At 39.3% G+C, this 144,179-nt stretch overlaps 6 protein-coding genes and 1 long non-coding RNA gene across 8 annotated transcripts; 5 read left to right on the plus strand and 2 right to left on the minus strand.

Moving 5' to 3' along the window:
• The first annotated feature begins 11,892 nt into the window (after window positions 1–11,892).
• LOC135473258 (leucine-rich repeat-containing protein 74A-like) lies at window positions 11,893–29,144 on the plus strand. The gene is made up of 10 exons (XM_064753105.1): window positions 11,893–11,922; window positions 19,348–19,605; window positions 20,912–21,019; window positions 21,633–21,726; window positions 24,445–24,530; window positions 25,567–25,761; window positions 26,488–26,583; window positions 26,805–27,065; window positions 27,904–27,989; window positions 28,862–29,144. The coding sequence occupies exons 1-10, from the start codon at window positions 11,893–11,895 to the stop codon at window positions 29,142–29,144; spliced, it is 1,497 nt and encodes a 498-aa protein (XP_064609175.1).
• A 4,356-nt stretch (window positions 29,145–33,500) lies between these two features.
• On the plus strand, window positions 33,501–38,589 carry LOC135473259 (rhodopsin, G0-coupled-like). The gene is made up of 5 exons (XM_064753106.1): window positions 33,501–33,594; window positions 34,593–34,895; window positions 35,396–35,631; window positions 36,617–36,721; window positions 38,329–38,589. Exons 1-5 carry the CDS (start codon window positions 33,501–33,503, stop codon window positions 38,587–38,589), a joined length of 999 nt encoding a protein of 332 aa, XP_064609176.1.
• Window positions 38,590–44,882: 6,293 nt separating this feature from the next.
• LOC135473919 (uncharacterized) lies at window positions 44,883–58,725 on the plus strand. 2 transcript variants are annotated; one of them, XM_064753860.1, is made up of 6 exons: window positions 44,883–44,954; window positions 46,242–46,685; window positions 52,567–52,737; window positions 53,931–54,191; window positions 54,960–55,216; window positions 57,947–58,725. In XM_064753860.1, the coding sequence occupies exons 2-6, from the start codon at window positions 46,369–46,371 to the stop codon at window positions 58,657–58,659; spliced, it is 1,719 nt and encodes a 572-aa protein (XP_064609930.1). In that variant the 5' UTR covers window positions 44,883–44,954; window positions 46,242–46,368; the 3' UTR covers window positions 58,660–58,725. The 2 variants fall into 2 exon arrangements, with proteins under 2 accessions (XP_064609930.1, XP_064609929.1); XM_064753859.1 differs by lacking the exon at window positions 44,883–44,954 and having other exon boundaries at window positions 46,198–46,685.
• Window positions 58,726–67,985: 9,260 nt separating this feature from the next.
• On the plus strand, window positions 67,986–68,563 carry LOC135473050 (uncharacterized). Its single transcript, XR_010444575.1, has 3 exons — window positions 67,986–68,030; window positions 68,241–68,317; window positions 68,533–68,563. It is a non-coding gene; the product is annotated as an uncharacterized LOC135473050 (long non-coding RNA).
• A 7,932-nt stretch (window positions 68,564–76,495) lies between these two features.
• LOC135472613 (ragulator complex protein LAMTOR1-like) lies at window positions 76,496–88,628 on the minus strand. The gene is made up of 6 exons (XM_064752197.1): window positions 88,488–88,628; window positions 85,097–85,167; window positions 84,329–84,418; window positions 83,610–83,687; window positions 79,689–79,818; window positions 76,496–78,624 (listed from the first exon to the last, which is right to left on the minus strand). Exons 1-6 carry the CDS (start codon window positions 88,527–88,529, stop codon window positions 78,532–78,534), a joined length of 504 nt encoding a protein of 167 aa, XP_064608267.1. The 5' UTR covers window positions 88,530–88,628; the 3' UTR covers window positions 76,496–78,531.
• Window positions 88,629–94,063: 5,435 nt separating this feature from the next.
• LOC135473260 (CD109 antigen-like) lies at window positions 94,064–127,510 on the minus strand. Its single transcript, XM_064753107.1, is given in 40 exon segments — window positions 94,064–94,218; window positions 94,979–95,061; window positions 95,842–95,944; window positions 96,283–96,427; window positions 97,395–97,504; window positions 98,092–98,154; window positions 99,191–99,340; window positions 99,763–99,974; window positions 100,783–100,822; window positions 100,824–100,961; window positions 101,548–101,607; window positions 101,609–101,623; window positions 102,879–103,035; window positions 103,843–103,924; window positions 105,049–105,225; window positions 105,557–105,695; window positions 106,237–106,365; window positions 106,605–106,706; window positions 107,483–107,596; window positions 108,408–108,525; window positions 109,680–109,830; window positions 110,883–110,977; window positions 112,721–112,868; window positions 116,294–116,351; window positions 117,066–117,218; window positions 117,628–117,777; window positions 118,197–118,388; window positions 118,804–118,866; window positions 119,386–119,487; window positions 120,017–120,250; window positions 120,774–121,004; window positions 121,652–121,766; window positions 122,093–122,177; window positions 122,657–122,696; window positions 123,249–123,374; window positions 123,935–124,005; window positions 124,473–124,626; window positions 125,371–125,557; window positions 125,902–125,960; window positions 127,439–127,510. Coding segments are annotated over 39 exon segments (4,557 nt in total). The 5' UTR covers window positions 125,955–125,960; window positions 127,439–127,510; the 3' UTR covers window positions 94,064–94,206.
• A 2,221-nt stretch (window positions 127,511–129,731) lies between these two features.
• Window positions 129,732–143,849, plus strand: LOC135472927 (asparaginyl-tRNA synthetase-like). Its single transcript, XM_064752660.1, has 13 exons — window positions 129,732–129,852; window positions 130,873–130,982; window positions 132,183–132,300; window positions 132,657–132,797; window positions 133,398–133,478; window positions 134,947–135,077; window positions 136,544–136,676; window positions 136,971–137,069; window positions 137,424–137,461; window positions 138,892–138,958; window positions 140,017–140,148; window positions 141,498–141,622; window positions 142,727–143,849. The coding sequence occupies exons 1-13, from the start codon at window positions 129,745–129,747 to the stop codon at window positions 142,869–142,871; spliced, it is 1,428 nt and encodes a 475-aa protein (XP_064608730.1). The 5' UTR covers window positions 129,732–129,744; the 3' UTR covers window positions 142,872–143,849.
• The last annotated feature ends 330 nt before the right edge of the window (window positions 143,850–144,179 follow it).

The raw sequence follows: 144,179 nt of genomic DNA on the forward strand, positions 1-144,179 counted from the left end.
TTTGCCACAAAACCACGTTTTACATAAAACCAAGGTTCACCGTAAAACCATGCCTTACCATAAAACGATATCTTACCATTAAAAAAAGTCTTACCAGTGTCTCTGTATGAAACGATAATTATATTCTGAATTGCAAATCTAGAGCTTTAAGTTGACGCCTGAAACACAGGAGCCTAATATAGCCTTTCACCATATTCAGGCATTATATATTACTCAAAATGATATTTCTGTGTGTAACAGCAGACGACATTTGGACTCAGTCATGTGACTTGACAACAACAAGATTTTCCTGCGTCAAACGTTCTCAGATATAGCGGACCTATGGAACTTGCCTTTTTAACATAAGAAAAACCGTATATCTGTACAGTTATAGCAAATCCTCATGTCTGAATCAAATGAAGGTTTTCAGTTCGTTTCTTGCTCGGGGGTTTAACGTAGCTTTTCGGCGTTATTTCAGCCATTTTGGTATCACATTGTAACTCGTCCGTTCCTATGACGCCATAGTATGGGGCCAGGATGTGCTTACACCATACCTTTATGCCACGGGCCCAGCCAGGGAAATACCAAGACTGTTGTCTTGTGCATGACTCGTGGGGTTCCAATTGCCATGTAATCAGACAAGCAAACATATAATTAACATAAATACTAGCATTTAGAAAATTGGTGTATGCCAAAATTATTTGCCAAGTCTGTGTGCTATTTTAAAAAAATCGAATGACCTAGAGTACGACATTTTCATGAAGCATAATAATAAGTATTCTTAAGTATTCTTATACACTAGAATAAAGTATTCACATAAGATCTACAATAGCAGGTGTGCAAAACTGTACTACAAATGTACGGATAATCTGTTCTTAGTGAAATTTAAGCAATATGACACAAAGTGTGCAAATGAGCTTAATTACAGGAACTCATGAAAGGTTTGTTTCGAGCATGAATGATAAAAGAATGGCAGATGAGACTACACCTCATAAAAAATCTAGTTTGGCCCAGTCATTGCCATTAAGTCAATAATTTCTGTTTAACAGATGACCTTAATGAAGAGACTAAGGAACCAAGGCCATCACCCAGTCAGCTGTGTTATTCAGCAGCCTGTAAAATGATGAAAGTCACACCGATAAAATATTTCTTTGACGGTCTACGCAAAAATTCCATCATCATGAAAAACCATCTCCTTGGTTACTCGGGAGCTAGGACATGCGCAATAGCTTTAACGGTAAGATTGATGACACTGTGGAGTTTGTGGCACTTTCCAGTTCTTGATGACATATGGCTGTAAAATCAAAACCTCCAGGGGGCTCTCATTATGTGACTATTGAAGTAATACCTCACTGTAATTATGCTATCAAAACAGATTTTACCTCTATTTATAGTTAACATCTGTAGATCAAGTTAAACGGTTGTAACTAGCTCTGACCTAGGTTTTAATGGAAAAATATACAATAAAATTAAAAGAATAATTAGTTTTTATTTTACTTTCTGTTGTATGAAATCAAGCTATTATATTACTTGGTTTATTTTTGTCTGTGTGTCTTTGTTTTCATTGTAGAAAAACTGTAATGTGAGTACTCTGACTCTGGAAGGGAACAAGATCGGAGGTCGTGGTGCGGCATGTATAGGCCAGACTATAGGGGAAAACTTTTGTATAACAGAACTGGTAAGACAGCTGTGTAAGGAATGAACTTCAGCTACATCCTGATTAAAATCAGATCTAACAACCGCTATCTGTACTGACTTGTAGCTCATTAGATCTGAAGCAAGGTCTGCTTGCAACACGTATCATGATCCCGCTGGAGATCTAAGGGTGTAAGGTCTTCAGATCTATTTAGCCATAAGTGAGTATATACACAGCGGACTGTGGTGCGGCTTAGGACATCCGTATTAAAGAAGAATAATTTTCCTCAGTATCGTATACGTGATTTTGTGATTCCTTCGATGAAATCTGTGCTTTATTACATCAGAAATTGTCTGCTTGCCCTCAAGGTACAGATCTGTCTTTTACTGGTGCTGATTTAGTTGGTGTTCAAGAGCATCAAGACAGAACTCATAATGAGAAGGATTTGTAGAACCTGATCAATTATCTCTCAAACGTCCTAACATAAGGCTACGGTCGAATCAGCCACGTCTGGAAAACAAAATCGCGACTAAGTGTTTCGATAACTTGTGCATGGTAAGCCCTATCTTTGTTAATGATATTTATTGGATTTATGTCATTGTGCTTTTTATCCGGTCTAGTTCTTCTCAATGGATTAATGTTATTTACTTGATTTTATTTATTTTTTGATGGCTGTTTAACGTACTCTTACTCGAGGATATTTCACTTATACGACGGCGCCCAGTGTTACAGTGGAGGAAACCGGACAGAGCGCAGGGGAATTCCACGACCATCCATTGCTGGCAGACATTCCCACGTATTTTTCATTGAGGCAAGACGTTACAAATCAGTGTAGGCTTAATTCGATAAGGCTTATCAGAACCAAAATATTTACAATTATGCTGTTTTCCATGTATAGAGTTGATTCCTTCCTAACTTCGTAAACACGACTGTTTCAGTCGCTGGCAGATAATGGCTTATGTTCACTTGGGGCTAAATCTATCTGTGAGGCTCTACGTACAAATCGAAGCGTCCGGAAACTGAACTTGGCAGGTCAGTGCTGGAAAAATAAAAATATGCTATTTATACAATATGTAACGTAAGCAGAGTTAATCGCTAAATTTGTGTGTTTCGTTTCTTAAGAAGGTTTTATATTCGTTTCTGCTGGAACATAGTACAACCGATCATCGAAAGGAATTGATAACGAAGCAAGAACTGTACATTAAAGGAATGAAATCGAACGAAAAGTTTTAGTGCAGTAACATCAGCTTTTTAATACTAATTACAAGTCATTATTGAATATTTGAATTCACTTTGTCATTTCAGGGAATGGTTTTAAAGAGAGAGATGCCGTTCACTTCCGGGAACTGCTTGAAGTAAGTGAACGATATAAAAATGTGCACGAAATAAAATTCAATTAATCCAAGTTTTGGTATTAAGGCCGATTGAAAGATTAGTGTCTCCCGCCACAAGGTTTAATGAACAGTTTCAACCAGTCATACCTACTCAGTGGCTAGAGGACAGCAAATGGAGGGTTCAGATTGATTTTCGTCACTCGTGAGCCATACTGTGTAATCCTGTCGGCCTTTTCACATCAACACTAACTTTAGAAACCGGGAAAAACATATTGTCTCATAACAACACAGAGGCAGAGGACATGTAAGCTACTGAATTTGTATCATTTTCAAAAGAGAGATTTAGAAGTGGGTGGATCCGTGAAAAGCGCCAGTTAGCACACTTGCGCTGAGGCTTCTCTTGTTGATTACCATGGAAACCGAATGAGGACATCTCGCGCGCGAATGGTACCGTCATCGTCCCTTCGCCCCCGCGCTCCGTGGGTCGCAATTTGCGCCGTCCTCGTGCCGTGGGGCCGCCGAGACCGGAAGGGTGAGGGGACGAGGACGCTCACCATTCGCGTGCGATGCGTCCTTTCTCGTCACCTCGTGTCGCGGCCCGCGGGGCGAGATGTCCTCATCCAGCTTCCATATACTACAGTATATTAAACATCACAGTATCGTTTGTGCACAGAATCTGCTAGTTTATTGTTGGAACTGAATTCCTCCAAGATGAATGAGACTACATTTGCGTTTTTTTTTTTTAGCTTTAAATGGAATGAAAATTTGATAACCTTTATTTAATCGTCCATAATCGTAAGTTATTGTCGTTTTCAATCTAACCATAAACCCGTGACGTCATATATATCTAGGCACAGGTCTATCATAATGGCAGAAAACAAACCGATTACAAGAATCCCCTTGTAGACACAAACAATATACAGAGGCCTAAGCATTCTTTTATTTTAATTTTTTTTTAGATAATGTTCTTTTCCTATCCTACAAATCATGTGTCATTAACAGGATTACCTTGAGTTAGTTTTAAACGCCATTTTGATCGTACCAGAAATTCATCACGATTAACCGTGACTTTTTGAAACAGAAAGAAGTAGTTTCTGAAAAATGAAAGGTTGATATGTATTATAAAATAAAGATTGGTATTTCTCTACTAAATGTCTCCTTTCATTTCACCACAGGAGAATAACGTTCTAATAGAGCTGAACATCAGTCATAACGAGTTCCGAGAAGTAGGCGGAGAAACACTGGCGGAAGGACTGTGTAAGTTAAAATGTGAAAATATGACAGAAACGCTGCGGAAGGAGAAGTTAAAGCATGAAATTAGAATACAAATACTACCGGAAAAATTATGTAAGTTACGGTGGAAAAGTGGAAGAGAGCCGCTGGTGGAAGGATTATGGAAGTCAAAGTAATAAAAGTGGGAGGGAGACACTGATTATGTAAGTTAAAGTTCTAAAGATTGAAGAGAATCGCTGACGAAGGGATTATGTGATTTAAAGTGTAAACGTAAGGTGTAAAAGTAGAAGAGAGACGCTTAAGGAAGGAGTATGTAATTTAAAGTGTACGAGTCGGAGAGAGACGTAAAAGTGGGAGGATTATGTAAGTTAAAGTGTAAAAGTAGGGGAGAGAGCCGCTGCTGAGGGATTATGTAAGTTAAAGTTTAAAAGTGGAGGAGAGACACTGTTGTAGGATTATGTAAGCTAATGTGTAAAAGTAAGAAAGAGGCTCTTTGCGGAAGAACACCATCGGAAGGAGAAACGTAGTTCAGGTATGAAATAGGAGAGGGACTCTGGTGGTAGCTAAAAGTTACCCTTAGAGCAACAAACACGGAACATTTCTTTTTGGTTAGTATTTCACGCCGTGCTTAAGAGTTTTGCACTTATACTTTAGAGGTGAGGTGCTTGGGTGGATGAAACTTTCCTTCCCTGACCAGACACCAAAAACCTTGTCACAATGTTTAGTTTTCGGTAATGGAAGTTGAAATTTTGACACATTTGTCTTAAGGTAGCATTGATGAGGTGATCAAAATGTTAATTTACAGGATTCAAAAATAATCTCTAAAATCATATTTCAAATTTTTAACTTAAGTCACAAACCGGCTTTTTGGAATCGGCCCCTGATGCATGTAAACCTCTTAGCGTCATACTGTGACGAAGCAATCGTAACTCGTGCCTAGCGCAAAGTCCATAACAACACATAAAAGTATTAGTTTTTCCTGAATGACCCCTTTGGGGCCTCCGTGGCCAAGGGGTTTAGCAATGACCCAGGAGCCTTTCACCAATGCGATCGCTGTGAATTTACCTCCAGCTTATTCTGGCCTCATCTTTAACCATACGTGGGAAGGTCTTACAGCAACCTGTGGATGGTAGTTCATCGGGCTCTGCCCGGTTTCCTGCCACCATAATGCTGACCGGCATCGTGTAAGCGAAAACTCTTGAGTACAGCATAAAACACTAATCAAATAAATCAAATAAATGACTGACGCGTATTGCTTTTCCGGTGACAGGTTACAACGACAGCTTACAAAGCCTGAACCTTAGCTGGAATCACTTACGACTGAAAGGGGCCATCGCAATTGGGAATAGCTTACAGTAGAGATATGCGACCATCATGATATGATTAATTTTCCTTAAAAATAAAAAAATTGATTATGAAATTTCCGTCAAACAAAAATTACTGGAATACGAGAGCTGCTTTAGTGAAGTGGATGTCTTAAATTTTTAAATTATGAAACCTTACTGAAAGTCAGTTTCTCTTTGGTACGTTTTACTAAGAGGAGACTGTATTCTAATTTTTGTAGTTATTTATTTATTTGATTGGTGTTTTACGCCGTACTCAAGAATATTTCACTTATACGACGGCGGCCAGAATTATGGTGGGTGGAAACCGGGCACAGCCCGGGGGAAACCCACGACCATCCGCAGGTTGCTGGAAGACCTTAATTTTTTGTAGTTAAGGTTAAGTGTGATCACCTTTTTGTGACAATTCCATTCTTCAGGAAAACAACGGTCTAGAAAATCTCAATCTGGCATGGAACGGTTTCCACATTGAAGGCTCCACAGCCTTGGGACATTCCCTGTGTTGTAATAAAACCCTGAAGGAGCTCGATTTGACGTGTAATCGGATTTATGAGTACTGTTTACCTCCCCTTGTAGACGCCTTGGAGAAAAACAACACCTTGGAGGTTTTAAGGGTGAGACATAAGTGTACTAGATACTGTGTCACAGCATACTTGACATGCTTGATTGAAATTCTTTTTGAAGCAGCTTGTGCGAATCAGTTCATTTTGACGTTTGGCGGTATATGTAAGCTTCAGAGTTGTATTTGTCTCAATTTGTGTTCCATACTGAATACGCTCAGCTCAAAACGTGATATTCTTTTACCTGTTAACCATCTGAATTTACTACGTTGTTATTATTGTTTCACAGCTGGGGTACAACTCTCTGGGAATGGACGGGTCTATGTCTATTATACAAGTTATAGAGTCCGGTTCCTCTATTATAAACGACCTTGACCTCGGTGTAAGTAAATCAACTTATATTCTTTATTACTTTTGGTGTCTTCATCTGATCTTTGAGGTGCATGACACTTTCCCGAAAGCGACAGCTTCCACCATAACGTCTGGTTTGAATTTGCTTTACAGTTGCTTTTTACAGTTTTAACTTCGTGGGAGCACTGACTGGCTCAGTTGTATAAAGCATCTTTCTCACCGGAGCTTATCGACCATTGACCAGTGAAATCTCAGGCTCGAATCCACCCCTGGCGGTTATTTACTCCACCCATAAATCTTGTTGTCGTTTATATATGTGAAACTTCTAATTAGCATAACTCCATGTACCTATACACGATATGTCGTATGCCTTATAGCAATAATTGTTCTTAGGTTTAACGTTTAATTAGTTTTATCTTCTCTGAGGAAACCATTACATTACTTTTTTTACGGCATCCTGAAAGAGAAACGTGCATTTTTTGTACAGTCCGTACATAGAATTAATCACTTGTAAGCTAAGTTTATTGTAACTGTCACGGTAACATATTTCTTCAGCATACGTAACCATAGTGGTTACAGTTAACTTAGCCCTGAATCGCCTTGTGGGAAAAATTCAGCCTGTTCCCGTCACGTGACAGTAAATTACAACAGAAGGATTTTCATTCACCAGATGCAGTGTGTCTCGACGGAGTTCGTGGACTCGGAGAAGAGGATAGCCATTCGCAGACCGTTCAGAACCACCCACGGGGTTGTGCTTAGCCCCACAGCCACGTATGACGGAGAGAATCAGAGAGATTCCCGCTTGTTTGAGGGGGACAATCCCATGTTGGTACTCATGGAGTTCATGAGGCTCCAAAACCTGAGACTGGTAGATCTGTTCTCGACTTTGGACAAAAATAGCGACCATCAAATCACCCACGACGAGATTAGAGCAAAACTTCAGGTAAAACTAGAATGCATCCCAAAAGGGGCAAGCACCGTTATAGCTATACAAGTTCCCGCACTACAGCCAAAGGGGCAATACTCTGCATTTTTCTCTATTATCAATTAATGGGGAAGAATCGTTTGAAACAAATCCTGTATCCGGGTTTTGATGGGGATGACCCACCAAAATTTTAATGCATTAACCCTAAGCCTAAGGATAGCATGTGCACAAAATTTTATCCAAATTGCAGCAAAACTGTTTCTGTAAAGTTTCTGAGAGAGAGAAATAGGCAATTTTGTATTTACGTCGGTTTATTATCTACTGATGAAAACTGTTCTCCATACAGGAGCTCAGTTATGTGGAAATCCTCAGAAAAACCGTTACTGCAGTGAAATAACATTAAGTAAAGTGTGAAACAAGTATAGATAACATATCTGTTTTATTAATTTATTGAGCCAGGGTAATCCAGGTGTCTAATGTAGCAATACTCTGAAGAACCTTGCGATATTTCCATGTCATTGTTTGTTAAATGTGATGAAAACGCAGCACTTTGAGTAATTCAAGCCAAGAGAGTTGCTACTGTCTAAACATTTACATTAACGTTGAGAATAAAACTCTGACTGTGGTAAATCAACAAAATGCTTGATTTCTGCGTTTACTTATGGGTATTTGCCAACTACCTGTAGTGTTTTTCTATTGCGACATTTGGTTTAACAGCGATGTAACCAAGCAAGTAAATAAGAAATCTCTGATCTTGTTTTCCCACAGTCGACCAGTGTACCGCTGTCCGATACGGCCATCGAACGGTTGATAGTTAGGCTTGATACAGACAATTCGGGAACAATAGATTTTGGGTAAGTTGTGTACCCGCAAATGCATCACACGTGGGAAGAATCGTTGTAAGATGCTCAAGGTCCAAGGTTCGGACGCTCCAATTTGTTCCATCCTATGGCGTTAAACAACAATTAAAGAAATAAAATAAAATAAATAAATAAAATAAATAAATATATAAACCAATATGAAATATGTAAATGGGCCGTGTGGAAATTCCTTTATGTATGTTAATGGAAGAGATAGGAATGATTGCCAGTGCACAAGTATCGAAATTTTCCTTTATATATGACGGTTCCTGTGCGAGACCAATCTTATACACAAACTTCTACACTAACTAAGAATTATCATAGAATCGACCGGGACAACAAACCAAAAATGGAATACAGCTGATATGCACAAACTGTCAGAACAAATATAGAAAATAGCTACACTTTGACTGGTTCTAAAATTGTCAACAGTGTATTCTGTCTTTGTTATGAGGCTATTAGCTTTCAAAAACAGGAGGAGTTTGTAGCGGTTACTTTTTCTGTGGGTTCGTCGGTTCGCTCCAGCCAAGGCTCCCTATACTTGCGATAAAAACTAAAATGAAATTCAAATTTGTTGTTCTACTTTTCACAGAGAACTGTTTGCCGGACAAAAAGAGCATAAGATAATGGTCCAGAAACTTTTGTCCAGAGCGGAGGGAACCTGGGAGGACACGACTATCGGTAAAATTAGCATAAAACTGCAACATGTGATGGACAAACAGCTGATCATGCGCAGTAAGGAAAGGGCTGCCGCGGAGCGTTATCAGCGGGAGGATGAAGAGAGGAGGCTAAGACTAAAGCGGCGCCAAGACGAAATAGAGCGTGTCAAACGAGAAGCCGCGCAACAACAGCTTCTCATGAAAGAGGCACAACATTAACAAGACGAGAAAAAAAAAACTGTTCTAACAGAATCACCCCGGTGCAACAACAACATGCCATAATTTTATATCCAATCGGTCCATATCATACATGTATGCAGGTCTCAGGTGGCAAAGAAAATAGAAAAATTCACTGGCTCAGGATGTAGCGCACATAATTAGGTTAAGATTTTCCAACGTTTTCAGTCGTGGGTTTCCCCTAGGCCCTGCTGTTATGGACTGTGTCTCGTGTTGTTACGGGTAGTGTCGCGTTACGTTACGGGTTCATCTCGTCGCGCTATGGATTGTGTCTCGTGTTGTTATCGATTGCGTTACGTGACGTTATGAGTTGTGTCTCGTGACGGTATGGGTTGTGTCTCGTGACGGTAATGGTTGTACGTCGTGTTGTTATCGGTTTTCTCATACAGCTAAAGGTTGCGTTTGCCACCCTTTTGAGATTTGTCTCCTTACGTTGTTTTGTGTCTCGTGACGTTATTGGTTGTGTCTCGTGACGATATGTGTTGTCTCGTGCCGCTATTGGTTGTGTCTCGCTCCATCAAGGATTGTGTTTGAATGGACGTGCTATAGAAACCATGACAATGTCAAAGTGGAGCCTGTTTAATTCATAAAATTAACATGAACATATTTAGCAGCGCCATACTTACAATATTCCGCTTACGATGGCAATAGAGTTATGGAATCTAACAATAAGCCTACGATATGGTTAAGATCATTATGTTTTGTATTCATCAAACGAAATCTATTCCTTCATATTACTGTAAAGTAAGTAAATCATTTGTCATGAAGTCATTTAACACAAATTTGTACCATGATGCCAATTTTTCTGGAATGTGGTATTGATAAAATTTAGCCCATTAAAACCAATTATTTTCTTTGCAATATAGGTGTGTATTTTTTTTACAGTGAATGAGTGGGATCGTTTTTGTTTTGTTTTGGTATATGTGCTAGAGGTTTGCATTTATTTATTAATTTGACTGGTCTTCTACGCCATACTCGAGGATACTCCGGGGATGAAGCCAGCATGAGCTGGACTTGAACTCACAGCGACTGCATTGGTGGGAGGCACCTGGGTCATTGTGCTACGAGGGCGCGTTAATTACCTCTGCCACGGAGGTCCCACGGGAGTTTAGCTGTGGTCCGAAGATCGTGACAAATTCCTCGGGATATTTTCTCGGTATGGAACGTTAAACAAAATAAATTTGTTAGAGCCGCTCTAAACATTCCCTGGCAGAGTACAGTTGCGTATCTGATTTCCTCTACTTTATCAACAATCACAAAACTGGACAATGTATATAAATGCCGGACATATTTTGCAGCGCTGGTACCTAACTTTCTTACTCAAAAACATTGACAAAGTGACCAATAAATTCAGATGGATGTTTTAGAACAAGATATCACTCATTAAGGTCTCCGTGGCCGAGGTGGTTAGTGTGCCAGCGGCCCAATGACCCACGAGCATGCGGTCGCTGTGAGTTCAGGTCCAGATCGTACTGGCTACCTCTCCGGCCGTAGGATGTCTTCCAGCCACCTGCGGATGGTCGTGGGTTTTTCCCCGGGCACAGCCCTGTTTCCTCCCACCATAATGCGGGCCGCTGTCGTATAAGTCAAATATTCCTGAGCACGGCGTAAAGCGGCAATCAAATGAACAAAATCCCTTATTAACCTTTAGAGCTGTTTATTATCTACTTTATTTCATCAGCATACTTTTCTAATATAATACACTAGAAAACATAAACGCTAGAGCATTCTTTTCTATATAATGGAATACTGAATTATCCCGCGCACGGATGGCCAAGTTCAGTTGATCATTCATCTTTATTTTGTAATTCATGCATTTACCACGCTACCAATTTCCCCATAATTCGTCAACGCATACAAACGCAGGGATGGACATATACTATTCAGCTTAGTCCGAATAATTTCTAGTGAGAAAAGTTTGCTTATATGACGGAGAACGATTCAGTCTTTTCAACTATAGTTCTAAGCAAATGAGGTCTCGGGTTCGAATCTACCTCTCGTTGGTCTTGGGGGTGGTTTTGGGGTTTCTCAGGTACTACGGCGAAAAAAAAAAAGCAAAAAAGGCAATCATTAGACGGATAAGAAAACTATACAGTGAACTTAGGCTTAGAGGCACTTCGCCATCTTACCTGTCAGCTGGTTATTGATATCCTGTCTGGGCGTCAGGTTGGGTGCCTCAGGTGAAATTGAATTTTTATTATTAATGTGGGCTTAATTACACCTGTGCTATGATTGACGGACAAGTATATAACACAAGCAAGGTTAATCAATACACTGACTCTTGCCTGCTGAGAACGTTCCTGCTACTCACTTTCCTCTGATACTATATAGCTTGCAGAAAGCCCAGCTAAAGCAATAATTGTACATTGTGACCAATGCTCTTGCCCGATGCTAGAGATTTTCGTTGAATAACTGAACAAGACTCACGTATATTGTTGGAAACAGTTGCAGATCGCCTGGTTTTTTCTGGACAATTGCGTGGCACACATTTAGGCTCTAAACTGATTTTCATGCTTTTCGACAATTCAGACACGCGCACCCGTACAGCAAATAGCTAACAGTTCTTTGGGGCACTTCTTGTATTGGTAAGTTTTTACTGCTGATCTGAATACTGGACACATTGGTGTTCATTTCACGTATACATGACGATTTGGTACGAAAACAGCCTGGGCAAATAGCTCAGTTTAAGCTGGAGATAAATTGTTTGAGGCTGTTACAACCCTCCTGTGGATTCCTCAAAAGAGACCGGATTCTGCATAAGTTGTCAGCATCAGGATGAACAGCACCACAGACATCTCCGAAAAGGTAAGCTATACCAGACATTTGTCAAGCCAGGACAATTTTCATTGAAACAGGCATTGAAACATGGAACATTTGGAAGCATTGGAAAGAGGAATATTATTCTTCTTTAATAATACTTGTAATAACACTTTTGATAGTCATTAGTCATTATTCAATACCAGTGTAATTTGTCCCATCAAATCAGCCTTGGCGGATTTTATAAATTATGTACACCCTGGCATTTTTTCCATATGTGAACTGAGTGCATGATTTGAACGTATAGAATTGGGTGCACGCTTCTAACATGTACACCAATGCATATTTGTCTATTTTTGAAACTAAGTGCGTGATTTAAATAAGTAGAATTGGGCAAAAGCCTCCAACATGTACACCCATGCATGTTTGTCTATTTTAAACTGAGTGCGTGATTTCAATGAGCAGAATTGGGTACATACTTCTAACATGTACACCCATGCATGTTTGTTTATTTTAAACTGAGATCATGATTTCAATGAGCAGAATTGGGTGCATGCTCCTAACATGTACACCCATGCATGTTTGTCTATTTTAAACTGAGTGCGTGATTTCAATAAGTGGAATTTGGTACATGCTCCTAACATGTACACCCATGCATGTTTGTCATTTTAAACTGAGTGCGTGATTTTAATGAGCAGAATTGGGTACATGCTCCTAACATGTACACCCATGCATGTTTGTCTATTTTAAACTGAGTACGTGATTTCAATAAGTGAAATTGTGTACATGCTCCTAACATGTACACCCATGCATGTTTGTCATTTTAAACTGAGTGCGCGATTTCAATGAGCAGAATTGGGCACACGCTTCTAACATGTACACCCATGCATGTTTGTCTATTTTTAACTGAGTGCACGATTTCAATGAGCAGAATTGTGTACATGCTCCTAACATGTACACCCATGCATGTTTGTCTATTTTTAACTGAGTGTGTGATTTCAATGAGTGGAATTTGGTACATACTTCTAACATGTACACCCATGCATGTTTGTCTATTTTAGGCTGAGTGCGTGGTTTCAATGAGCAGAATTGGGTGCATGCTCCTAACATGTACACCCATGCATGTTTATCTATTTTAAACTGAGTACGTGATTTCAATAAGTGAAATTGGGTACATGCTCCTAACATGTACACCCATGCATGTTTGTCATTTTAAACTGAGTGCGCGATTTCAATGAGCAGAATTGTGTACATGCTCCTAACATGTACACCCATGCATGTCTGTCTATTTTTAACTGAGTGCGTGATTTCAATGAGCAGAATTGGGTACATACTTCTAACATGTACACCCATGCATGTTTGTTTATTTTAAACTGAGATCATGATTTCAATGAGCAGAATTGGGTACATGCTCCTAACATGTACACCCATGCATGTTTGTCTATTTTAAACTGAGTGCGTGATTTCAATAAGTGGAATTTGGTACATGCTCCTAACATGTACACCCATGCATGTTTGTCATTTTAAACTGAGTGCGTGATTTTAATGAGCAGAATTGGGTACATGCTCCTAACATGTACACCCATGCATGTTTGTCTATTTTAAACTGAGTACGTGATTTCAATAAGTGAAATTGGGTACATGCTCCTAACATGTACACCCATGCATGTTTGTCATTTTAAACTGAGTGCGCGATTTCAATGAGCAGAATTGGGCACACGCTTCTAACATGTACACCCATGCATGTTTGTCTATTTTTAACTGAGTGCACGATTTCAATGAGCAGAATTGTGTACATGCTCCTAACATGTACACCCATGCATGTTTGTCTATTTTTAACTGAGTGCGTGATTTCAATGAGTGGAATTTGGTACATACTTCTAACATGTACACCCATGCATGTTTGTCTATTTTAGGCTGAGTGCGTGGTTTCAATGAGCAGAATTGGGTGCATGCTCCTAACATGTACACCCATGCATGTTTATCTATTTTAAACTGAGTACGTGATTTCAATAAGTGAAATTGGGTACATGCTCCTAACATGTACACCCATGCATGTTTGTCATTTTAAACTGAGTGCGCGATTTCAATGAGCAGAATTGTGTACATGCTCCTAACATGTACACCCATGCATGTCTGTCTATTTTTAACTGAGTGCGTGATTTCAATGAGTGGAATTTGGTACATACTTCTAACATGTACACCCATGCATGTTTGTCTATTTTAGGCTGAGTGCGCAATTTCAATGAGCAGAATTGGGTCCATGCTCCTAACATGTACACCCATGCATGTTTGTCTATTTTAAACTGAGTACGTGATTTCAATGAGTGAAATTGGGTACATGCTCCTAACATGTACACCCATGCATGTTTGTCTATTTTAGGCTGAGTGCGCAATTTCAATGAGCAGAATTGGGTGCATGCTCCTAACATGTACACCCATGCATGTTTGTCTGTTTTAAACTGAGTACGTGATTTCAATGAGCAGAATTGGGTACATGCTCCTAACATGTACACCCATGCATGTTTGTCTATTTTAAACTGAGTGCGCGATTTCAATGAGCAGAACTGTGTACATGCTCCTAACATGTACACCCATGCATGTCTGTCTATTTTTAACTGAGTGCGTGATTTCAATGAGTGGAATTTGGTACATACTTCTAACATGTACACCCATGCATGTTTGTCTATTTTAGGCTGAGTGCGCAATTTCAATGAGCAGAATTGGGTGCATGCTCCTAACATGTACACCCATGCATGTTTGTCTATTTTAAACTGAGTACGTGATTTCAATAAGTGAAATTGGGTACATGCTCCTAACATGTACACCCATGCATGTTTGTCTATTTTAGGCTGAGTGCGCAATTTCAATGAGCAGAATTGGGTGCATGCTCCTAACATGTACACCCATGCATGTTTGTCTATTTTAAACTGAGTACGTGATTTCAATGAGCAGAATTGGGTACATGCTCCTAACATGTACACCCATGCATGTTTGTCTATTTTAAACTGAGTGCGCAATTTCAATGAGCAGAACTGTGTACATGCTCCTAACATGTACACCCATGCATGTTTGTCTATTTTTAACTGAGTGCGTGATTTCAATGAGTGGAATTTGGTACATACTTCTAACATGTACACCCATGCATGTTTGTCTATTTTAGGCTGAGTGCGCAATTTCAATGAGCAGAATTGGGTACATGCTCCTAATATGTACATTCATGCATGTTTGTCTATTTTAAACTGAGTGCGTGATTTCAATGAGTGGAATTGGGTACATACTTCTAACATGTACACCCATGCATGTTTGTCTATTTTAAACTGAGTGCGTGGTTTCAATGAGCAGAATTGGGAACATACTTCTAACATGTACACCCATGCATGTCTGTCCATTTTAAACTGAGTGCGTGATTTCAATGAACAGAATTGTGTACATGCTCCTAACATGTACACCCATGCATGTGTGTCTGTTTTAAACTGAGATCATGATTTCAATGAGCACAATTGGGTACATACTTCTAACATGTACACCCATGCATGTTTGTCTATTTCTACACTGAGTGCGTGATTTCAATGAGCAGAATTGGGTACATGCTCCTAACATGTACACCCGTGCATGTTTGTCTATTTTCAGCTGAGTGCGTGATTTCAATGAGCAGAATTGTGTATATGCTCCTAACATGTACACCTATGCATGTTTGTCTATTTTAAACTGAGTGCGCGATTTCAATGAGTGGAATTGGGTACATACTTCTAACATGTACACCCATGCATGTTTGTCTATTTTAAACTGAGTGCGCAATTTCAATGAGCAGAATTGTGTACATGCTCCTAACATGTACACCCATGCATGTCTGTCTATTTTAAACTGAGTGCGTGATTTCAATGAGCACAATTTGGTACATGCTCCTAACATGTACACCCATGCATGTTTGTCTATTTTAAACTGAGTGCGCAATTTCAATGAGCAGAATTGGGTACATGCTCCTAACATGTACACCCATGCATGTTTGTCTATTTTAAACTGAGTGCGTGATTTCAATGAGCAGAATTGTGTACATGCTCCTAACATGTACACCCATGCATGTTTGTCTGTTTTAAACTGATTGCGTGATTTCAATGAGCAGAGTTGGGTACATGCTTCTAACATGTACACCCATGCATGTTTGTCTGTTTTAAACTGATTGCGTGATTTCAATGAGCAGAATTGGGAACATGTTCTTAACATGTACACCCATGCATGTCTGTCTGTTTTAAACTGAGTGCGTGATTTCAATGAGCAGAATTGGGAACATGCTTCTAACATGTACACCCATGCATGTTTGTCTATTTTAAACTGAGTGCGTGATTTCAATGAGTGGAATTGGGTACATACTTCTAACATGTACACCCATTCGTGTGTGTCCATTTTTAAACTGAGATCATGATTTCAATGAGCAGAATTGGGTACATACTTCTAACATGTACACCCATGCATGTTTGTCTATTTCTACACTGAGTGCGTGATTTCAATGAGCGGAATTGTGTACATACTTCTAACATGTACACCCATGCATGTTTGTCTGTTTTAAACTGAGTGCGTGATTTCAATGAGCAGAATTGGGTACATGCTTCTAACATGTACACCCATGCATGTTTGTCTGTTTTAAACTGAGTGCGTGATTTCAATGAGCAGAATTGGGAACATGCTCCTAACATGTACACCCATGCATGTTTGTCTATTTTAAACTGAGTGCGTGATTTCAATGAGTGGAATTGGGAACATGCTCCTAACATGTACACCTATGCATGTTTGTCTGTTTTCACACTGAGATCATGATTTCAATACATGTTTAGAACTGGCACATCACCCGTAAACATCACTTCAGGAAGACAAGCGATTTGGCATGCATAATTGTAGTGAATGATTAAAGGATAAATCCAACGCATTAAGTAAGATTAATCCACTGGATTGGTTTCCCTTTGTACAGCACAATCATCAGTGCGTCCAGAATGATAACAATGCTTGTCAAGTTTCGAGTCCAAACTGCCCTATTTACACTTCCTTTGACCGTCAGAAAATGTATCTGTGTTATTGAAGGGAGCAAAAAATCAACCACACTTGCAGACAAGCTCTTAGAAGCTCATTGTAAAATTTTATCTAAATAACTTTCTGAGTTGAACATACCCCGCCTCCCCAACATATCTAAACAGATTAGACCGTCATCTGTCATTCTATCATTTAAGTAAACTATAATTTAAATTAGGGCGAACCACTAATCAAATATTATTAATGTAGTTTACAACTGATCGAATTTACAACATGGTCAAAAGTCTAAACAACTTTATATAAGGTGTGTAAAACACCATACGGTGGTGTTTCAAATCACCTTAGGGGCCTCCTTGGCTCAGTCGGTTAGCGCGCTAGCGCAGCGTAATGACCCAGGAGCCTCTCACCAATGCGGTCGCTGTGAGTTCAAGTCCAGCTCATGCTGGCTTCCTCTTCGGCCGTAAGTGGGAAGGTCTGACAGCAACCTGCGGATGGTCGTGGGTTTCCCCCGGGCTCTGCCCGGTTTCCACCCACCATAATGCGGCCGCCGTCGTATAAGTGAAATATTCTTGAGTACGGCGTAAAACACCAATCAAAAAAAAAAAAAAAAAAAAAAAATCAAATCACCTTACTGTTAAAAAGGTTTCAAATATTGGATGTAGAAAAGGTAGATTTGACCTCAAATTTCGGGCAGCTAACATTTAATGTAGGATCCTGGAAAGTTTGTTTTTCAGTTAATGGGTGTTTTTGTCAATGTGTGATTTTTTGTCACTTTAATATTATCATGTTGAATACCACATAATACCAATCAATCAAAACTGTACACATTTCAAGTTCTACAGTTGACACCAGATCATCCCAACTGCAATAATATAACGACATTCCCAAAGGTTAAAGAAAACTTGTGCAAAAAAATCCGGATATGCATGACTTATCTTTATCTGACTATTTTACTTAAACTGTTCACAAATGGTGAAGAATCCCTAGTACACACAAGGTGCGGGTTCAAATCTGGCCTTGAACAGGGACGTTGTAGATTTCCACACTCTCACAGCTTTAGTGACCTTAGTGACAATAAGCGATCAACGAGGCCCGTTTACACAGTCTAAAGTTTATGGGAAACCACTTGCCTTCCACGAATATACAGGGTGTCCCACAAGTCGCGCACCATCCAGATTGAGGTTGAATTCTTGAGCTACAGAGCGGCGTGTTGCCCCATCTTTTCTAAACATAAAAACCAATTCAGCTCTTTCTTGTACTGTTAGTTTATTAACCATAATTAACTCTGAAAGAGAGAAAAAAAGTTTAAAATCAGTATTAAATCTTAAACACAGAAAAAAAAAATGAAAATCAGGATGGTGCACGACGGTTTACTCCACGCATAAAAGTGACCTCCATTGTATAAGTCAAACATTCTCCAGTATGGCGTTAAGCAGTCGAACAAATTCAAACCTTGCAGAAAATTTGAGCGACAAATCCAGATATATTGACTTAACACCACGTAATTTGGTGAAAAAAAAACCCGTAAAGAATTATTGTCGGATTAACGTGAGATTAACGTCAAATCACATCGAAACGCTAGGAGTTGGCACTGGGATTATCCCATTAGCTCTTAATCGGGATTTTGGAGCATTATACAATATATGAGGTCATATGAAGTTTAGTTAATGGATAAAACTATTGTTAACCGAGTTCACCTGCAATATATACATATATATATATGTATAGGTTATCGGTGATTGTAGAATAGCCGTGTACATGTACATACATGTTCTAATGATAATAATGGAGGCGTTCGGCTATAGTCAAACGATCAAACAAACTTGAGAAATGGTGTCTTAGCAGGCATATTGGCTGTGAAATTACCCTGCCTTTGTGACTGATGGCCTAGGTATAAATGGCTCCATCTGTTGTTCAGCGGACTTTACTGAAAGTTGCGATCGAAACAGCGATATGTATAACTTGGAAGCGTAACATGGCGTTAACAGGATACCATTGGATGAAATACGCCCTATATAACTGTCAACATTGTCCGCACGTGTGTTAATTCTCATTTTACGCAATGTGGAGCCTATCTATTTACCAAAAGGTAAGAAAGAGGCATGAGCATCAACATTATCTTAGTCATGGCAAAACATCTGCTGACCGCGGATATATTTAGCAAATTATTCATTAGTAACAATGTAAGTATCGATTACTTCGAAAAAATTCGAAGAAATCCAGTATTAAACCACCTGACCGTTTCCGTTTATGTAGTACATCATATGTGTTTCCGTTCATTTCTTTTATTTTCTAATTAGTGAGCTTTTATTTTCTTTTCCTTGTTTTAAATTTCTAACCCGCTTTATCGTGGCCTAAATGTTAATAGTAATATATACAGCCGTCAAGTCTGGGTAAAAAACAATAATATAGTGTGCTTAGCTGGTTTGCCTATTTTATTTTCAGCCAAACTTCGAGGCCTTGACTCGGCGAGGCTGTGAACGAAAAGACCCTTGGCTTTTAGCGGCCCGTTATCGAGTATGCCAGACACCCATACATTTACGAAGACCAAAGAGCACGCCAGTAGGACGCGTGCGCAGACGAAGACCGGTATCACGAGCCGGAAGTGAGGGTGGCGAGTCGTCAGTGACTCACGTGACCGCATCGTCTGACGTCACACAAGACGCCACTAAAGATTTCCCAGAGGATTACGACTTTGACGGTGTGAATGTTCATTGCTCATTTTTTTTTTTGATGTGCGAAGATTGACTTTTTACACACCTATACAGCATCTCCCCAGGGAAATAACAACTTGCCACATTTTGCTCAGTTTCTTGGCAGTTTAATTCGGAATCTCTAACAAGAGGAATTCCTCTGTTGTATATTGTAGCTATGTGACATTTTTATTGTGCTCCCAAAGTGGTATGTCATCCCGAAGGCCTCTGGGCATGCCATGGGTATTGCGATATACAGTAGCCGAACATGTTTGAAACTTTATTCATGATTCCAAGCGTTTATAAGATCATGTAAGATGATGACTTTACCACCTGAAGTATGGAAGCGAGTTAAGGTCATCATCGTGAAGTCGTTCCATAGTATAATTTCGCTCAACAATGCATGACGAGAAGCGATTGTCATCATGCTATCATGACATCGTTTCGTGTCATCTTGTCATCTTTTCGTGTCACCGTGTCATCGCTTGGTGCCAACAACACTAAAATGGAACGATGGCACAATGATGATCTTACTCGGCTTCCTTAATCGAAATTGCTCATTTTAGAGACTTACAAATGATCGATTACTCGATTTCGACCTGAAGGCTCAAACTACTTGGCCGTCACACTATGGACGCACATCCTATTTTTATTATTTAAAACATTAAATGTTTTGCAGAAGATGACAAAACTGCGGAAGAAAAGACAATCCGGTTTGTCTCTTTGTCACAGCGGATCTACCTTGATGCATGTCGAGAACTTTCGGTTACCCCGGCAACGTATTTCGTGAAAACACCTCTCTATGGATACGCTGGTCATGCGCAATCATGTGCTTGGGCCAAAGGGCGCGCGCGCTTGTGCCATTGCATTAACTGTAAGTTGAGTAAAAACTGTAAATAGTATATATATCTAATGTGGGATAAACAAAGAATCGATGATGTTGTTTAACTTACATGAATGCAATTTAAGATTCCAAGATGAAAGGTTGAGGCCTATTTTTCTTGCTGGAAATGCTTAAATTATTCTTTTCGATCAATGCGCTTTTTATCGTTTTTCTGGAAAACTGTAAATTGCAGCTATTAAAATTTTTGCGGTCATACTGAAATTAGAGCAAAACCTATAAACATGTTTTCTGAAACTTGATATCCAAACACTTTAACACTTTATAAGTTACAAAACATTCCATGAAACTATAAAAAACAATAAACAAACAAAGAAAAAAAACACCCCTCAAAGAAAAAAAACAAAACAGAAAAAAAACCCCAGAAACTCGAGTGAGTGGCTATTTGCGCTGAGTTATGTTTTGAAACTTGTAGGAAAATGCAGAAGTAGAAGTACTGGACATGAGCGCAAATGGGATTGGACCGATGGGTGCAAAATATTTTGCTGATATGCTGGAGGATAACTATTTTATCAAAGAGTTGGTAAGTGTGTTGGAGCCTCTTTTGCGGAATTTGCCTATGTATTATTTCCGTGGCCTAGTGGCTAGCGTGCTAGAGCAGGACAACAACACAGGATTCTCTCATCAAAGTGCCCAGCGTGAGTTCAAGCCCAGCTCTCGCTGGTGTGGCTCTAGGGTGTGTGTGAGTGTCGGTCCCACTTATCTTAGTCTCCGCATAATACGGCAATGCAAATAAAAGGGCATGGGTTCTAAAGCGTTTAAAAATCTTTAAAGATACAAAATGGCGAATAGGCAATATCAGCTATTTTCATAGAAACTGATGCTATGCAATTTTGCGTTATAAATGATAAAAAAGTGTTCTAACTTCGTTTTCCTTGTAAGAATGTGAACTTCAAAAAGATCCATGTGTTGAGCTTGTGTTGCTACGTGTCGTTGACTAAAGGAAGGTTTTTGATAGGCTGTATGACTTATGTTACATACATATAAATGAGTGGTAATAGGTGCCTTTAACTCAGTTTTTATGACATATTAATTCTCCACTTATTTCCACAGATCTAGTTTGGAGGCGAATCAAGATTTAACGTGTGCAAGCAAATTTAGTTACCTAACTTTTCCAACAAAATGATTGTTTTCAGAATCTTGCGGATAACAATTTAGGTTCAGCCGGAGCAAAGCTGATCACAGACGCTCTGCTGCTGAATTCTTCTGTCAAGTCCCTCGATTTATCAGGTAATGTCAAAGGTCTGGATTTATCAATTACAATTCACTAGGAATACAATGCTTAAATACAGAAAGCAGTTTAAGGGGGTATAATGCTAATTACATATTTTGCATAAATATGAATAGTGTAATGCTAATTACATGTTTTGTATAAATATGGTTCCATCCTTCGGTGAACTTTTATGAAAATCCACATTGAGATTTGGGCATCCTTTGTTAAATACGCAGAATGTATTGATTCATGGCTTACTTAATACTGACTTTTGCATTCATCCTAATCTGGAAGCCAAATGGCTTCCAAAGATACACCTGTACCTGTACATATAATAATCGTACGTACATTATATTTTTTCCGACCCAGGAATCTTTCACCAATGCCGTCGCTGTTCAAGTTCAGCTCATGCTGGCTACTTGCGGGTGGTTGAGTGTTTCCCCCCCCCCCCCTACCCCACCATAATGTTGGCCGCCGTCGTATAAGTGAAATATTCATGGATATGGCGTAAAATACCGATCAAATAAATATATTATATTCCTGTAATTCTATTGTATGTTTTTTTCTTGGTCATAGATTTATATGTATGGATTACGTTTTGTCTGAAATACAGATATGAATATATTAGCTGTTATTAGCCATGAATGTTTCTTACAACGATGAAGACAAGCTTTTCCTCATAAGACAGTGGACGTTGTCCAGGCCATTAAATTTGCATACATGTACTACATGTTGTCATTTTTGCCTCAGACTTTTATATTTATTTATTTGATTGGTGCTTTACGCCGTACTCAAGAATATTTCACTTATACAACGGCGGCCAGCATTATGGTGGGGAAACCCACGACCATCCACCGAAGTTGCTGGCAGACCTTCCCACTTACAGCCGGAGAGGAAGTCAGCATGAGCTGGACTTGAACTCACAGCGACGGCATTGGTGAGAGGCTACTGGGTCATTACGCTGCGCCAGCGCGCTAACCGACTGAGCCACGGAGGCCGCTCAGACTTTTATATTATGTTGTGACTACCTACGTTTGGTGCACGCACCAAATTTAGAATGAAAAAAAATTGCAACATAGAGAGAAAAACCAGAAGAGTGCCGACAATATGATAGTTGGCCCATGATCACAAGTAACCGGTGAATCTTGTCGGGTCAGTTAGGGTTTTATTTCCACTGTTCATGTCTTTACTTAAAAAGTAGCAACAAATCAGCGTTTTCAATTATTATTTAGAATTGAACAGTTATCGCAAACGCAGATAAATCTATTTCAGTTTTTCCTTTTGAATCAAATCAAATTGTGTACATAACTGATGTTTTTAGGAATGTAGGCATATAAAGGTAGTTAACTATCGCAAAGTAGGGGGAGTATATGCAAATTTTTGGAAACTCTTGACAGTTCTAGGATTTAAATTTTTTCAATGTCTTGACGTGAATGGCGTTTATCTGCTTTGTATCTGAACTCTTCAATTATATCTGCTAAATCAACAACATTAAACACATCTCTTTTGCAGGGAATGGCTTTAGTGAACCAGACGCCTGCCACTTTAGAACACTTACTGCTTGTAAGTAAGTTATTATATCATAAACTTTAAATGTAAATTTCTGAAATGAATTGTTTCCCACGAAGAAACAAAACGGTGAAATTATTGATAAAATCTAAATAATGATCAGATTACAGACTTGTATTCCCGACAGAAATTTGGTCTGTATATAAAACTAACCTGTGTTTGAAACAGCAGAATCAGAAGGGGAACAATGTGTATAAAATCTGGATGCCTATTTGGATTATAGGATGACACGTGGGTTACTGTATCACGACATGATCTATTTCAGAGTAATTCAACTATACGCCACCTCATCCTCAGCAATAACAGCTTCAGAGAAAAAGGCGGCGAAATCTTCGGGGATATACTAGGTATGATTGCGCACAACAATTTGCTTTCCCAGCAATACATGTATGTTTGTAATCTCAGTAAGAGAATTGAGTGCATTTGGACTCATCAGAGTTGTTATAAGTCTCCACTATGATCTCTCCCACTACACTAATCCATCAATTGTCAGGTCAAAATAGTTTTAAAGTGTATCATAAAAACAGCCAAAGCCCGTTATATATCTACATTAGTCAGAGTCAGGAACAATAGCATGTGCTAAAAAGATGGTATACCTGGATGGTATACTCTGATTCACGTCTTAATACTGCATGACTGAAATGAGTGTACCAACGAATCAACGAAATCAACCAAAATAATACAAAAGGTTTAAAGGAGGAGAAAGCATAAAATTACACAGACTTAAGATGAAAGAGTGAGAAAAGTTATATGTAAATGGGGTCCTCAATATTTTTTTCAATTTTTCTTTAAGAGAAAGACACTTGGGAATATTTTTTTGTATGGTGGGTATTTTTTCTCTTTTATCCTTCTAGCAAAAATAAAACAAAAAAATATTAAGGCCAAATTTGCAAATAAGATTTCACAACCTTTCGTCTAATTTTGGCATTATTTTTAGGTTTTCGTCTCCTTTAACCTGGGCACTTATCACCAATTATGCACCATTTCGTTTTAATACCGTAGCCCGTGGCATGAAGTTGCTTTTAATTGATTCGAAATAGGAACAGGCACTGAATAATTATGATTATCTTTCCATTTTTGTGTTTATGCCGTAGCGTCCATTTACCTGTAATAATACTGGTCTTCAACAGCTGTAACTCAGTGCATTGTATTTTGCTATTATGTAGCCAAGAACAAGACGCTGACAACCCTGAATCTCAGCTGGAACCATTTAAGACGACGAGGTGCGGTGGCTATAGGAAAAGGCCTAACTGTAGGTACTCCCAGCTGTATATGGATGTAGAACAAAATGTCTCCGTAGTGTTTTATTACATAATTTAGAACTTAATATTCCGACATGCATTTGAGTTGTAAGAGACAAAGACTCCAATAATGTAATACGTTTCAGAAGAGACCTGTTGCGGCGGAAGGCTGCCTCAGCATATTATACCAGAAAAATTTAATGCGAACATAGTACATAGTTCAGTTTCACTTTACATTCCGTCAACTGGTTGCGTCGAGAAAACAATATGCAGAGAGAGTGGTGTGTTATAAAGAATAAACATTTACATTATCCACAAAATGCCTTTTGAAATACTTTTTGGAAGTTTATACTCCCTAAGCCGAATTCACGCTTTGGGATTTTTCGTATCAGTTCGTAGAATTTGACTTGGAATTCTACAAGTCGTACGAAGTAGAGTCTGCCCATATCGAGATCTACGCGTCAATGCGACAAATAGTACTGTGTGAACGCGGTTTTACCAATACTGGGCCTTCAAAATACCATCCAAACGTCGACATGTTGAAATGATATGGTGCAACGACTATTAAACTGCTTCGGTGGCTTGATGGTTTGAGCGTTCGCGTCATAGTCGCGAAGCCTTGGATCAGACTCGGATCATGTCATACCAAAGAATTATTTGCTGCCTAACATGGCGCTCAGTGCTGGGAAGTTAGAGCAAGGGAACAGGATTGGGTGAGGTGTCGTGCCTGATATCTTCGGCATGATGTTTCTGTATAGCTGAACATAGCGGGCATAAAACACAAGACAACGCAGTACATGTAGACTGATCTAATGATTCCTCGAAGCTAAATGACTGTTCATAACTACACAAAAACCAAAACATACATACATACAATTATGTTATTTTTGTAGAATAAAGCAACAGCAGCTACAAAACTTTTATGAATAGATTCAAACCACAATCATTATCATAAAAAAATATGAATTTGAACGTAGAAGCAATCATGTATTTTCAGCGGTGAAGGAAAAGCAAAGATGATCAAATATTTTCTGTTCTCATTCCCAGAGCAATCATTGTGTCCGTTTTCTGAATGTGTCTTGGAACGGCTTCTACTTGGAAGGTTGTCGTGCTTTGTCAAGAGCTTTGGACAGGAACAAGACGCTGATGGAACTGAACCTAGAGGCAAACCGAATCAACAAAGAGTGTTTGGACGAACTACTGAAAGGACTGAAGCGAAACAAAACGCTCACCTCACTAAAGGTATATCGTACTACCTCTGACATATAGCAGACTATATTTTTCTTAAGCCCCGGCATTTGCTATTATTTATTCGTTTGTTGATCTAGGTGTTTTTTATTCAGTTATTTGATTGGTGTTTAAGCCGTATGCAAGACTATTTTACTTATACGAGGGTTGCCAGCATTATGGTGAGAGGAAACGGGCAGAGCTGGGGTTTTTAACGCCGTACTCAAGAATGTTTGACTTAAATGGCAGGCGATCAGGTTTACGGATGTAGGAAAACAGGATTCCAAGTGTAAACCAACGCCCCTTCGGTAGTCATACATCATACATTTTGATCCGCACAGCGAGCTCGTTTGTGCCATTAATTGAAGACAAAACAATATTAGACGGAAATAGACCTGACTACTAGCGCGAAAAGAGAGATAACTCACTTTCGGGAAAAAGCTATAGCTGTGGACCTCTTTGTTACACTAAAAACACAATACCCTATTAGTTTAATAGAATCTTTGTGTTGAATTCATAGAATATGTATGTTTTATTTAACAGAACAATCTGCGGCAATAGCAGAATACATCACTCAGACAACAGACTTTCTGTTAAAATTAACAGATTAATTTTTGGAATGTATATTTGGAAAAGGAGTTTTAAAAAGATTCCCATCATCGTTCATATAAATTAATGGCTGGAAATTGTGATGTTTTGAGATTATTGTATCTGATAGGCTACCTTCTGTTTCCTTCTCAGTTATCCGACAACCCGATAACGACAGAGGGCGCCATGGCTCTGCTGAAGAGCATTCAAGAAATCACAACAATGTCTCTCATCCGACTCGATCTGGGCGTAAGCTTAATTTGCTGGAGTTTTCGTAATGATTTTTTCTTCAATAATTAAGGTAAAATCATGTATACCACTAGCATTAAGTTAAACGCAGAAACTTTTTCTATTTATTTATTAACCACACTGGTTTGCCGTTCCTGTACTTCTGTTTCTTGAATCCCAAGGACACAGCGTATTGTCATAAATTTTTTTGTGTCATTTTAATTTTTTTCTCGGGAATATAGGAGCAGTGCGTTGATAGAGAGTTCATTGACGTGCTGATGCAGATCCAGTCGGAACGCCCTCTGGAGGTGAAGTACGGCGTTGTTCTGAGGGATGAGGCGCCCCAACAATGTAAGGAACAGGCCCTGGTCTCTGAAGACCCCATCCTTGTTCTCATGGAATTCATGAAACTTAAAAACCTGCGCCTCATCGATCTCTTCCAGTCCTTGGACAAAGACGGTAGCCGGTCTCTGAGCAACCAGGAGCTTAAGGCAGGTTTACTGGTGAGTGTAATCTGGTTTAGTATAGTCATCTTTCGGGTAACCTGTAGCTTAGGAAAGTTTACTGGTGAGTGCAATCGGGTTCTAGTACCCAAGAGATTAAGGCAAGTTTTCTGGTGAATGCAATCGGGTTCTAGTACTCAAGAGATAAAGGCAAGTTTACTGGTGAGAGCAATCTGCTTGTAGTACCCAAGAGATAATGGCAAGTTTACTGGTGAATGCAATCGGGTTCTAGTACCCAAGAGATTAAGGCAAGTTTTCTGGTGAGTGCAATCGGGTTCTAGAACCCAAGAGATAATGCCAAGTTTACTGGTGAGGGCAATCGGGTTCTAGTACCCAAGAGATTAAGGCAAGTTTACTGGTGAGCGCAATCGGGTTTGAGTAATCAGTGGCTTATGGCAGGTTTTACTGGTGAATGCAATCGAGGACAGGCTTATCGATGAGTGAAATCAGGTTTCGAGTAACTATGAACTTGAGGCAAACTTGGGACTTACATGAACAGTTAGAATAAAACCTTAAATGAGCTAAGCTGACGAGGTGGTATTTCAACCGTTACGTATAGGTGCAAAAATAAACATGGTTTATTCTATTTTAATTACGGGTTGCTTGGTTGAAAGAAAGCCAACCCAAAGTTCTTGTGCAATATCAAGAAATTAATAAGTGAAAGGTGTGATCGTTTATCAATATAAAACGTTTGTATGTACTGTCAAATAATGAAATTCTCACCGGGATAAACTGGCCGAAAGTTGTTAAACTGACGACATCATTCATTCGCTTATCGCCAGCTTGACGGTGTCACGTGATCAAATATTTTCACCTGATATGATATGCTTGCTTTCAGGATGAAGGAATGCCGTTGTCAGAGAAATCTCTCAACAAGCTACTATCACGGCTTGACAGGGACAAGAATGGTGAGATTGACTTTGGGTAGGTGTTTTCATACAACTCTATAATTTGCTCCGTCACTGTGAGTTCAAGTCCAGCTTATGTTGGCTTTCTTTCAGGCCGTACGTGGGAAGGTCTTGCAGCAACCTGTGCATAGTCGTGGGTTTCCCCCGGGCTCTGTCCGTCGTATAAATGAAATATTTTGGTATGGCGTAAAACACCGATCATCCGGTTGTTTTTTTCACATCCTGAACGTCTTTGAACATGGACTACTCACCTAACGTTGCGCCTGCGTGCAAGACGATACTAAAAAACACATAATCGATTGGTCAGTTTTGTATTCTGTTGGTTCTAACAATTGGTTTGATTTACAAATTGCTAGCTGTCTGTTCAGAATACCGATTAGTTTCGATTTAGCGCAAGACTAGTCTTCAAAACAGTATGAAACTTAAATCACCGAAGAACGAACAAAATATTTATAGCTATATACTTCACGGATTCATGCAATCCGAGAAGCATTCAACAGTTTCATTGATGTCGGAAAGACGCAAGGAAGTTTTAGTTGCATTCTTGTATACATCTGCATGGGCCCAGTTTCACAAAGCGATGTACAACATTTTTCTTATCGTACATTTGTCGTACAATATTTTGTACGTCACTATTACTGTACCAATGTCCTATATGTGCGATTATCGTACATGTACGACATCTTTGTGAAGCTGATTGTTGCTTAACGCCCTACTGAAGAATTTTCACAAAAACGACAGCGGTCAGTTTAATAAACTTAATCAGTAACCAGGTCATGTACCAAGCTAGTGTGCTGGTTGTTTCACTACGAATTATCTGCTTAGAAAACCCAAATTTGAGTACAAACCATTTTTTGTTGTTTTTGTTGTTGTTTTTTTTTTGTTTAGGGAACTAATGTTTGGCCATAAGAATCACAGGCGGCGGATGAACACGCTGGTGGAGATTACGAAAGAGAAAGACGGGTCAAGCAGGGAGGGGGACGTGGCCAGGGTCAGAGCTCGGCTTGCCGATCTCATCCGGAAGAAAGACAGAGAGATCCTGAAGCGAGTCCAAGAGAGAAAACTCGTTAGTGCTTTTCCCGGAGATAGAAAGTATATTTTCGGCACCGGAGTACGGAAAATGGTGCGTCCGGCATCCACCGAGCCAACCATGGCCACACTTCCGGAGTAAGCAGCCGTGAACGAAGTGTTAGACATCATTTAGCATAATATGTAATGGCACTGAAACAACTGTGGATGTGACAAGCAGGTCTTTCGATCTGTTGTTCGGTCGTTTTGTCATCTGTTGACAATTTTAAAACAGGGGCTATTGACTGAATGAGGAGACTGTGTGCAACACGACATGGGCTTTTTGCGAAATGCGCGAATCTGTGGTTGTTGTATTTAGCTCAAACGGAGGCCTCCGTGACCAAGGTAGTTTGTGTGCCATGAACCTCCCAACAATGAGGTCGCTGAGAGTTCAAGTCCAGCTCTTGCTGTCTTCCTCTCCGGCTGCACGCGGGAAGGTCTGTCAGAAACCTGTTGATGGTCGTGGGTTTCCTCTGGGCTTTACCCCGTTTCCTCCCAAGATAATGCTGGTCACAGTGGTTCAAATGAGATATATTCTTGACTACGGTGTAAAAAACAATCAAATAAAGAAATGAATATTTAGCCCACGTCGTTTGTTAAAAACTCCATGGGTGTGGTTGATTTCTCAGGAGTTCATTATCGTAACAGACTATCAGATTTTTGTTACAACTACTTGTTAAAATTTGAAATCTTCAGAGACAGCATCTTTGCTAGCCAAGGGTATAGCATATACTAAATATGAGATGATGCGGTGATAGTGATTCATGCCGGAATTCATGCTATACAACTGTATCGTAATACATGTATTTTGGTTTCAGCTAATGAACAATGACGTCATGAATCAAAGAGCTACTTATCCTTAATTAGATTTCCACACACGTTACCAAAACATTCCGGGAAGCATTTTGATTATCTTTTGGCCATAGTGGTGTGGAATATATGAACTTGGGAATTAAAGCAATTAAATATGTTAATTACCAGAATTGATCGATTGATACATATGCAATTTTAGAAATTCATTTTGGAATCATTGGTGTTTTTATGCAATATAATAAATAATATTTAACATTTACAACAGCCACTGGACTTATTTATTTATTTATTTATTTCTTTATTTATTTATGTGATTATTGTTTAAAGCTATTCTCAAGGGGTTTTCGCTTATACAATGGATACAAGTTTTGGAGAAAATTGCGGATATATGGATAAGAAAACTTGACAGATCTGAGAAGAAACCATTGTGGTATATTTATTTACTTAGCTATTTATTTGATTTTCGTTTTACGTCGTACTCAAGAATATTTCGTTTATACGACGGCGGCCAACATTATGGTGGTAGGAAATCGGGCAGGATTATGGTATTAAATGATATATGGTATTAAGCCAAAGAGACACCAACAGGTGACCAATCCTTTCATTGGTTTTACATATGCGCGAGGGTAGCATGGACTCGGCCTGCCACAAGAAGGCATGGACTCGACCTGCCACAAAAAGACATATTATATGTATGCACGTAATGCGCCCTCGTCGTCACACGACCCCACGCATATATCCATCCATACCTACATATACGATAGTAGTTATTCCAATTTTGTACGCCATACACACACTCCAGATATAAAATTGGAATAGTGCAAACTATGTCACATGGATGTCAGACTGACAAATCTGCACGCCTACTGGACCTACCATAATTCCATGGATGTCCAATTCGTGCCAGACAAACCAGACGAAAGCGCGTTTCCGTCAGCTACGGTTTCCGGTATGTGAGCGAAAATCGGTCATCGTACTGCCCTGTCTCTATGCTGTACACGCTTTTCCAGGATCTAATACAACTCCGGTAGCCTATCCTTCAAAATATTTGTTGTAAAACTGTTTTACTTATGTGATCTCCAGGGTGGTTAATTAAGATGTGTATACGTAGGAGCAATTATAGATTAAGTCATACAATGGCTTCTGGAAAAGCACACAGTGGATAGGCGGAATGAATGGACTGGACAATGCTTTGCCGGGCTTTTCGATACACAATATCGACAGGTCTTACTGATATGACGTCACCCGATCAGAGTACAGCGGTCGACAAGATAGACAAAGGGTCCAATTTTAATGTTTTTTTTTTTAAATGCAATTTTCAGACTAACATAGCATAAATATTATGTTTAGGAAATATTTAAAAAGTAAAGTGGTTAGAGATCTTTAATCCCATTCAACATGCACAAGCAATAGTGTGGGTGTGGTGGCCTAGTATTGGCCTAGTATTTCCTATATGTGAATAGCGGGAGGTTATTGATTGTGTAAGCCGCTTACCGTACGGGTACATCGTGTTTACGCCCCTGTACATTTACGGCCTCGACTGGAAGGTGTGGGTGGGGTGTGTGCGGAGAGATGACAACTCATATACCCTCCTGTCAGTTCGTGTGCTTGTCGTAATGGATGAGGGCTGAACATGACCCCTGTGTCCGCAGCTGACAACGTATCTTGTTCGAAGCGAACAACAAACAAACTGTTGAAGGTAGGTTACATGCTGAACTATCTTTGAAGGCTTAAAAACCAAAGTATTATTTCCATAGAAATAATCTTCTTCATGGGCAATTTTGAAACAAACAGTGAACTAACTGTTCAAGGTACTTTTATGTCACATGATGAACTACCTTTTGTGGCTTAAAAACCAAAGCATTATTTCCATTGAAATAATTATCCGTATACAGAATTTCAACATAGACAGTAACCAAACTGTTAAAGGTACTTGTATGTTACAAAGCATTATTTCCATAGAACTAATTATCCGAAAAGCCAAAAACAAACAGAAAACAAAACTGTTAATGATATATTATTTTGCTGAACTATCATTCTCGGCTTAAGAAACATAGCATTATTTTCATGGCATCTTTTGTTAGAAGAAGAGAGAAAAGGTTCGTTTTGATTTTGTTCTGTATTCTTGAATAATAACAGCCTAGACCTAACATCTGTTTCATTCTTCCCAGCTTAGACTCAAACGTCTTTACTACAGCTGATACCAACACAGACTATTTCAAACAACGTCAAAGAGAAGTCATAAAACCTTCTGAATCTAGGTTTCCACTTTACGTCATCATAGTCCCTCAGTGCATTTTAACATGAGTAGGTTATGCAATGATGGAACAATCCACTAAATATGACTCAAACTACCACACTTACCATGACAATCCTCTGTTGTACATATTTTCGGAAGTAAAAGTCGTCGTTTGTGGATAAGTTTTATTATTTTTATAAATCAAAGAATGGTAAATGACTGTAAATCAGGCACATGTAGTTTTTTTTGACCGACAGTTAAGTAATAGATCAACAGAGACGACATATTTGCAACAAAGTTAGAATCCTGTCTGCACCATTTTCCAAAGGAACCACCAACTAGTTAAAGAGTGATATAAACTCTCGTTCTAACTTAAATAAATATGTTGTTGGGCAGGTCACCCATACAGAATATACAATAATTCTGTTTATGCTCCTGATAAATCTTTACCATTTTAACCATTATAATGTGTTTCATACAATCGGGGTTAGGCCTTACATGTGTAGTTCCGGAACTTAGCAATGGTAAGCCGGTCAAGGGCAGGATATATTGGTATACACACGGTAAATGTCAGGTAAATGTTGTCGTTATCTGGCGATTGTGATGAGCAATAATTCTGATATCAATATCAGCTATAGGAGCAAAACCGAAAATAGTCAGTAATCCGATTATAAAGGGCTGGAATACATCGATTGATGTTTCGTAACCGTTCGTTTTACAAGTGGTACTAGCAGGCTTAAAGGAATCGCACAGTAATCATTAATATGGATATGTCCTGCTTATTTTGGTCACAACATGGGTGGCGCCCATTTCCCGCCACGTTCATGCTATCACGTTTTTTGGGTGTAATCATTTCTGTCAGCAGGCGCTATCTCACCAGTCCACCTACTATATAGCTGCTGTTATTATAATGGACTGTATCAATCCATTCTGTTCAATATATCAGATAAACTCCATAGTTGATGAGTTATCATTATCACCCAGTATTCGCAAAATTTAAGATGGGACTGGGAAAATCTGGGCTACGTTAAATCACCTATCAGTTCATGACATCGTATCAATTTATGTGTTTACCAAATCTGACGCATCCTCAACACTTTTTTAAAATTAATAATGTAACGTTTTTATAAGCTGAACTTCTGGTTTAAGCTGTTTCCCATTTGCACTGTTAGTTGGTTAGCCTTCTAGCCGATGTTGCTGTTGCTATTGCTCGAAATGGTGTTTTTCTTGTTCTTGATAGAAAGGTGCATTTTGAAAATGCGCATGCGTCCCGGCTTGTAACAGCGCAAGGTCATATTTTTGTTTTGCTCCACTGATTACCGATATGAATCATTCATCACAACAGCACGGTAGTTTTCTCATGTAGTGCTATGTTCCAGAATCAAAGCTCTAAGGACCTTGCTCAAAATGATGGAGAATTCCTCGATCTACGCGAATTTGTCGGAATACCAGATGAGCTATACTGCTTATTTAGGGACAGGAATATATGTGGCATTTGTAGGTAAGTGCAAGAATAAGGGGTTTTTTTTAGATTCACAAAAGCAGGACTTTAAAGGGGACGGACATGATTGTAAGCTAATAAGCCAGAGAATCTTTTAATATTAGGTTTTAAGTTTGTGAATATGCTGTCAATATTATAGAGAGGTTTGACAAAATGAACAGAAGGATATGATTATACGATAGCCGCAATCGTTTGCATTCACACATGAAAAAACTCCTGATTCGCAGTTTCCGACGTAATTCAAATACGTATGTATGCTTTTATGAAATTCATTTTTTTGCTCATTTTTCAGTCAGAAATTTCACTCAGTTTTATTACTAAGGACAGAAACTGTGCTTTGACAATAGTTTCCTTACAAATCATAGCAGGGTAACAAAACTCACAGGATACTGGTGTCCGTCATGACGTGCATGGCGACTGATATCCGTTACGCACACACATGAAACATCTGTGTACAGTGGCTATACGTCAGACTGCACAAAGTGATGACGTATAATAGCGTATACGTGACGGTACGAAACTCATCTGTTGTGTAGGCTATCATCCCACTGATATAATGCGGGTTTATTCATTTAAATCATTTATGTTATTGGTGTTTTACGTCGCACTCAAGAATTTGTCACTGAATATACGACGCTGATCAGGAAGCTATAATGTACATGTACTCAAAGTAAATCATCGGCCTTCGCCACGTGCCTGATTGAAAGCCGCAGTCTAACCAAATGAATTCGAGTTTACAAAATTGTCCAAGAACGACTGACTGCGGCGAAACTCAGGTTTCAGCCCCTTGAGCTATGCGTAGACCTACATGAAATTCATATTCACCTATCCGCACATTTGCCTATTTTATCATGAGAAAATGCAAAGATTCCCGATGACGAAATTATCAACAAATAAACAAGCGTGTCGTTTATCAGAAAATGCATCAGTCAAGTTACCCATTTGGGAATGACCTTCCGATCTTTACCACATTGTCCTGGAACTACTATATTCCACAGGAATCTTGTCCACCTTTGGGAACCTTATCGTGATTGTGGTGATATGCGGGAAACGCAAAGAAATCAACTTCCAGAAGAAGCAGCACATTCCTCTTCTTCTGAACCTGGCCGTCGCTGACATCGGCGTGTCCTTGTTTGGTTACCCTTACACCAGTCTGTCCGGGATGGCCGGAAGATGGCTGTTCACGGACGAACTCTGCACGATGGCCGCCTTTTTCTGTTTCCTTCTCTCATTGGTCAGTCTGAGCAGCTTAGTAGTCGTTAGCATCATCCGTTACATCGTCATCTGTAAACCCGGCCTGAGTGAGTATTATACACGTCGCCGTGATACACGTGTTCATGTATAGGTTAAATGAGATGATGGCGAGGATTTTTGTTTTGAATCAGTCAGCTTTTGTAGTTTCACTGGTTCTCCTTGTTACCGGTACATTTACAGAACTAACTCATAGGGGACACTTTTAAAGCATTTCGAACCAGGGGCTCGTTTTGTACAATATGTGTCATGTGAATATACAACTTACATGATTAGGAGCTCTGCAAACTGTCGTCATGGTAACGGTCGTGATCTCTTCATAAGTTGGTTTCATTCTGTATAAAAACACATCTTTCTTTGCTGTTACGTTGCAGTGTCTGTGATCTACTTTTGCACAAGTACACAGAATCTGTGACGTATTACAATAAAAGGAAAGCGTACCCTGCCTCTCCCGACTTATTTTAGTAATCAATGTTCCCCCTTACGATAAGTGTGCTTTGTAAGACGGGCCATATTGCACACTGGCTTTCCATCACATTTTCTTTCCAAGAGCCTCGGTTGACTTCCCGGATGATCAACTACACTGTACTGCTGACCTGGCTGTACGGGGTGGCCTGGGCGGTGATCCCGTTGTTCGGACCTGCTGCCTACACGTACGAAATGTTTGGAACGTCCTGCAGTATTAACTGGACGAGAGGGCTCCTACAGGACACCATCTTTATCATCTGTATCGATGTCTTCTGCTTTCTGATTCCTCTAGCTATCATTGCCACGTGCTATGTTCAGGTATATATTCTTGATATACGTCTTCTGTTCCAAATTTGTGAGTCTATCATAGCCACTTGCCATGCTCAGGTTTTTTTGTTGATATATGTCTTTTGCATTTTAATTCCTCTAGCTATCATCGCTACGTTTTACGTTCAGGTTTTTCTTCTTGATATATGTTCTAATTCATCTAGCTATCATCGCTACTTTCTATGTTCAGGTATATCTTTTTTATATATGCCCTAATTCATCTAACGTTCATCGCCACTTTCTATATTCGGGTATATTCTTGATATATGCTCTAATTCATCTAGCTATCATCACTACTTTCTATATTCAGGTATTTCTTCTTGATATATGCCCTAATTCATCTAGCTATCATCGCTACTTTCTATATTCAGGTATTTCTTCTTGATATATGCCTTAATTCATCTGGCTATCATGTCCTACTTTCTATATTCGGGTATATATTCTTGATGTATGCTCTAATTCATCTAGCTATCATCACTACTTTCTATATTCAGGTATTTCTTCTTGATATATGCCCTAATTCATCTAGCTATCATCACTACTTTCTATATTCAGGTATTTCTTCTTGATATATGCCCTAATTCATCTAGCTATCATCGCTACTTTCTATATTCAGGTGTTTCTTCTTGATATATGCCTTAATTCATCTGGCTATCATGTCCTACTTTCTATATTCGGGTATATATTCTTGATATATGCCCTACTTCATCTGGCTATCATCGCTACTTGCTGTATATCTTCTACTAGAATAACACGTACATATTTTTACTTTTCCGAAAAGTAAAATGAGATAGAAATATCTGTCCTAAACAATTACAGTATGTGATCTTTTATACTCTTTTCATCCCTTTTGTGTTGTAAGAGTAAACATAACTCTGAATATGGCGAAAATGAATATGGCGCAGTACTTTCTTTTGTATGCATATTTTATATCTAGCATATAAAAAATTTACCATCATGGCTGATTTTTTTTTAGATTATCCTTAGGTACCGCATGATTTCTGCCCCATCTACAACAGGATATGACAACTCTGACGGTTTTACAAAAATGAAAGCCCGACGTGACATGCGCGTTACCTGGGTACGTACTACTGTATTCGGGTTTTTATGTCTTAATTTCATCAAACCAATACTGATTACAACACATTTCTATGTGTCACAGGTATTTTAAGTACATTTGTCTCTGCGTCCACTCCTGGGGCGGTAGATCCAGGGTCAATCCTGGGTTGAGTCACACTTAAGACCTTAAAAGAGGAAGTTGTACCTTCCTCGGATGGCATTCAGCATGAAGTTATTTATTTATTTATTTTTTTGATTGGTGTTTTACGCCGTACTCAAGAATATTTCACTTATACGAGGGCGGCCAGCATTACGGTGGGAGGAAACCGGGCACAGCCCGGGGGAAACACATGACCATCCGCTGGTTGCTGGCAGACCTTCCCACTTACGGCCGGAGAGGAAGCCAGCATGAGCTGGACTTGAACACACAGCGACGGCATTGGTGAGAGGCTCCTGGTTCATTACGCTGCGCTAGCGCGCTAACCAACTGAGCCACAGAGGCCCCCCTTCAGCATGAAGGGGATAGTGCAACGACTGGTTGACCCTTATCATGGCTTGGGCGGGGCGGCATACCTGCCTTCGGTAAGGCGTCTCAGTGAAGGAGCACTAGATAAAAGAGCGGTAGAAATCTATCCTGCAACAATGAGGCACATTACATGCACTCTAAGATTTCCTTCGTCGTCATATGACTGAAAAAATTGTTAAGTACGACGTTAAACCCCAATCACTAACTCATTCTCTCTCCGCGCTTTTGTATAATGCTTTTCTGTATTTTTCACTATTCCTCTGTTGGTATTGTTTTAGGTCTTCCGATATAAATTTTTATCATTTTATCATTATTAGTTCATATACTAAGCTCTGCATATGCAAATTCCCCTCTGGGTTCCATACAGCTTATTGCGAATTATTGCATACATGTACGACAACATTTTGTAACTGTTGAGTAATGTGAACCCCATGATAGCTATGACTTATATATACAGATTCCATGAATCTCCAAACCTGCTTTTTATAGTCACAGCGTTTTGATCACATGGCCACAGGAACTAAATAACTTAGAAGTACCATACCTAACATTCCATATGAACTCTGTGCTAATTCTGTACTCTGAACTTTTTCGTCAGGCAGCAACAACTAATACCGGTACCTTCAAAAATCTTCCGTTACATCCGTTCCTTGAAAGATGACGGATTGTATTTTTGCTGATATAATGGCCAGGGATCGCTCTGAGTTCAAATCCAGCTCATGCCGGCTTCGTCTTCGGCTGTATACGTGGAAAGGTCTGGCAGCAACCTGCACATGGTCGTGGGCTTACTCAGCACTCCTCCCATCATTATTACACCGTCGTATAAGTGAAATATTCTTGAGTACGGCGTTTATTTATTATTATCGCACACTTAAGACCCAGCTTAAGATCCAGTACATCTGAAAACCAGTCACCTTCACAATTCTCCACACAATAGAGATGAATTACCTCCCTTGACTATGCCTTGTACACAGGCCAAACAACACAAATATATACTGCAGCAATACTGGGTAATTCCTTCACGACACATTCAAGATGAAACCGTTACTAACTGATGATATATGTGAATATGGACAAAAGCAGTTTTTTTTAACCTGTTTCAGCTGGTTCTGGTTCAGGTGGGGTCTTTCATCACCGTCTGGACACCTTATGTCGTGGTTTCGGGCCTCTCCTTGGTATATTCTCTCCCAGTTTGGGTCACTGTCCTCCCAACCATGTTCGCCAAGCTGTCATGCGCAGTCAATCCTATCACATACAGTCTACTCAACAGAACCTTCCGGCGCATGTCCAGAGACATTTTATGCAAATGTGCACTGCGCAAAGTTAGCCACAGCTCGGACAAATACCGCCCTACTAACAGGTAGCTGTAATCTACTATTTGCATTTATTTTAACTTTCTTTCAGTCAAAGAATTTTTATTTTCATGGGAACGGTGGTCCGTTTTGTGGATGGACAAGGCTGGAGTGATCGACGCAAACAAATCATTTTTGGGAAGTTGCTTTCCCACGTGTGACGTACATGTATAGAAGCGCATGACATATTGATGGAAGACGTGGAATTCAGCTTAGTCTGCCAAAAATGGCCACAGGAGCGTTGTCATTCGCTTAATGTCACCAAGGCAACATAAACAGACAGAACATGCAGATAGCCCAATCTATATTTCATTTTGAACGCCAATTAAGATATAAGGTATCCTGATCGCAGACAGCTGTGCAGTGTCAACCGGTATTGAAATACCGTTATGGAATTTTTACAATTGTTAGACTGAAGCATGCTAAAATTTCTTGAAGCATATAACAATTTTAAAATTTCAGGTCAGGCTAATTTTTTAAAGGAAAATACACTACTACAGACCGAATATGTATGCATCGATAAGGTATCCCACAGTTTTGAAAAGTTTAAAATCTATACGTCAAAGCAGACGTTCTTATACCAATCGTCAACGAAAATTGACGTTCGGGTTAATAACCGCAAGGCCAACTCCCAAAACTACGTCCAACATCAAGCACAAAAAAACTAAGAAAGTATGTAAAATATGAATTTAGGACGGAATCATGCAGAAAGCAGCCCCCAGTGATGCTGGAAAGAGCACCCGAGATGAACGAAGGAAATCAGCACTCGAAAGATGCAGCACGTTAGTATATAAGTAGTTATATACAAGTATAGTTGTTACGATATCCAACGTGGCGATCCAGTTCAACACGATGAATATACTGTAACCAACCCCGAGTCAAGCGGAGTTATACACATTTATAAAGGAGAGCCAGAGATTCTGGACACGGTTCATATTAATTACAAGGGCATTATACTCATAGTAAAACTTGGATATGTAAGAATATGTAAGAAAATAATATATAGCTATGAAAATATAAGTGGTGAACACAATTTATCTTTTCACAAGAGGACCGCGATCAGCAAGCACTCACTTAGCCTAGATTGACGCAGTGGACGTTTTAGTGTTGGGGAAACGTCCTGAACTATATTGCCGACATATTTGTGGAATTAACACAGTTCGGCATCACATATTCAAATAAGCAAAAAAAATACTCAGTTTAACCTCACGGTATTAATTCCATGGGTATTTAACAAATCCTTAGCCAGATGTAGTGCAACAGTGTCAGTGTCATCGTACATAAAGTTTCTTTCTGACACCGCAAACAATCTCTCTCTTTGCAGGCATCTGGGGAGAACAACAAGACATCACATATTTTGTGTGACGGAATCAGTCACTGAGGCAAACAACAGTTCTATGTGCAACCTGGACGAAAGTTTGGCTTCCTCACCAGAGCGCAGGACGGCAAAATCCGCCACCATCCGTTCCAAAAGTAAATGTGGCCTTCGAAAGGTCTTTCTCCATGCCCCCTGTTCACATCCCGGCAGACTACCCAGGGGCGATAACTCCATACCCTTTTACCATCTCACAGAATTCGCCAGATGCCCGGTGTGCAAAGAGAAGCGGCCATGACAATGTTGACAAACAAAAGGAATGTAACCACACAAGTTTCGGGAAAACGGGAAGCTGTAAACTTATCCGATCTGGATATTAGTCTTCAGCGTTCAAATTTTGGTCGTGACAAACAAGCTGTTAAGGAGGCTAGTACTGCTGACGTCATTTTGAGGCAGTGGAGTAACATGAGTCGGCAACGCTGGCCGTCAAATCGTGTGTCATGTAGACGTTGTGGCGCTCCGGAAAGAGCTTCAGCTCGCCGACATTCCGACTGAAGACAGCGGAATATGTCACTGGTGTGCTTAAATATACCTCAAAATGTGCGACTGGACAAGAATGAACAAGGTTGGTTAATTTATGCATATAGATAAAAAGCAAATTCATTAATCAACTGACGTTGTTAGACAATCAGCAGCTCTATCACATGACCTTTGTTATTCAAATTTGATCGCATTTATTGTTACGGTGAAATGGGGTACATTTCCGGCGCAGTGACAACTGGGGTCCAGGCCATATCGATCATTGTTCTCTTGCAACAGAATTTATTTATTTATTGATTTGATTGGTGTTTTACGCCGTACCCAAGAATATTTCTTATACGACGGCGGCCAGCATTATGGTGGGAGGAAACCGGGCACAGCCCGGGGGGAAACCCATGACTATCCGCAGGTTGCTGACAGACCTTCCCACTTACGGCCGGAGAGGAAGCCAGCATAAGCTCGACAGCGACCGCATTGGTGAGAGGCTTCTGGGCCACTACGCTGCGCTAGCGCGCTAACCGACTGAGCCACGGCGGCCCCTCTTGCAATAGAAGAGCCAAGTACTACGTTGCCATTTAACTTATAAATCGTCATCGCAAAGGACTGAATAACACTTTACCACTGAACTAAAAGATACATAGTACTGCCATCATCGTTTTACACTGCTCAACATGGAAGGACATGACTCGTTCTGTGGCCTCTCAATATATCCGACCTTTGTGCTGATACTTCATGTCACGTGGTCGGACTCTTCCCTGAAGCGAAACACCTGATAGGTCAGAATTTGACCAATGATGTTGCATGTTCCCATCTAGCTCCCGCTGGTTTATGATTGAGTGAGTGCTAGGCGTTTAATGTCGTACCCGCTGGTTTATGAGCTGTGGCATTTAGTAAGGAGGCATGCGCCGTACCTAGAGATGTATTTATTCATTTATTTGCTTGGCGTTTTACGCCGTACTCAAGAATATTTCACTTATACGACGGCGGCCAGCATTATGGTAGGAGCAAACCGGGCAGAGCCCGGAGGAAACCCACGACCATTCGCAGGTTGCTGTCAGACCTTCCCACGTACTTCAGGAGAGAAAGCTAGCATGAGCTGGACTTGAACTCACAACGACCGCATTGGTGAGAGGCTACTGGGTCATTACGCTACGTTACCGCGCTAACCAACTGAGCCACAGAGCCCCCCCACCCCCACCCCCCACCCTCCCCACCACTAGAGATGTAAGGTAGTTTTCCGCGAGCATTGTATCTTACATATTAATGCAATGACCATCCAATATAAGTGAAAAATTCTTGAATGCCAATGAAATAAATGGATAAATAAATTTTTGAGTTAAAAAATAATAAATCTTTCTGCATCATACATATTTTTTTACTGTTATCAAGTGTTTGGATATTGGAAGTTTAGAAATTATAACGCTATTAAGGAAATTATGTTTAGTGAACGAGGTAATACAAAACTATGCACGGTATGTTTATTTATTTGAATGGTGTTTTACGACGTCCTCGAGAGTATTTTACTTATACGACTGTGGTCAGGTTTAAAGAATCGAGACCGAGCTTCACAAGCCATTTCTCCACGCAAGGTACCTGATAAACCTACTTTCAAGCGCGTGACCACACAGCTGATCGGCTACGAAAAGAAGAAAGCTTTATGAGAATGAGCATGCCCAGTCACAGCATGGTATAAAGGTGTACAGAAAAACAAATAAAACGTTTCAGTCTGGAAGAAAACATTTATACTGCGAGTAAGCGTTTATATCCGCAAAGAAAAAACCATTTGACTCCGCAGTAACTGATACACTGTGCAGAAAACCTTCTCACCAAGGGGGCAACATTTGCAAGGACAAGAAAAGTTTCCGGTGAGCAGCAAAAACATTGTGTTGGGGAAAAACGTGTTATACAGCAGGGATAAATACTTTTTAGCTACGTACACTGTGCAGGAACTTAACAGCTCGGTGAAAGCCTTCCACACCGCTGTGAACAGATTTAGAGTAGGAAGGAACTGCTTGTGTCGAGAAAAAAAAGTGTGTATTGCGTTTTATTGCGTTTTTATCAGCTTTGTAACACATGTCGTTGTTTTTGTTCTCCGTGTTGAACACAATTTTCTTTCACAGTAAAAATTTGGGGTTTCTGGTCATAGAAAGCAAAAACACAAACCAATGAAGGTTGCTCCTACAGTCTATTTCTTTTAACTTTTCGCCTACAAGGCCTAGTCAGCTATCTGTAAAATCTGTCATACTCACTACCAAAATTGCCTTTCATCACTGACTCGTAACACTACAAACTCTGCACGTCGACATGTCCAACGTCTATATTAAAGCAAATACAATGCAGTTAGAATACTTTTTCTACTTCTTTCTACCAATTTTTGAGTCATTAGCTGTGTGTACATATGCTGTGTCTTTTTGCGGTAGAACGAATCTATGAATTATTGAGCTGCCCCACAAAAGTATGATCATGCGCTAGCGAGTCATCATACCTTCAATAAGAAGTAACATATCACCTTGTAGGCTCTTTGTTGGTTGATTAATTGATTATTTTCTACAAGGCACGCGAGGTGGGAGTTCAATCCCGGCGTTGACATGGAGTGTGGAACCTTTCCCGACTTAAATAATTCGGGCCAAGCTATGTAGTCTGCGATAACGCAGTGTTTTGTGAAAATTTGTAACGCAGTGCCAGAGGTCCATTACCTAGAAGTATGCAACTTCCCTATATTTATTTATTTATCTGATCGGTGTTATACGCCGTACTCAAGAATATTTCACTTATGGCGGGCGGAAACCGGGCAGAGCCCGGGGGAAACCCAGACCATCCGCATGTTGCTGGCAAACCTTCCCACGTATTGCCGGAGAGGAGGCCAGCATGAACTTCCCTATAGCTAGTCTCCACGGCACAGTATAAGTGTTACCTCATCTTTAGAAGCTCGTGCCACCGAGAAATATGGCAACCTCTAGGGTGCAAATAGTGAACTGAATCATGGGAAATCTAACTGTAAACGGCTGCTACAAGAACCTCCGTTTTCAAAAGTAGGGTTTCGCTAATCATTGTTGCTATGCAGTTAAGAACCCATTGACCATTTTTGTATTTCCAAGCAACTATAAAACAATTACTATCAAAGACGTTGTTGTCCTTTAAAAAAATTTCCGTTGTATTTTTTGGAGTCTTTTTCAACACAATCGCGTTTGGAACCCATCATGCATCTGCCATTTCTCAAAGCTTTGATGCGCAACAAGGAGAAAGGACAATACATGGCTGCGCAGATACGTCACATGATGTGTTAGAGATCGAAAAAAGTGTAAAGTGTTAGGTGTGTAAGGCTATTTACAGGGAAGTTGAATACTTCCAGGTAATGAATGGACTTGTAGTACTCGTTGTTACAAGAGGACAATGGTCCGTCTGGCTTGAAACCGAGTGGACATTGCGCGGAAAAGGTGTTAATTTGTCTTCTACTAATGACGTGCGTATCAGTGTCTCATATCATCTGGGAAAGTTTTATCTATAACGTGCCAAAGCTCTTTAGTTGATTTATATATTTATTTGATTGGTGTTTTACGCTGTACTAAAGAATATCACGGCGGCCAGAATTATGGTGGGTTGAAACCGGGCAGTGCCGGGGAGGGGGTGGGAGGTGGGAAGCCACAACCATCCGCAGGTTGCTGACAGACCTTCCCACCTCTGGCCAGAGAGGAAGTCAGCATGAGCTGGACTTGAACTCACAGCAACCGCACTGGAGGAAGGTTCCTGGGTCACTGCGCCGTGCTGTCGTCACCCCCATCGGCCAGTCGGTGGTTTACTTATTGCCCTCCGGTTTCATATCAATTTAAGTCCATTAATTTATTAATTTGTTTGTTTGATTGTTCAAAAATTGTTTATTGATGATGGTGGACAGTTTTAGGAATGGAGGAAACGGAGCCCGATAATAAACCACAGATCTTTGGCAAGCTACTAATGAACTCTCTAACATTTGCCATACATAAGTCCACAACATATTTAGCACAGCGGAAGACTTCTTCAATAATAGGGATACAAGGACGGTCAAGAGGATCTTCTAAAAATATTGGCTCTCGGCGGTAGCCTGACTTACATACGAAACATCCGCTAGATCCATTTGGATATTGATTGTAGCCCAGGCAGGATGGTTTCAGTAAAAGCAAAATGAAATTATGTTGTTGTGAGTATGGCCAATGGACGTTCTTGTCATTTCAGCTTAGACGAACTGCTGAGTGATACGCAGAATATAACTTGATTGACTTACCTAGCACCATGGTGCTCACTTGGCCAGAGTTAAGAGGTCGCCTTCTCCGCCCTAAAACTGTTGGCTATTCCAACTGACTACATACCAGTACAAGAAACTGGACGAGATATGAACTGGTTATTGCGAAAAGACGCGTTACGCGCATATGTACTTGAAACAGACTTTGCACCCTGCACTACGTATACTGTATGAACGGAGGAACTCACTGACGAATGGTTTCTCTGTCAATAACGATAGACCGTCAGCATGGCTCCGATCCAGGTGAGCAACACGTATGTAAACAGAGGAAGATAGTAGGGTCTCATGAACACACTTTTATTCCTATACTTCACCATACAGGCAATAGACCTCCAGTGCAGTCAGTATAAAAGCGCTCTTAGGCCTAAATGTCAATATAATAACATTAATCGTTATAAAACGATTTATTTATTTGATTGGTGTTTTACGCCGTACTCAAGAATATTTCACTTATACGACGGCAGTCAGCGTTATGGTGGGAGAAAACCGGGCATAGCACAGGAGAAACCCAAGGCCATGTACAGGTTTTAGGCACATCTTCCCACCTATGACCGGAGAGAAAGTCAACATGAGCTGAACTTGAAATCACAACGAAATCACTCAGTTGGTAAGAGACTCTTGAGTCATTGTGCCGCGCTAGCAAGCTAATCATTCAGCCACGATGACCACCCCACCCCCACCTTCCTTATAAAAGGAAGCAGAAGTTCAATTCAAATGTCAAATATCGCCAGTTCATAGACGGGAGATACTTTAATACGCTTATTTCATCACGCTCACTCTCACCCAACTTTCAACTCACAACCGCTGACGATGTTACTAAATCTTAGAATACTCAGTTATTTTGTTAAAAATTTCTCTCTATTTCGTTTTTTCTCTCATCCAAATTTATTTGCACTTTTGAAAATCACATGTAGACTGAGTTGTTTCATTTCTGTTTCTTTTCTCCAATGAAATACAGACTGTATGACTTTCCTGTTAGAGCTTTAGTGTCTTGAAACCTTCCTTGCAAGCCTGTCGTTGTTGATGGTAACGGTATAGGTCACACTGAGTCACCACTGTATTCGTCAAAATTATGTAACCCAGACGTGTGTAAATGGCGATTCCTGCTGTTTTCGAATCTCAAATCTATGAGGTTTCGCAGCATAGTTCTGATTCTTTTTTTCAGCAGTTTCTTTCTTTAATGTGAAACACAGATATGACTTTTGCTCTCAAAGGCGTGTCTCCTAATTGGTACACCACAGGAACCTATTTTGTGTGCTGTATACAAGATGTACTTGATGCATGTCGCGTTTTGTGGAAAGAGATGGTTTATTTGAGAGCTATATAGTGTGTACGTCAGTATAAGATCACCAGTTTTCCTCATACAGCATTCGCCTTAAAACATGAAGCACATGTCTTCGTGTAACGTATAGCCTGCTCTTTCCAATAGCACAGCAGCTACGGGCATTGGAGCTTAGCCCTCCTGTTGCAGGTCGGGTGGGCGGTGGGTGGCTGCGTCTATCTGTTTCTCCCCTCCCTTTACGAGCACAGGGCCTGTCAGAAATTGTCAGCTGTCTGGACGGTGCGGTGAGGGTGGAATTCCCAGGGTTAAAGGACGATGGTTTCCCCAATACGAAGTGCACTCACTCAGGGGACTGCAGGGATAGAACGATGAACAATGACTTACGTAATACGAGGACGGTTTTGGCTGGAGCTTGCAATCGCCTTAGTACTGTGCGTTCTGCTGGGACAGCCGATCACGGATGATCAGATTTATGATATCGATCTGATGATCGAAGAGACAATGAAATGCCGCCGGATCCCCGCCCTTAGTATGGCTCTGATGGCTGGGGACGACATCCTAACCCGAGGGTACGGCCTGGCGGACGTGGAGACGGGCAGGGAAGCGGATGAGAATACGGTGTTCTGTACAGGGTCTGTTGGTAAGGCCTTCACCTCGACTCTAATGGCCATGATCATTGACCAACACGGAAAGTGAGTACCGGATCCGTTAAAATTATGCCCATATCCACTTTCATGAAACTGGAGTGAGATTAATATAAACAATGTACTGTTAAATGAATTTGACAATGACTAGAGTTCAAAGTCAATACATTATTCAAGTAGGTCTTTGGACATGTATTAACTATTACATGTTCCAAATAGATAATGCCATCAAATGGTTTTTGTATTTGCGTAGTGGATATTTTTGCTAGATTCTGTCGAGATCAACATCAAACCCTGTAAAAAAATGGTGGCGTAAGCTAGTAAATATGTAGGCCTGTTGGTTGTATTTCTTTTTTCAGTCTTCTAGGTGCTTTTACATGTGTATTTTCACCAGAACACAATCCAGCTTAATTAGAGAGACACAGTCTCCTAGAAACAGGCAAGTTTGTACCAATTTATATTTCTCTGGTATTGCCAATACTTGTATACCAAAGTAAATACTTTACATATAACATCAGGAGACACGACAATGGGTTCCCAAAGATTAAGTTTAAAACTCATTCAAATCTATGTTCGATATCTCTGCTCTCAACTGCGTCATCCTCTCTAAAAGCTTCTATGTGCGAGTGGTACACAATATTGTGACAAAAATGCATATCCACATCATTTTGTGTGTTAGCCATACACAAATTAGGCACTTTGTTAACACTTCCACAGTGACAGGCGCATCACTCATACACAATAAGTGTGCCATTGATACACATATCACAGCTAGTGCGTACATTTACAAACATGTTTTTAGAGAGAACCGGCTGAGTTTTTCCTTTTAACAGCTTGGAGATACCAGACGTCTTTTTACACGATATAAATCCATTAACACTCTAGCCTCTGGCATCTAGTACTGAAGCACTTGTACGAACTATTAAATCTCTGTTACACAGAGACATACAGTAATTCCGCCTGATTGTTATGAAAGCGAAGTGTTTGAAGGTTAAAAGTTCCCTTAAGCGCAACGCCCATCTATGCCATAAACGAGACCTCACTAAAACTGGTCACGTCCGCACGTATTATTATGTCTCCGTCAACTCCTTCTACAACATCTTGAGACAAATGTCACTCCTGATAGTCTGAGTGTTTCTCTTTGCTGAAATGTCACAACGGTATACCGCATTTCTGCGTCATGGAACCCGTTTTATTTTTACTCGTTGTTACGATGACAAGGCCTGGTATCGTATGACAGCGCCACATCCACTCCACGTACACAAACTATGTTCAACCAAAAAATTGACTTTAAAAAAATCGTTAAGAGAACCAATCCTTTAAAAGCCTATTGCCGGCTCAAGTCTGCTAGAATAGTTTTTGTTGAGGATGAGAATGGTCTTATAATAAGATCAGCCGATTCCACAGTCGGTTTTTACTTAAGCCAAGATTTGAAATTCTCCTTGAATCGTTACTTTTTGAATCTTATTTGTAAAAATTGGGAATACATACCGGTTATATGTGATTAAGACATAAGACAATTAGACAAATCTTTGTCATAGTACGAAGGCCGCGTAAACTATGCACTGTGTTGGACTTCAAAATTTGGCCATAAGTCGAAAATCGCTTCGTGACATTGGTACCAGAGAAAACACTAACCCACTGGGCATATAAATTTTTTTTACGAAATGTCTAATTAGTTTGCTAAGGATCACAGAGAGAAAAAGCGACTATGGCAGAAAAGGTCTCCCATGCAGACAGTTACTGTCCGGGTGTTTCCACATGAGCTCGAACCAAGTAGACCGAGCTTCAGTCGTCTGATTTGTGCAGATGAGCTTTCCACCGCTGGATGCCTCAGTTGTATTGGGCGTGACATTTCTACAGACAGTGCTTGGGTTCCTTGTCTAATGTTGAATACTAGTATGTTTTTCCATTTCGTTTTCACGATCCTCACTATATCAATGATATTCATTCGTCAATTATGCGATTAGTTTGTATACTTGATGGTGTATTCCTTTCTCTTTCTGTAATACCTTACACCCGACACCCGAGTCTAGCTATGATTTTGACTCTCAAAACTCACACCATGTGCAGACGAATTCCACCCACATTGCATAAATATCTGCAGACACAGGCGCCTCCCAACGAAACGGAATATGTTGAAATCTAACTAGCCAATTTGGTATCTTTGATGACGACTGCTTGATCTCTTTCCAGGGGGTATCCAATCTCCTAGCTGTTACTGCAAGTTTACCAATAGATTTATATCTTTCCATCAAACTCACTTAACGCCTTTTATTAAAGCCTCTTAAAGTAAACAATGCATCAGTACAGTAAATATTTGTGCTCTGAATCTCATACTGTGTAATAAGGCAAGATGTTTCAAAAGAGTCAACAAAGGTCACACGACTCTTCCTTCTGTATTAAGTCATCGCATTTAAAAATATTTATGTAATACAAATCCGATATACCATTTCATTTATATTTTTCCAGCAAAATAAACGCTGTGAAACCGGATGGATCGTTAAGGCGAATGTTGTTAAGTCATTTTTTGTCATCTTTTGTACTTTGTTTGCACCTGCAAACAGAATTAGTTGAATTTTATTTTAATAATCCATATTCATGAAGAAGCTTTTAACGCATAAAATACTCGGTTTATTGTGGAAATCACACCTATTATGTCATTGGACATTGTGTAGTTAACACAGCCCTTTATCCGACTTAATCATGAAACGTGAACTCATTTAAATTTTTGAAAAAATCTTTAGGAACAAATATGTTAGTATATTTATTGGTACAGTTTTCAATTGTCTTTCACATTGAGATTTTCAGAAACAATATTCATTCTTCGCCTTTATTTTGGTATTGTGGAACAAAACTGAAATTGTTCGAGATGTTTTAATACAAATTAAAAGGATGCAAATATCAAAACATTAAAGATTATTGAAAAGTTTAATTTCATTTATAGTAACGCAGTTGAAGTATTGTGCCTACCGAATATCTAAATCATATACATGCTTACTCCACAAGAAATGATTGTCTCAAAAGTCTTTAATTACTGTCATTTAAATTTTATTCATTTACGTTATTCATGTGTCGGTAACATTCTGTACGCCTTTACTGATAGCAGTTTTTTGTTATCAGAATAGTATAGTAGCCATATATGCTAAGCCCTGCAGCTGAGTCAAAAACAATTTGACTTCTGTCAAATAGTGAACGGTGACGTGCAAACACGTTCATTCTAGTGTGTATCTTATGTAATTAATATGGTCTCTTTCACTATTCTCATTTTATCCCGTATAAACAATCAGAGCTACTTGGAAGTAATGAACACTTGACAAGGTAAAGCGAAATTCCTATCGGAGAAAGTCACTGCCTTTGCCACCCGTTATCGACACCACCTAGATTTTTAAACGAGAAAGGCTATCAACAAACCACCATGTCGTTTACATCTGTTCGCGTGTATTTATTAGCTACCATACCAGCGGCATTTCTCGTTAAAAAGAGTAACCTTTAGTACAGTCGTAAACAGAAGTGTCAAGCAGAGTTCAGACGTTAAGTACTAGATCTTGACTGTTAAGCTGAGGAATCGATCATTATATTAGGCACCATTGTAACCCAAAACGTTAATTTCCCGCAGGAGAATATAATGAAAAAGGCTGACATTCTTATAGCAATATCCGGTCGTGCATTTAGTTAAGTATCAATATATCACAAAAGTAATGTAATATAACCCTCGTATATGTACAGTATAGCTCATACTGTATTCATTAACATTGTCATTATCAACACAACTGTTTGATCCAATCTGACTAAGTCCCGGGACCACGAAGCGATGTTGACTAAAGTCAAAACTTGTCCTTAAACTCGGTATGTTCCTTTCCGTTATTTTAACAGATACTTTTTTTTGCAAAAACCTACCCACAATTTACGTTGTCAAGCAATATTTGACATTAAGAAGTAACAATTTTAACGTGATTTGAAGTTTTGATCACTTCGTGGTCCTGGGGCCAACATATTTATAACAATTAGCGGTATATGTAGATTAACAATTCACAACATATGTGAGTATGTATATACACTTTCACATTGGACGCAATCCCAGCAAGTCGACATCCACGTGACAGGAGAACTAATTAATTTCGGCAAATATATTTCAGATGTTAACTATCGCTGTTACACACATTGCCTTTTTACGACGTTTTAATTTGATAACGTAATTATGATATACAATATTAACCTCGAGGCTGCCAAGAGATATACATGTGCACATACATATTCCAAGCTGTGATATGAAACAGCTATAAGGCGAAGTTTAAACATATGTTTGGTGTGGATAAGTAAGACATCGTTTAACAGCCTGTGATGTTCCACTTAACCTGTGGAGCCTTTTACCTATATCGCCTGCTGTGATCGCCATTTAATTAATATTTATGGTGTACATATGGTTTGCGGGTGCTGCCGGTGTACTCTCCGCGTATTACAAGCACATTGCAAGGGAGGATGTTATAGGGGAAATGGCGAGATCATTACTACCGTTACTTAGGGCGTGTGCTGCTGGTTTCACATCGATGCCCAGGTTCGCTGTATACACGTTATCATATATTTGGCCATATGGTCTTATCTGACTTGTCTGTATGATAGGCGAAGTAGATGAAGGCCATTGGTAGTAATGGCGTCAGTAGTTGGAAGAGTGATGAGGATACTGTAGGTATCAGTAATGGTGGTATTGTTGATAACTATGGATGACAGTAACGAAGGTGCTATGGATGACAGTAACGGTGATACTATGGATGACATCAACGATGATGCTATTAATAAAAATATAATGGTCATATTTTAGATGACTAATTATGATATCATAGATGAGATTAATGATGATACTTTAGATGGCAATAACGGTAATGCCATAAATGCAATTATGATACTGAAGACTCGAGACAGTAATGTTGGTAACATGCATGCATGACAATAATGATGATACTACAGATGACAGTAACGATGACACTACAGATGACAATAATGATGATCCTACAGAAGACAGAGATGATGATTCTATAGATGACAGGAGTGTAGATACTATAGCTGACAGTAACAATGATACTATATCATGACAGCAATTATTGTACCATAGATGACAGTAATGATGCTACTATATACGACAGTATCATTGGTGCTATAGATTACAGTAATGACGATACTACAGATGACAGTAGCGATGATACTATAGATGATGGTAATTGTGGATGCTATAAATGACACTAACGACGATATTGTGGATGACAGTAATGATATCTATAGATGACAGTGATGATAATATCTATAGATGACAGTGATGATTATAATATGGATGACAATAGTGATGATACTGCAGATGACAGTAGTGATTGTACTACAGATACAGTAATGATGATACTAGAGATGACAGTAATGATGATACTAAAGATGACAATAATGATGAAACTACAGATGACAGAAATGATCACACTACAGATTACAGAAACGATGACATTGTAGGTGACAGCTATGATTATATCTACAGAATCTGTATTATCGTTATTATTGTTTTGCACAGTGAGAACTTCATGATTTGTTCACGAGTCTTCTGTACTGCATACCATTTTGAAAGTTTACTCTGCACAGTTTCGCTTAAAGTATTTTTTGAACCATTAAATCAAAATTTATGTAATAAACCAGCCGTAAATATGTAATGCCTAGAACTTAACCGAACACGTTTAAGAAATTCATTCCCCTGAGCTCTGCCCAGTTTCCACCCAACATAATGCTGACCGCCGTCGTATAAGTGAAATATTCTTGAGTACGGCGTAAAACACCAATCAAATAAATAAATAAATAAATTTAAGAAATAGAATCCTTACAATGCCCCTCATCACGGTGTACACCTTTACATGTATGGTATGGTTGATTTCGTATTACTTTCACATTGCAGTTTATCTTGGGATACCAAAGTACAAGAACTAATCCCAAGTTTTCAACTGCAAGATCCGCTGAGATCAGCGGAGACCACATTACGGGATCTCTTGGCTCACCGGACAGGTCTACAAAGCGGAGACTTGGCATTCCAGTCTGGAGGAGGCGTCACAAAGGACAACTTACTCAAGTACGTCTGTTGGTAAAGAGTATCTTCCAAAAGTTGTATGAATATGTCGTAGCTACAGTGTTTATAACACCGAATCACCAGTTTTTTCTGTCAAACACATAGCACACGTAATGAAAAGCTCACAGCATTTAGAGTAAAACCAGAGCAGTCTGATAATTGGCAAATGGTCACACAAACTACGACATCTTGTCAGTTTACATCAGTTGAGGTTTTATTCTCACTGTTCATGTAAATGCTTAAATAGTAGCATAAGCAGAACTACGGGAAAAAACGCAGTGACGTTACTTGCAATTTGTTAGACTTAAGTAGATGACAATAATGATGAAACTACAACTACGGTCTAGAATTGCTCAATATGCTGTGCTGTCATCACAGTTAACATACAATAACATTAAACCGACATATTTCTACGTCCAGGGATTGTGTATATGGCTAATCTGAACATCCGTGTTTCGTAAGATAGGGATATAATCAGCACCAGTTGCTGAAATCCCCATCCTCTCGACCCTCCACCCTCATCCCAATCCACTAATCAAGGCAGAGCTTCCAAGTTAACAGCCAAACTTTAAATACTGAGAGTTAGCCTTTGAGAGCAGACCCTATGCAATACTTAAGTTATTCATCTTAGTTGGTGCATGTCGTGTAGAGCATTATTGTTATTTGGCATACTATACCGGTTGGCATTTAATTCTGTCGATTGGGTTTCAGACTGAGGTCGAAGGTTCGAAACCCTGAGACGTCTCATTTCTCAGCACAGGAATGTGTTCTGTAATCACAATGTGTACATCTAAGTAACGACGATACTTTTGCTTAACCCCTAAATATTGAAACCTTACCTTTGGGTAAAATCAGCTTCAAAATAAAATATTTTGTCAAATAGTCACACGTATTATCTATTCGATTTACCTCAGTTGGGTCTTATCCCAACTGCTCATATATATTTGCATAAAAAGTGGCAACATACACGACATCTAATACCATTGTTATAGTAAGCAGAATTAGGTAAAAAAAAATGAGGCAGTGTTAGTTGCAGTTTACACGTCACTGGTCTAAAATTACTCAAAATGCGGCGTTGTCATCTCATTTAATACACAATCGCATAAAAAAACTTTTCACATCATTCTTCGTATGACGAACAATCATACATCGCCAGCTTTATCTATATATGACGATCGCGTTAATGTATCTTTCAGCGGACTGAGACATCTGAAAGAGGAAACGCCGTTCCGCGGGAAGTTCGTCTACAACAACATGATGTATGCCCTACTCGGGTACATAGCCGAGCTACTCGAGGGGAAGCCATTCGAAACCTTGCTGTCAGAAAAAATATTTCAGCCCCTAAATATGTCGTCAGCCGTTTTTGTGCAAAATCTGGAAAGATACCAAGAAAACTTAGCCCGACCATACACGCTCATGGGTGGTCACTTTGAAGAAGTGGATCTTGAAACAGTGAAGTAAGTTGAAACCTCATGTTCCCAAGCACAGTTTGCGTGATAACATTTACGTGAAAGTTGGTAAAACTACATTTTACTATGTTATCAGAAGTAAACAGACTCACAGTTAAGGCTTATCAGACACATTTGATCACAGCCATTAGGTTGAGACTGTGAATTTCTATGAAAGCAGTTTTTTAGTTGGCTAGATAAACAACTTGATGCTTTCAACTTCGTTGGTTTACCCTTGATTTTCAGAAAACGTGTCCTGAAGGACTTATTATTCAAGTTTTTATTATATATTTACTTCACTGGTGTTTTACGCCGTATATACTTGGCAAGAACATTTTACTCACACTATGGTGGCCAGCATTATGGTGGGAGGAAACCAGGCAGAGCCCAGGGGAAGCCCACGACCATCCGCACGTTTGTCCTGGGGTGAAATACATCTGCATTGAATGAGTTCAGTTTCAGAGGTTTCTTTAAGAACATGTTAGGTTTCCTACACTCTCCACATAAGATGCACACTATTTCTCTATGGATGAAAAAGAAAACTGTATGTTCACATACGATGCTTGCAAGCAACCAAGAGATAAGTGTTATGCTTGAATGGAGGTAACTGTTCATGTTATTGGCTATAATATGCTCTGCCTAAACAGGTTAGCATACTCATTAAGTTGAGCTCTGTGCCTGGGATGGTTAGAACATACCAGTAATGTAGCAGATGTCTTGAAGTGTGTCGTAAGTATCCTCTTTCCCAGTAACTTTTCCCCATTTATCGCTCCTCAGAGTTGTCGGTGATTTCCCGTCGACAGGAGGCGTGTGTGTCAGCGCCAACGACATGGGCCAGTGGCTGCGCTTCCTGTTGAGTGGTGGCCGTGACATGCGCGGAAATTACCTCGTCAAGGAGAGGCTGCTGAGGGATACGATGGCTGAACATATGGTTCTCTATGGGGGCATGTTTTCCAGGAAACTTCGGCCCAGATTTCCGGTGTCGGAAATAAACATTGCTTATGGCATGGGGTGGATACCGTCAAACTATAGAGGTAACAATTAGTAACGATCATCATTACAAATTATAAAGGAGTGATGTTGCAATTTTTGTTTCCAAAGTTAGTAACATCTATTATAGCAAAAGTACCAAAAAATAAAAAAATAACAAAAACGGTGATCTGTTTTTATAACCAAAGATGGCAGTATATTGCAGGTAAAGGCCGACAATTATATTTTATATGTGTATAAGAATTTTTCTAATATAAGGGATTTATATTGTTCATGAATAAAAACAAAACAAAAAGAAAGAAATCAAAATGTTTATATAAATATAAATAAAATATACCTATATATATATTAAGAATTTTTGAAGTTAGAGGATATATGAGTAACATTCTGTGATAAAGGGTAAGTTATTTGGGCTAATTTAGCTGTAACCTTTCAGGAATGTCACCATGCGTAAGAATTATATTTCCCTTATGCCGTATCTACATGATGTTATCTTATCTACTGAAATGACCGTATTCACCAAACTCTTTTTTATTAGAGGATTTTTATTATTCTGATCAGATTGACTGACTTTTCACATAATGAGACATTGTTGAATTCAAAACGTGTATAAATGCACTGCAAATTTTACCTTGTAAACACAGTTTACTCACTGCCACCCAGAGTTCTAAGGCATAAGCATTTCTCACATTTGCACAGTTGATGACATGTACTAATATAGAATTAATATTTATAAAAAAAAAAACATATCCTTTTCTGTTAAAATCTCGTTTTATTCAAATCTCATCGCGAGACAGACAAAATAATGCCAGATATTGAAAATTATTTACCAAAAACGATTTTATTTTGATTTTGTTCCAGAGTTTTGATTCTCTAGAGTAGAGTGTAATGTTTAGTGACATCTAAAATGATACTCTTAAACTTATGGGTCAAAGTGTGTCTATCCCTTGCGCATTCTGTCATCTGTATTTTCCTCAGCATCCACAGCTGTTTCGAAGTCGGACGTCTGCTTACGGAGTGAACATTTTCGTAACATTTCGTAAATCTTTCAGCACACTGGCCCACATATTCACGTCTGGGGTGAGGACTATTTTTTTCCGCGGTGCGTCGGCATGGTTATAATTACCGCCGCTAACTCGGGCTCTGACTTTAACCACCCAGTCACAATACAATGTTTTATTTGGTAACGGAGCAAAAACACCGCGGGACAGCGGGCACTGTGTTCGGTATTTTCTATAAGCATATGTTCCACTGTTGTAAGCCAGACGGTAATGAAAACCGGTCGAGTAGACCAGGCAATTGCCAGTTTACCATCCGCCTTTCTTCCCAGTATGTTAGTATACAAAGCTTTGGGCTGGGGTAATTGTTTAGACAAGGGCACAGACGAATTAACCCTCCATAGCATATTTAATTCTTTATGTCTCCGAAGCTATAGCAGAGACCAGTACTTGAAACAAAGTAATAGAATTTTCCGAAATATGTAAACTATACGCGATCAAATAACCGCCAGTTATATTTTTTGCTCGCCTTTCTTGTCAACCGACATCTTATAACTTCGTATACCATGTGCTGTGTGACGTTTTTGGCATCAACATGTATGTTTAGAATGTCAGCCACATGTATAGTTAAGTATGTTTTATTCGTTTAACTAAATCCTGGGGAGAATAAGGCGCTTGTTATGCTTGTAAGTCACCCTCGTTTTTTATTTACATACCGTTTACATCCAGGCGAATTACCGTTTGTATTACACACTAAACCCTATTAAAATTCGCCCCTTGTTCAGGCTTGATACAGAAAACATCATCGGAAAGGCATTTTGACAGACAACACACGTTGCAAAGTCTTGAAAAACCCATTTGGAGGTAGTTAGGGAAAGGCTTTGAATAGAACATGCGATGTGTGTTTCGTAGGGAGAAAGTTATGTAAGCCCGTAAATATAGTCTCGTTCGAAGGTAATTAAAGCATCTGTAATGAAGGGCGTAAAAGCTGTTCTACCGTCACTTCTGAGTCGAGCTTGGCTACTTTCCATGAACTCTGACAGAATTCAACAGTTGGCCCCTGTTTAACCTTAGCCTCTCGGCAACTGACAGAGTTCCCCTGCAGGCAAAGCCAGTTGATATAGTTACGTCTCACTCTCTTCCCCCACATGTTCCTCTTGCCCCACATGTTCCCCTCTGATCGCCAAGACTACTGGCCTTAGAAGAATCGCTGATACGAAACTACTCAATAGACAGGTGAAGAATTCTTTAGTGGTATGAACTTTCCTTCATAGACAGCTGATTGCTACGTCGTGATGTTTACATAATCTATTTATTAATACACTCATAAACCAAAAAAAACCAACGACATCATTAAGTGATCCGCAATTGCCTCTCTTCGAAAATTAGCTCTAAACTTCCTAAGGGGGCGACATGACGGGCTGACTTCGACATCACAGCCACAATCGCCTTGTGGTAAGTGCAACTCGTAGGTGGAAAGAAAACTTGACTGACCCATGGCGATATTAAATACAAGCACGACGAAAAAATACAAAGAGCCAGCAAGAATCACCTAGGTTCCAGAACTATCGCAAAATATTGGAGAATTGCCGTAAGCTTCAAATCCAACATTCATATACCAGTTTTCGTATACGAGTATACCTCATTTGCCAAGGTCTTTCATTCTTTGCATGTTGTAAAATGAATAATTTAGACATTTTATTTATGATAGACGATAAAGCATCAATCAACCATTCCATCAATCAATCAATCCTTCACTGTATCTTTATGTTATAGGGTTTTCCCGTGTCCACCATAGTGGCTCGCTTTGGAGCTATACCAGTCATGCCTGGTTATTCCCCAACGAGAAGATAGGAGGGTTCTTAGCTCTGAACGGGCCCGTGGGGTCGGGAGCAAGTCGGGCCAGAGAGACCATGATGGCGTACATATCAGATATTTTACTGGGCGAAGAACCCTGGCTTAACGGTACAACGGGATGTGAATATCCGAAACCTTGGGAGGTCTATCCGGAGCTGCGGTACAACATCTCCAACATTGTCTACATCGGGCCGCCAAAGCGCCCTCTCGTGTCGTACACAGGCAGTTTTCACCATCCACTTTACGGCAAGGCCGTTGTTGAGCTGTCCAATTCCAGCTCGAGTCAATTGCGGATTTTAATCGGTAAAGTTTACAGCGCACAGCTCTACATGCTAGACGCTATCGATCAGTTTTTGTTGGCGTTCGATGGGATGTACAAATTTCTGACGTACTCGGACGACAAACAGCGCATAGGCTCTGTCGTGTTCAATATGACCCAAGCTTTTGGCGATGACCAGTATGTGGCCAATTCTTTTGTCCTTGGCTTCTTGAGTGGGGATCAGTATGATTTTCACAGGGACCTTAGCTATTATAATCTACCCTCCGTAGAGGTGAACTCATCACAGAGGAAAAGTCAGCATTTTCTACTGCTTCTGACTACCTTTGTCGTTTTGATAAATGATTTATGGTAAAACTCTGTATTATATGATTTCTGCCATGTATGTGTTAATAGACTGTAATATACCGGTATATATGTAAATGACAACGCTGTTTTCAGTGTGTGCTTTATGTCGCCCGTGCAAAACTGTGATACCGCTATATCCTTCAAAAAACTTAAAATTTTTTTGAACTGATGTTTTACTCTGTAATTTCGAACTTTTCATTGCATGCCGGGTCTCTGAGTGAAAAAAAACCTGCAGACACAAATAAGTCTGAACAAGTGGAATTCGGTGATGATATGGATGGTCCGCACTGATATCGGACGTTGTTGCAACGAACTGCAGACGACATTCATACAGCCTCTGAGGTGATCGGTACTCTGCATAAATGATTGGTAAATTGACAACATGCCAGATTTCATGGGTTAAGTGTGACCATTTGCCTATGTTATCACACCCTTGTCGCTGTGCTGTTTTATTCTCTGCGCTGAAGTCTTTTACAAAAAGCAACTCAAACAACTCAACCATTGCGCCGGATCGTAAGCACTAGTGTAAGCGACATAACTACGCAACTTAACCGGAATCGCCACGAGTTGTACTCCGTAGGTTTGGTTCAAAGTTGAATGCCGTCGTAAACCGTGTACATATTACCGTGTACATATTACCGTCTGCTTTCAGTTGGAAAGGGTTATAGCCAATTACTGTTAAATTTTCGTCATGTGACACTTTATAAAATGTCGTTAGGCCTACGCGTACGTAGTTCAACCTTAATGTGGTATGCACTGCGGCTACTGGGGTCAAATCAACTCTGTATGCCGAGTTTTAAATGAATTTCGAACAGTTCAATCTCTCCCGTGTATGCCGAGTTTTGAATGAATTTCGTTGGAGATCAATGCCAGTCACCAATGCGGCAAACCTCAATGAGCTCGCTCTGCGAGTAAAATTCTGTTCGTTACATATATGATAAGGTTTGTAAGTTAGAAGGTCGTTGGTTTATTCCGAGGATTCTAGTATCCTTCAGCCATAAACCTGACCACCGCCATTAAGTCCAAACAATAAATTATATGATTCCATTCTCTTTTTAAATCATTTTACACAATATACCATTTATAGTATCAATTCTTTGTACACGACTAATCGAATTCGAAAACTCCACTGCACTTCCTTGGTTACCCTGCAAATGTAAAGTCGATAGGATGAGCGATTGTGGAAATAATCGGACAGACATATAAACAGAGAGTCCTTGATCGATGGTTGGATGCTTGGCCACAAATAAACAGATAGGTTGAGGTCGCCTTAAAGGATACATAAACCGAATGAAACATTTTTAGTACATGTCCGGGAGACCCAGTTCAGTCCCATGTCCGGATACCTGGTTCAATCCCACGTCCGAGAGACCCGGCTCAGTCCCACGTCCGAGAGGCCCGGTTCAGTGCCATGTCCGCGAGACCAGGTTCAGTGCCATGTCCGTGAGACGCGGTTCAGTCCCTTGTCCGATAGTTGTTTTGTCTTCACCTTGCCTCTCCAAATCCGAAACTATTTAGGAGTTTACAGTCGACCGTTCGAGAAATGAGAACGCCGGGGGTGTTACGAGTGGTTTACCTCCCCTTACCTCTGCGCCGTGCGGGATCCGTCTCATACACCATTGTTCCTCGCTCATGGCAACGTCATCTCGACGCTCGACGTCGATCAAGTGAGGAATTCTTCGCGTGTTTTGCATAGAGTAAGGTAAGTCAGTATCCATCTGAAGCTACCTGCCATGCTTAAACATGTCCTCGCTTTGCAGGAATTCTTCTGACTCTTAGTGAGAATTATTTGCAGAATTAGAGAATTAAATTGTCTAAATTCAATCATTTTAAAGCCACTCTGTAGTTTAACAGGCCTAGCTTCGGTGAAGTGAGCCTGTAGACATTTTGATTTTGAGAGTTGGTGTGTATACATTCCTTGTCGAAGACTGGGATACAAACCGTATCTTGTGTGTCAACGCGATTGAAAGACAACGAGGCCTCATTTAACATTCAGCCGCAGGCCCACACACTCTGTCCATTATTATTGTTGTACGTACAATCACTCGGGTTGGAAAGTCTCATTGACCTCCGTCATTCAATCGTCATAAATAAATGACGTCATACCATTGTACTTTGTTTATGACAACGCCGCCTTGACTATTGAGGTTGTTAAAGTGATGTTGCATGGCGGACAGCAGCGGTAAGTTCATATCTGCCAAATTTCAGAGACTTTCCGTTACCGTTTAGGGGGTCGAATGCCCTGTGGATAAGATTCATACGCTATTTAGGCTATATCATTCAAAATAGCTCTTCCACTTAGACCCACGCCACTCTTCGAGGCAGAAGTCTTGAACATGTACCTTTAGTTTGGGGGTGGGGGTATTCAGGGTAACAATTGTGCAAATCAGCCTTTAATCTACCTGAGCTCTGGCATTCAAACCACTGACCTCATTCCTACTTGAAAAATATCTCAACAACACTTTTATTGCACAACCATCGTACATATGAACACATAGGGGCCTTAAGGGCTATTTATCGTATTAAAAGAAAACTTCAAAGGGGTGCCATCAGGTTTATTATTACATTTTTTGTTGATTCTAACATTTTTCAAAATTTTCATATCTTGTCTGATCCAGCCATACACACTACAAATTATTTCAACACGCTCATCGTGTGTCATGGCCACTGACAGACATCGAGGCCTCATTTAACTTTCACAACGTGCTTTTAGCAACAGACCGACACCCTCCGTCCATTATTGTTATACGTGTACAATCATCCGGGTCGGTAAGTCCCGTTGATCTCCGTCAGTGTAACGTCATAAATAAATGACGTCATATCATTGTACTTTGATTATGACAACGTCACCTTAACTACTGAGGTCGTTCAAGCGATGCTACATGGTGGATAGAGGCGGTAAGTTCATCTGTGAAGAAAAGTACATTATTTCTAATTACCCCATGCCCGTGTCGACCTTTGCGCATGGTTTGTAGGATTATAGTGAACAATTTCGGAGACTTTCAGTTACAGTTTAGATAGCAGAATACCCTGTTTTCATCCATGCTATAGGTGTGCATAAAATTCATAAGCTATTTAGGCTATATCATTCAAAACAGATCTCCCACTTAGGCCCACGCCACTCTTCGAGGCAGAAGGTGTTGAACACGTATGTATTGTTAGGGAGGAGTGGGTTCGGGGTAACAGTTTTGCATTTAACCTTTAGTCTACCTGAATTCGTGTATTCAAACCACTTTCCTCATTCCTGCTTGAAAGCCTAGAAGCCTCCAATGCTATTTATCGTATTTCAGCAAAACTTCAAAGGGGTGACATCAGGTTTATTATTACATTTTTTGTTGATTCTAACATTTTTCAAAATTTTCATATCTTATCTGATCCAGCCATACACACTACAAATTATTTCAACACGCTCATCGTGTGTCATTGCCATTGCAAAACATAGAGACCTCATTTAACCTTCACAACGTGCTGTCAGTTACAGGCCAACACTCTCTGTCCATTATTGTTATACGTGTACAATCATTCGGGTCGGTAAGTCTCGTTGATCTCCGTCATTCAAACGTCATCAATGAATGACCTCATATCATTGTACTTTGTTTATGACAACGTCAACTTGACTACTGAGGTCTTTCAAGTGATGCTGCATGGCGAACAGCGGTGGTAAGTTTATCTGTTAGGCAAAGTACATCATTTTAATTACCAGGTAACCTGTGCATGGCATGCAAGATCATGTGGACAACTTTCGAGCCTTTCCATTACAGTTTAGCGAGCCCAATACCCTATAGTCACCCATGGTACAGGTGTGCATAAGGTTCATACGCTATTTAGGTTGCACCATTTAAAGAGCCCTCCCACTTAGGACTGTGCCACTCTTTGAGGCAGAAGTGATGAACACGTATGTTTAGTTGGGGGGGGGGGGGTATTATTGGGTGGGGTTGTTAAGCATAACAATTTTGCAAAATCTGCTTTTTTAAAAATTCTTGTGTTCAAACCTCTTTCCTTATTCCTACTTGAAAAATATCTCAACACCACTTTTATAGCGCAGCCATCGTACATCTGTACACATAGGCCTTCAGGGCTATTTGTCGTAATAAAACAAAACTTCAAAGGGGTGACATCAGGTTTATTATTACATTCTTGTTGATTCTAACAGTTTTCTAAATTTTCATATCTTATCTTATCCATCCATACACTCTGTAAATTATTTCAACCCGCTCATCGTGAGTTATTGCCATTGAAAGACATGGAGGCCTCATTTAACCTTCACAACGTGCTGTTAGTTACAGGCCAACATTCTCTGTCCATTATTGTTATACCTATACAATCATTTGGTTCGGTAAGTCTCGTTGATCTCCGTCAATGAAACGTCATAAATAAATGACGTCATATCATTGTACTTTGTTTATGACAACGTCAACTTGACTACTGAGGTCGTTCAAGTGATGCTACATGGCGGACAGCAGGGGTAAGTTTATCTGTCAGGCAAAGTACAGTACTTTTAATTACCAGGTACCCCATGCTTTTGTAGCTCTTTGTGCATGGCATGCAGGATTATGTCGACAATTTCCGAGCCTTTCCATGACAGTTTAGCGAGCCGAATACCCTGTTTTCACCCATGCTAAAAGTGTGCATAAAATTCATAGCTATGTAGGCTTCATCATTCAAAAGAGCCCTCCCACCTAGGCCCACGCCACTCTTTGAGGCAGAAGTGTTTGACACGTATGTTTAGTTAGGCGTAACAATTTTGCAAAATCAGCTTTTTAAAATTCTTGTATTCAAACCTCTTTCCGTATTCCTACTTGAAAAATATCTCAACACCACTTTTATAGCAGCCATCGTACATCTTAACACATAGGGGCCTACGGGTCTATTTATCGTATTTAAACGAAACTTCAAAGAGGTCACATCGGGATTTCTTGCACAGATAAAACTATAGTATTTTAAACTATTTAAGAGTAAACTGGTTTTTACGTTTTTTTTTGCTTCTAACATTTTCTAAATTTTCATATATTATCTGATCCAGCCACACACTCTACAAACTATTTTAACCCGCCCATAGTGTGTCATTGCCATTGAAAAACATAGAGGCCTCATTTAACTTTCACAATGTGCTTTCAGTAGCAGGTCGACACCCTCTGTCCATTATTGTTATACGTGTACAATCATTCGGGTCTGTAAGTCTCGTTGATCTCCGTCATTCAAACGTCATAAATAAATGACGTCATACTCTTGTACTTTGTGTATGACAACGTCAACCTTGAGGTCGTTCAAGTGTTTCTGCATGGAGGACAGCAGTTGTAAGTTCATCGTTAAGACAAAGTGCATCATTTTAATTAGCCCGTGTTTGTGTCGATCTTTGCACATGGTTTGTAAGGTTATAGTGAACAATTTCGGAGACTTTCCATTACAGTTTAGCAAGCCGAATACTCTGTCTTCACCCATGCTATAAAATTGCATAAAATTCATAAGCTATTTAGACTGTATCATTCAAAACAGATCTCCCACTTAGACCCACGCCACTCTTCGAGGCAGAAGATGTTGAACGCGTTCGTTTTGTTTGGATGTGGGGCTGTTCAGGGTAACAATTTTGCAAATCAGTCTTTAATCTACCTGAGCTCTTGCATTCAAACCACTTTCCTCATTTCTTCTTGAAAAATATCTCAACAACACTTTTATTGCACAACTACCGTACATCTGAACACATAGGGGTCTTCAGAGCTATTTATCGTTTTAAAAGAAAACTTCAAAGGGGTGACATCAGGTTTATTATTACATTTTTTGTTGATTCTAACATTTTTCTAAACTGCCATATCTGATCTGATCCATCCATACACTCTGTATATCATTTCAACCCGCTCATCGTGAGTCATTGCCATTAAAAGACAGTGAACCTTCACCACATGCTTTCAGCCACACGCCGACACAGGCCACAGGGTCGGCAAGTCTCGTTGATCTCCGTCATTCAAACGTTATAAATGAATGTCGTCATACCATTGTACTTTGTTTATGACAACGTCACCTTGACTATTGAGGTCGTTTAAGTGATGCTGCATGGCGGACAGCAGTTGTAAGTTCATCCGTAAGGCAAAGTACATCATTTTAATTAGCCCGTGTTTTTTGTTGATCTTTGTACATGGTTTTTAGGATTATAGTGAACAATTTCCGAGACTTTTCATTACAGTCTAGCGAGCCGAGTACCCTCTTTTCACCCATGCTAAAAGTGTGCATAAGATTTATAAGCTATTTAGACAAAGCCATTCAAAACATCTCTCCCACTTAGGCCCACGGCACTCTTCGAGGCAGAAGATGTTGCACACGTATGTATTGTTTGGAAGAGGGGGTTCAGGGTAACAATTTTGCATTTAACCTTTAGTCTACCTGAATTCTTGTATTCAAACCATTTTCCTCATTCCTTTAGGAAACTTATCGCAACGCCACTTTTACTGCACAACCATCGTGCATCTAAGCACATAAGGGTCCACAGTGCAATTTATCACATTTAAACAAAACTTCAAAGGGATGCCTTGCACAGATAGAACTAGTATTTTAAACTGTATAATGACAAATTGTTTATAACTTTTTGGGGTGATTCTGACATTTTCTAACTTTTCATATATTATCTGATCCATCCATACACTCTATTTAAATTATCTGAACCCGTTTATTGTGTGTCTTTGCCATTGAAAAGACATCGAGGCCGTGTTTGACCTTCGCAGCGTTCTTTCAGCCACAGGCCTGCGTCCTCTGTCCGTTACTGGTATAAATATAATCAATCGCGTCGGCAAGTCTCGTTGATCTCCGTCATTCAAACGTCATGAATAAACGTGCTGTCAGGCACAGGCCGACATCCTCTGTCCATTATTATTATATGTTCTATCATTCCGGTCGGCAAATCTCGTTGATCTCCGTCAATGAAACGTCATAAACGAATGACGTCATACCATTGTACTTTGTTTATGACAACGTCACCTTGACGATTGAGGTCGTTCAGATGATGCTGCATTGCGGACATCGGCGGTAAATTCATCTGTAAGGCAAAGAACATTATTTTTCACTACCCCGTGTTTGTGTCGCTCTTTGAGCATGGTTTATAGGATTTTAGTGAACAAATTCAGAGATTTTTCATTACAGTTTAGCAAATCGAATACCCTATGTCACCCATGCTACAGGAGTGTATAAAACCCATACGCTAGTTAGGCTCTGCCACTCAAAACGTAACCGGCCTCGATAATTCAGTTGGTAGAACGTCCGCTTCGGCAACGGTAGATGCAAGGTCAGTCCTGGTTTGGGTCATACCTGAGACCTTACAAGAAGAAGTTGTGGCACTAAGGACTCCTTCGTCGTCATATGACTGAAAAATTGTTAAGTACGACGTTAAACACCAAGCACTCAATCACTCACTCACTCAAAACGGCTCTCCGATTTAGGCCTGTACAGCTCGTCGAGACTGGAGTTCACTCTTCAACGTGTATTTATTGTGTGTGTGTTGATTCATGCTTAATTTCCTATATTATTTTAGACCATAGCATCGTTACATACGGTGAAGAGGTTTTAAATGTGATTCACCATACTTAGTATCCAACTCAACTCCATGTATGTATTTCACCAAATTGACGTTTGCAAACTAGAAACATTTTACTTGTGAAAGATGAAAACGATAAACCACTAAGACACCGCGTGTCATGGGTAAATTTCCACCCCTCTCTCAAACAACCATTTAAGCCCGATTGCATTCAAACGTTACACGGCAACTTTTTCACTTTTCTCTGCTAATCATTATATCTGTCTTCCTTCAGATGAAACACTGGTCCGTTCTGACTTCAACATGTCTTAATGACATGAAACTCTAATCGCTCATCAACTCTTAAACTGTTCCAGACAACCAGATTGTCGGTATTCGTTTATGTCCACCCTGTTTTCGCATCAAATCTGTACATGCACATGCATGGCGTATTGTTCTTCTAATAAATAAATGTGTACAGGTATATATATGTACAGGTGTATATATTTCTTTATTGACAGCTTACAAGTACAAGATGACGAAACCTGGAGAGGGAACAGAGCCCGAGAAGATCGGCGATCATGTCCTACACAGCAATTCGGAAGGTAACCAAAAGTTAAATATATATGTGAATTATTCATGGTTACCGAGTCAGATGACATCCCATCTTTCTGGATTTACTTTTCAATATATTTATTTTATTATATACTTGTATAAATTATCACCCGACGTGTCCTTAACCTGTCAGATATATTTATTTGCTGTCTCCACCCTCATATGTTCATTTGCCATGCATAACTTACTGGACTCTCGTGTGCCGCGCTGTATAAACTGTGTCGGTTCAAACCGCTATATAGCTGGTGACTGATGACGAACGTCATGGGTTCGAAACCAGCATCAGCTCGCTCGGCTGTTGCCTTACATTGGGTACTTGGGGCGGTTTTCTTAGGGTTCTCCTCCATTTGGATTCTGCAATTGTACAGCACAAAACAATCAATAACTGAGTACCTACATTTGCTTTGTCTGAAACCGCCATCTTTATTTAATAACCATACCCTTAACTTGGTGTATGTATTCCAGATTTGGTGATAGAAGACGCGGGGTGCCTAGAGGGACTCACCCAAATCTTCTCAACCACCTGGTCTGGCCCCTACCTGGGGTCTCTGGGTTCCTTCCCAGACATCTCAGACCGCTACCTGGAGGCCAGGATCTGGCATCATAAAGGGCTCCTGCCCACTTCCATTTTACCAGCAGATGTCAGGCGGCTTGAGGTAATTAATGGCAGATGTATACGCTCAAAAAATTAATCTGTTAATATCAATATTCTGTTGTCTGATGATACTAGAATGTATTCTGTTATCGTAACATAATGCTGTGTCATATTCAACATAATATCCTGCTAGTCTAATAGATTCATTTTGTTGAATTAATAGATTATGTGTGTTATACTGAACAGAATAATATGATCCAATAGCAGAATACATTCTGGTATCACTCAACCTTCTGATTTTCTGTTAAAATTAACAGATTAATTTTTTGGGGTGTAGGCACATATCACCATAGTCCCACAAGTCTTTGTATCGAACTAGTTGTTAGTTGCCTTCATAAGCTAACGGTTGAGCTGATTCCTGCCTTGAAACAGGCTAAGGAATGCTGTATATACGCATGCGCACTTTGACTTACATGTAGCGAGGTTAATGTATAGATTTCATTTCCACTTAATAAATACTTAGCCTGTCAAACGGACATGCTACAAAGGTAGGCCTATTTATTATCTCGGGTTTTCTGTTTGTTTTCTTTTTAGTTGGATCCTTGGTTGAGAGAACTTGTTTGCCGAATTCAAGTGATTGATTATAATACTATGTATGGAGAATACAGTAAGTTACTGATGTGTTGTTTTTCTAATTTTGTCTTTAATTTGAATTTATTATTTTACAAACATTATAAAAGCAAAACGGTAAGCAGGTATATAATACTTGAGTCACCAACTGCAATTTTTTTACGGTTTGTATCGATAAAAGTAGAATAAAATCATTTTCTTGAAAAATTACTCTAGATAAATTGAAGTTTTCTGTTGTTCGTTACAGCGTACTTCATCAAAATTTTTGCTAAAGTTCCGGAAGCCCCTATCCAAGGTTTGGAAACTGAGAGTGTCCATCCACGGGTAAGTACTACAAATACGTATTACTTTATGGTAACAACAACTGAAACTGGATAATAAGTCAACATTTAATTCTTCATCATTTAGAGTTGAAACATAGAGCTGGTATTCGCTAGAAAAACTTAAAGATTTGGATAATTCACGATTATTGGTACTTGTAACCACTCAGCTTGCTTTACTCATCCGTGACGGAAAGTTCTTGGTTTCACCTGTTTCAGCCATCGATTGAGGCCAATAATATCCGACCAGATTTGAACAGACTCCCTGATGTAAACGGTAAGTTGTCCTTACACAAGTTGAATACAATTTCGGTTTTATTGAAGAACTTATGATTATTTATTTATTTATTTGATCTTTAACGTTGTACTCTGGAATTGTTTCACTGGTGCTACTACGGTCAAGGGGTATTGATGCAAGAAATTGGAGTAAACCATTAACCTTCAGCATTAAAGTGCAAGACAAATTTCTGGACTTCAGTCCTCGTGATACCCAGCAAGGACTAGATACGATGATAATAAATTAAAGCATATCGTTGATGGTGATGAAGAAACTGTTGATGAAAACAAAGATAGCGACTATGGTTACGCTATCAGTGACCATTAATGATAACCAAGGTAATTAATGACAGAACCTTTCCCAAGGAAAAACTGAACTGGTTTTAACCAGGAATTGTTTGTAACATCTGTATGAATTTCACGTATGTGTTTGTTTTAGTGATATCTCATTGGTGCTAACAAGTAGAATGGCAGTCAAAACGCCAGCATATCAAAACGTATCTATAGTGAGACTAACGTCATGCATTGAGAACTTAACGTTTCCCATGATATATAATTTTGAAAGAGGTTATGACACAGCATCACTCTTGTCTCCTGTAGATAATGGCGTGAGGGGTCAGGCCAGAGGACTAGTTTCAAAGGCTCTTCTTGAACGCCTGGATGGAACCGAAAATTATGGGGCGAATAGACAGGTAGGTTCTTAGAAATAGAACTCCAAAATCCCCTGATCACCAGCCCTGTTTGGCTGTAAGTGCAAGAACTTTAAACTGATTCAGTTTAATGTCTTTTATTTGACTGCAGTTTTACGCCGTACTCAAGAATATTTTACTTATACGATAGCAACCAACATTATGGTGAGAGCAAGTTTAATCTCTGTCTTTCGATAGTAATTACGGATGACTGTAAGCTCTGTTTACTGGTCTTTTCACTTTGATTTATTTATTTGATTGGTGTTTTACGTGATACCTATTTTCACTTACTTAATATTTCACTTATACGACGGCATCCAGCATTTTGATGGTAGGAAACCGGGCACAGCCCTGGGAAAACCCACGAACATCCGTATGCTGTTGGAATACCTTCCCACGTACGGCTGGAGAGGAAGCCAGCATAAGCTGGACTTGAACTCACAGCGACCGTATTGGTGAGAGACTCTTGGATCATTACGCTGCGCTAGCGTGCTGGCCAACTGAGCCACGAAGGCCCCCCTTTTAACTTTGAAAATGAGCTATAAGGTACAAGTACTGCTAAGAGTTTTCAAACCAAGTTGAGTTTTCATATTTTCAATCCGAATTTGGTTATTTTCCCTCTAAAAAATGTGACATTTCTTTTGACATTGTTATAATTGTTGTACATCTGTTACACTGGCTCTTATAATCTCTATTTGTACCGAAGGTGGATTCGTCCAGAGGGCCTAAGACAGAGTTCCAGGTCTACCCAAGGGCTCCAGGGTTCCAAATCCCAGCTGACTTCCTGCCACTTCAACTGAAGGGCATCCATGGTGAGCATTGAGGGTTAACTTTGTGTACCATTTTAAATGTGTTAAACTCATCACATAGCAATATCTGAAAAACTGGACCTATAAAAATGGCTAAGGTATTGGGAGTAAGGTATCGGGAGTAAACCGATGAAAAATGACTTTTATTCAGCTTACTTCAGTTAGGGTTTAATTCTGTTCACATAAATGCTTCAATAGTAGCAAATTACACGCCAAACAGATTATTTTGGCAGTACCCCCATCTCATTTATTAATAACTTGACATTAATAACATTTTTCTCAGCTGCCTGTATGGAAGCCCTGAAAGAAATCCTGTTCCGGAATGCGAAATCAGTGGAGCGTACGTTGTTCCACCTGTACGACCCGGTCCAGTCATCAGCCCCTACATACATCACTGACAAGGCTAAGAGATTTACGTACAGCACGTACAAACTTCCGGAAAAACTGACATTCTGCAACAAGGTCAAGATCATAGCCCGTGACGATGATGTCTTAAAGTCTAGTTTAGACGGAGAATTGTTTGCCAAGGTGAGTTTTGGTGGAAATATAGCCAATCGGAATAGAGCATAATTTCATGTTATATCATGTTTACAGAACGTAGAAGAAAGAATTCAGACAGCCAAGGGGTGCCATTTTATTTTAGTAATGCAACATTTGTGTGATTTTGAATGATATATTACATTTAAATAAAGTAATGCACAGTCCAGGAGTACATTATCAAAGTTAGTTTATACAGAAACGTGCGACATAAGTTATGTAACATTAGTTAAAGAGAATGCAACCTACACACGAAGAATAGTAAAAATGGTCTAAGTCTAAGTGGAGTGTAATGTCCAATAAGGTATCAAATATGATTTGTACTAAAACCACGTATTACTTTCAGTGCTCTTTTTTATGAAGGTGGCTCCAGGATATAATACGGAATCGTTTGCCAGTACTGAAAATCTTAATGACATCAAATCTGACACCAGTGCAACAGACCTAAGTGACACCAAGTCTACGACCTGCACAAAAGAGCCAAATGACACCGAAAAAGTAACAGCAACCGAAACAGTGACAGCTGCACTTTATGACACCGAAGCAATAACAGCTGCACTATATGACACCGAAGCAGTGACAACTGCACTTCATGACACCGAAGCAGTAACAGCTGCACTTTATGACACCGAAGCAGTAACAGCTGCACTTTATGACACCGATTCCTTGGCAGTAGATCCTCGTGACAGCACATCCTTGACGTCCGACATTTCTGACAATGTATCTGACAAACACAGTAAGTGCTCAACTGTTTACGTTAATTTTTTTAACAGGTTGTCAGTATAGTTTGTGTCGTCAATAGTGTTTTCTGTATCTAAATTTATTCGCGGTCTTTTGATATTGAGGATAGATTAGTGAGTCCAATATACCTATAGAGCAATTGCCTCACTAAATCGAACACATGATAAATGATTTAATCAAATAATGATCACTCAACCAGTCCATCATTGCTTTAATCAGTTTATCGATAAATGATTTAACCTATCTTAAAAGAAACAATGTTTGCGTCAATAAAAAATATTCAGGCACGTGATCATCCAGTTCTGAATCGGCCTTCTCATTTCATTCAGCGATCTTTCCAAGAACTAATCAGTTTAAAGAAAAAGTAACCAAAAATTTCATTTACTTTTTTTCAAACAGAAGCGGTTGTGAAGTCCCGAGGTCAAAGAATTCACTCCATCCTGGCAAGGTTGTTCTGTTGCATTCCCTGGAAGCGCGGGAAAAACTACACCGTATAAGCAGAAGCTGTATTTTTATGTGCTAAAATTTTCTGATTGATAAATTGACAATACTTATAGCGTTGTTAGCCATACAACCACCTGTATATTTGTACGTATATAATTGATACATGTAACTGTATTCTCCAGATTAATCTTACACTTTCTATGAAAATATCAAATAGTTTATGATATTTTTATGATTATTTTCACCTGACGTCTGATCAGTAATATCCGAAAAATTGCTGTGGCTTTGCTTGTAGCATATCAGGTGAATATTTTCTCCGGTTTTTGATGGTTTTGTATATTTATTATACATAAACTATCGTTTTGGTTGTTATAAGCTGTTATTTATTGTGAAACGTTGGAAACTTGTATGTCACACATGATGACAAGTTTATATGCCACTTAAATTAAGGCAAATAGCTAAGGAATGTGTGTAAGTCGAGAAAATTCCATGCTACAGTAAGAAAAGTACTCCACTATACTTACGTGAATGTTATAGAAAAGTGTTCCGAGGTAGTAAGGAAAGTAGTTCGGTGAATGACAAGGAGTGTAGTTTTGTGAATGTCATGAGAAAGAGTTCCATTTTGTAGCATGGAAAGTGGATATATGTGAACACCGGGGACAGGAGGTGTCCAAAAGTTCACGTGTCCATGTTGGTGCAATATGCTTCGTCGGTTAATACATGTATATAGATGCGTGTACAGTTCTGGCGATGTTCAGGTCTACTGGCTGGATTCGAATATGTTCATGCACATATGCTGTGTGGGGACAGTTGAACACCCTGCATGCATGTACTAGCAATTGTGTATGTCGTATCGGGCTTTATGCAATATCTCAAAAACCGGAAAAGGTAAAAAAAAAACAAACTTGGCATTTTTAATAGCCAACATATGAAACAGCTTTTGACGTTTTGTGCCGTTTGGCCAGTCACGTGATTTTGCAGCCATTTTGAATTTCATTGAAAAGCTTAAACCATTTTTATTCGTAAATCCGCTGATGATCTTTGGATGAAATTTCACTTGCAAGTTTTAGGTGAATCGCCGTACCTTAATTGTACAACAACTTTTTTGTTTGGTATGCAAGTTGTGCTGTAACTGACCACTGAAATTAGTTTAAATGTAGGTCAAGTCTAGAAACTGCTCAGAATGTTTAAATAAACACACTGTCTAGTACTACTTTATGTCTTTAGATCGACCATGTCAGTTTTGGATTGCTTTATCGTTTTGTATCCCCGCTAATATTTTGTATTATCACAAGATGGACGCGCACCTCTCAAAATTTTACATGCTGTGGTTTCTGTATCGTTTCATGTATGCCTTCTGGTTGATAATCATTAAATATGAACGAGAAAGCGGTCGTAATATGGCTTTGAGATGTAAACACTTCTCAAATGTAAGCTTCTCCATGTAAGCTTTTTTTATTAAGAAGATGGACACATAACTGGGCATATGCATGTCTCGAGTTTGGCGTACAGTGCAACTGGGTAATATATTGTGTCAAATTCTTTTAACCTTGAAGTAGTTATGCTCTTCAGTTTTGCTGATTTCTGTCGTTACTTTTCCCCATCTTTCGTTCGTACAAGAATGTTTCTTTTTGGCTCATTTCTCCAAAACATCAGTCAAGCCTATCTGTGTATTTTTAAATAGTAAGTATTCTAAACAAACGTTGGAAGAGAGTGTCTTGAGTACAGCACTTAAGTCAAGTTGCATCTTGAAAGCGACGTAAATGTCGTTTTGTTGTCACTGTCCGGACGGTTATATTGTCGCCGGGCATCTCACGGGTGGTCACAGTTAGTGATATAGTTTTACCCTATTTAACATGAACTGTATACGGAATATGGCGCTGGTGGATAGGCGATGAAAGTGAGGATGGGAAACAAGGAACAACTGTCTTTCACGCTCACGTACTTTAACACCACTGTGAAGAATGATTCATGTATCAGCCGCTTCAAGTCCTTACCCTACACACCTATAAGTATATATACTCATTCACCTAACTGAAAAAATTTGTTGACATTTGCGCTTGTACAAAACTAAATTCTGTTATTCACTTTTTTAAAACTTTGATTTTTGTGCAAATAATACATAATATCGGAATTTAATAATTCGAGATTTGTAGAGAACTATTCTCTCACAGTTATCTTTTTCTTATATCAAGATCATAACAGCAGAATTTTGTTATCATTATCATTCTTTACGATGAAGTCTATCCGTGATACACATACATACAAGACTTACATGATGTGTGTATACAAGTACCACCGCTGGCAATAAAAGTTCCTATGTGAACAGTTTAGTTGTCGAAGTGATAAGACATATTTTTGCTTGCATTTACATCACCTCATTTACATGTACGTTTACTGAGATACACTCTTTCTGTGCTGATTACGTTCAAGACAAACTTGATTACTGTTTCACAGTACATTTATTTAACATTTCACTTATACAATAGTGGGACTCCCTGGTTAGCATGCTAGCTCAGCGGAATGACTCAAGAACCGCTCACCAAATGCAACTGTGGTGAGTTCACGTCCAGCTCACGCTAGTATCCTCTCCGGTCGTCCGAGGGAAGGCGTGCCACCAAACTGCGATTGGTCGTCGGTTTCCTCCCACCATAAGGCTGACCGCCTTTGTGTAAGTGGAATATTCTGGAATACGGCGTGAAATCCTAATCAAATGAATAATTTACACGACGGCAATCTGGTTTATACGGTTGTAGGAAACCCGACAGACCTGGGAGAAAACCTCCGCTATATTCGCCATGTACATGTATCTAACAAACCCCATAAGGTTATGGTCACTGTGAGTTCAAGTCCATCAATTTAAAATCAGTTTTGAACAATCAGGCACAGGTCTGCCGACTTGGAAGCTGACGCTCCAACCATCCGACTACCAAAGCATGGGTTTGAACTTTCATCCTAAAGCAGCGTTTTGTTATGTTATTCTGTTATTCAGCCAATGTTTTCACTGCCGTGACGGAAGTAAGACGGCATTTTGACATTATCTTCATGACAAGCCGTACAAGTCGTTGCACTATGCACCTTTTAAGGTCTTAGGTGTGACTCGACCCAGGATTGACCCTGGATCTACCGCTCCCGCAACGGACGCTCTATTAACTGAGCTATCGGGGCCAGTAATGACATTTGAAAATCGCTTTTGTAGTGTGGCTATTTGGGACTAGTTTCTGCATAATAATGATGTGAATAAGTATATGTAGCGCTTGTATAATGGATTTAATTGTGCTCAAATATGCTATGTTCGCCTAACAATTGTGTTCAACCAGGGGTCTTCTCAAATAACTACCAAACAAAAATATTCTCCAATACTCTTTTTCTCCTGAAAGAAAAAAATGTTGAAGAGCATCTTTTCAAATAACTTTTCATGCTTTCTCTTATAAAATTTGCGTCATTGTTATTCTTTTTACGTGGAGTGTCTGACTTGATAGCATGCGGCTCCTGTATTCAACCCTTCCTTGCAGCAGTCTGTGAGGGGTTCTGCTGAGATTCTCGCTGGCCAAACTACATCAGCTAGGATCAGCAGTTCTTAACCAGTCTGTTCGCCAGTTTGAATCCAGCTTCAGCTGGCTAGGCAGATTTTTTACGCGTCAGATTTGTCAAGTACCTCGCAAGAAGCGACGGTTCCTGCACCGATAAAATCGCCATGATGGCGTATTACAATCATGCCAAATTCACTTAAGATGGGTCAAGATCTAGTAACTGGAGGCGTGGGTGAAAACGGATATTATAGCATTCGAAAATGAGTATTTCTGAATGGCTGTCAGCGATAGTGTATTAGTTGGATTTGTCTTATTCTCCGATTTCCGAATTGTCTGAACATTTCTGTAGAGCGTGCGTAATTTTTTTTTTTTTTTACGGCCAAGGCCTACCGCTCCCTAATGTGACAGAGTGGCAAACATGGGTCTTTTTCTCTATGCTTTAACATGGGGTGGCCATTTTGTTTCGCCCGCACCAGTCATGCCGTGATCATCAACTTCCGGGCCGTTTTACAGAATTCGAGGGTATCTCCACATATCTCTACGAAGTACAAAATACACTTCAAACGCATTAAGGGGTGCTTTATTTCGGGAAGATGTACAAGCTTACAAACCTTGATCTACACACCGCCACATATAAACGGAGCTTACAAACGTGTCAGTAGCCTATAACTGTACAACAATCTACATGCCTTAATCATGCTGAATTATTACCTAGTGTGCAGGGGCAGTACAAAACTCACAAAAATATATTCACACCCAGCACTGTTTTAGCACTGCAAAAGTAACCAACTGTAGTTAAATTATTCCGCATCATTTTCATCTTCCAAATATTGATGATCTTGGAACTTAAATCTCTTCTCTGGCAGGGTGCCGGGACACAACGCACAACGCAATTAAATAAGAGTACCGTCCATTTCTTCAATAAAACAACACCCTCTTTTCAAAGTAATTTGCATAGAAATGAAGACTTAATGAGGGCAATGCAGCTCGGCAAGCTTCCAAATGTGTTGGAACTAAAACCAGTAATAAAGCCACTCACCACCAGAGTCGTATAATACATGTGAATACAACACAAACAATATTTTACACCTTCATTATGCTGCAGTACAGTTACTTGCCTCTACTACGTTCAGCACCAAATGGTGACGCACCAAATGGTGACGCACCAAGGATCAATGCTGTGAATGGGCTCAGATCGGCCCGGTCCTCCTCCACTTGACGACGGACGTTTTCGTCCAGTGGTAGTAGCTTTTACGAAGATGTTGTTGGCTATTAATCAATCACATGCTGCTATGCAAAAGTCATTCGTCTCGGAATTTGTCCGCGTTAACTTTTCAACACAGGTTCTCTGCACACTGCAGTGGTTGCGTAGAGCGAAGAAATATAACCTTAACTAAATCCAATGCTCTGCAGGGCGCCCCTACATTCTTTTTACTCATCAGACGTTTCTGTTCCATTTGCCTAAGATCATTTGTATTGAAGTTGTTAATGGGAGAAGTACTGTTAATAGCTAGTTTGCCAAGTATGGATCCTTTCCGGGCTTGGTACTGAAAGTTTCAAGTTCACATACTGTCGCCTTCCCTCAAAGGGAGATTCAGTGACAATTTTCATGTATGTTTCATTACAAAATCCAATAAATCACAGTTTTATAATATTTACCGTATTATAAGGGCAAAATTCAACCGATTTTAATGGCAGCATTGACGTAAGTGAAAAATGTTAAAGGAATTGAAATATTAAAGCTGACAGTCTATTTAAGTAAAACAGAACCGACAAGAAGATAAAATCTAAAGCTCTTACATTTCGCCAGGTGACAAGCATTCTGCGAGTATAGTATTTCAACCTCACTGACTGTCCAAAACAGCCATAATTTACGTTTAAAAAAAAAAAACATGGAGCATTGCATGGGCCGGAAATGATTTGGCACTATTATCTCACGAAATAAGAAAAAAAAAACTATCAAAAACTATGCGAAATGCGATCCAAGTTTAAAACCACAGAGTATGAAATTTACCTACAGTAGACTTTTCTCCACTCGTCTGAGAAAATAATCGCCATAGAAGCTAAAATTGGTTCAACAGTGATAGTAATATAAACAGATGTTATGGCAGGAAGTCAACTGGTAGGCACCGGGGTATAGTGTTCAGGAGTTATTGTTCTTGGTATGAGTTGTCTGCCCCTCTTAATGCATTACTTATTTAATAAAATGACGATATGAAAAAAATACACACAACCCTTCGAGGTGGGCATAAATGACAAACTGTACAGAAAGTTGATTTTACCTTCTGGTAATGTGAAAAACAAGAAAAGAAAATATAATACATCATAAACATGTAAGTACTTTGCAGTGTTTCGCTTCTCTAATTTGACCATGTTTAAGGGCATTACATTTATTAAAGCACTGTGAGCCAATTCGTCTCAAAATCTGACCCACCTTAAATTTATCATGTTTTTTACAATGCCGCCAGTTGATTCATAATTTTAAACCTGACAAAATATTACTTCATCATGTTTATTTGAATACCACCGGCCATTTCATCATTTCAGATTTACCCAACAAATCCTTAAATTTATCATGCGCCATATTCACATCATCTGGAATTCCATCAACCGTCAGAATGATCAAGAAATGGTAGTCTCATGAAAAAGAAAAGATACAGTGGTACCAAGCTAATATCAGCACGCCTAAGACTTTAACTAATAAATACACATGTATGTAGTAAATTAAAATGGGATTCGTTCGTTAGCAGCACAGGTATCATACAACCAACACAAAATCGGGATGCAAATGTTATTCTGAAATGGGATGCCATTGGCTGATTTTGTCTTCTTCCTAGACTCATTTGACTGCACACTGGCCTCAATGGTAGAGCACTGTTCCATGGCAAGGTGGAAAAACTGGCCAGATGTGGACACAACAAACAGGTTTGGTGGAACAACGTAGGTGAATAGATATTAACAACAAGCTGGTTAGAGAATGGTTACTTTTTGTCTTAGACTTGATCATGCATAAGTGCATGCAAGCATGCCACAACATGAAGTATTATCTGGAGCCAAATTCACTGTTATATACACTTTGATAAGTCCTCTTTCTCTCTCTCAGTTACACACTCTATCTCCCTCTCTCTGTCTCTCCCCCAGGTAGTTCAGTTTATATACAGGAATGGTTCTCTCTCACTCCCCACAGTGTCAAGGATCTCCGAAGGGCACAACAAGTTCCTCTTTGTGGACAACTTTCACATCTTTCAATGCCTTAGAGGCTCTTTCAGCTGCAGATGTTATCTGGAAATTTAAAAGAAAAACCACTGGGTTAAATAAAAAATGCTACTTAAGAAGTTTAGCTAGCCACCTTGATACATACACATCTTCTGTAGTGAGTGGTATTTACTACAAGGTAATCAAGCACATCCATTGGTACTCCCCCATCATCGTATCATATAGAAATTTACACTTAAAATTCAACTAATCATGAGTATGGCATTAAACACAAATGAAATAAATAAATTAATTATCAGTTTAAATACAGACCAATAAAAAGCTACACCATCAAGAATGAATTTTATGAATGAATGAATGAATTAATGCTTCGGGTTTAATATCTTACTAAACAATTTTTCAGTGATATGACGACAAGGAGTAATTAGGTGTGTGTACATATACTGTGTCTTCTTGTGGCAGGGCCAGTCCAAAGACCAGTGCTGCTGCCCATGAAGTATCATGCCAAAGACACCAAACATGACACCCAATGTAGTCACATTATACTGACATCAACCAGTCCTGTTTCCTTGCTCTCACCTGTCCGTGTTGAGCACCAAGTGAGGTAACAACAAGTAGCATCTTTAAAGTCTTGGGTATGGATTTTATGTTCTAACAGGATGTCAAGCACAAATTTTGGTAGCTGTACTCACCTACTGCTTGTATGATACAAAGGCCAATAATATCACAGATTAAATGGTACTCAGTAACATGTGATATAGTCCAGAAATTACTTGTTTTCTTATTTCATTGCTGTTAAACACCATACATGTCGTACTCCACATATACCATTGAGTGCCTGAGGTAAACCACCAACCTTTGGCATGTTTCCCACATGCGACACACAGGTATGCATACCTCATTGGTGGAAGATCAAGTGATCTTCAATGAAAGTCAAGACTGTGAAACAACCACATAAATATCATTGAACATTGTCACCAAGGTAACACAAAGTGTGAGAATGGGGAAATCTGCAAAATTCCCTGACCTCTCAGCTGACACTTATAGGTAAGCTTAATATGCACTCAGCTGCGGCCTGTCCCAGAAAATAGTATTACCCTATGTAACACACACATATGACTGGTACTCACCAATTGCACATCTGCTAGAGAGATTGGCTGGGCAGCTAGGACACTTTGGGGGGCTGATATCCCATTGGGCAGTGATGTTTTATATGTCTTCGGTTGGCCTGTCCTGTTCAGCACCATGTTTATTCTGTTACTACAATAATAAAATACTCAAGCATATAAGTCAAACGAGCCATCAAAATGCTTCAAGAAGGAAGATATTTAACTTTTAATAATTTATATGACTTATAATTTATATATATATATATATTTAAAGAAAAATAAAACCTGATGAATGACAAACATACTTGATTGAGTAGATCCTAAGCCTTTGAATTCAAGGTGTACTATCACACACCCAGGCCAAACACAATACTGAAACAAAGTCTAGGTGTGTTTGTATGACAAACCTCACAAAAGCAGAAGTCTGGGGAGAATGAATTTAGGTGTACAGATCACACTTGTGGTCTTTGGCCAGGGGTGTTATGGTCATACACCAGCTCAAAGGCAAAGACCAGAGAACTTCTTGGAGAATACTGTATACATTTAAGTCAAATGGCTTTCACAGGGAATGGAATGGAAAGCAACTTTGTCACGAGAGATATGGACAGAAATGGTGAATCCATCCATTAACATACTTTTCAAACACAATAAATCCAGACTTACATTCTATCTCAAAGCATATGCAAAATGCACCCACCACCATATGATTTATTTATTTATTTTATTGGTGTATTATGCCGTACTAAAGAATATTTCACTTATGCAATTGCCAGTATTATCTACCTCCATGAGGTATATAAGCAACATCCACTCACATGTAGCCACATTACTGCAGATGTTATCAGTCCAGCGACACTAGCGACAGATAAGACTTTATTCAACCTGTTACGAGCAAATTTTTCCTGTCTGTGACAGGTGGACATGCAAAGATTTTGCACCCAACAGTTAAAATAAAACATTCTATACACAGTTCAACCTTCATTTTCGGAAAAACAAACTATTGCATCGGGGAAAGCCACAGGTAATAAGACAACACATGCTGTGAAAGAAATGCTGACATGAAGCTGTTAGAAAACTAGCTATCTAGTGATTTACTCACTGAGGACATGTGATTTGTGCTGTACACTGTATTCAAGGATATTTTAGGACGGTGGTCTGGTTCATGGGAGGAAGGAAACCGAGTAGAGGCTAGTGGGAATTCAAGGAACATCAAACTGGGGCAACACGGAGTAGAGGCTAGTGGGAATTCAAGGAACATCAAACTGTGGCAGCACAGAGTAGAGGCTAGTGGGAATTCAAGGAGCATCAAACTGGGGCAGCACAGAGTAGAGGCTAGTGGGAATTCAAGGAACATCAAACTGGGGCAACATGGAGTAGAGGCTAGTGGGAATTCAAGGAACATCAAATTAAGGCAGCACAGAGGCTAGTGGGAATTCAAGGAACATCAAATTGAGGCAGCACACAGGCTAGTGGGAATTCAAGGAACATCAAATTGAGGCAGCACAGAGTAGAGGCCAGTGGGAATTCAAGGAACATCAAACTGGGGCAACATGGAGTAGAGGCTAGTGGGAATTCAAGGAACATCAAACTGTGGCAGCACAGAGTAGAGGCTAGTGGGAATTCAAGGAACATCAAACTGGGGCAACATGGAGTAGAGGCTAGTGGGAATTCAAGGAACATCAAACTGTGGCAGCACAGAGTAGAGGCCAGTGGGAATTCAAGGAACATCAAACTGAGGCAACATGGAGTAGAGGCTAGTGGGAATTCAAGGAACATCAAACTGGGGCAGCACAGAGTAGAGGCCAGTGGGAATTCAAGGAACATCAAACTGGGGCAACATGGAGTAGAGGCTAGTGGGAATTCATGGAACATTAAACTGGGGCAGCACAGAGTAGAGGCTAGGGGGAATTCAAGGAACATCAAACTGTGGCAGCACAGAGTAGAGGCTAGTGGGAATTCAAGGAGCATCAAACTGGGGCAACATGGAGTAGAGGTTAGTGGGAATTCAAGGAACATCAAACTGGGGCAGCACAGAGTAGAGGCTAGTGGGAATTCAAGGAACATCAAACTGGGGCAGCACAGAGTAGAGGCTAGTGGGAATTCAAGGAACATCAAACTGTGGCAGCACAGAGTAGAGGCTACTGGGAATTCAAGGAGCATCAAACTGGGGCAGCACAGAGTAGAGGCTAGTGGGAATTCAAGGAACATCAAACTGGGGCAACATGGAGTAGAGGCTAGTGGGAATTCAAGGAACATCAAATTGAGGCAGCACAGAGGCTAGTGGGAATTCAAGGAACATCAAATTGAGGCAGCACAGAGTAGAGGCTAGTGGGAATTCAAGGAACATCAAACTGGGGCAACATGGAGTAGAGGCTAGTGGGAATTCAAGGAGCATCAAACTGGGGCAGCACAGAGTAGAGGCCAGTGGGAATTCAAGGAACATCAAACTGGGGCAACATGGAGTAGAGGCTAGTGGGAATTCAAGGAACATCAAATTGAGGCAGCACAGAGGCTAGTGGGAATTCAAGGAACATCAAACTGGGGCAGCACAGAGTAGAGGCCAGTGGGAATTCAAGGAACATCAAACTGGGGCAACATGGAGTAGAGGCTAGTGGGAATTCATGGAACATTAAACTGGGGCAGCACAGAGTAGAGGCTAGGGGGAAGTCAAGGAACATCAAACTGTGGCAGCACAGAGTAGAGGCTAGTGGGAATTCAAGGAACATCAAACTGTGGCAGCACAGAGTAGAGGCTAGTGGGAATTCAAGGAACATCAAACTGTTTCAGCACAGAGTAGAGGCTAGTGGGAATTCAAGGAACATCAAACTGTTTCAGCACAGAGTAGAGGCTAGTGGGAATTCAAGGAACATCAAACTGGGGCAGCACAGAGTAGAGGCCAGTGGGAATTCAAGGAACATCAAACTGGGGCAACATGGAGTAGAGGCTAGTGGGAATTCAAGGAGCATCAAACTGGGGCAGCACTGAGTAGAGGCTAGTGGGAATTCAAGGAACATCAAACTGGGGCAACATGGAGTAGAGGCTAGTGGGAATTCAAGGAACATCAAATTGAGGCAGCACAGAGGCTAGTGGGAATTCAAGGAGCATCAAATTGAGGCAGCACAGAGTAAAGGCTAGTGGGAATTCAAGGAACATCAAACTGGGGCAACATGGAGTAGAGGCTAGTGGGAATTCAAGGAACATCAAACTGGGGCAGCATAGAGTAGAGGCTAGGGGGAATTCAAGGAACATCAAACTGTGGCAGCACAGAGTAGAGGCTAGTGGGAATTCAAGGAACATCAAATTGAGGCAGCACAGAGTAGAGGCTAGTGGGAATTCAAGGAACATCAAACTGTGGGGGCACAGAGTAGAGGCTAGTGGGAATTCAAGGAGCATCAAACTGGGGCAACACGGAGTAGAGGCTAGTGGGAATTCAAGGAACATCAAACTGTGGCAGCACAGAGTAGAGGCTAGTGGGAATTCAAGGAACATCAAACTGTGGCAGCACAGAGTAGAGGCTAGTGGGAATTCAAGGAACATCAAACTGGGGCAACATGGAGTAGAGGCTAGTGGGAATTCAAGGAACATCAAACTGTGGCAGCACAGAGTAGAGGCTAGGGGGAATTCAAGGAACATCAAACTGAGGCAGCACAGAGTAGAGGCTAGTGGGAATTCAAGGAACATCAAACTGGGGCAGCACAGAGTAGAGGCTAGTGGGAATTCAAGGAGCATCAAACTGTGGCAGCATAGACTGCTCAATGATCTTTGATCTGGTCTTGTGGATTGCTGAATTTATTGATTTATTTGATTGGTGTTTTACGCCGCACTCAAGAATATTTCACTTATACAATGTCGGCCAGCATTATGGTTGGAGCAAACCAGGCAGAGCCTGAGGGGAAACCCATGACCACAGATTGGTGAATGATGTAGGACACCTGACATTACCTGTACTGTCGTGATCTGTCATGATAGTCATGATGTTCTAGCTGTTGGGAATCAATCGCAGCAACATCAATCACATTCCTAGAAACAAAGAGAAATGGAAAAATCAGCAAAACTCACTGATGTACATGTACGTGTAAAAGAATTCACATTAAACCGTACCAAAGAATAGGTGTAAAGAATGACTTTAAAAAGTATGACACAGCAGATTTTAGCAGAGGACAATCAACTGCCAACAATACCAACTACTGACATATCAGAGAAGCTTTGGCCACATGAGTATAGATCTCTGATGAAATACAAGACTAAATATAACCTTATGGTAGCTGAGAGAGGCAGACAAGATAAGATGTAAGACTCTCAGAATTCTTAGAAAAATCAGAGAGAAAGTACACTAAAGTACATCTACATCGATAAGTAAACCATACAATACAAACATATCACGCTATCTTATAACTAAAATAAAAAATGTCACCCAAAATTTTCATCAAATAAAATTTGTCCCATGGGTAGGGAAAAATTAGCTGGAGAACAATTTGAAATCTTAATATTACTGGTATCATGTACATCTGACATATAACACGGAATCATTTGTTGAAAATCTAGAAAATTATTATCAAACATTTTTGGCAATTTAATGATAATATTTGTGCAATTTTATAATCATTGTCTTCTAAAACACTTTACTGGAAAAAACAAACAAGCATTGTAGTGGTACATACGATGCTGTCTGGTGCAAAATCCTTGACAGTGCTGATTGCTCATCTCCTTTTAGTGGCACCTGAGCTGCCTGGGGATTGTAAAGACCATCCCTACAAAAATAAAATATCTGTTTAAATCTGTGAACATGAGAACCTGTTCCAAAATAAGATTTTTGCTGACTTCCAGAGCTCTGAGAACTTCACTTAATAACTACATAATAAGTCTCATATCTGTTGCAGGTTTCAGATGCTGTCAGTTGTACATGTACAAGTATTTCAATGGGAGGCTTTTCAATTCCTCCCAAATGCTCAAAAAATTAACATTTTGGCATATATGAAACAGCAAATTTCAGTGCAATTTGTACACATTATGATTTTAATTTGGTTCTGAAGACAAAACTACATTGGCTGAGTTGGTCAATTTCAGGGCAAAAAGTATAATTTTATCAGTCGACACAGAATAATTCCTACAAACTATGACTGAATAAACAGTTTGTAAACATGCGAAAAGGTTGAAGAATTAGAGTAGCCATGTTGAGCGGGCCCACCTGAAAAAAACAACAGATTACACCTCAAAATGCACCATTTATGTGGGAGAGTGAGCTCAACGGAGAATTTCAGTGTGGCAATATTGGCAGGATTGATGAGCCTGTATTTGAAAACGCACAATCTTGATAAAAACTCTCTATTTTAAACACTGTATTTCTGAGATGGATGTGCTGTGTCTAACAAAAACAGTCCATCAGTGCAATCACACATTTATCTCCATGTTAACTGGATTTCACTCACCCAATAATAGGTCGTGTCTGAGTTGTGCCAACGGGGTTTCTCAGCAGACCTGTTGTCTCGTCTGGCTCACTCTGCAGGTAAGAGAACAAGAACAGAAATGACAGGGTTTGATTTAGCAGCCTGCTAATGGCTAACACCAGGTGAAAAACTGCACAAAGCAGGCCAATTATTGAAATCACCTGCTACAAAAACATTAAAAAGAAAAAAATAGCAAGCCAAACTTCATTTTGTGTAAAATATCTTACATGTTGGTTATACAAAAGGCTATTTTCAACACAACAGCTTTGAGAATAAAAAGTAACAATGAACGATTTCAAAACAAGACTAATATGAACAGAAAATGATCTCCAGTGTTGCTGACTAGTACCATGTTACCTTTATTGTGTTTAACTATTCACTGACTGACATGCAACAAGGTACTAGTCACAAGTCATCACAACAACAACAGGGGGGAGCCTTGCAAAGCTTCTGCCATGATCAAATCAAGATTGATTGATGTTGTGTGCAATATATATACACACATAGGATTCCAAGGACATCGTCTCCAAAATTAAAGTGAAAGACGGCACATGAATAAAGTGTTTTGTCAACTGAAAAACTACCATTCAAGGTATCTTAAACAGCCATTAAACATTTTCTTAGATTTTTTTCAACCCAGTAAAAAAATTAGTGAAACTTCGTCCTGAAAACAGCTTCAGCGCGTCTCCATTATTAACAGCAAGGTGACATCAACTTTACCCTAGCTAGTTATTTTCCATGTTATAATCAAATCAGTAGCTTATGGCAGATAAAAGTTGTGGATTTTGGCGATGAAGGGTCAAGTGATAAAAAAACTTTCTCAGAAATTGGACATACTGGAAGGTTATTTCTTCCACTGCTTGAACTGTTGATACAGTAAGCCTGCTATATCATTTAGTTTAAGCAGCCTGCTTGAACTGTTGATACAGTAAGCCTGCTATATCATTTAGTTTAAGTAGCCTGTAGATGATGACCGTGAGGTATTCCTGGTTCAGGTTGTAGTCTCTGGATGGGTTGTGCTGATGATTTTGACCCATATTACATGTTTACAATATTACAAAAGGATGGTTGTACAACTAGATTGATGCTGAACTCTGAAACAAATGGAAGTAAATCTAAGCACCACTAAGTCTGATCTAGGCATCTGACTTGCTGAATTTTATGCTTCAGTATTGTGGTGGTGGCTTCTTAGATGAGGGCAGGGCTGACCTAGTTATTGCAGATGTCAGATAAAGCACCTTGGCGTGAACACTGTGTTTTGCTAATTTTATTTTATTTATAAAAGAAAACAGAAAAAAATCATCCCTTGAAAGACAAAGGAGCAAAATTTAAATTCTTTAATTCTTATAAACTTAGAGAATGAAATCACATCATAAAATTAAATTAATTTTAAGCAATGTCCAGTGAGATGCCATCTTCTCATTCGGCAATCCTAATGAATTCACTGAATGACATTTGTTTTTCAGAAACTGCTGACCAAACGGTAAAATGAAAGACAAGAAATGTATTTGTATAATTTGAACAGCGTGCCTAAGTAGACGTTGGGGTCTGCTGGGGAGATGAATGCCCTGTGAGTAAATGCTTCATCACAGCTTAGGCTGCACAATCTGATAGCAATGTGTTTGATTGGAGAAAATTCTCAAGATGTCTGCCTCAGTTCATGCCAGTCATTTGTGCAGTACTGACATTTTGTTCTACATGTTATTCAATGAAATCTCATTAAAATAATTTAAAGTTCAAACTTTTGAATCAACAAGCCGAATCAACGACAACAAGGTGCCTGTTGGCTGTTCAAAACTTTCTTCCAACATAAATTTTCGTTAATTTATCTGTCTTTTTTTTTTTTGATATTTTATTGCCTATTAAATACAGGAGTACTACAGAATTTGGATCTTGATGTCAACACTTTATCTTACAAATGGCCAGGTACCTTGCCAGGACTTGGTAGAAGTTTGAATTCAAAACATGGCGGACAATGGTTCAGCTTAAACGGGTGGATTACAGTTAAAAGATGGTTTACCGATGCTAGCTGTGACATATCTGCACTTTGAATCAGCGCTCAACGATGGAAGGTAGAATTTGAACTGTTGTATTTAGTGAAACTGTTCTCGTGGAAGTCTATGTAAAGGGCTAAATGAGCTAATTTAAGTGCCCATTTTCTTCTGCAAAGTGGCTTGCGTAACGTTTCCACCGGATTTTTTAGATCAATGATTAAATACTAAGGTAGATAAATATCAGAAATTATTGAAAACTGACCTCAATGTTTAATTTCACTGAACTAAAGTGAAGAATACTGAAAAAGTAGGGCCTAGTCCCCAAAATGTAACTTACACCTCCTAGAATTGTGCGAGCTGTATTGTTTAGGGCTTGCAGAGGACTTAAAATAATTCCTTGACTTTTCAGCGAATTGTCCATCGCATGTTACAAAAGGGAAATGAGAATCATTTCTCTGCTTCAGTAACTGAGAAAGCTGAGAAAATTTGACAGCTTAAAAATTCCGTTCAGCCCTGCCCTCAAATATTTCATGGATGTTATTCAAAACTGCTAGTTTGGCTTCCACAGATTAACTACAGTGTGCACAATACCATTATAGTAAAATGGTGATGTGTTTTGATGTAGGCAGGGTGGAAATATTGGTGGTATTCAGTAACACCGGTACTCTCCGGGATAATGGTGGCATTGATGTAGCCGCAACTGCTCTGACAGTTACTGAACTAACGTGTGTATCATCCTTGCAAATGCTACCCGATTGAAAGCTTGAAGTTCCTCCCCACACCGTTCAATTTAGGCTAGTCGTTGCTGCAACTGTGCTCCGTGTGAAGCAGAAACACTGAGGAAGCCTGCCACCTTGTCATATTTTTCCCACAATGCCGCTATACCTCAGTAGAAATGAAATACCTCCCACTTGCCTCCATATTGTCACTTGCTCTAAATCAACTTCTCTTCACGGTACAGGATGCATCAACTGCAAAAGCAACAAGGTGTGCATCTACTATCACACAGAATTTGGCGATTCGTAAATGCTTATAACAACATAGTGGCCGGTGACCTGTTCAGGTGAGCGAGTGGGAGGTATTTCGTTTCTACTGAGGTATAGACGCGTTGTGGGAAATTATAAGGTGGCTTCCCCAGTGTTTCTAGTTCACGCAGAACGCAGTCATATCGACGACTAGCCTAACTCAACGGTGCGGGGACGAACTTCGAGCTTTCAATCAGGTAGCATTTGCGGCGATGGTACATACACACTGTACGTTAGTTCAGTAACCGTCGGAGCAGTTGTAGCCAGCATTGACGCTGCGATTGTTGATGTTGTTGTTGTAGTGGCAATTTTTGGAAATCTTGGGCTTCGATTTGCATTAGTCATGATGCATACCTGGCCATATTTATCATCTTCGTTGCTCCAGCAACACCCCATGTTGTCTAGGAATTACTACATGTAGAAAGTAAGACGGACTAAGTTCACATCCGCGAAAGTTTGCAACAAACACCTCCTCTGAAAGGACGAGCATCAATATCACATGACAATTTGACCCGGAAGAAGTTTGGATGCGCGTGACAATCTCCTGTCAGCGACAGTGTTCATATTTTAACCTCTGCAGCATGGCAACTTAGTTACATACTCTGACAGCTGGGAAGCCTCACACCACTTTTTAGGCACATTTTAATATCTCTTAATTATCCTATCCACTGTACTGTGTATGAAATAAAATGTGGTGAAAACACGTACAGGGATTCATATACTGGTGAAACACAGCAGCCACTAAGTAACCGTGTTAAACAACACCAAAAACCGGCATCTAGTAGCTATGATTTCTGCTGTGTTCCAATATATATGTAATTCAGGTCACGGTTTTAATGGGGACAACGTAAATATTTTATCCAAAGAGCCCTATTGGTTTGAGAGAGAAGCCATTTTCGTAAAGGTTAAAAATCCCATTCTCATCGGCAATGGAGGACTCAGATTTAACATATCACACAACTGGGACACAGTGTGGAAAAAAATGTTAATCAGCTTGTGCAAATATACCTCAATATGGTAAATTTTGTTCAATCATGTAAAACTGTATTATATTCAGATTTGGTCACTATATACTAGCTCCTATTGTCTCATTGTTTTAAATTGTATAAACCAATTTTATACTTTCAACCATGAACGTGAACTGTGTTCACCAGGAAACTTGTACATACAGTTTTGTTAACTTTGTTTTTGTATGTAACTTCAGTATAAATAGGAATTCTTTTTGTTTAACACCTTATTCTGTTGAAGCCGATAGGTTGTCGCCGCAACGTCAGTAAATAATATACATTGTCCAGTAGAACAGTTTTACAGTGTTATCTTTTATCTCTTAATAACCCCTTCATTTCATATACACTTCTATTTCATTTGTCGAAATGACGTTATCGATGAAATTAATGGGAACGTAAGACCAGCGTGACATAGAGCAATGACTTAAGAGGCTTTCACCAATGCGATTGCTGTGAGTTCAAGTCCACCTCATGCTGGACCGCACTCTGACCGTACGTGGGAAGGTTTGTGAGCAACCTGCGGATGGTCGCGGGTTGCCTCCGGGATCAACCTGCTTTCCTCCCACCATAATGCTGTCGCCGGCGAATCAGCGATGTACCCGATTCTTGAATAGGACGTAAAACACCAATCAATAGTAGTTACGATATTTATTTATTTATTTATTTTATTTATTAGCACCATTTTGAAAATTTTCCATAATGCGATGATAGCGTGAAACCTAAGTACTTTGGGCAATTTTTAGTCAATCCTGACGAAGTTTACCACCTGTGACCTTGGCCTACTCACTTGTAGTGCATATCCGTGGATGACCAGTCATCTTCAGTGAAGACAGTGCAAGCAGTGGGTTATTTACTGTCAACAAGGGCCCACGGAAAATGAGAGCAGCTGAATACAGAAATTCCCTGCCCAATTAGGCTCGACTTGAACGCGCAACTCGCGCACCTTATAACTGTCTCCCCACTCCCCTCTCCACTCCCACCCATCTACCTCGTCTCAATCACTTTACTTATTAATTTGATTGCTGTTCAACGTTATATTCAAGAATTTTTCACTTATACGATGGCGGTCAGTTTGAGTGAAAGACACTGGAGTGCCCCTGGGTAAACCATCGATCTTTGGCAAGTTACCGACAGTATTGTCGTTCATAAAGATAACTGATATCTCGATCGTTGAGATTACAGGTCAATATATTGCTGTACCTTTTGTTTTCAATGTCTGTGTATAAGTGCTCACTATATAAGAGTGTTGTCAGTTACTGTGGTTGCATGGTGCTCGGGATATTACGAGTTGTGTCAACACGGTCACTCAGCTGACTTCCTATCCTTGTAGGTCATAATTATGGTCTCATAAGGTGGAAGAAGAGAACGTTAATCAAGGGTTATTGAGGACCTCACTTAAGACTATATATATATGTAATATACAGTATTTCTTGACCAAAGCATATGGTCAGTTACACCTTCCATCTTGACAGTTGTTATCAAAAGTTATAAAATAGTTATATATACAAGTGGCTTTGTAGAATTTTACAAAATATGTATAGCTGTTAAAAATCCTTGGGTATCGTGTTAAACAATAATCAAATAAATACATAAATAAATGAATAAATCTAGCATGTTTTCTTTTCAGATCAAGTTGCAAAGACGTTATATGAAAAAGATGTTTAAAAGCAGTTGCTGTTTCAAATTTGCTAATTCGAATTTCCAGCGGGAAGGCCTGCAGTCTGTTGTATCGACTCATATAGAACTTGGCTAGTCGATTGAACATGGACATTCTGTTTTATTCAAATTCGACTGAAAGGCGCTTTAATGTAAAACAAAGCCCAAATTATTAATGGCTCTGAAGAGCGGAATTTTGGCGCCGTCTTGCGCCGGGCTCTGATGGTAAAAAAACGACCTATGTTAATAGATAGAATGTCAAAATCCAAATCTCACCGACCGGCGGGTAGACACACAGTGGCTTACGTAGTGGCTTCGTTGCATCTACAAGCTATTGGATAAAATATCTTGAGAATTGGACGGTTCGGGTGTCTTTTTATGTAAGTGACGTTCGAAGTAAAACAAACGAACGAACAAATAAATAATCCAAATGGATGGATCCAACACACTCTATCTCCCACCACCTCTTCTCGTGACAACGTTACTTTTCATTCCATTCCCGGTAAAAGCAATTGACGTCACAGACAGACTGAACATTTGTAACCAATGTTTGGGACATCCTGTTAACATATTTGCAACAATGCTGCTTATGACTGGTCAATGGGCAACTCGTAAATCTCCTTTCTGCCTGTGTCGAGACGGTCCAAAGCTGTAAACTTTGTTGTTTCTTTTATTTTGTCACAATTATCGGTTTATGTTTAAGAAATAATGTTCGCGTCAGGGTAGTCTAACGGTAGTTTTACATCAAATCGATGTGGAAGAGTTTACAAATTTTAGGTCTCAGGCTTCGCCTTCGACCTAAAATATAAACTCTTCCACATCGATTTGATGTAAAACTACCGTTAGACTACCCTGACGCGAACATTATTTCTATTCTATTACCTTGGTAGAAGCAAAATGTATTTGTAATTATAATAAAAACGCCATTGCGGTATAGATTAACAGCAAAAAACGCCTCCACTTTCACTGACACATTGTTTTCGTCCAACCGAACGTTCTAAAGGGGCGTGACCTAATTCTGTACGAAACCATGATGTATTTTACAGGGGGTGTTAAAATGCGATGGTAAATATTACGGACGTGCTTCACGACTAGAATGGAATAATAAAAAGAATACGTTTGTTTCTCGAAAACAATTCCGACTATAAAATATAGCACTATAAAGTAAAACATCTGCAGGGTTGCTTTCATATTGTCCTGCTTTCAGCTAAGACGCTGTTATCACGGTGGGCTTCGGTAAGACAGGCACGGTGTCAAACAGGGACAAACACTGACAGTGAGCCGGGGAGGTCGCTCGTTCCTGGCAGGTCAAAAGTTTTCCCAAACTCTGTCTGGCAGAGCTAAAGGAGCTGGAAACCTCTGGCATCAGCAAAGCGACAACAAAAGTGGGGAGTTCAACTGTTTAAACGTAAATAAAATCTGAATTACGTACGAAAAAATAATAATTGAAATACACAAAATTAGGTTAACAATAGTTTGATACTGAATTTTATTTGGTTTACGTAGGCTGTATGGCTGTCGTGGCCCGGACGCAGTGATTCGTGTACCGGCGGCTAAGTTTTGCATCGCGGGAAATATCAGACATCATGGATCCGATCTTTTTTAGACCCATTGGTTGATTGCCATACCATGGTTTGTGGTCAACTGGGGCGTTTAGGAAAGGCCGCTGAAAGAAAGACTCGGAGGAAAAATTATCAGGTCCGTATGTAAAAAAAAAAAAAAAAACTTTTCGTGAAACTATTATTATCTCTTTTGTGTAGCATTCAAACGTCCCTATGGGCTTTAAATTATCTGTAACCAGATACTTTTCTTCTTTAAAATAAACGTTCGCTCCGACAGAAAAAATAGCCATTTTGTTTCTTTGTTTATATTTGTCGACTGCTTTATTCAATGTAAACAACAACCTCTATCCACCCATAGAACTACAATAGACCCGTCCAGAAGTCAAACGCTTCTGTCTCGTGATGGGGGGTATCTAACGACACAGATAATGTGCACTTGGCATAGCGCCAAGCAGTGCGTTGTATGTAATAAAAAGGAATCGAAGGGTAATAGAATTGTCCGTAAAACACACATCAAGTACTCACGCACTGCAACGTCGCAGAAGAAAACTATGCGTTCTACCGGCGTCGAGTCTCCCATAACATGTTCTTGACTGACAGTTCGGAAAGGTCTATTGCTAGGGTACAGCCTGACTGGTTCTCTCCCCCTGACGCAAGATGGCGCTAAACGTTTCAGATGTCACATTCAAGGTACGCAGAATGCGTCAGGGAACCAGACTAAGGCACAGTGTGCTAGGCAAACAAATGGGGGGGCCACTTCCCGACAAATACATCTTTGCGTTATGAGTACAACGGTAGGCCTACATAAAAATGACGTAGTACAGAACAGAACTAAAGAGTACCCAACGTTAAACCCAATTCTTTTAAGCGGGTTGTTCGCTATAATTGCTTAGTAAGCCACATGAGCCTAACTTCTATTGGATATGTGAAATATTCTTGCAAATGGTGGAAAAACTCTATTCAAATAAGTGAACAAATGTCTACCCGGAGTTCTAAACAGATAACCGTATAGCTTGTTGGTCAACGGTGCCTAGTGGTTAACATACTACTGTAGCTCAATGACCAAGGAACCTCTCATCAATGCGATCGCCCTGAGTTTATCTCATGCTAGCTTCATCTATACACGGTAGTACATGGGTTAGTCTGCCAGCAAGATGCAGATGGCCGCCGTCGTTTACACAAATCAAACATATATATAAATCAAATGTGTCATGACTTGTAACATGTATTAGTTTGCTTAAGGTAAATTTAAATGTTGTTTTGATCACATCACTCCTGTGTCTCCTTAATTGTATCAAGTAGGCACCAGTGCGGACATATTTTACGTGCTGCCTGACTGGAATGTTACAATGTAGGAGACGCTTTTCAGTGCCTTGCATAAAACTCCACCAAGATTTGAATATGGCGTATAAAGCTCGTTTTGTTATAAGATTATATACCGAAAGTAGTATATAAGCAATTGCATATACTACAGTTCATTTGAAAATAAGCTTTCCCTTATCCCAGCTGTGAAGAACCAGGATAAGGCTATAGTAAATAAATGTTTCTGAATCACATGAAATAACTGAGGTGGTTTTGGCCAGGTGAAACAATGAGGTATTCATTTTATACCGATTTCCGCGTCACTCAAGCGTGCATACATTTATACCCTATATTACCACCTGTTCATTAGCGAAAACAAGAGAGACAAAGAGACGCGATATACTTTTTTTATAAATGCGAGAAATTTATTTTTGCCCGTGGCAAAAAGAGAAGAAATTTGTGCGCAGGCTGCATTGATATACTAATGGTGTTTACATTCAGAATGAAAAGAATCCCGTGGTCTTGAGTTATTTACCGGTACCGTCTTTACTTTCTAGTCTGAAATAAAATGAAAAAGTAAACATACAAGTTATGCAGATGACCTAAATATTCACAGTTCGAGAGGTACGGCAGGTTATTCTGCAGATTATTCTCCAAATCGTGTCATGTTCTCGGGTCTTTGAAAGCCTCACGAAATGACAAAAGTATACAAAGTGTTTTGAAGGAATATATCCTAGTCCCACTGTAAGTCTGTACTTCCCATTATGACACAGTACACCTCTTCCATTATTACACAGTACACCTCTTCCATTATGACACAGTAAACCTCTTCCATTATGACACAGTAACCTCTTCCCTTTTCACACATTACATCTCTTCCATTATCACACAGTACACCTCTTCCATTATCACACAGTAAATCTCTTCCATTATCACACAGTAACTTCTTCCCTTTTCACACTGTTCACCTCTTCCATTATCACACAGTACACCTCTTTCCGTATGACACAGTAAACATCTTTCCTTATCACACAGTACAAGTGTTCCATTTTCACACAGAACGCCTCTTCCATTATCACACAGTACACTCGAAAAGGGTGTCCTACGGTGAATGAGTGGGATTCGGTCATCAAATTTAACAAACTGCCAAGTTGTGAAGAATCGTCCACTCTCAATCACAAAACGTGTTAATTATATTTTTCGTACATTTTCTCTAAATCACGCCGCTTAATGACAATAAACCAGACAACGCCATTTATGAAAAAATGGATTTACGAGATACTGTGAAAGAGTCCCGAGGTTTTGATGTCTTACACACCTTACATCCGCATTCGGCACAAACGTCACAAACGGAGGCCCGTTTGAGGAGCTGTGATTGGTAGAAGACAGTCACCTGATCCTCTGCAAACGAAAGAGCAAATACAACACTAAAATCGTACAAAAAATACTGTTTGCATGCTCAACATGTAGGAAATAGGGAAAGATTTCACCAACGATAACTGATTTTTTAAAAATATGATACATTTAGAAAGTTATATACTAGTTTTGATTAAAAATGTAGACTAACATGCATTGACGTCATAACCTTTTCAAACTACCCTTTTTAAAATCTCTAGTGCTACAATTTTTTTGTAAAAAGTTTTATGGTAAAAACACAAACACAAGCTGTGTAAATTTTCAAATCGACACATCACTTGCGTTGTTTTATTAAACTCATACTTTACATCACTCTGAAACAATTTTTATTACCCAGACAATAACGAGGAGCAGCATACCATGTAGATAAAATCATGGAGGACTTAAATGACATTACAGTAATCCGCATGTCAAACGTACACAGCAACAAGAAGTTGATCACTAAACAAATACAGTTATTTGACCTTCATAGCATATTTTCAAACTTCAAATTATATGGATCTGTCATTTTTCAAAGCAGCAAAAATAACCTTTATCCAAGTTCATTTATTGACTTAATGTTATGTATAAAAGGGATTGTCTTTGAAGAGACACCGGTCGTCCATAAACCACTATTGCCACCGTCATATACAGGCTCGGACAAATTACATAAATATGTCGGTACGTAAGTTTCATTATGGATCTCCCTTCCCATCTCAGTAGGCGGAGACAATATCAGTGTGACTGCAGTTATATGGATAGCTATTGTGTTGAGACATAGCCTACCAGGGGAGTAATAGTCGTACACCCGGATAGGGACTGGCTGGGACTTGGCGACTAGACCTGTCCTCTGGGCAGTCATAGAGAGGCACACAGGGCTGGTGGTGAACTGTAAACAAACAGCCATAACTTAACAGTTAAACAAAAACTATGGCTAAGGTGGTGGGAGTTGGGCGTGGTGGAGAATAACACAAATGTGATATGTGACTAAAACCCAATAACAACTTTCACTGTATTTGGGAAGTATTTTTCTCCTGGAAAGCACTGTATTTCTCGTGGAATTTTCCACCATGTTAAAGAAAATACTGAAAGACGTTTGAATTTTCAAGTCCAGTTTTTGTATCTACTAACTGCCAGTGGTTCTAGACTGACTAGTCGTCCTCAAGGCTTTCAATTCTCAACGAGTAGGATGTAGAGACTATGTATTATGATCTTGAGGAATCTCACTTCGTCAAAGTACAGGATAACTTTCCTGTCCGCTGTCTCTACCCTCTTCATGCCTTTAACCTTCTTGATACTTTCGACATCCGCCTCGAATCCACTCGGGATTCCGATCTCCTGGACAGCCATGCCAGTTGTGGCGACGAGAGACCTGACGTGGAGAGAAATTGTGTTCTTACTGGAAGTGTAGCCGCAACACGTGTTGCTGTATCTTACAAGAATTCTCTGAGTAACAATCAACTTGCATGCCTTTCTACTTATAGTAAACAGTTAAGTTTCTCGCGTATTGGCGACTCGCCATCAAGCCGGACTGACTACTGAGCTTAAGTATACAAGGCCGAGGGCCGACTCCACAAAGCTGTTTCTCATTTAAATAAAATTTTAGAGCTTATTTTGGCCACCACGGAATTACCATTTAGATCACCTAGTAAATGTCACTTCAAAAACAAATTTATAAATAAAGTTCTTGTAGAATCGTCCCCTGAAGAGTAAAATAAATCTTCTGGCTAAATATAAAGCACTTACAGTGCACTATAGAACCTCATCTGAATTTAGTCATGTCTGGTACATATAGATTATTTATTTACTTTTTTTGTGTTTTACGCCGTACTCAAGAATATTTCACTTATACGAGGGCGGCCAGCATTATGGTGGGGAAATCCACGACCATCCGCAGGTTGCTGACAGACCTTCCCACATACGGCCGTAGAGGAAGCCAGCATGAGCTGGTCTCGAACTCACAGTGACCGCATTGGTGAGAGGCTTCTGGGTCACTACGCTGCGCTAACGCGCTAACCGACTGAGCCACGGAGGCCCCCAGATCATTTATTTACTTTTTCATTAATTGGAGCACTTATAATACTCACGAAAACTTGACAGCCAGGTTGCAGAACCCGATGGTAGGCTAACATGATTGCAACTACCATGGCAACCTGTATCTTGAACATGCGTTGCCATGGCAGTTACAATAGTTAGCCTGCCATCGCGTTGTGGAACCGGTTCAGGTTTATTATACTACATAAGGAAGAAATCAAACAGAGCCCAGAGGAAGCCAAAGCATATTGTCAGAGGTATCTGACAAGCACAATTTACTGTTGCGGTACCAAGTGCGCCTGTACCTTGTGCAGGTTTGGACCGTGAGATGGTTGACCGTCTCCTCCAACAGCTGGGCCCGGACTTCAAAGGACGGTGTTCGGAGGTCGGCTTCCACATTGAACGATACAGATACCTAGAAGAAGATTTTGTGCATCAGACAGCTTCTTTACTTGACTAATATTTTAAGCGGTACACAACAAAGAGTAAGAAGATGAGCTAGACATGAACTCACAGCGATCGCATTGCTACATAAAAGGCTCTTGAGAATTGTGCTGCGAAAGTACGTTAACCACTTGGCCACGGAGGCCCCGACAGCTTATGTACGTCATATCAATCATACCAAAAAGCTTACACAGCCGGATGATGTCATACACTAAATCATTAGATTCTGATATCGAATTAAAACGATAAATTTTATTCCTGATTATACATAAATCATATTTGTAAAGAAATACAATCATATACACGGCCGTATGTGGGAAGGTCTGCCAGCAACCTGTGAATAATCGTCGATTTCCACCGGGCTATGTCCGGTTTTCTTTCACCATAATGCTGGCCGCCGTAGTATAACTGAAACATTACTGAGTACGGGTAAAACACCAATCAAATGAATAAATCAAATAAATAAACAATCATATTCAAAATGTACCCTCCACCCCCCCCCCCCCCCCCAACACACACACCCTCAAAAATATTATCTAAACCAGTTAATAATCTTACCTCGACTAGAGCCATGCCATGACCAGTAGCATGGACATCAACAACTGTTGGTACATTGGGTAGCTGCAATAGAAATAGATACTTTATAAACTTACATCTATTATTTGCAGCAGTGTAGTATTGCCCTGGTCCACTGTAATGTGTTTCTGGAGAACAGACATCTATTTTCTGCAGCTGTACAACAATCGTTCGCCATTATGTGTTTCTGTAGCACAGGCTTACATCTATCGTTTACAGCGGTACAGCATTGCTCTTGTTTGCCATATTGTGTTTCTGGAGCATAGATTTACATCGATTGCTTGCAGCAGTACACCATTGTTCTTTTTCACCATTAATGTGTTTCTGGTACACAGACTTACATCTATTGTTTGAAGTAGTATACCATTGCCCTTGTTTGCCATAACGGGTTTATGGGTCAGAGACTTACATCTATTGTTAACAGCAGTATATCCTTTCCCTTGTTCACAATAATGCGTTTCGGGGGCACAGATTTACATATATTGTTTACAGTAGTATAGCATTTCCCTTGTTCACCATTATGTGTTTCTGGGCACAGATTTACACATCTTGTTTACAGTAGTAGAGCATTTCCCTTGTTCACTATAATGCGTTTCTTGAGCACAGACTTACATCTATTGTTTACAGCAGTACAACATTACGCTTGTTCGCCATAATGTGTTTTGGAGCAGAGATTTACATCTACTGTTTACAGCAGTACAACATTGCACTTGTTCACCATAATGTGTTTTGGAGCAGAGACTTACATCTATTGTTTACAGCAGTACAACATTGCGCTTGTTCGCCATAATGTGGTCTTGAGCACACACTTACATCTATTGTTTACAACAGTACAACATTGCGCTTGTTCGCCATAATGTGGTCTTGAGCACAGACTTACATCTATTGTTTACAGCAGTACAACACTGCGCTTGTTCGCCATAATGTGTTTTGGAGCAGAGATTTACATCTACTGTTTACAGCATTACAACAATGCACTTGTTCAGCATAATATGTTCTGGGGCAGAGACTTACATCTATTGTTTAAACCAGTACAACATTGCGCTTGTTCGCCATAATGTGGTCTTGAGCACAGACTTACATCTATTGTTTGGAGCAGAACAGAATTGTCCTTGTTCACAGTGATGTGCTTCTGGAGCTCGCCCGCCTGGAGGTTTACTTCAATATTGAACTCGGGACTGTATATCAGTTTAGCGAACTCGGATAGTGCTTGGAGAGCGAGTACCGTGTCCTGCATCAATTAGACGACGAAATTTATAAAAACGACAATTAGACCTTGAAATCCGAACGCATTATTATTCGTGACATTTTTTTGCATCGTCTTTGATAAACACACACAATAAATGTGGATTGCATGTATATATCTTCATGAATCTCTAGGGGATATGTATTCCTCTTAAAAACTTATTTAACTGACAAAATTATAATCTGACATAAAAAGTTTTACGGCTCACACCAATACAAAGAAGCAGCTTCTATTTAAATTTCATTTGTATTCAGTAGATACAAGTCTAATATGCATCCATTAAGCATCCTCTTTCAATATTATAATCCGATGTATAATTTTAAATTTGTGATAAGCCATCTTTCATTTAACCAAATCATTTTCTAATAAAGTCCAAACAAGGCCTCTTGAGAAGCGGTATTACATACCTGAGTGGACTTGAACCCGCCGCTCGGATTTCTCTGGGAGACGATCCACTTCATGATTTGTATCCCGTCATTCAGCTGGTCTCTCTCAGCGTACGTCAGCAGGCCGTATGACGTCACTTCTACGTCACGAGCTTTAGCGTCATTCGGCGGAGTCCAGCGAGATGTGGATGGCTTTTTAATCTCTTCCCTAACCTCCCAATGGCGAGTACCATCTGAAATATCACAAAATAAACTGGCTCTTGAAATCATTCCTTGTTTAAAGTGAACATAAAGTCTGCCACTATATATCAGGATATAGCAGGATCGCTAAAACATGACGTTGTGTACACGAATAGCCCTGACCTAGCGCCAAACTAAAAGAAACATCCTCCCTTTTAACACGGAACAGAGCTGATACTCTTCGGTTGGGTATCAGGCGTTTTTTTTTTTTTTTTCTTTTTTTGCATTTTCTCACTGTCACATTGTTTAATACCGATGGTACGGGAGAGCTCCTAGGTTTTGTGACGTCACTGTAGATAGCTATAACATGGCAAAATGGTGTCACCAAATGTGTGGCTAGGTACTGACGATTGTTTACTATTTATTTTGCTGAATAAGCGGTGTAGAATTTTTAAAAATATTTTTAGAACATTTCTGGACAACTACGTTAATAATTAATTCAGCTTTAGTGGTTGACTCTATGTTCACTTTAAAGCATAGACATCACGTTAGTAACAAGACATGTACAGGAGGTCTTTTGGGGTTACATTCATTTTATTTTCTATGGTTAATTAAGAAGCTAATGAAAATCTCTTTGATTCGTGTTTCACTGCAACAAATGGCAAATGTTTCCTGTGGAAATATAAATATGCAAGAGTAGACTTAGAGAGGTAATATCCCTCGGCACATAACGAATCAGTTTTACTGTTTCATGTAGAGCAATATTTCATTAAATACATTGATGGTATTCAAAAATTCATTCTCCTCATAACGAAGTAAATAGAAACTATAATATCAACAGTGGACATGTCTTTCCCCTACCCTTGTTGATGGCGCGAGCGTTGAGCTTGTGTAGAGCCGTCTCCCGCCATGGTACTCTGGGCCAAAACTAGAGCATATGTTGTAATGGCCAAGCTGTATTCATTGGTCATGGTTGGCAGCTTCGCCTCTAGGTATCCACGAGCCTTGACGGCTGCTGTCTGAATTCTCTGCTCCGTACTCTGACATCACAAGAAAACATAATGTTTACCGTCAAAATCAAAAAAACAGTTCTAAACTTTAAGTATTGCAATACGGTCAAAGAACACGAAAGGCCACGATTTAAACCATTACAGATACATGTACATTAAAACTATCGTTTTAAGTATTGCAATACGGTCAAAGAACACGAAAGGCCACGATTTAAACCATTACAGATACATGTACATTAAAACTATCGTTGAAAGGTATATGCAATACGGTCAAAGAACACAAAAGGCCACGATTTAAACCATTACAGTTACATGTACATTAAAAACTATCGTTTTCCTTTACGCTCTTGTAAAGTATTTTTTGGACTACAGTATCTTTTGAAGCTAACTGGTGAAAATAGTATTATCCTTCTCATATATTAGCTGCTATTACTTGTAAAGACTCTTTTTGTATTGTCCTGTATTTAAGCTTAACACTGTTTTTCTGCCTGATCACGACGGTGTCTTCTTTTAGTAAGACAGCTAAAATGATAATGATCTTCTTGTAACGAATTACGCCTTATTGTCTCCATACCTTTATATAACATGAATTATGCTATCAGAAGACTACACTTACGTCCCCGAGGTCGTTGTTTTCCATCAAGGCAATGAGGACAAATGACGTCAGAGCTGGTCCGGGACGCCGATCCTCCCTGCAAAATATGTTAATGTTACAGATGTATTGAATCTGATACCCTATCAAATTTTATACAAAATGAAATCCTAAGCAGTTCGGAAGTGATAACCATGTGGCAATCCAGCAATGCTTCAAAGATTGCAGGCACAAGACCGAGCTTTAAACCACAATCCACATTTCAATTATCAGTTCATGCGAGTTTAGTTTTCGCACATTTACTACGATACCACAACTACGAGCAGCATGTTTGTGTGCACCCGTTTGTCTGCGTGTATAAAGCAAAAAACAAAAAAAGCATCAAAGAACTGAATCTATACGTGTATTAAGTTGAAAACTGGTAAACGTATCCCATGGGTAAAATACATCCATGTCAATATACTTAGGTGAAAACTGGTAACGTATCCGATGTGTGAAATACATCCATGTCTACATGCTTAGGTAAAATCTGGCAAACTTATCCGATGTGAGAAATACATCCATGTCTACATGCTTAGGTGAAAACTGGTAAACGTATCCGATGTGTGAAATACATCCATGTCTACATGCTTAGGTGAAAACTAGTAAATGTATCCGATGTGTGAAATACATCCATGTCTACATGCTTAGGTGAAAACTGGTAAACGTATCCGATGTGAGAAATACATCCATGTCTACATACTTTGGTGAAAACTGGAAAATGTATCCAATGTGTGAAATACATCCATGTCTCCAGGCTTAGATGAAAACTGGAAAACGTATCCAATGTATGAAATACATCCAGGTCTACAAGCTTAGGTGAAAACTGGTAAACGTATCCGATGTGAGAAATACATCCATGTCTACATACTTTGGTGAAAACTGGAAAATGTATCCAATGTGTGAAATACATCCATGTCTCCAGGCTTAGATGAAAACTGGAAAACGTATCCAATGTATGAAATACATCCAGGTCTACAAGCTTAGGTGAAAACGGGCAAACGTATCCGATGTGTGAAATACATCCATGTCTACATGTTTAGGTGAAAACTGGTAAACGTATCCGATGTGAGAAATACATCCATGTCTACATGCTTAGGTGAAAACTGGTAAACGTATCCAATATATGAAATACATCCATGTCTACATAATCCGGTGAAAACAGGTAAACATATCCGACGTGTGAAATACATCCATGTCTACATAATTAGGTAAAAACAGGTAAACGTATCCGATGTGTGAAATACATCCATGTCTATATGCTTAGGTGAAAACTGGTAAACGTATCCGATGTGTGAAATACACATGTCAAATACCTGCATGTTTTTGTGTATGACGCGCCCCGGATCAGGGAAACTCCCGTCGCTGTTCTGCCTCGTTATCATCCAATCAACAGCTCGCTTGATAGTGTCGTCATCAATGAAAATAAAGGATTTTGCCTGGTGAAATGATTTCACAACGAACGCCGTTAACCTGGACAAATGAATCACAGAAAATCAGTGTAATGATAACGAGATGAAAGCCTTTATTAAGAATCATTCCCTGAAAGGTATAAAAAAAATTAAATGATCGCGTCTGGCCATCAGATTTTTATTGTTTTATACGTGAGATCTGCACATTGATACCAAAAGCAAACCCCAATAATCAAAATGGTTTGTTTATTTATTTATTTGATTGGTGTTTTAAGCCATACTTATACGACGGCGGCCAGCATTATGGTGGGAGGAAACCCACGACCATCCGAAGGTTTCCAGTGTTTTAATCCTAATATTTTTGAACACTAAACTTAAAATATCGCTGTGAAAAGTATAGTACATCCAGGCAGCAATAAGCGTTATGCAAAAGCAGAAATACTTATGCAGACTGATTGATAATTCATTCAATGATAATTAATCTGATGTGTCAATTCCTAGAATTTGTCGCCTTGTAGATTTTTATATGGGCTGATTTCTGTTTTTAATTCCCTGTTTACACTGACCCATCAATCTATCTGACTTAACTTAAGCTTCATTATTTTCTTCAATAGAATTGAGAATAACCAGTATGAATAATCATTAAAATAGGGATCGTTTATATATACATTTGGATTATTTGTGAGACAGATGAACACCACTGAATTAAAACAATGTGTAAAACTTACCAAACAATGTCTGCTTAAAGATTCTACCATGCCATTTCCGTGTTTAAAGTGCAATAGAATTTTTAACGGCTGGATTTATATTATTAGACTTCATGTATGCAGCCATTTAATGTTACATGGTTTAGTACGTTTGAACTTACCACATACTTCCGGAAGGATCATTATCGCCAAAGGCACTGAATGAGCCATCCTTGTGTTGATACGTCAACTCACGCTGGTAGCCTGAAGAGCAATAATCCACATTAGTTCATATACATTACGAGTTCTATAGAAAGCATACATCGACCTCCTTTACTGTTGAAAGCTGGAAATAGTCTCCACAGATTCCCGAGGCAACTGTTAGCTTAATGGTGGAGAAAACATAAAAATGACATAAAGTTCAGATGAAAGAGAGCGACAATTTATTCCTAAATGTCGTCTTCAACATTTGTCCCGATTTTTCCTTAAGGGGAAAAATACACTTGAAAATAATTTTTGTATGGTGGATATTTGGGACCACCTTTTGGTATTTATAGTCTTTGTTTAATAATGTCATAAATGAGGATGTAACACAGGTTTAATAAATATTTTTGCACTAGAATTTATTCTCTTCAGCTGACAAATTTATTAAACCTCAATTTGGATCATATTTATATTTTTAATATGTTCATAAATATTATCATAATTTAGGTTAAATACACATGTTTCGATATAAACAACAAATTTATATTCAAACAAATTTGTTAGACAAGCATCACATCCTTATTTAGAGCATTATTATGCAACAACGATAAATCCCAAAAGTTGGTCCCAAATACCCACCATAATAATATTTTCAAATACCCTTTTCTCTTAAAAAAAAAATCCCCCAAAATACGGAAGATCATATTTGCAAATAAGTTTTGACTCTCTTTCATCTGATTTTGACATCATTTTCATGTTCTCTTCTCCTTTAACTACAGAGATTACACACCTTGATGTCAGAAAGTTTGGTACTCCGCAATAGGCTTTGTAATTGTAGATAAAGTTGTATATAGCAAACTTGATTAAATGAAGGTGGGGTTACAGACAACTTAGCATTCTATACAATATATCCGAGACCTATAAAACAGGTGCTATTTCAGTACAGTTCCACGAACATACACGTCAGGCGCAAATAGACCTATATTACTAACATCATGTCTTAAACATAGTAACTTGAAAAAAAAAACTGAAAAATACAAAAACAAAAAAACAAATGGATCTACAATCCCTATTTCACCCAAAATCTTCCAAGCATATTAAAAAGGAAAGGACCGACTGCATAATGCCCTTCTTCACATTGCCATTCTGGCTTTGTGCAAGAGAAATATGGTTAACGATCTTACCTTTCTCCAGGAACCCGATGGCTTTCTGTTTGATTCCTCCCCACAGGTTGTTAGTAGCTGTCAGATATTTCATGACGAAGATGTCCGGAGCAAAGTTCAGCATGTTTTGTTCTCCACACCCGTACGGCATTTTTAACAGGCTATCCAGGTTACTGATGGTTGGACCCAAAAGGTCACCTGTAATAGGTTCACTATTGAACACATCATTTGTTAATCTACTGAGACATATAGGCCTAATTATTGTCTCCTAAACACATTTCATTATAGTCAAAGCACCAATAATCCAAGCGGCGTATGTAGCTAAAAAAAAAAGTGGTATATGATAAAACTATGCTCCGTACTTAACAAATTGGTTCAGTTATGATTTGCTGGAATATTATTATAATAAACAGTTATTACGAATCCGATGTCATATAAATACTTATTGTCTTTCCTCTGGCATGAAACATGCATATATCTTATTTAAATTTGGTTGTACAGGAGTTCCTGGTTTAACTTCACGGTTTACCAATGGCGGTGACGCGTGCGTGCTCAGACCCAGTCACGACGCCTTCCGGTAGGTTGATTGACACTTTCTTGCTGAAGATGTTCGTATTCTTCAAGTCAACCGTGACTGGGATATTAAACTCATGGTGAACACCCTCAGCCTGTGACAATAAATTAAGGTGTTCAAATTGTACACCATGCAAACGTGATGTGGGAGAGGAGTGGGACAGAAATCTAGTATGATGAGCAAGGACTAGATTTAACTTTTTTTAAAACTTGAAACCACCACTTGACTGCAGCTCAATATCTCATTCGGAAATATAGACAAAATAGCATCGAAATGCTTGTCGTTAAGTTGGCTTTATAGACCATGTTGATACTTACGGAAGAAGAATGTGGCTACTTACGCTCTGGAACCGCCTCTTACAAAACCCGCGAGTAGAGAACACGAGTGTAATAAATCACGCGGTTATTCTTTAATCTTGACCCCCGGGATTTTATGATGGGATACACGGGAATTATACTACAAAATCGAGCCGTTTTTGCTTACCTAAACTCTTGTGTTCTTGACCCGCGGGTTTTATAAGACACAGATTTTGTAAGACGCGGCTCCAAAACGCGAGTGACCACATCCGTCTTCCATAGATTCTATCTATTTTCAGAAACGTCACACCATCAAACAGATATTTAGTGAACACCTACCTCAACCAGCAGTTGTCTCTTAACCGCATCGGCGGCTACTGATGACTGTGCCTTGACCAGTACGTCCACGGAACCGAGGACAGCGGGTATGATGGGGAAGTAAACAGACCTGGCCTGGCCTGCCTTCAGCTGCAATCGCACAATGGTCTACACTTAAAACTGACCACTATTCTGTGCATTGACGTAAAACGTATCAAATTTTATCAATTAGGGATTGCTAAATTATTTAGTTTAGAGCTCCTTGTAAATTAATACTTGCTGAAAGAGCGGATGACTAATATAATAAACAAAGATAATGGAAAGGTAAATGTTATACAACATTTTCAAATACCATACATTAAAATTGCTTACAACAAATTTAAACTCACGTGGATCGTTTCCGTCTGTGCACTGGTTGTCACTTTGGTGTGCCCTAAAGCATCCACAACCAGGTTCCGGTAGTTTTCAGATTCTCCAAGCGTTACGAGCACCTGTAAAACGATTCAAATATATTCATCAAGTACTTCTTACATTCAGAGCGAAAGGCTTTGATGCTTAGATCTATGGGATAATTCATGTACTCTTTCGGGCCTACCAATTCGATGTGATCTACGACCACAAACTTGGCAATCTTAGCATTTCACTGCCTTGTCACTCAGCATAAGGGCATACACCAAGATGTGTACAATTTTGTGTCAATATACTGTGACTATAGGTGGGGTGTCGTGTCTGTTGCCTCCAGTATGGCGTTCTAATGAGGAACAATTTTTCAGCCGTATGACGACGAGGACAGGGAGTCCAAGTTGCCGAGTGTTGCTGCCAATGAAATATTATGCCAAAGACACCAGACATGACACCCCACACATGCAGCCACATTATACTGACACCGAGCCAACCAGCTCCGTTTCCTTCCTCTAACCTCTGTGTGTCATGCAGTAAGTACCATTTTCAAAGTCTTTGGTATGAGCCGATCCGGTTTTGATCTAGGTTTTTCGAGGCGGACACTCTAACAATAAAGACACCGAAGTGGTCAACTTTAAATGAATGGTTATGGCTTAATGCTACACCGGCAATATTTCAGCCATATCATGGCCAGCACCAGACAAATATGTTGGTACTGCATAAGACCATCCGGCTAGAAGAACGTATCCAATTTGATTGAAATAATGTTAGAAGAAACGTTAATCTTCAAAGGTAGTGTTTGACTTGCCTCCGACTGCATGAATTCATAATGGAGACAGCATAATCAGTTAAAACGCACACTTACGTCCAGATCAACAGTCAAGTAGTTAAACACGATAGCCTGGAGGACGACTTGCTCTCCTCTTACCACAGAGTAAGGCAAATTCAAGCTCACGAAAAATGGTCGAAAAGCTTCAATCTGCAAAGAAAAGGTTACCAAGGTTAATCCTGTGAAGTACCGCTAAAAGCATATTGACCTTAGTGTTTTCAATCCAACTGCTCACTACATTGCTTAAATACATATGGATGATAAATGTACGTTCTGAATTATTGGGAGTGATTCTCAATTCACATGTCTATACAATCCGGTTCCACATCATGCCACACACCATTCTCTGCCACACACCATTGCTCACTAACAACCTCTTCTTTTCATAAAAACAACAATGCAGAAACAGTGACGTATATTGCTAAATAACAAAAGAGTATGCCGCTTGTTTCAAGCGCGTAATGTTCTCCATTAAATAAAGATTGTCCATGAATTTTATGAAATACTAAAAATATATGTATAACATAAGGCTATTGGTCATGTATGTTAAATCCCCGAAGTATTCTGTGTCCGACGCTCATTTCGGTATTGTATATAAACTACAATATCATCAATGAGCCAGATAGCTGTTGCGACTGGTGCCTCAGTAAACATGCGCAGAATTGGCCACACCTGGCAAAAACAAAAACACGCGGACTTTTGTGACGGCCCAGGATTCAGCTCTGTTCCGGTTTTTGTGTTCTTACATTTTTTAAAACTTTCGACTTAAAATCGTGTTCGAGTCCATATAAACTAAAAGTCGCATTTGTCACGAAATGTAAGAAATTGGCGGAATTGAATGTGACTACCGAGAGTAACAATGCTGCTTAAACATACAGTTTCTGCTTCAGAAAAGAAATACCGAACATGCGCACTGGAAACAACCGTCTCGCTTATTACAGAAATAGTTCGGATAATGCACCTGAGCTGTACTTGGCGCCACTCCTAGTCCACTAACGGGGTTGACAGCAAATGCGCTAGCTACCCAAGATGTTATCGTATCCGGAACCACTGCTGATATCCTGGCAGTGCCATTAGTTCTAGAAACAAAGAAAGCACAGTTGCATGTTACACCGTCAAGTAAATAGATATATGGCAACTTTAATAAGAATGTCTATAATAATATAATTATGCTTTGATTATGCTTCAGAGATGAAAAATATACAATAACCTGAAAGTTGGGAAAAAAAGGAATAAATAAATGTTAGACTGAATTTCAGTTGGCGGAAACTGATATAAATGAACACAAAAAAGGTACTAGGGATAACTTGCTTGGGATTTCAAAGTTTCTTAAAAAATTAAAATACATGAAAGAAATAGTTTAGACATTTTCATGTACCATCTTTTTTTACTTTTGCTCCTCTTAATATTTCGCTCAAATTAAAAGGCTGTACCTGAAATTTTTGGCAATAAATCCATGCTCGCTATTCAAATGCAGTTTTCGGCATTTACCAACAATGGTTCACACGGTGCACAAATTTGACTGAATTTATTAACGCTGACAGATTTTTTGCCAAAAATCTTCCATATAACCTCTTTAATGTTACAAATGTTATAGATATAAAGAAAGGTATGATACTACAAGGGTGTAAGATAAAAGAAAGAACACAGAGAAGCGCTTCAAGAAATGGGATTGGCGGGAAAAGCATTGCAGAATACGATTCAGTCCGTAGGGAAATATTTCAGTGGGTAAAGTAAAACTAGATGTTTGTTTAGGCTTAACTACAGTTTGCCGTATGTTTCGATGATCCTGTCTCCCTGTACACATGGAAAGTTTTTCAGTCTAATCACATTAGAAGGAGGGCGTATTATTTTTATTTGGTGTGTATGTTGGTGGGAGTGGTCGGGGAGGTGGGTCCAGTGTTTAATAGTGCTTGACAGAAAAGTAGTCCGTTATCATAGTCATTTGGTAAATTATTTCTCAGACAAGTATAACAAAGTTGAAAAAAATTTGGTTAAAAGACTTACAGAGACACCTGTTCTAATGCCGAAAGGATATGATCGTGTTCCTATTTAGCAACTATTGCTCATGACAGAGATAAATGGGAAACTTATCTTTGGTCTACAATGCTGTTTACATGTGCAATTTCAAATAAAGACGGTATATTTCAAAGCTTTTAAAGAAAATGGCTGGCATTAAAGTGTGAGGTTTTTCACACGAGAAGAAAATGCCTTTTGAGTTGTGTCAGTTTACCCAACATTCTGGGACGTCCAGAGCCATGTTTCCGGAAAGACTTTCCTTACTCTGGATACCTCTTTTAACCCTGGGCCTGCTTTACTCACCACTTGGGCCTGACCCCCGGGGACTACCTTAACAGACTCCAGGAAATCCCAGATGGGTGGGGCTTATAGAAACAGAAACGTTCAAATCTCAGCAAACTCTTGTGTTGTTACAAAATCACAAAATAAAAGATAGACCACTTCATCTCCAACACAAAGATGGCTACCAGCGATAAAAAAGACACATATACACTTAGCCACATTTGTATATTATGAATCGACACCAGTTCTCGATATTCAAGTGTGTGCAAACCATCCTACTTGCCAATTACAAAAAATGCTGTGGTGTTTTGCTCGAACTGAATATAAAAAGCACTGGACTCATTTAAAACTCACTTCCGAGGAACGATCCTGTCAGAAGCAGAGTTTACGTTGACTGAACAATTCAGATACCTGTATATACAAACGTTTGTTTGTAACACCTGTATAGGATGGGGCTCATATGAATATTTGCATCAATAAAGTGTTTACAGTATATTTTAGGGAACTTCCAACATCAATGAAAGCCAGTCATTAATGTTAACTATTGTAACACCTGCTTTATTTCATACATTACTGTTTCTTTATCACATTAGTATTATTAGGCTCTATTACTTGGTTGCTAAAATCCATGCTTAAACTGGATCTTGCAATTGTCAACTTCGAGATTTCACTGAACAGTCAAGCGAGTAACTTATGCATCTTAGAAGAGTCTATTATTAAGAACGGGTTCAGTTTTTAATGCCACACGATAAATATTATAAACTATTTTCAAACAACCACAGCTATACAAAACGCATTATGTTATACCAGAGTTGTGTTCTCAATTGTTCTCCTAGAGGACAATGGATATTCAACGAGGATACAACAAACCCCTAAGTCAGTGCTTTTTCATTGGAACCTGAATATAGAGTATAGCACATAACATACAGCAGTACTTTATTTTGCTATTTAAGATTGGCACTGGTCAAAGGCGTAGGTTCAGAAAGCGGAGTTTTCGGTACAGCACAGTAGCAGAAGGTTTCTTCGGTTCATATTCAGATATGCACAGGTTGTCAGGATTACCCTATTGTTGTGTACGTCCATAACCACGTTTCTGGAAAGTCTTGTCGAATTTTAGATACTGCCTGGAGTTTGCCTGGACCTTTGTTCCCCGCCCCTATTCCCCCAGAGTTCACCATTCCTCCGAAGGCCATCTCCGGATAGATGTCTGCGTAGTTATAGGTATATATGCTATATGTGAATAATTTTTCAGCAATATATGTGTACCACCGTATATCGGATGCTACAGATTGTCCACAGTTATCTCTCACTGATATGTATCATATCAGCGGTTTAGACCGGAGGAATATTCTTACACCCTATACGCTGAACTACTAAACAGCAATATAATTTTGAATGCTTTAGAAGCACAAATTATGTATCCTTACCGCCATACACATAGACTCCCTGAATACGCCGTAACCCGCGTCTCTACAACCAGAACCCCCCAAAATGTGTGATTTTCCCGTCAAGCACAGATACACATCCTATAGACTACGTGAGTACTTACAACCTATAAATCTGCACCATCAGATGCCAAATGCTGCGAGATTTTTTCATCGTCTGTAACTACCTGTATATATGTTCTGTGAATTCCTATTTCCTATTCTACTTCCCTATACCATCAGAAGTCCCAACTATATATACGATAACAGGCTCAATAGTGTTCTGTATATTACCTTTATTAACATGTAGGCCTACAGTCCTATAAAATTACACGCCTATATTGTGTAGGAATTCTTTGTTATCCACAGTGCTGTAAACACAACAGGTAAGTACGCTGTAAAAATACTTGATAACAGACAACTCTGAACTAGCTGAATTTTATGTTTAAGTTTTTAGAGATTTTATAGAATTCCTCTTACACCAGTACACTGAGGGAAGTTGAGTGCTGACTTAAGACTTGTCAAAAGCACTGTTCGTGAAACCTCCTACATGGGCCTTGTAAGAGGACTTTGTAACATTACTGAATGGTCCAAACTCGCAAAGTTCAGTATAAAAAAAGAAAAATCCGTTATTCCGGATGTAACTAGCATGGGCCACTCAACCAGGACACACGTTAATCACATACAGCACTACATCCTAACATTGTTTTGAGATAGGCAAGAACAGTGCACTTTTTCATCATTTTATACCCAGTTCAAACCAAATAGCGCTATATAGGTGGGCGCAAAAATGCATCCTTGATAAAAACTGCCTACTGTGACTACTAACAATGAATATACACAACACCGTATTAGTTTAAAATTCCGATTTCAGGAACGATCTCATGCATAGGCAAAAGCAGTGTTTCCTTTGATTACGCCATTCATACCCCAGATGATACTTTCACTGCTTCAAAACTTTTCCCGGCATTTTTATTTTGGCATTAAAGTTTAAAACGAGTATAGTTACCCTATCTTTCGGTCCTTCTGACATCAAGGAAATCGGTCATTGTTGTTCAGCCCTAAAATACCAGCTTTATTTATTCTACTGCTACTTTTGTCACACTCAGCCAGGTACCTTAATTCGGTTTTAAAATGTATGCTTCCATAGGTCTGGCGAATCTCAATTTGGAATTTTCAATACAGGATCCACAAGTTGGCCAAAATAGCTACCAGTACCTTCAGCATTTTAGAAATGTCGCCTGTTTCACACGTTTTAATTAATTAAGATTTCTAAACAACAACAGCCGCTGAACAAATCGTGCTGACAACACGGAATGCTTTAACAATGTAAACGAGCCTTTGTAAATAAACAAATATGAGATGTGTACTTCTTATCTGGCTCAGGTCCAATGCTCTCTCTGAACTGTCACTGTAAAGTATAGTGCGGGGACACACATCAGTGCTCTCTAGGGTGATGGAAGTTTAGTATTTGGCATAGGTATGAAGTTAGAAAGCGGAGTTTTCGGACCAATAGGCTAGGAGAAGAGTTCTGAGGTTTGTTGATTACCCTATTGTTGTGTCCGTCCATAACCACGTTTCTGGGAAGTCTTGTCGAATTTTGGACACCTCCTTTAGTTTAGACGAACCTTTGTTTCCGGCCCCTATTGCCCCAGTGGGCACCATTCCTCCTGCCATAGCCATCTCCGGAAAGAAGTCTGTGTAGTTATGGTATGAATGCTACTGGTTAGTGATATATGTGTGTTATAACCTACAACTCTGTACACACGTGTCACAGATTGCCATGTGAAACAACTATATAAAATACGAATTCTTCATTAGTCCCGATATTATATCAATACAGGTGTAAACATTGCGTGAATACTCCATAATAGGCAACTCCATGTCGTTAGAAACTAACTGCTAAAACCTTAAGCTGTTTTTTTATGTCTAAATAAAGAGAATGTCTCAATCTCTATAATATAATCTGTCTCTCTGTCATAATAACCAGTATAGGGTGATCAGACCGCCACTACCTTAACGCACATGTGAGCAAGGTTAAGAAGTTTAACTTTCTGTAAACTTTTACTATTATTTCACCATCTTCATAAGTTCTTTTTCTGACACTTATGTTGGGATAAAACAAGCCTTCGGAGGTTATATTTCCGCCTTATCATTTTATAATATGATTAACTTTGTATATTCAATTATTCAATAATTTCACTTCATTCAAAAAGTAAGTCATTATTCCTGATGTAAATGCGCATGGTTAACTAAAGCAGTCAGTATGTTGTAGGTATATCGCTTTAGTGGCGACCGTCTTAAGCTTTCAGGCGCCATAACCAACTAATAAAAGCAATGAAAACAGTCTATAGATGTCTTTGCAGGACAAGAGCTTGGCTATACGAGGAATGCAGCATCGAGGGTTGTGATATTTCTAAAGGTAATAAGAAATGAGGAAATGCTCAGTCTGAGCGCAAGATTTCTAACAGTGGTCGATTACCCTGTGGTAACAGAAGACCATAGCCAGGTTTCTGGAAACTCTTGTCGTACTTTCTCGACTGTTACAAGTTTTGTAGTGTGGAATCCACCACTCAATCCAGCAGCCACGGTTTTCTCAAACATCACGTTCAGGTCTTTAAAACGAATGAAGCAATGCCGTTCAAAATACGTACACGTATGATGTCTATCGACAAAACCTCAATATAGCAATACAGAGCATCTACACGGCAACGTCATGTCAATCATGCACTGCCCTTTCGGGGTCATATACGGTCAAGCTCACGTGGGTTTGTCGGCGTCCTATACGGTCAATCACACATTGCCAGATGGAGGTCCTATATGGTGAATCACTCGTTACCCTTTTCGAGTCTTATACGGTCAAGCTCACCTTTGTCAGTCGATGTCCTTTTCGGTCAATTACATATTATCCTGTCATATACGTTAAACCACACGTTGGCCTGCCGGTGTCTTATACGGTCAATCACATGTTCGCCGGTCGATGTCCTATACAATTCAACACACTGCCTTGTTGGTGCCCTATCCAGTCGATCATACATTGCCGTGTCGGTGTCTACAAGGAAATTCATACATTGTCCTGTCTGTGACCTAACGATCAAAAATTACTGACCTTTGGAAGTTCATACAGCGGATCAAGCATCGTCTTGTGGTGTATATGTGGTCAACAATACGTTGTTACACTAACTTACAAAGGTATACTGTTCTTAAGTATATGTACATGTAGTTTGCTGAACAAGATTTTTCGATTTGCGAGATTTCCAAGACTTGCGTACCCGGTTTTACATGAAGTAGGTCTAACGTTTCATTTCGGATATACCAATCTGTATCTTAACTTTCACGTACCGGTTTTTATGGGGGGGGGGAGTAATTTATGATCAGTATTTAATCTTGAAAACCTGCCTTGCACACCCTCTCTTTATATTAAACCATTAATCACATAGTCGTTTGTGTGCAACAAAGCTACATGTGCAAAGTATGGCAGAATGTGTGGAAATAATCAAGACATCTTTATCACAAGTCAGTGATGTGAAAGAGCATGTTTGCCAAGCACGGTACAGGGACCATAACGCGTGTTTCAGCAGGATATTATAACTCATTTTAGCAAGCTTAGCATGTTGCAAGAGGTAAGGTTGGGATGTCTGTATAGGCCGGGTTTTATCAAGGGCTGTAAGTCAGGTAAATGTTTGATGACACGATTTGAAGCGGTTGTACTTATTACCCAGTGGAAATGGTAGACCATAGCCAGGTTTCGGGAAAGTCTTGACGTACTTTCTCGACATCAGCAAGTTTTGTGTTGTGAGAACTACCACCCATTCCACCAGCCAAGTGTTTTTCCATCATTATCATGGTTGGGTCTTTGAAACAAATGGCACTGATCAGGTTTAGATTCTAACCGACATTTAGCATGAACATTGTCAATCATAACATCATTACTTCAATCATGAAGTCGATCTCTACACAGTCAGTTACACATTACCACGTCCGTTTCTGCCATGAGTCAAGGTATTTACCATCACTTACACGTTGCCATATGGATGTCTATACGATCCGTTACACATTACCATGCTCCTGTTGGTATGGTTATTTGCACATTGTCATTATTATAACGTGATATGTACCATGACTTATACGTTGCCATGTCGATGTCTATACGATCAGTTACACGTTGCCATGTTCCTGTCTGCAAGGCTATTCCACACTAGCATATATCGTGGTCTATACCTTCACCTACAAGTTGTCATATCGATGTCTATATGATCAGTTACACATTGCCATGTTGTTATCTGCAAGCCTATTTGCACCTTGTCATGTGTTATAGTGTGTGCCATCACTTACACGTTGCCATACTGATGTCTATACGATCAGTTACACATTGCCACATGAGTGTCATTTGGGCGGATCACCCATGACCATGGCAGTGTATATTCTGTAAGCCAAACACCGCCATGTCGTCTGTATGGTCAATCACACTTGAGTGTCTCAGTATTTAATTGGTTAACTTTACCGAAGAGATTCTTTCCTTTTTCCAGTCCAACATACCTCTCACGCAAATGACGTTTTTTGGTGATCGAAAATCATATCATTAACTTAATTTAGCTTCGACATCTCTCGCGTGACAGTCTCCATCTGAGGTCAAGAAACAATGGTGGGTCGATTCTACAACGCCACAAGGCGAGTTTTGAGAATTTTTTCTTATCACAACACGTGCTAGACCTTCCCTCATATTACCCTTGGGGTCCAAAATTAAGCGTTTGTGGTCTAATTTGCCCGGAGTATCTCCCACCATAGTGCTGGCCGCCGTCGTACATGTGAAATACTCTTGAGTACACCGTAAACCGTAAATCACCGTAAAAGTAAATAAACCATTCTTCAGTGAGAACTCGGGATATTTGAAGGAGCTTTCAATATAAAATTAGCTATATGATTTTTTTTTAACAAAAATATCTTAAAATACTATTGACAATTTTTTCCATCACAGAAAAGTAACCTCATTTACCAAAACTTCAAGTCAGTACCGGTATCTATTTTATGCTTAACTCCGTGTTTATAGTAGGTGCTCTAAGACACACAAAGTCGTGACCTTACACCGGTACAAAAATAGTGCAAAAGGTGAAGTACTTACATACTGGTTCGTCGTGGTGGAATACAAGAGCATCTGTGAGGACGAGAACTCCAGCATTCTATGAATCAAAATTGTTAGATATTTGAATGATTATGTTTAATCTGCATGTCGACTGTGGATTATGAATGTGAACTATGGATGTGGATTATGAATGTGGAATATGAATGTGGAAAAAGGATGTGGACTATGAATGTGGATTATAAATGTGGATTATGAATGTGAACAATGGATGTGGATTATGAATGTGGAATATGAATGTGGACCACATGTGCGAATGTGGACTATGAATGTGGACTACATGTACGAATGTGAACTATGAATGTGGACTATGAATGTGGACTACATATATGAATATGGATTATGAATGTGGACTGTGAATGTGGACTACATGTATGGAGGTGGATTGTGAAACTTCATGGCCATGCGGTAATTACGTCAGTATTATACACAGCCACCGGTAAGTGGGAAGGTCTGGCTGCAGCCTGCAGCCTGCGGATTGTCGTGGGTTTCCCCCGGGCTCTGCCCGGCTCCCTCCAACCAAAATGCTGGCTGCCGTCGTATAAGAGAAATATTCTTGAGTATGGCGTAAACCACCAATCAAATAAATAAATAAATACATTAAACACAGCAATCACTATTGGTTTTTATGTGTGTTATATTTTTAAAGGACATTTTGATAAATGAATGGTGCAGGGGTTTGCGCAAAACAGTGTAGAGTTATAATTCACATTCCCTCCATACTGACGATTTACACATAAGAAATTATTCTCACTCTGAATATATCCTCAGCATCATTGCCGCCGTAATAGTATGGGTAAGGCCACCAGATCATTCGCTTCTCCCGCACCATGCCACCACCTAAGAACGGCTCAAAGATGGGATAGTTTGGCTTCACGGTGTCGAAAAGCCCTACAGCCTCCTTCACCTGTTACAAGAGATAGATAGGTGAAAACAACAGACTGACAGGTGTAGCAAAAGACGTAATGGTTAAATCATCATGGAGAGGTGTAACAAGAAAAAAAATGCGTATCAAGACATGCATAGATGTAACACAAGATAGGCGGTTGTAACAAGAGATTTATATTATAACGAGAGATGTTCCTCGTTTATATGATTGCTTCATTTCGAACTAAGGATATTTGCAATTCGATTTTTAACAATAAATTTTTTTGCAATTTCATTTTAAATTAGGAAGAAATATGTGAATGTTTTGTTTTTAGCAGGCAATACATGCCCACTGTTTTACACAATAAAAAGCATTGTCACCTTCAGTGAAAATAGGTGTTTATTACCTGTCCTATAATATAAGATGTTAACCTTAGACATATAATTACCTGTGTGGGTGTGATGTCATTTCCAGACTTGAGCAGAATGACGCTTTGGTCTACGGCCAGAAGGTTCACTACAGAGTTAGCATCGGCTGATACGATGACGTCAACATCCTGTCCGGGCTCCGCCTTGGCTTTGTTAAAATGGACAGACACCTATATGGAGAACAAAAAATGGAACGTCACGGTGTTACATATCATGATGTTGATGTGGTCAGACGAATGTCTGGGGTAATCTCTCGCAATATAAAACATAAAATAAAGACGCGCAGCGTTGAAAGTATAAACAGAGCAGAGACGACAGTGTGATAGCTGGCAAATGGTCACACGTAACCGGTGAAATAGGGTCTCTTGTCTATTTACCTCAGTCAGGATTATATTCTAACTATCCTTTTAAATACATAAATATAAAAATTTACATGCCCCCTAGGACCATGGCTTAAAAGAGATTTTAAGAACTTAATTAAAAGGTGTTCATGAAGTTGTCTTGATAGGATCTGCCTAAAGGAATCTTCAAAAACCTTGATCTGTCGGCCAAAAATTACACATGAAAAAATAATTTTAACAGAACATACCTGGTTTGCGAAAAGGCCTTCCACATTGAAGGAGATACTGTCAGTCACAATCTCTCCATCCTCACGCACGAAATAAAGCAGGATACGAGCGTTCGGTGCCATGGCCGAGGTGACTCGTACATTGAAGGAGACTGATTTGGAGTTCTGCCCGTTCACAGTCCCAGTGGTAACAATTACACCACGTGACAGGATCTACAAATCAACCAATACGCACCGCCGAAAATTAAAGCTTGAATTCCTTCATTCCATTCTGATGATCATCACTTCAGGATTTTTGTCGCTGACCGAATGTTTTTCATATTAATCCCTCCATTTCTCTGACGTCATCTAAGCTAGTTTCATACCCCTACCCCTCCTCCCCAGATAAAGGAATTTAAGGGACAATCATGAAATTAAAGATACAGTTAAAGATGTTAACTTTTCATTACCAACACATATAGGAAAGTCAATTTATTTAGCAAGTTAGCGCTTCCAGGTCGAATTCGGAAAGCAAACGAGAGTCACCAGGGCAATTGTTTTGTCTCCGGAATGATAAACTTTAATGAAATGTATTTAACTCAGATACTAACAATGTATACCTTATATTTAACTCAGGCTGCTAACTCACCTGGTACACTACCGTAGTCAGAGGTGATGTTGATTTCAGCTGGAACTCTGCCAATTGACCAGCCTGTGAGAAAGTAAATGCAACGTAAACATGTATACAGTTTTTTTACGTGCCTTAGTTGTCAGATTTAGTGTCATGCATTCCATTCCTAATAGAGATCTAGTTCTACAATAGCGCTTCACGTTTGGGCGGCTTAGATCTTGGTCAGTGTTTCAGCATTTCTGGGAGAACAACATATGAGCGCTGAAGCACCATTTTCCCAGATTTTCTTCTGTTTTTTTTTTGCAACACACATGACAGAAGTGAACTTTACAACGACTCAGAGATTACAAAAGCACTGCCGCTCACGTATCACCAAAGTGAGTTCTTATCCAATTATTGTCATTTTGTTTTTAATGGACTTCATGGAACTGCTGTTACCATGGGAAGCATTCATCTTATCCTGGTCGAGTCTGATCAGTGTAATATGTTTAAACTTTAAAACATGGTCTGTTGATTAACCAGCAATTCAACCAATCAATCAAACAATCGATTCTATAAACACGATTCTATAAATCTACAAAGAGAAAGCATTACACTTACAGACAATCTGGATGACTTCAGGAAAGTCTGGATGTAACTGTCAGATGGTGAATACATCTTCTCAATAGAAACATAAGCGTCTTGGCCATCCGGATAATGAGCCTGAAAACCAAAACTATTTATTGTACTATTTTTCAGAAATAAAGAAACAAAATTTACTTGAGTATATTTTCTTTCAACTCGCCTTCATCTGGATGCAATGTATTTACATATATAAGATTCTTAAAATTGCTCTCTCCGCCCGTACAAGGGAAGGTCTGCCATCAACGTGCGGATGGTCGTGGGTTACCCCCGGACTCCGCCCGGTTCCTCCCACCATACTGCTGGCCGCCGTCGTATAAGTGAAATATTCTTGAGTACGGCGTAAAACACCAATCAGATAAATACACAAATAAATCTTAAAATTGTTCTACTTGTACAATTGTTTTATTAGAACTGCATGAATCTCATCGTTGAAAAAATGCTGTTTCGACTACTTTATCTGAATTATTAATTTAATATAAATGGATTTGTCTGTACAGAATTGCGTGAAAGAATGCCGAATTTAGAGGCGAAACCAGATTCTTTGCAGCCTGTTCAAATTCATAAAGAGAGCAAAACTGAACCAAGAACGAAGAAATCATCGAAATACCTGTAAAGAGAGACGAGTGGCGTTGTCAGGGGTTACGATCTTGGCAGCCACCAAGCCGTTGTCAGGAACCGTCACGTTCTGGACCGGCAGTTTGTAAGTGCCCGTTCTGGGCATGTAGTAAGGGTACGGCGTCGTAGTGCTGTTATCCGGTAGGTTGTATGTCACTGAAGTGTAGATGCTGACGTCTTTTTTCAGTCCATCCAGCAAAGAACCATCGGGCTTGGAAAGTTTTAGCTGTTGTAAACGAATGAAACAAAAATGATGATGCTAGCTTGAAATATGTATTACGTCATTTATGTCATGTACATAACATCACTGTGTGGTCTGGCATGAAGTCCACTAGGTACCACTGGCTTCCGCCAAGATGACATGCCACACTCAGTAAAGGCTCGTGGTTTTATCAACCCATAAATCTGGCTGCCATGTGTTCAATCAATGAATCTGTCAGTCAATCAATTGATCAATCAAATCATCGCCAACGTTATACCTAGAATGACATGAAAACATGTATACGTTAACCTACTCCCAGAAAACCCAGAGTTTGTTACCAATTAGCATCCCCGTCAAGCAACAGGCCTCTAAATGGTACAGCCATTATATCTGATTAGTAAAGCTTCTTTCCAGTGCTACAGTACCTGCACCTGCTCCAGTAAGCCAGCATATAACATGAAACGTGTAAAACTTATCAGTTATAATTACACCAATTCCACATATCGTCACTATCAGAAATGTTTATCACCGATTACAACTGATTTACATAAGCGGTATACTCCAGTCCTGGTTTGAAGTTCTTCGGGTTGGATTTGAGCCACTCCAGCTTCACTCCGTGCGTGTAGTACTGTATCTCGCTGGAGCCGTTCATGGTGGACCCTGTCAGGCTGTCGGTCACGTTGACCTCGACTGTCAAAAGCCGAGCTCGGCCAGTATTACCCAAAGTCTTCTGGAGGTCTGACCATACGAAATCGAAACTGCCCTTCCCATTCACAACCTAGACAAAGATCAAATCGGAATTTACAGAAGAGAGTTATATGACCTCTGTATTAAAAACTAAATACCTCTTTTTCATGGATTTGCTTGAGTACTCCAATCAAATAAATAAATAAATAAATAAGTAAATAATTTCTTTGGTCAGTTCTTCTCCATCGTCGTTTTATATGGATAAAGCTGAGCTTGTTGATTAATTACATCAGCTGTTTCAGGATATAGTTTGCAAATTTTCCTTAAGAGCCATGAAAGAGCAGAGGAACTAACTGAAACATTTTCATAAAACACTATGATGACAGCTGTAGTATACTCTAGTATGTCCACAATATTCCGCTGACAGGTGGGAAAGAAAATACAACCAAATAAACAAATACAACTGAGTACATCCTTTCAGCTACAGTTAGCGTTTTAGGAGAAACCAACGTAGCGGTTCTGACCTTACGCCTTAAGCAGGGTATTTACTCGTACCTGGTATATACTTGTACTTCGATGACTGACAATCGTCATTCATTTACAACTGAATATCGTAGTTATATACAGTGTTAAGTAACACCGAGGCGAAGGCTTCATATCAAAACCTGGTATCACTTTCGCATGAAACAATATGTGTGCCAAACAACCAATAAACGTCAGAGTTACAAAACAACTCACTGAAGTATCGCTTTCTGCCATTGGCTGCGATCCTGTAAACTTGTAAGGTCTGTACCAACGGGAGTCCTTGATTCTAATATGAGCTGTGCCACTGACCGGTTTCCCATATGTGTACCTACACCAAGGATGGAGGAATCGGTTACAAGGTATTGAGTTGACTTTATGACTGACTGATAGAAATACAGGCTAGTTCACTGACTGGCCACTTAAAGATCAACAAACGTCAGGCAAGTTCTTTCCTAACTGGCCAGAACATGTTTCAACCTGGCTTAGAGAAAAATATACATGTGTTAAACATATTCAATAAAAATATGACGCAGTCTTTCAGGTAAGAGATCAAACAAATTAACTGAGATAAATAAGATCTTTTCAAGGTGTGTTAAATAAAAGCCGCTTTCTGAAATGAATAAGTCGAGTGTAGAGGAGAGAAGTCAAACCTACGTCGCCTCCACGCTCCCTGTTAGACGTTTATCACGTGTAAGTCCAAAAGCTGGAAGATTGACGCTGACCTTAAATTTGGGCAAAACTGAAGAAATGAAAAATACGAAGAAAGAGTTTAGTTGTTACTTGGTCTTTAAGTCATTCGATTTTGTACTTTTACAGTTAAATTTGCTGGCAATTTTGGATAGATTGACTTTTCTTCAAAAAATCTGTCTTACTAGTTTGAAGTACCAACCAGTTGTGTAGTGACACAGGCCAGTTGTTGAAAAACAACGTGGCCTCATGTTTTTGTGCAACCTAAGTGATGTAAAAGCTCAAATGCCAATCAAATATACCTGTAATTCAGCATGATGTGAAGATACTATTATTTATAGTAACATATGACCAGATATTGTGTACACAAAATGTTTATAGAATGCAGACTTTTTGAGACGGTAATTACATTTCCTAGATTAAGCTTCGTACAAATCAGTCAAGCTCTCTCTGTGTGTTTGTTCATATGGGTATATATACAAGAAAATGTGTAAATGAGCTTGTAATATATTCATGGAGAATTGTTCATACCGTACTCAGCAACTCTGAACACCTTGTCCTCTCCCTGGTTCTGAAATCAAGAAAAAAATACCATCCTTTGAAAAACAAGAACTCATAGAGGAACTTATCTCTCTTGTGCAGCACATTTTTGTTTTCCATAAAGGTACTTCAAATAGGTGGATATTTAAAATGTAATGGGTCCCCATTAATTAAGCGATATGTAAACTGGTTGGATGATCTACGAGCTTTGGTGCCAAAATCACCTATTTAAAACTGATCTTCTTGAATCAGTTCTGGCTTTAGGACGGAAGGTCCAGGAGAGGGGGCATGTGTAACTTCTAGCATAATGCCACAATCTGATCACTTTGTCTACCTCCTTATCCGTGTATATATGTGTGAAGCGTTTTTAAGAATGACCAATAAAGTCCAAAAATGTTTAAACTTCCATTTCTTAAAAAGGCTTTACAGTTCTCCTAATAGTAGTTTGGGCGGTTAACTACTATACTAATAAACACCCAGTCAATTTTCTCAGGATAACTCTGCTGTTACGTCTCTTTTTACCAGGATTCTATCGCCAAGCTTATTCCAAAGGGCTACTCATATACTGACCTACGGTACTTACATTGGCAGAAACTTTAATCTTCCAGTCTCCGAGCACAGGCTGGTCAGAGAGGGTAAATTTCTTGGTGACCACACTGGATGGATCCTTGAGATCAATCCATTGTTTGATTTTGTTGGAGTTAGGATCCTAAATTGTAACACAGCAAACACGATCCCAGTTGTTCATTCTAAGACATACTGCATTGATGGTAATACGTCAAATAAGCACCGACACGGGAGAATATGATTAATCAAAAGAGCGACAAGATGATAATACTTGATGTATAAGACGTACAATGTATTGTGAGCATAAAGTACTTTTTTTTACTTAATGATTTTCTTACCTTGGACATGATATCCTTTTAGCTTTTATTTTCATGACTATGCCCATTGATACTGGCATTGAACACATCCCTTAGCACCATAAAGTTTTGTGACAGAATTTTGTGAAGCGAAACGTTTTAAGTATAAGTACAATACAGAAACATGTTTCCCTGTGGAATTGTAATTTTAAATGAATCTTTTCGTCATATGTAAGATGACTGCAAATTCAAAACCCTTTCTTGGTAATTTAGACTCTTCAAATGTCAAGTACCTCTTCTCCAAAATCAGGTAGGGCTGAAAAGTTCAGGATAATGACGACAACAAGTGACCACTAAGCTTGATTATTAAGTAACACACTGCACAATTGCACTAAGAAACACATACGTATATTTCCACTGTGAAGGTACCAGTGTATGGCTTTAGATCTGGATATACGCTGAATGCCCGGAAGTTAACTGAAAAAAGAAACAACGAAACAAACGTTTAATATTTTCATTTAGGCCATCTGCAAATCTTTACAACTGACGGTTTAAATTTCTTTATTTATTTATTACTTATTTTTTCATTTAACGCCATGTTCCAAAACGTTTTACTTATACGATTGCTGTCAGTTTTATGTGCGGGAGGAAATCATTGACCTTTGGCGAGTTGCTGTCAAAGTTTTCCACGTGTGACGTGCAGATATCTAAACGATATTGTGGAAGACAAGTAGTCGTCTACGAACATTAGATTGGACAAACGGTCATATAAGAGTTGTTGATTGTTTAGAGTCACCAAGATCCCACGAACAGTGTGATGTGGAGAATCTACCAGTTCCCTGTAAAAGGTGGGTTTTTTTTTTGGCACCAAACCTGAAGTTTGGGAGTGCATATCGTAAATGAGCGATTACAGTCATAAAGCACACGGCATTGCAAAGACTTACCTGTTTGTCCGGGTTTGTACATCGCCTTGTCCGTTTGGATAAAGACGGCAGTGCCTTTAGAGTTGAACTCAACGTTGGTGGAGTTTTTGAAGACAAGGCCTCCATGGCCGCTGACGGTCACGAGGTACTTGCTCACAGGCAGTGATCGTGGAACCTGGAAGGAGGATAAATAGTTAGGTCGTATGACTTACAACAAACTGACATGAAGTGGAATGGAAAACTACTTCTTTCTTTCCTCTTGGTATATCTATTCACAACAAAATAATTGTTACACTTCTTAGAGTGATTCTTGGTTTCCATTGGGCGATACACGGCCACAACAAAGTGGACTTTTTGCATAAGATAAACTACCAACGCTCCAAGAGTTATTAGATGAGTCTCCACCATGTCTTAGACACCGCTCCCGGCCTTAGAGAAATTCTGTATTCCCCGGCTTGCAATGTTTCTGTGGCTTACACGTTATGTAAACGGATGGTGATGTTCAGTGTACCATTTACGTTGGGTAACGTTAGTTAAAGGTCACTGGTTTTCAACTCGCCAAGCACCTGGACCCTCGTTACCTCCACTACAGGTCAATTGGGTCAAGCGTCTGGACTACTTTTCCAACAATGTGGCGTAGATGTCTGCATGTCACGTTGGAATATTCTCAGTATTTGCAAAGGTCAATGTTTTATAATAGACACTCTGGATTCCTCCACCCATGTACAAAACCGACAGCACTGGCTGTATTGAAAACTTCTTGTGTATGGCGTTAGACAATTAACAATGAAACAAATAAATTCATAAATCGAACAATTTACGTGGTATCTGTCGTGAAATAAGTCATATGGGATCAACGATGATCTGCTATAAAGCATTTTACATGCACCTAAATCAATCAACCAACACAAAGCCTTACAGATATAGTTAAAGTCTTTGGTGTTTCTTTCTTCACTGTTGCCGTAACAGTACCAACGGGCGCCTTGGTGGCGGAGTTGACTAGCGAAGCGACCACGGTGACGTCACTTTCTGCGCGCAAGATATTCACGCCAACGTTCAGATTAAATCCTGGCCGGACTACCTTCGGCAGCACTACCACATACGAGCTGAAAAAAACCCCAGAGCAAATTAGAAACGTAAATTAGTAAATATCATTTCTCTTTGGATTTCCAACACACTGATTGGTCCCAAACATCAAATTGATCATACTATTGTGGATAATATTGTTAGACTAAAATGTATAAAATGAAATTTTAGCGTAAGTTTACTATAATTTGCGTGAAAATTTCTGGCACGTAAAATAAACGTATACGGCAAAGTGAATGACAATCTTAACGTCTATTTGCAATGTAAACTGAATAATCAGTGATCAGTTATGTGTATTGTTGATTTCCATGTGTGTTAAATTTAAGTGATTGAATGACTGAGCTGCTGTCGCTGGATTACTTACTTAGCTGCCAGTGCCACACCTATGGCGACACAAAATATCCCAAGCTTCAGCATGGTGATCTAGAGAGAACAACGACGATAGCTGTTATATACTATGATATTCCCCTCGGGTAACTAAAGTGGCTATATACCGGAGATTTTGGGCAAAAAATCCATTTTCGTTAATCAGACGGACTTTTCTGAATTTGCCAAGAACAGTTATTGCCTTTCAATAAACTTATATCTGTATTATTTATAGTGTTAAACTGATTTTCAAGTTTGATAAAGTTGATAATAAGGCCCGCTTTATGAATTTTAGAAACTTTGTTACCGATTTTGAACGGTGACACTTGCACAGAAGAGGCTGATATTTTGTGAAAAGTAAATTGTAACAAAATTGAATTTGCGCTGATCGACTCCGGTAATCTTCGGTACATAGTCTCTTTAAAGAGGAATCGTAACACAAAGACTATTCCAATTATTTTCTGCCCGTTTGCCTCAGTCAGCTTTACACGTGTGTAACTATAACAATAGTTCATTGATCGAGTTAATCAATACTGGAGTTTCGAGTTATAACTCTTTCGTCGTCAAAGACAAAAACCGTTCTTTGCTGAAATTGATTTGCTGATCACCTGTTCCACCCTTTTCTAGAAGCAAAGATGACACCTGTTTCTTTTAGGAACTTCTCTACTTAACAAAATGTTAAGATTCTTGATTTTCACTTTCATTCGTCTACTCTGGCTTACTTTTTATGACGCTTTTAAAGACGCCCATGTTAAAGTGAACGTGATCAAAAATAGTTGCCTAACATAAAATAGCTGGCCGGTCACATGATATGGCTGGACTGTTTCTACCTTCAACGACAAAAGGGTTCAAACTAGAAACTCTCCTATTCTTGTGAACGAATTTCATGGTTATGTACCTTATATGTTCACACATTCTAAGCGCCGTTATTTTCCCATGGTATTTTCCCTTTTTATATATACATTCTCAGTCTCTTGTCTTACCTTAAAATCGATAGGCATTTTATCAGGTATTATTACTTTATCAAACTTGTATATGTAGGCCGTAACTTGAAGTGTAACAAACAATGATTTTAATGTTACGCTTCTTACACGTAAACATAACTTGAAATCACTGAAGTTGTAGTTCTACAAATATGACACTTTACGTCGCCGCTGAGACTTTGGAAACTGACTAAATACTTGGGAACTTAAATTGGAATTGTTTTAAAACGTATCACTTTTCCACCTTCTCTTACGCCTTCACTAAGAGGGCACAATTTTTTTCTATTTTGTTGCATATTACAACATTTTAGGCCATATTGCATGCGGTGAAGAAATAGTCTGCTTTTTCTATAGATTTTTCTAATAATAATGTGGCCTTGTACTAATATCTATGCAAACTGATAAATTCCTTTTGTCGCCCAAGTGAATGTACACAAAGACTATTCTCTATAATTAAAACGGAATCTTATATAGAGAGCAAAACGATTATCTTCATTCAAAAGTTTCTGACTTATCTTTGTGCATTAAAACGCAGAAAAAGTCAATGCCTACCTGCTGACAATTTCCTCCGGAGTGACAGTCTCACCCAAATGACACCCTAGATATATGTTATCTCTAAGAGTACAGTGACATAGCCTCTTTCTTTACTAATTTATTTCCCTACAAACTGACACTTACCTCTCAAGTTTACCGAGTTCGTGTTTGTTCTTACCCGGACCACACTTGTGATCGATGACACAGATTTTTGTGTCGTTGAGAAATCCGGGTAAAATCCTGAAGGGTAAACAGTATGCGTGTGATAACTTATCAGATGACCTTACTAATGTCCTTGAAGAGTGAACCGAACAGCCACAAACCATCAAAATAAATATATCACAGCTCTCAAAACTCGAATGATTAACACACAAATGGTGTTAACCGGCGCTACTCGTCCAATGTTTTTATCTTGCTGATTGGTTGTTTAAACATTTCAGCCATATATTGCTGAAGTGCGGGTTGGATGTCATAATCAAGCAAACAATTGGTCCAAATGGTACACATTAAACCAACATTTTGTTCTCAACGACTGGTTCTTTAATCATCGTAAAGGAAAATGTTGATGAAATACGACGGGCTTGTTTGTGGAGTGATTGGTTGTTATTGCCTTGATATTTTTTTTTTCTTATAGCCTCTTTGTACGAATTCATGTCGATCATGAACTAGTGACACATTCCTGAAATGTTTATCACGTGAGATTACCTTTAATTGTTTTGTATCGCTCGTCTTGTTTAAGTGTGTCCCCCTTTCTTCATGCGGCATACAACACACGCGTCTAGAATTTAGACTTTATCGCCTACAGATTTCTCGAGTAACATTCAGTCATTACTTAAAATACTCTTACAGTTATCTGCATAATACAATAATTGCAATTGCGTGATAAAGTGATGAGCAAACCAGTGTCAGGTTCTCTCCCAACCTAATCAACACATTATGCAGCAACAAAATAGGGGAAATATCTTTGCGGATGTACAGCATGCCAACTTTTTTGTATACTGTGGCCGATTAATTGACGCTATTTTATTTTAGGGGTGTTGGAGGAGACTGAAGGCGGATTTTTTTCTGATTTTACCGTCATTTACAAAGATTCAATGACTTTTTTAAAATAAATTTATCATCAAGAACAAAGGATGTTGTTTATAAAAAAAGTGAATGACAAATGCACATGAAGAGAATAAATCAACTGGATTAACTCAGCTACCGGAATATGAACTTCGAGAAACACAGGAAACTTCATTTTCAGCGTGGCTTAAAGGTATGATATTCGGAAAACACAGAAAACTTCATTTTCATCGTTGTTTAAAGGTTTCTGTCCGCAGCGGAATGTGATGGTAGAACTCGCTACATCACTAGCCAAGGCTGTGCTACATGTTTTTGTTTTTTATTGGAAACTTTAGAAACGTATTCATAGGTTAGAGTGCAGAAAATGTCAATGAGTTAATTTATCGCAGCATTTACCTGGACCAGTTTAAACGCACGAATGCATTAGTTCGATCAACTGAAAATGAGTACGAATATAAGCGTCATGTCCGACATTCGTATACCATTCGTAGTCCGTAAAGGGCGTTCCAAGTCGATAATCGCAAGATCCATTTCCAAAACAGCGTTTAACACTAGCTCCCAAAGACAAAGGTATGTAAGAAATTATACAAATAGGAAATAAAGCCGGTAACACACAAAAGAGAAGCGGTCATCAGTTTTCAATGATTCCGGGCAGACGGTGGATATTCCAGGCATGAATTCCATATCAAAGTTCAAATTCGTAGTCCATGAATGAGTTCCAGGTCAAATAACAATTAAACAAGGTATCTCAGTCGCGCTTTGATTGCAACTGTTCCCTAGCCCCAGGTTAAGCGGTAATAGATACAGTTCGAAAATGACGAGCGTTACAGACCTTAACCGAACATATTGTGATTCAAAGTAACGGACGACTTTCCCGTTAATATGTAAGAATCTCATACTACAAGAGGCGCCATTAGTCCGATCAGCTGAAAATGAGTACTGCGGCAGAGGTTGCTAAGTGCTTAGCACACTGTACTGCACTACAGCAAGCAGAACGCACATCCGGTCGTAACATTCGTTGCTGCGGATCGTCTTTATTGGTTCAAATACAAAATTGGATAAAGTGGCTACAATACACACTCCTAGGATTTATTATCTCTCTTAACTACTGCACAGATTATGGGTACGATATGTTTTCTCAAACGAATATTTTTTTGACAATTAGAAACAGCGTGGTATTCAGCCCGGCGTAGTCAATCATGGCGGCGCCCATTGGTAAACATGTTTTAAGACAATGTTGGTGGAAAAGCAAAGAATGGATGACAAGAGGGAGGTGTTGGACATTCAGCAGAATGTTAAGTGAAAGGAGACGTGTTTCAGAACTACTGTATGAGAAAGAAAAGATAGGACAACGTTTTAATACAAAAGTAAGGGCTAAACTAACGAATTGGCTATTGGCTATTGGCTGTTGCTGTTGTTTTGTCGATGTCAGAGGTGCGTTCCATTTGTCGATCTGTCCATCAGTGGTGGCAGCTTCAGTGGCCTCCAGAGGGCACAGTGTGACGTCCCAATGTACTGGAAGTCGCGCCAAGTCGCGTGAGTTAAGACCCTATAATACACGCCACCGACTCCATCGACGTCAGACTCGGTGGCGGCAGTGGTGCCACTGGCCTACTCCAGTGGCCTCTGGGGAGCGAATAGAACGGACCCCTGCTCTCAAAGTCAAACTGTAATTCTGAATTCTGCACGTGAATTGTTATAACTTATGCTCAAGCTATTTTCACAAACACTGACTGCCAACAAATGTGTTTAAAATAGAAAACTGCATGGACATAGTTTCACATTCATATGGCGATTTCAACTCGCTCGCCTGGGAATTTTGAAGTTGAGGGTGTTGTCACGTAGTAGAGTGATGTCAGTTCAGTGAAGAACAGTTTTTCACAACAAACATCAGAAAATCGACTTGCTGAGTAACAAAAGGATCAGCCTAGACTTTACAGTTGCCCATCCCAGTCCGATAAGTCTTTCGAAACGATGTATGCAGTCCAAAACAGGCGTCTACTGTGGCTCTCACCTCTCAGCTCGCCTGCAGACATGACACCCCATGTATATTCTACTCGGTAATAGCACACCAGCTAGTAACACCAGCATGTACAGCATACACCATTTCACCACAAGTCCGATAAGTCTTTCTAAATCATTTTATTACATGATTACAAACCCCTGTACCTCAGAACACCCAAAACATTGAGATAACAATCAGTAGTTAAAGTAGTACTATGCTCAACTCAGGGACTCCGGTTTAATTTTGAGAAAATTGTTAATATTCCTGTTTACAGTGTGGTTGATGTCCTGTTTTCCAATCTAGTTCTGCCTTTGTTAATTTATACAGTGGTCTTGAAATCTAATACATTTATGACTTCACCTAGGAACGTTTTTCCACATAGGGCTGGGTAAACAGTGTTCGATTACACAAGGATGTTGTCTTTATCAACATCACAGATGGCTCCTGCCTGAAGCATCTGCAGATAGTGGCCTCACCAGATCAAGCTGAAGGGTAAGACAGCTAGTTTATACTGGAGAAGCATTTATCCTTCATGTCTGTTCATGTCACTAAATATGACCATTTTGTGTTCTGTGAAGATACTGAGTTCTTGCACATAAATGAGGGCTGATGAACTACGACAGGGGTTTCCTTTACAAGACTTCGTTAATTTCGTATTCTCTAAACCCCTTTTTTTAGAAAGGTTACAAAAATTCTTTCAAGAAGTTTGTAAAGTGATTTCAGCACAACATTATTCTCTTGGTGTAATGCAGTACTTAAATTGTTGTGCCATTGGCCTTTAATAGTTTTCTTGTATTAAAGATGAACATCAGCAACTTTAATTTACATAAAATAATGGCTGCCAACAGGCTTGTGCTCTTGTATAAGTCCACTGGACTCTACCCAGTTTCCTTCCACCATATAAATGCTGGTCGCCATAATCACGGAGTAAAACACCAGTCAAGTAAATGAATAAATATTGTAAAAAAATTGTGCCAGTTTTCTTTGAGAAAACTTGGTGTATTTGTGGGAAGGTCTGCCAGCAACCTGCTGATGGCTGTGGGTAGAGCGAGATTTCCTCCCACCATAATTCGGGTTATCGTTGTATAAAAGAAATATTTTTTACTATGGCGTAAAACATCAGTCAAATAAAATAAAGAAATAAGGTATTTTTAATATGAATCTTGCAGTTGTGGGATGGACCAAATGTGCAACAACATCACAGTTTTTGTGATGTCGCTGAAAGTCATGTATGAACCATGGCTACTTTGATGTCACAATGTTTTACAATCCAAGGGAAACATCACATTTTGAGTAATTTATACTCTGTCTAGATTTGTGCGGTTTATTTTTGGCTTGTCCGACATCTCTTAGACGTTAGGTTGGCAAAATTTTGTTCGGCCATAGATGGCCCTAAACCAATGTCAGAGCGAGCTCCATTTAAAAACCTGATGCAGTTGCCATGGCAGTATGTCATGGCATTTGAGAGAAAAAATTATCTATCCAAGGCCGTAAGCGTGCAGATGCTTATGTTCTTTATTTTTTGTTTGCTGATTTTTCATAAGCACAACGTCAGTCTGTTCCTAGGTCACATGTGTCTGATATTTCTCGGTGATGCTTAATGGGAATGGGTGTACTGATAGCTTTGACATATTTGACAAAGACAGGTAAAGAACTAGTTAACCTTTAAATATGTATTGGTTTTTGTTTTAGGGTGACGTTGGGCAGCAGTGTGTCAGTTGAGGGGGAACTGATGAAGAGTCCAGCATCTGGACAGACAGTGGAATTGAAGGCAGATAAAGTGACATTGGTCGGAAATTGTGATCCCAAGGTAGGCTAATGGTGTTGCCTTAAGGGAAGAATGACCCTCAATTTAAGTACTGTATTTGAACTGACATTTTATCCATGAATTAATAATTCATTTTGCCTGATTCTATTGATATTAGAAGAGTGTTTAAAGGTTCGTTCATTCTCCCTTTGTTTGGAAGATAGGATGATATCCTGCTGTAAAAATGTAGGGCCATAGTTGCAGCACCATAAGTACAACCTGTACATGTATGTTATGACATTTATATGTCTCAAAAAATTAACTTTTTGATGAAAATCTTTGGGTAAATAGCCGAAAGTCCACAACACGCTGTGAATTTCAATTTATGTTAAACTGTCATGTTATGTGTTGTGATTTAGGACTACCCTTTCAAGATGAAGGAGCGACACTCTGTGGACTACACCAGGGGATTCCCCCATTTGCGACACAGAACAAACTTCTTCAGTTCCCTGCTCAGGACTAGAAACTCTGCTACAATGGCAATTCATCAGTACTTTCAGGTATATATACTGTAATGAACTTCCTGTTTTGACAATGGTTGGGTGTTTTTCTAAATTGTTTTTCTTAAAGTCGAAGGTTTTGTGGTTGTGTGGGTTGGGAAAATCTTTTTTGGGGGTAGACTGTCTGATGAATGTGTGTGGAAGGTGTTGTGGATGTGCAAAATATGTGGGAGATCAGATGAATGTGTTCAAGGCTTTGTGGATTTGTGGGTTGGGAAAATCTTGTGCACGTTTGGGAGTAGAATGTCTGGTGAATGTGTGTAAGGTTTTGTGGATGTGCAGAAGGTTTTGTGAATATGTGTGAGATCATGTGAGGGTTTTGTGGATGTGTGGGTTGGGAAAATCTTGTGCATGTTTGGGAGTAGAATATCTAGTGGATGTCTTGAAGGTTTTGTGGATGTGTTGAAGTGGAATGCCTTGTGGATAAGTGGAAAGTTTTGTATATGGGAGATCATGTGGATGTGTGGAAGGCTGTGTGGATGGGTGGAAGGCTGTGTGGATGGGTGGAAGGTGAAACACATAGTACATTGCATGTGTGTCCCACATGCCTGACATAACACTTAAAGGTATATTTTGACAGAATACTGTGTATTGTTTCAGAATAATGGCTACTGTTTGGTGAATACACCTGTCATCACATCACATGATGCAGAGGGAGCTGGAGAGGTGTTTAGTCTTCAGGTAAAATGAATACATGTACGTGTGTTAACTAGTTCTCATGGGTTTTTACTAGATATGGGCAGTTTGCACTAGATATGGGCAGTTTGCATTAGATATCGCCATTTTGCACTAGATATGGGCAGTTTGTACTAGATATGGGCAGTTTGCATTAAATATCGCCATTTTGCACTAGCTATGGGCAGTTTGTACTTACTTTAAGCATAATGCAACTATCTTATTTTCTGGAACTTTTTGTGTATGAAAGTGCAACTTTCCATGTTTTTAATGTGATTTTCGAGATTAAGCTACATTGGTTAGTTTGGCCATTTATAGGGCTTCACAAAGAGTATAATTTTATCCAATCAATACAGAATAATGCCTTTTGAATATATTCGAATAAACATGCAAAAAAGGTTAAAGATTAACAGTAAATGTATTAAGCAGCAGATGTACATGATACTAATAGTCAGAACCGCAATGAAGACTTAAAAATGTGTTACGCTGTTAAAATCCATGTAGAAGTGTATTACAGGGAACTGGTGAAATGTATAGTTAATATGGCTCTGTACAAGACTCTTTTTTTTTTTTTTGTATTTGATTCAAATTTAGCTGTACTCAAAATCACCAAGTGCTTTAGTACAGGTATAGGCTGAATTCATGTGATAAGCACTCAATACAGGTATGAAAAGTCACATCCACCCGAGGAATCCTGTGTTTGACTAGTTTTTAACCTGTCATAACCAAATTCTGATGATCAAAGTGAAACTCAGAGAGATTCTGTTTATGTCTGTAAATTGCAGTAGATGTATGGGCATCTATAGCTGAGAGGTTAGTATGCTAGCTCAGGAGCCTCCCACCAATGTGATGGCTGTGAGTTCAAATCTGGCTCATGCTGCCAGCAACCTGTGCTTTTCCCCAGGATCTAACCAGTTTCCTTCCATCATATTACTGGCTGCTGTTGTATATTAAGTGAAATATTCTTGAGTATGGCTTTGCAAAAACCAGTCAGCGAAATAAATAGAGTATTCCCATTTAAACACCAACGTACATGTTGGTGACATAAATATATCATTGTCTTTCCCTTTTGTAAACATCAATTTGTGAAGCCTGCATAGCATGATGATTTCCCCCGACACCATGACAGCCGTCATGACACATTATCAGTTTTCTGTGGATGGTCGTGGGTTTCCCCCGGGCTCTGCCCACTTTCCTCCCACCATAATGCTGGCCGCCATCGTATAAGTGATATATTCTTGAGTACGGCGTAAAACGTCAATGAAATAAATAAATCTTCTTGGGTTTTGGTAAATCGGCCTTTGAACCTGTTATCCACCTACCTTTTTCATGATTCAGCCATGGGAATAATTCTTTAGAATAGAGCTGAGACAGTTGGAATTTTCTGTTTTTTAATTGTTTTGTCATATTACTACCTCAGTCCAGTTCCAATTACCAAAACTCTCAAGTGACCATTTGCATTTTATTGTCTTAGCCAGGTAGCTCAGGTGCTGTAGACTTAACGACAGGTAATGACAAGTCACCCAAGGACAAGCCTCCCCTGTTTTTCGGCCACTTGGCTTATTTGACTGTCTCTGGGCAACTACAATTGGAGGCTGTCAATGGGTAAATACTGTAATGCAAATTTAGACGAAAGTAATTGATATGATTATAGGCAGACATCACAAGGGAGTTTACTCCGTTGTCATGTCTAAGGCATGACCTCCAGACTTCACTGGGCACCGGGGAATGTTCATTTCAGCCTGACAGGTTTAATGGTTCAGTTATATTCCTGTGTTAACACAGACTGGGCTATAAATAGAAGGGTTTGTCTAGGTGCGTAAAGGTTCAATTTTGTCTTGAATTTGTACATGCCTGTGTGAAACTGAATTGAAGCATGGATTTGCTATATTTCACCTGATGTTTAGCATTTTTTAAATGCCTTGATTTTGATTGATTCATCCTCTTAGTAAGGTAATTTAAGAGTTTTTTTGAGAGATATAATTAATTTCTTATGAGACAAACTTAAGTGTTGGCATCAAAAGTAGCATTTTAAGGCCTCTGTGTACTTCTTAAAGTGCATTTTAACCTACCAGACTTAAGGTGAAATATAGCAGTAAACATTCACGCATGTCTAACTACTACATGTAACACTTGTATGTGGGATATAAAAGTAAATAATTAAATAACAAGAGCTTCTCATCATGGATCAGAATTTCCAGTGCAGTATTCCTGTACTGTTTATGTAAAATGGATAAATGTCACATGTAAAGCCACAGAGTACATCTTGCATTAACGACTTTTTCTTAGTCCGTAAGTCATTTCAGTGAAGCAACACTAGATAAAAGAGCGGTGGCAGTCTGTCCTATAACAAGGAGGCACATTACACGTACATGCACACTAAGGACTCCTTCATCATATGACTTAAAAATTATTAAGTACGACGTTAAACCCTAAGGGCTCACCCCCTCATTCAGTCAGTCAGTCATTGATGTGCCCTGCATGACATTACCTCTTTGTGTGGCCTAATACAAAATGGGTTGCTTTTTCCTGCACCACATTGGCAACTTAAGTCCAAGATGAATTGGCCATATTTTTTTTTTTTTTTTGCAATAGCAAATTTCAGACTTATTTTCGTAGGATTTTCAAAATTCAAAACCATTATGTGGGAAAAGTTTGTCAGAGGTTGATGGTTTACCCAGGGCACTAGGATGACTTGCTTCCTTCATGTATGAAGATGACCATCATCAAATCAGAGACAAAGTGGCATGTAAATGCATAAGTGTGGCGTTAAACAGAAGGGAAATAAATAAATCAAATTAATATGATGAAACAACCACCAGAATGTATTGTTTAGGTTGGTTTATTATATGGCGTGTAGGATCAAAAGTTAGGTACACAAAGGTGCTCAAATATCTCAGGTTCTTGTACAGGATTCACCATAGGATTTGAGATTTGGATCCATACAATTAAGGTCTGGTACCAGTATAAATTTTTGCACACCAGGTGAAATGAAATTTTGCTGGACGTACTTGTAGTTTCTCAGTACAAATCCTGTATAAACATACACATGGTTTTGCATCTCATTCCAGTGGCTTCAGCAAGGTCTACACCTTTGGTCCAACTTTCAGAGCAGAAAATTCCCGTGGTCGCCATCACCTGTGTGAATTTTACATGATAGAAGCAGAGTTAGCCTTTACAGAGTCACTGGAGGATATTTTAAAGGTATGCCTGAAAAGTGTGAAGACCTGTTCTAATGATCACTTAGCCATGTAGGTGAATTTTTTCTCCTTAATCACCTTTGTTAGATTTTCGTCTTCTCATTTCCTATATTAATTGCTATGGCTTGTTTGTTTATAGTATCAGTATAATTTGACTGGGTAAGATTCGTGACAATAATGTGAATGTCTGAAGTTTATTTGAATCTGATGACCTAAGAGAAGGTTCCATAGTTATACCATTTGCAAGTGATTGTAAGCATTATGTTTTTAAAATTAAGTTGTGCATTCTATTTTTCAGGAGATGGAGAGTCTTGTCAAAGTTTCTGGTCATCAGATTATGGAGAAATCTGCTGAAGATGTGGAAGTATTCCATAAGCATGTTGCACCTGGCCATAAGGTAACATTTCTGACATCAAGTGGTAAATATGGGTCTGACAGGTAACCCAGAAGTGATTAGGGAGTTATACCCTGTATAATGTCAGGTAAATAATTTGAATTGAGTATTCGTTGCAGCTGTACATGTAGTTCTTGAAAATTACTATGTTGAAGTGAACACAGGTGCTTAAATGTCTTGATTAGCCTTGACATTCATTTGTCCTTGAGATTTGTTAGACCGTGACCTTTCTTAAACCTTGATCTTCAGTGCCATCATACATGTACATGTATATAAATTGATTATTATATCATTGAAATGAATAAATATTGAAAGTAGCTTAATACTGTAAACACCTGCAACTGTTCTATATTGCAGGCTATAGTTGAAAAGATCCTGTCCAGTGAGTGGCACAGGTAAGAAGGAATTCCTGTATTAAAAAAAAAGACATTTATCATGGTGAAAATAAAATGAACCTGTGACACTATAGTGTTTCTGCTTTGCAACTGGAAGAATCTTGGTCAATATCCAATTTATCTTCTCAACCTTGTGAAGATATCACAGAAATACCGAGGTTTCCAGTTATCATGTTAAGATATCTTGGCGAAGTCCCATAGTGACGTGACCCTTAGTGGGTAAATTGCTACATTTTAACATGGATAGGTATGAACAGATATGAAAGTTATCCACAGAACGACTTTATTTACCTGACTTTCAAATCCCTTTAAAGAAATATTTCACGTAATAATTTTCATTGGTTATGGATAATATTAATGTATGCAGTAAAGTGATCAAGGCATGAAAGGACATCAGCACGATGTCATAACATCACAACTCAAAAGCTCTATGTTGGCTGTTAATCGCTGAACACAGCTTATATGAAGGACATGTGTTGTGTAGGTGAGGTACATGTGTAAGGGGTGTTATATGCAGTCTCACTAAAGTCAGATCTTGCAGTTGCATCATACACTTATTGCTATTAAACTAGATATGCAGAAAGACCTGCATGCACTCCCGGTCAATTAATAACCTCTTTTTGTGTTGAGATGTAAAACCTGAGTAGCAGTCGAAAGCATTGTTTCTCTCCATATGATTCTGTCAAAGAGCCCTCTTTACTTTTCAAACTGTGTACATGTATGAATGAATTTGATTGGACCAACATCTGATGGTCAATAAGACAGTCAGTATATCATCAGATCTACTATTATGTGACAGGGAGGCCTCCGTGGCTCAGTTGGTTAGCACATTACCGTAGAGTAATGACCCAGGAGCCTCTCACCAATGCGGTTGCTGTGAGTTCATGTCCAGCTCATGCTGGCTTCCTCTCCGGTTGTATGTGGGAAGGTCTGCCACAAACCTGCGGATGGTTGTGGGTTTCCCCCTGGGCTCTGCGCGGTTTCCACCCTCCATAATGCTGGCTGCCGTTATATAAGTGAAATATTCTTGAGTACAGTGTAAAACACCAATCCAAAAAAAAAAAAAAAAAAATTATGTGACAGGTTCGTGTATTCACACACGAAATACTGTGTAAATACTGTAGAAATACTGGATAATGATTGCAAAAATGGAGTTTAGTGTTTGAATTTTAAAGCTCATTTCATGAACCACTTCATAGATATATTTTTTATTTTTATTCCAAACACAGAATAAAGTTGTTTATATGCACACATTAGACATTAGACATGTACTGGTAAACTGGACCAGAAAAAATATGAAATTTGGAGAAGATTTGGTTTGTTCTGCGAAGAAATCTTAAATAATACTAAGAGTAAAAGTGGTATATGGTATTGTGGTTTTCGGTTGCTTTCCAGCCAATGCTTACTTGTTGTTTTCTGTCATTTTTAAGGATACCGTACAGTGATGCTGTTCAAGTTTTGTCCAAGAAGAATAACGAGTTTGAGTTTAAAGTTACAGTAAGTTACAGTTTACATGTGATATTGTGCAAGTCTTATTGGTGATGTTTTACTGAAACAACTTAAACCCTTATTGATTTTATATAAATGTTTTGACCTTATTTTTGTTGGTAGATTTTCATTTAGAAAGTTGATTTTTAAGTAAACAGTGTTATGGTTTATTAATGTTAAAACTATCTGGATATAGCATAAATTCTACTAGTGAAAATTGGCTGACATCCTTCCCAAGTTTGATCCGACGAGCGAATCACCAACATTACTTAGTCACGATCTAGACCAGTCGAACAACATAGGAGGTACATGTAGGTGGCTGGTAGACTTTACGGCAAACATGTGTTATCCACTGTGATGTTCACAAATGACACAGCTCCATTTAATGGCTCCATTGGTACATGTAAATGTCATTTAGGAATCCAATTTTTCAGTACAAACAGTATTACCGTTATTAGGGATTACAATTTCTGGGTGTGGCACGGATTGTGGTTCTGAAAATTGGGGGAGAGCCCTCTGGGTTTCAAACCAGTGACCTCAGAGCTGGGCACCAAATTGTTGGCTACCTCCTACATGTACATGTATTTTAGCAGAAGGCCTGGTTGAGTGGTCCAGACAGTTGACTTGTGTTGCTGACAATTTGGTGACTCAAAAGCCCTGGCTCAAAACTGAGAGAGGTCTCATCCAATTTTCGGCACTAGAATCTGCGCTGTATGTCTAGAAAGTGCAGAATAATTATTAACGATAATAGTGATTTACACTACAAGCTTTTCATTCCAAAAACACAAAAGTGTCTAATGCGTCTGCCTCACTTTCTGCATACCCTCATCCTGAAGGGGATGGAGGAAGTTCAGGCAGACGGAAGTTTTCACATGGGACGTTTTGTAAGTCTCTTTTCTCATATGTTTTTTTTCTTTTTCAAATGGCATTTTCTAGGTTATGGTGCCATAAGATGATGTGATTTATGGCAAGAGTTAGAAAAAAAAAACTGACTATTGTGGAAAGATAGCCCAGGAATTATTCAGTATACAGCTTTTAAATACATGGCATGTGGTTTGAAATTGCAGTGGGGAAAAGAGTTCCAGAAGGAACATGAGCATTATCTGGTGTCTTACTTCAACAATATTCCTGTTTTTGTCACTGATTTCCCCAAAGAACTGAAGCCATTTTATGCCAGAGCCAACAATGATGGAAAGACAGTAAGTTTTTTTTTTTTTGCACTCTTCTCTGTATTTCCCTTTCAAAATATATTTGAGGAAGCAAATGTTAACCGTTATTATGGTTATAAATTGGAATTTCTACTATACTTTGGATTTTCCTACTATGTGTACATATAGTGATGAACATCAACTAGTCTAAAATCAGAGACGTACGCTTTGGAATATAGCTGTTTCGCCACTCGTGTCATAAAACTACACCGTGGATGAAACCATTTCAAAGTAGGGGTTTTCACATGTGTTCAGGCCTCAAATTCATTAACTTAGAAAGCAACAAACTTCTGCTAATTGCTTTACTCCTCTGATTTGTGCATGTGTATGGTCCATTCATTGACACTCTAGAGCAGGTGTTAACAGCAGACGAGAAACTGCAGCAAAATGAGAGAGGAAGTTTGTGCAATTTGCCCTGCATTTGCATAATTGTCATGTTAAATAAATATGTAAAAGTTTAAAGTAGGTGTAACGGAATAGAAATGATGACTCTTTATTGAGTCATTGTTGTTGATTTTAAACTGCTAATTGTGGAAGAGTTGAAATTTTAGACCTGGGATGCAACAATGACTCTAAAAGGAGTCATTTCTGTAATAATAGATGAAATAATGCACTGATGCACATACCAGGCATAACGTATGTAACCCGTAGACTTTTAACCTATAGTTTACTGGTCCCCTACTGTACTGGAGGGTACCATTGGTTCACTCCCCATCTGACAGGCTCTTAAGTCTGTCACAAATTACAGATCAAGTTCTACTCTGTCCTGAGCTCTGCATTTCTCTCACAACGGTCCACTGTTTTGAATTTACACTTGGTACTTGGCTTCCCCAAGACAAGATACTGATCAAGTTTGACTTTGAGAAACATGTATTTTTATATGCCTGCATGGGGAATTCTGCCAGCAACTTGGCATATGGTTGATGGTTTTCCCCAGACTCTTCCCAGTTTCCTCTCACTATAGAATTGGCCGCTGTTATACAAGTAAAATATTAATTCTTGAGTTCATCGTAAAACCACAGTCAGATAATTAAAATTTAATGTAGTTTGTAATTCTGATGGCTCAAGGGCACTCTGGTTTCCTGCACACGTAAATGATGGTCACCTTTGAAAGTGAGAAAAATTGGTAAGGTACATTGTAATAAACACTAATCAAATCAATAAATATGAAGTTTCTCTCTAAAACTTTGGCGAGGCAGAATTTGAATTTTAAATCAAAAATTTGTTCAAAATCTTTTCCTCAGGCTAAATGCTGCCATGAATTGTACCGATACAGAAATCAGATTCACACGGTCTTGTCTGCTTTACTAGTATATGAAATGATGTGTATATATGTACAGGTATCATCAGTGGACTTGCTGTTCCCTGGGGTGGGGGAAGTGTTTGGCGGATCCCTCAGGGAAGAAAGGTTGGACATTCTAAAAGCTAGGATGGAGGAGCTGTGCATGACAGAGGATTATGCATGGTAAGAAGAGCTTCTTACGCAGTGTACATGTACAGACTTGTAGCATAACATACATGTACATGCATAAGGAAGTAATTCCGAGAAAGGAAGGATTCATTGTCAGTCCATAAATCATCAGGAAACACCTACAGTATTCAATACGTAGGCATATAAACATACATGTAGCTGTGCACCTTCATGTATTCTAAACCTACAGCCCATGTATTCTTTAATTTGTACATAATTTGCATATTTCTTGATGATTTTCAATGATTTCTGTTGAATGTTCTTGAAATTGTGAAATTGGCCTAGTGATGAAAACGTTTGATGCGATATAAATCTGAAATATCGGTTTAATGACTGACAGCTGGTCCCTGTTAAAAGTGTATAAATGCAGTGGGAATATTTTTCTATCCTTATGCTCACAGGCTTAATAGAATAATTCGTTTTCCCCCACCCATAATAACCTGAGAGCATAATGTAACTCAGTGAGTGAAAGTCATGACTTGTAACCATAAGTTACTCTAGGTGCAAGGTCAATCCTGACCTTGGACATGAAATTTATAAATTTCCAGGCTCTCACTGTTTGTTGTCAATTGCACAGTAAGTGGCCATAGGTGCATCAGGAGGGTGTGGTGTCTACCATGACAATTCGTAATAAGAATAGCTGTCATCATATAAAAAACTTTTGAACATGGAGTGAAACAATGATCAGTCAATCCAAAAACCTGATTACTTTCATATGAGTTAAACTTTCTTGAGAATCCATTAAACACCAGTTAATTAAATAAGTTAAGCATATGTAGTTGGTGTGTTAATTGTGATAATCAGAGATGATTTCGCCATCATCCTCATCTCCATGGGATGTGTAACATCTGCTAGTCGATTAAAATCCAGTGCGATGAAGTGGATGATGGTTTGGTACGTTGTGGAATCTTTCCAGTGATTCAGTATGCTTGTTTGAAGCATTTTGTGCGGATTGGGTTGATGACAGGGATTTGATCGTCTCAAACTTTACTGAAAGCTTCTAGAATGTATTATAGTTTATTATCTCTGTGAAGTCTATCATTATACTCCATGTGACCACTGTCTCGGATGAAAATTCTTACCTTTAATGTTTGGCAGGTATCTGGACATCCGCAGATTTGGATCTGCCCCTCATGGAGGATTTGGGATGGGTTTTGAACGTTTCCTCCAATCATTGCTGGGTATCCATAACATCAAAGACACTATACCTTTCCCACGGTCATCCAAGAACTGCAAAATGTGATTCTACAAGACGTAGTGTACTTATATACAACGTGGAACCCCAAACATGTCAAATAGCTACAACTTTCTTGATAGTTTCTCCTGCTGGCCAACTGAGATTCTCAATATATAAGATACCCAGCAAGCATTAAAAACCATTAAGATGACTCATCCAGTGATGTGACTATAAACCAGTGGAGCCCCTAACCACAGAGTTGCCCATCCAGACAACTAGGTCCACCAATATTGTAGCCATCTTGTCAGTGAAATTACAACCAGTCAGGGTTGCAACATGCCAGCTGTAGGAAGGCTAAACTTTACAATTCTCCACAACCAAGGAAGTGTCCGACTAATGCTGCCAGTTTGTTTCCTTCAGTGTTTATTGTCTGGTCGATGTCTTTGTTGGCAGTAGAAGTTAGAAATGTGATCAAATACTTCAGTTCCCGAAGTTATCAAGTTTCTGTCTACAGGTGAAGGTTGCTGAAAATTTTCAGTTTACTACAGTACGATGTGCCAGCTAAATAATAACATTTGAAGGAACTTTATATCGTTAATTTGTCTTGCATTGTTGGTGAAGTTCTGCCAAGCAGATACTGAATGTGTCAAAATTTGCTACGTAATTGAAAATCATAATGTATGGGCGCCTGTAAGCCAAATCATATAGTGTTATGATGAAACAGTGCTTATCTTGATACATTATATCTGAACATTTATTTTTTCTGATAAATTTCTCACAGTTTTGGTTCAAAGATACTTGAAAGGAGACTTAATCGTATGAACAATAAATCTCCTTCCTTTCAAATGTGTATGTCGCACGTGGGAAAGCTCGTGACTGACTTGCCAATGGTCACGGTTTAAGACCGGGATTCCTGTTTCCTCCAGCTATAAATCTGGCCGCTATCGGATGTGGAAACTTCTTGAGTATGGCGTTAGACAACAATCGATCAATCAATCAATCAACTGATCAATCAATCAGTTACCTCAAAAAGATGAAATGAAATTCCCTTCGACATGACGCCATTCTGTTGGCATTTTTTATAGTTTTGACTGAACAGTTGAAGAGTCTAACGTTTATAGCCACTGTTGTATTCGCGAGGTCATGAGTGAAACTAAATCCTTCTTGGGGATATCGCCTTTCTTCAATAGGCATTGCTCCATTGCATCTCCTGTGTGATGCTGGGTTTCTTTTCCTGAATGCGTGTTTCCTTGGTAGTTGCTCCATTCTGTGCACTGATTGATGCCTTAAGCTGTAAATCCAGAAACCATCTCAGCCCAAGTCTCCGTTCAAGTGCCACGTTTCTTGGTAGTTTCCTTTTTATATTGTTTTGTA

The sequence above is a fragment of the Liolophura sinensis genome, chromosome 8 (assembly GCF_032854445.1).
Source record: "Liolophura sinensis isolate JHLJ2023 chromosome 8, CUHK_Ljap_v2, whole genome shotgun sequence".
Taxonomy (NCBI): Eukaryota; Metazoa; Mollusca; class Polyplacophora; order Chitonida; family Chitonidae; genus Liolophura; species Liolophura sinensis.

Excerpts from the sequence above, each read along its gene's own strand:
- LOC135473258 (XM_064753105.1), top strand. The coding sequence starts at position 11,893 with ATGAACAGCACCACAGACATCTCCGAAAAG. Across the intron at positions 11,923-19,347 it reads CCACAGACATCTCCGAAAAG|CCAAACTTCGAGGCCTTGAC; the intron begins GTAAGCTATACC and ends TTTTATTTTCAG. Across the intron at positions 27,066-27,903 it reads AGCTTAAGGCAGGTTTACTG|GATGAAGGAATGCCGTTGTC; the intron begins GTGAGTGTAATC and ends GCTTGCTTTCAG.
- LOC135472927 (XM_064752660.1), top strand. The coding sequence starts at position 129,745 with ATGACAAGAGGGAGGTGTTGGACATTCAGCAGAATGTTAAGTGAAAGG. Across the intron at positions 130,983-132,182 it reads TCACCAGATCAAGCTGAAGG|GGTGACGTTGGGCAGCAGTG; the intron begins GTAAGACAGCTA and ends TTTTTGTTTTAG. Across the intron at positions 136,677-136,970 it reads CACTGGAGGATATTTTAAAG|GAGATGGAGAGTCTTGTCAA; the intron begins GTATGCCTGAAA and ends TCTATTTTTCAG.
- LOC135473919 (XM_064753860.1), top strand. The coding sequence starts at position 46,369 with ATGACTTACGTAATACGAGGACGGTTTTGGCTGGAGCTTGCAATCGCC. Across the intron at positions 54,192-54,959 it reads GTGGATCTTGAAACAGTGAA|AGTTGTCGGTGATTTCCCGT; the intron begins GTAAGTTGAAAC and ends ATCGCTCCTCAG. Across the intron at positions 55,217-57,946 it reads GATACCGTCAAACTATAGAG|GGTTTTCCCGTGTCCACCAT; the intron begins GTAACAATTAGT and ends TTTATGTTATAG.
- LOC135473259 (XM_064753106.1), top strand. The coding sequence starts at position 33,501 with ATGATGGAGAATTCCTCGATCTACGCGAATTTGTCGGAATACCAGATG. Across the intron at positions 34,896-35,395 it reads CATCTGTAAACCCGGCCTGA|AGCCTCGGTTGACTTCCCGG; the intron begins GTGAGTATTATA and ends TTTCTTTCCAAG. Across the intron at positions 36,722-38,328 it reads GTGACATGCGCGTTACCTGG|CTGGTTCTGGTTCAGGTGGG; the intron begins GTACGTACTACT and ends AACCTGTTTCAG.
- LOC135472613 (XM_064752197.1), bottom strand. The coding sequence starts at position 88,529 with ATGGGGTGTTGCTGGAGCAACGAAGATGATAAATATGGCCAG. Across the intron at positions 83,688-84,328 it reads ATTTTGCACCAGACAGCATC|GAATGTGATTGATGTTGCTG; the intron begins GTATGTACCACT and ends CTTTGTTTCTAG. Across the intron at positions 78,625-79,688 it reads CTCTAGCAGATGTGCAATTG|ATAACATCTGCAGCTGAAAG; the intron begins GTGAGTACCAGT and ends TTAAATTTCCAG.